Raw genomic sequence first — 144,179 nt, forward strand, 5'->3', positions numbered from 1 at the left:
AAACACACAACAAAAAGCATAGAGGTCAGAAGACCTAGCAAAACTAACAGAGAACGGCAACAGAGCACCAAGCTAGCTCAAGAGTAGTAAATACAATGAAGTCCAGCAAGACCAGGAGGGCAGAGCCGGATTAAATAGGCAAAAATGGTCATGTGACCAGCAAACTAAAAAAAACCTAACAGGAGAGTTCTAACACTTAGAAGAGTGGTGGAGGTCGCAGTGGAATAAAAAGACAAAATTAATGCCCCTTGAAAGAGACGTGGAGGTCACAGTAGCTTAACAAGACGGTTTTAATGCCCCTTGGAAGAGTGGTGGAGGTCGCAGTGGAATAAAAAGACAATATCAATGTCCCTTGAAAGAGACGAGGAGGTCACAGAAGCTTAACAAGATGGTTTTTATGCCCCTTGGAAGAGACGTGGAGGTCACAGTAGCTTAACAAGACGGTTTTAATGACCCTTGGAAGAGTGGTGGAGGTCCCAGTGGAAAAAAAAGAAAAGATCAATGCCATTTGGACGAGTGGTGGAGGTCGCAGTGGGATAAAAAGACAACATCAATGCCCCTTGAAGGAGACGAGGAGGTCACAGTTGCTTAAGAAGATGGTTTTAATGCCCCTTGGAAAAGTGGTGGAGGTTTCAGTGGAATAAAAAGACAATATAAATGCCCCTTGGAAGAGACGTGGAGGTCACAGCAACTTAACAAGACGGTTTTAATGCCCCTTGGAACAGTGGTGGAGGTCGCAGTGGAATAAAAAGACAATATCAATGGCCCCTGGAAGAGACAGTGGAGGTCACAGTAGCTTAACAAGACGGTTTTAATGCCACTTCGAAGAGTGGTGGAGGTCTCAGTGGAATAAAAAAACAATATCAATGCCCCTTGAAAGAGACGTGGAGGTCACAGTAGCTTAACAAGACGGTTTTAATGCCCCTTGGAAGAGACTTGGAGGTCACAGTAGCTTAAGAAGATGGTTTTAATGCCCCTTCGAAGAGTGGTGGAGGACGCAGTGGAATAAAAAGACAATATCAATGCCCCTTGAAAGAGACGTGGAGGTCACAGTTGCTAAACAATACGGTTTTATTGCACCTTGGAACAGTGGTTGAGGTCTCAGTGGAATAAAAAAACAATATCAATGCTCCTTGAAAGAGACGTGGAGGTCACAGTAGCTTAACAAGACGGTTTTAATGGCCCTTGGAAGAGACGTGGAGGTCACAGTAGCTTTACAAGATGGATTTAATGCCACTAAGCAGAGTGGTGGAGGTCGCAGTGGAATAAAAAGGCAATATTAATGCCCCTTGAAAGAGACGAGGAGGTGACAGTAGCTAAACAAGACGGTTTTAATGCCCCTTGGAAGAGACGTGGAGGTCACAGTAACTTAACAAGACGGTTTTAATGCCCCTTGGAAGAGTGATGGAGGTCCCAGTGGAATAAAAAGACAACATCAATGCACCTTGAAAGAGACGAGGAGGTCACAGTTGCTTAACAAGATGGTTTTAATGCCCCTTGGAAGAGTGGTGGGGGTCGCAGTGGAATAAAAAGACAATATAAATGGCCCTTGGAAGAGACGTGGAGGTCACAGTCGCTTAACAAGACGGTTTTAATGCCCCTTGGAAGAGTGGTGGAGGTCGCAGTGGAAAAAAAAGACAATATCAATGGCCCCTGGAAGAGACGTGGAGGTCACAGTAGCTTAACAAGATGGTTTTAATGCCCCTTGGAAGAGACGTGGAGGTCACAGTAGCTTAACAAGACTGTTTTAATGCCCCTTGGAAGTGTGGTGGAGCTCGCAGTGGAATAAAATACAATATCAATGCCCCTTGAAAGAGACATCGAAGTCACAGTAGCTTAACAAGACGGTTTTAGTGCCCTTTGGAAGAGTGGTGGAGGTCTTAGTGGAATAAAAAAACAATATCAATGCCCCTTTAAAGAGACGTGGAGGTCACAGTAGCTTAACAAGACGGTTTTAATGCCCCTTGGAAGAGACGTGGAGGTCAAAGTAACTTAACAAGACGGTTTTAATGCCCCTTGGAGGAGTGGTTGAGTTCACAGTAGCTTAACAAGATGGTTTTAATGCCCCTTGGAAGAGTGGTGGAGGTCGCAGTGGAATAAAAAGGCAATGTAAATGCCCCTTGAAAGAGACGTGGAGGTGATAGTAGCTTAACATGACAGTTTTAATGCCCCTTGGAAGAGTGGTGGAGGTCGCAGTGGAATAAAAAGACAATACCAATGCCCCTTGAAAGAGACGAGGAGGTGACAGTAGCTAAACAACACGGTTTTAATGCCCCTTGGAAGAGACGTGGAGGTCACAGTAACTTAACAAGACGGTTTTAATGCCCCTTGGAAGAGTGATGGAGGTCCCAGTGGAATAAAAAGAAAAGATGAATGCCATTTGGAAGAGTGGTGGAGGTCGCAGTGGAAAAAAAAGACAACATCAATGCACCTTGAAAGAGACGAGGAGGTCACAGTTGCTTAACAAGATGGTTTTAATGCCCCTTGGAAGAGTGGTGGGGGTCGCAGTGGAATAAAAAGACAATATAAATGGCCCTTGGAAGAGACGTGGAGGTCACAGTCGCTTAACAAGACGGTTTTAATGCCCCTTGGAAGAGCGGTGGAGGTCGCAGTGGAATAAAAAGACAATATCAATGGCCCCTGGAAGAGACGTGGAGGTCATAGTAGCTTAACAAGACAGTTTTAATGCCCCTTGGAAGAGACGTGGAGGTCACAGTAGCTTAACAAGACGGTTTTAATGCCCCTTGGAAGAGTGTTGGAGCTCGCAGTGGAATAAAATACAATATCAATGCCCCTTGAAAGAGACATCGAGGTCACAGTAGCTTAACAGGACGGTTTTAATGCCCCTTGGAAGAGTGGTGGAGGTCTTAGTGGAATAAAAAAACAATATCAATGCCCCTTTAAAGAGACGTGGAGGTCACAGTAGCTTAACAAGACGGTTTTAATGCCCCTTTGTAGAGACGTGGAGGTCAAAGTAACTTAACAAGACGGTTTTAATGCCCCTTGGAGGAGTGGTTGAGTTCACAGTAGCTTAACAAGATGGTTTTAATGCCCCTTGGAAGAGTGGTGGAGGTTGCAGTGGAATAAAAAGACAATATCAATGCCCCTTGAAAGAGACGTGGAGGTCACAGTAGCTTAACAAGACGATTTTAATGCCCCTTGGAAGAGTGGTGGAGGTCGCAGTGGAATAAAAAAAACAATATCAATGCCCGTTGAAAGAGACGTGGAAGTCACATTAGCTTAACAAGGTGGTTTTAATGCCCCTTGGAACAGAAGTGGTCACATTACCTTAAGAAGACAATTTTAATGCCCCTTGGAAGAGTGATGGAGGTGGCAGTCGAATAAAAAGACAATATCAATGACCCCTGGAGCAGACGTAGAGGTCACAGTATCTTAACAAGACAGTTTTACTGCCCCTTGTAAGAGACGTGGAGATCACAGTAGCTTAACAAGAGGGTTTTAATGCCCCTTGGAAGAGTGTTGGAGATCGCAGTGGAATAAAAAGACAATATCAATGCCCCTTGAAAGAGACGTGCAGATCACAGTAGCTTAACAAGACGGTTTTAATGCCCCTTGGAAGAGTAGTGGAGGTGACAGTAGCTTAACAAGATGGATTTAATGCCCCTAGGAAGAGTGTTGGAGGTCGCAGTGGAATAAAAAAACAATATGAATGCCCTTAGAAAGAGACCTGGAGGTCACAGTAGCTTAACAAGACGGTTTTAATGCCCCTTGGAAGAGACGTGGAGGTCACAGTAGCTTAACAAGACGAATTTAATGCCCCTAGGAAGAGTGGTTGAGGTCACAGTAGCTTAACAAGATGGTTTTAATGCCCCTTGGAAGAGTGGTGGAAATTGCAGTGGAATAAAAAAAACAATATCAATGCCGGTTGAAAGAGACGTGGAAGTCACATTAGCTTAACAAGGCGGTTTTAATGCCCCTTGGAAGAGACGTTGAGGTCACATTACCTTAAGAAGACAATTTTAATGCCTCTTGGAAGAGTGATGGAGGTCGCAGTGGAATAAAAAGACAATATCAATGACCCCTGGAGGAGACGTAGAGATCACAGTAGCTTAACAAGACAGTTTTACTGCCCCTTGGAAGAGAGGTGGAGGTCACAGTAGCTTAACAAGACGGTTTTAATGCCACTTGAAAGAGTGGTGGAGATCGCAGTGGAATAAAGAGACAATATCAATGCCCCTTGAAAGAGACGTGCAGATCACAGTAGCTTAACAAGACGGTTTTAATGCCCCTTGGAAGAGTAGTGGAGGTCACAGTAGCTTAACAAGACTGTTTTAATGCCACTTGTAAGAGTGTTGGAGGTCGCAGTGGAATAAAAAAAACATATGAATGCCCCTTGAAAGTGACGTGGAGGTGACCGGAGCTTAACAAGAAGGTTTTAATGCCCCTTGGAAGAGTGGTGGAGGTCACAGTGGAATAAAAAAACAATATCAATGCCCCCTGGAAGAGACTTGGAGGTCACAGTAGCTTAACAAGACGGTTTCAATGCCCCTTGGCAGAGAGGTGGAGGTCACAGTAGCTTAACAAGATGGTTTTAATGCCCCTTGGAAGAGTGGTGGAGGTCCCAGTGGCATAAAAAGAAAAGATCAATGCGCCTTGGAAGATGGGGTGGAGGTCGCAGTGGAATAAAAAGACAATATCATTGCCCCTTGAAAGAGACGAGGAGGTCAAAGTAGCTTAACAAGACGGTTTTAATGCCCCTTGGAAGAGTGGTGGAGGTCGCAGTGGAATAAAAAGACAATATCAATGGCCACTGGAAGAGACGTGGAGGTCACAGTAGCTTAACAAGACGGTTTTAATGCCCCTTGGAAGAGACGTGGAGGTCACAGTAGCTTAACAAGACGGTTTTAATGCCCCTTGGAAGAGTGGTGGAGCTCGCAGTGGAATAAAATACAATATCAATGCCCCTTGAAAGAGACATCGAGGTCACAGTAGCTTAACAAGACGGTTTTAATGCCCCTCGGAAGAGTGGTGGAGGTCTTAGTGGAATAAAAAAACAATATCAATGCCCCTTTAAAGAGACGTGGAGGTCACAGTAGCTTAACAAGACGGTTTTAATGCCCCTTGGAAGAGACGTGGAGGTCAAAGTAACTTAACAAGACGGATTTAATGCCCCTTGGAGGAGTGGTTGAGTTCACAGTAGCTTAACAAGATGGTTTTAATGCCCCTTGGAAGAGTGGTGGAGGTTGCAGTGGAATAAAAAGACAATATCAATGCCCCTTGAAAGAGACGTGGAGGTCACAGTAGCTTAACAAGACGATTTTAATGCCCCTTGGAAGAGTGGTGGAGTTCGCAGTGGAATAAAAAAAACAATATCAATGCCCGTTGAAAGAGACGTGGAAGTCACATTAGCTTAACAAGGCGGTTTTAATGCCCCTTGGAAGAGAAGTGGAGATCACATTACCTTAAGAAGACAATTTTAATGCCCCTTGGAAGAGTGATGGAGGTGGCAGTGGAATAAAAAGATAATATCAATGACCCCTGGAGCAGACGTAGAGGTCACAGTATCTTAACAAGACAGGTTTACTGCTCCTTGTAAGAGACGTGGAGGTCACAGTAGCTTAACAAGAGGGTTTTAATGCCCCTTGGAAGAGTGTTGGAGATAGCAGTGGAATAAAAAGACAATATCAATGCCCCTTGAAAGAGACGTGCAGATCACAGTAGCTTAACAAGACGGTTTTAATGCCCCTTGGAAGAGTAGTGGAGGTCACAGTAGCTTAACAAGATGGATTTAATGCCCCTTGGAAGAGTGTTGGATGTCGCAGTGGAATAAAAAAACAATATGAATGCCCTTTGAAAGAGACCTGGAGGTCACAGTAGCTTAACAAGACGGTTTTAATGCCCCTTGGCAGAGAGGTGGAGGTCACAGTAGCTTAACAAGATGGTTTTAATGCCCCTTGGAAGAGTGGTGGAGGTCCCAGTGGCATAAAAAGAAAAGATCAATGCGCCTTGGAAGATGGGGTGGAGGTCGCAGTGGAATAAAAAGACAATATCATTGCCCCTTGAAAGAGACGAGGAGGTCAAGGTAGCTTAACAAGACGGTTTTAATGCCCCTTGGAAGAGTGGTGGAGGTTGCAGTGGAATAAAAAGACAATATCAATGCCCCTTGGAAGAGACGAGGAGGTCACTATAGATTAACAAGGCGGTTTTAATGCCCCTTGGAAGAGTGGTGGAGGTTGCAGTGGAATAAAAAGACAATATCAATGCCCCTTGGAAGAGACATGAAGGTCATAGTAGCATAACCAGACGGTTTTAATGCCCCTTGGAAGAGACGTGTAGGTCAAAGTATCTTAACAAGACTGTTTTAATGCCCCTTGGAAGAGTGGTGGAGGTCGCAGTGGAATAAAAAGACAATAACAATGCCCCCTGAAAGAGACGTGGAGGTCACAGTAGCTTAACCAGATGTTTTAAATGCCCCTTGGAAGAGACGTGGAGGTCACAGTAGCTTAACAAGACAGTTTTAATGCCCCTTGGAAGAGACGTGTAGGTCAAAGTAGGTTAACAAGAGGGTTTTAATGCCCCTTTGAACAGACGTGGAGGTCACAGTGGCTTAACAAGACGGTTTTAAGGCCCCTTGGAAGAGTGGTGGAGGTTGCAGTGGAATAAAAAGACAATAACAATGTCCCCTAGAAGAGATGTGGAGGTCACAGTAGCTTAATAAGATGGTTTCAATGCCCCTTGGAAGATACGTGGAGGTCACAGTGGCTTAACAAGACGCTTTTAATGCCACTTGGAAGAGTGGTGGAGGTCGCAGTGGAATAAAAAAACAATATGAATGCCCTTTGAAAGAGACCTGGAGGTCACAGTAGCTTAACAAGACGGTTTTAATGCCCCTTGGAAGAGACGTGGAGGTCACAGTAGCTTAACAAGACGGTTTTAATGCCCCTTGGAAGAGTGGTTGAGGTCACAGTAGCTTAACAAGATGGTTTTAATGCCCCTTGGAAGAGTGGTGGAGATTGCAGTGGAATAAAAAAAACAATATCAATGCCGGTTGAAAGAGACGTGGAAGTCACATTAGCTTAACAAGGCGATTTTAATGCCCCTTGGAAGAGACGTTGAGGTCACATTACCTTAAGAAGACAATTTTAATGCCTCTTGGAAGAGTGATGGAGGTCGCAGTGGAATAAAAAAAACATATGAATGCAACCTTGAAAGAGACGTGGAGGTCACAGTAGCTTAACAAGACGGTTTTAATGCCCCTTGGAAGAGAGGTGGAGGTCACAGTAGCTTAACAAGACGGTTTTAATGCCCCTTGAAAGAGTGGTGGAGATCGCAGTGGAATAAAGAGACAATATCAATGCCCCTTGAAAGAGACGTGCAGATCACAGTAGCTTAACAAGACGGTTTTAATGCCCCTTAGAAGAGTAGTGGAGGTCACAGTAGCTTAACAAGACTGTTTTAATGCCCCTTGTAAGAGTGTTGGAGGTCGCAGTGGAATAAAAAAAACATATGAATGCCCCTTGAAAGTGACGTGGAGGTGACCGGAGCTTAACAAGAAGGTTTTAATGCCCTTGGAAGAGTGGTGGAGGTCACAGTGGAATAAAAAACAATATCAATGCCCCCTGGAAGAGACTTGGAGGTCACAGTAGCTTAACAAGACGGTTTTAATGCCCCTTGGCAGAGAGGTGGAGGTCACAGTAGCTTAACAAGATGGTTTTAATGCCACTTGGAAGAGTGGTGGAGGTCCCAGTGGCATAAAAAGAAAAAATCAATGCGCCTTGGAAGATGGGGTGGAGGTCGCAGTGGAATAAAAAGACAATATCATTGCCCCTTGAAAGAGACGAGGAGGTCAAAGTAGCTTAACAAGACGGTTTTAATGCCCCTTGGAAGAGTGGTGGAGGTTGCAGTGGAATAAAAAGACAATATCAATGCCCCTTGGAAGAGACGAGGAGGTCACTATAGATTAACAAGACGGTTTTAATGCCCCTTGGAAGAGTGGTGGAAGCTGCAGTGGAATAAAAAGACAATATCAATGCCCCTTGGAAGAGACGTGAAGGTCATAGTAGCTTAACCAGACGGTTTTAATGCCCCTTGGAAGAGACGTGGAGGTCACAATAGCTTAACAAGATGGTTTTAATGCCCCTTGGAAGAGACGTGTAGGTCAAAGTATCTTAACAAGACTGTTTTAATGCCCCTTGGAAGAGTGGTGGAGGTCGCAGTGGAATAAAAAGACAATAACAATGCCCCCTGAAAGAGACGTGGAGGTCACAGTAGCTTAACCAGATGTTTTTAATGCCCCTTGGAAGAGACGTGGAGGTCACAGTAGCTTAACAAGACAGTTTTAATGCCCCTTGGAAGAGACGTGTAGGTCAAAGTAGGTTAACAAGAGGGTTTAAATGCCCCTTTGAACAGACGTGGAGGTCACAGTGGCTTAACAAGACGGTTTTAAGGCCCCTTTTAAGAGTGGTGGAGGTTGCAGTGGAATAAAAAGACAATAACAATGTCCCCTAGAAGAGTTGTGGAGGTCACAGTAGCTTAATAAGATGGTTTCAATGCCCCTTGGAAGAGACGTGGAGGTCACAGTGGCTTAACAAGACGCTTTTAATGCCACTTGGAAGAGTGGTGGAGGTCGCAGTGGAATAAAAAGTCAATATGAATGCCCCATGAAAAAGACATGGAGGTCACAGTACCTTAACAAGACGGTTTTAATGCCCCTTGGAAGAGTGATGGAGGTCGCGGTGGAATAAAAAAACAATATCAATGCACATTGAAAGAGACATTGAGGGAACACTAGCTTAACAAGACGCTTTTAATGCCCCTTGGAAGAGATGGTGAGGTCACAGTAGCTTAACAAGACGGCTTTAATGCCTCTTGGAAGAGTGGTGGAGGTCGCAGTGGAATAAAAAGACAATATCAATGCCCGTTGGAAGAGACAAGGAGGTCACAGTAGCATAACAAGATGGTTTTAATGCCCCTTGGAAGAGTGGTGGAGGTCCCAGTGGCATAAAAAGAAAAGATCAATGACCCTTGGAAGAGTGGTGGAGGTCACAGTAGCTTAACAAGATGGTTTTAATGCCCCTTGGAAGAGTGGTGGAGGTCACAGTAGCTTAACAAGACGATTTTAATGCCCCTTGGAAGATTGGTGTAGGTCCCAGTGGCATAAAAAGAAAAGATCATTGCCCCTTGGAAGAGTGGTGGAGGTCGCAGTGGAATAAAATTACAATATCAATGCCCCTTGAAAGAGAGGTGGAGGTCACAGGAGCTTAACAAGACGATTTTAATGCCCCTTGGAAGATTGGTGTAGGTCCCAGTGGCATAAAAAGAAAAGATCATTGCCCCTTGGAAGAGTGGTGGAGGTCGCAGTGGAACAAAATGACAATATCAATGCCTCTTGAAAGAGACGAGGAGGTCGCAGTAGCTTAACAAGATGGTTTTAATGCCCCTTGGAAGAGACGTTGAGGTCACATTACCTTAAGAAGACAATTTTAATGCCTCTTGGAAGAGTGATGGAGGTCGCAGTGGAATAAAAAAAACATATGAATGCAACCTTGAAAGAGACGTGGAGGTCACAGTAGCTTAACAAGACGGTTTTAATGCCCCTTGGAAGAGAGGTGGAGGTCACAGTAGCTTAACAAGACGGTTTTAATGCCAATTGAAAGAGTGGTGGAGATCGCAGTGGAATAAAGAGACAATATCAATGCCCCTTGAAAGAGACGTGCAGATCACAGTAGCTTAACAAGACGGTTTTAATGCCCCTTAGAAGAGTAGTGGAGGTCACAGTAGCTTAACAAGACTGTTTTAATGCCCCTTGTAAGAGTGTTGGAGGTCGCAGTGGAATAAAAAAAACATATGAATGCCCCTTGAAAGTGACGTGGAGGTGACCGGAGCTTAACAAGAAGGTTTTAATGCCCTTGGAAGAGTGGTGGAGGTCACAGTGGAATAAAAAACAATATCAATGCCCCCTGGAAGAGACTTGGAGGTCACAGTAGCTTAACAAGACGGTTTTAATGCCCCTTGGCAGAGAGGTGGAGGTCACAGTAGCTTAACAAGATGGTTTTAATGCCACTTGGAAGAGTGGTGGAGGTCCCAGTGGCATAAAAAGAAAAAATCAATGCGCCTTGGAAGATGGGGTGGAGGTCGCAGTGGAATAAAAAGACAATATCATTGCCCCTTGAAAGAGACGAGGAGGTCAAAGTAGCTTAACAAGACGGTTTTAATGCCCCTTGGAAGAGTGGTGGAGGTTGCAGTGGAATAAAAAGACAATATCAATGCCCCTTGGAAGAGACGAGGAGGTCACTATAGATTAACAAGACGGTTTTAATGCCCCTTGGAAGAGTGGTGGAAGCTGCAGTGGAATAAAAAGACAATATCAATGCCCCTTGGAAGAGACGTGAAGGTCATAGTAGCTTAACCAGACGGTTTTAATGCCCCTTGGAAGAGACGTGGAGGTCACAATAGCTTAACAAGATGGTTTTAATGCCCCTTGGAAGAGACGTGTAGGTCAAAGTATCTTAACAAGACTGTTTTAATGCCCCTTGGAAGAGTGGTGGAGGTCGCAGTGGAATAAAAAGACAATAACAATGCCCCCTGAAAGAGACGTGGAGGTCACAGTAGCTTAACCAGATGTTTTTAATGCCCCTTGGAAGAGACGTGGAGGTCACAGTAGCTTAACAAGACAGTTTTAATGCCCCTTGGAAGAGACGTGTAGGTCAAAGTAGGTTAACAAGAGGGTTTAAATGCCCCTTTGAACAGACGTGGAGGTCACAGTGGCTTAACAAGACGGTTTTAAGGCCCCTTGGAAGAGTGGTGGAGGTTGCAGTGGAATAAAAAGACAATAACAATGTCCCCTAGAAGAGTTGTGGAGGTCACAGTAGCTTAATAAGATGGTTTCAATGCCCCTTGGAAGAGACGTGGAGGTCACAGTGGCTTAACAAGACGCTTTTAATGCCACTTGGAAGAGTGGTGGAGGTCGCAGTGGAATAAAAAGTCAATATGAATGCCCCATGAAAAAGACATGGAGGTCACAGTACCTTAACAAGACGGTTTTAATGCCCCTTGGAAGAGTGATGGAGGTCGCGGTGGAATAAAAAAACAATATCAATGCACATTGAAAGAGACATTGAGGGAACACTAGCTTAACAAGACGCTTTTAATGCCCCTTGGAAGAGATGGTGAGGTCACAGTAGCTTAACAAGACGGCTTTAATGCCTCTTGGAAGAGTGGTGGAGGTCGCAGTGGAATAAAAAGACAATATCAATGCCCGTTGGAAGAGACAAGGAGGTCACAGTAGCATAACAAGATGGTTTTAATGCCCCTTGGAAGAGTGGTGGAGGTCCCAGTGGCATAAAAAGAAAAGATCAATGACCCTTGGAAGAGTGGTGGAGGTCACAGTAGCTTAACAAGATGGTTTTAATGCCCCTTGGAAGAGTGGTGGAGGTCACAGTAGCTTAACAAGACGATTTTAATGCCCCTTGGAAGATTGGTGTAGGTCCCAGTGGCATAAAAAGAAAAGATCATTGCCCCTTGGAAGAGTGGTGGAGGTCGCAGTGGAATAAAATTACAATATCAATGCCCCTTGAAAGAGAGGTGGAGGTCACAGGAGCTTAACAAGACGATTTTAATGCCCCTTGGAAGATTGGTGTAGGTCCCAGTGGCATAAAAAGAAAAGATCATTGCCCCTTGGAAGAGTGGTGGAGGTCGCAGTGGAACAAAATGACAATATCAATGCCTCTTGAAAGAGACGAGGAGGTCGCAGTAGCTTAACAAGATGGTTTTAATGCCCCTTGGAAGAGACGTGGAGGTCACTGTAGCTTAACAAGACAATTTTAATGCCCCTTGGAAGAGTGATTGAGGTCGCAGTGGAATAAAAAGACACTATCAATGTCCCCTTGAAGAGTCGTGGAGGTCACAGTATCTTAGAAAGACCATTTTAATGCCCCTTGGAAGAGACGTGGAGGTCACAGTACCTTAACAAGACGGTTTTAATGCCCCTTGGAAGAGTGGTGGATGTCGCACTGCAACAAAAATACAATTTCAATGCCCCCTGGAAGAGACGTGTAGGTCACAGTAGCTTAACAAGACGTTGTTAATGCCCCTTGGAAGAGACGTGGAGGTCACAGTAGCTTAACAAGACGGTTTTAATGCCCCTTGAAAGAGTGGTGGAGGTCGCAGTGGATTAAAAAGACCGTATCAATGCCCCTTGAAAGAGACGTGGAGGTCACAGTAGCTTAACATGACGATTTTAATGCACCTTGGAAGAGACGTGGAGGTCACATTAGCTTAACAAGACGGTTTTAATGTCCCTTGGAAGAGTGGTGGAGGTCCCAGTGGAATAAAAAGAATAGATCAATGCCCCTTGGAAGAGTGGTGGAGGTCGAAGTGGAATAAAAAGACAATATCAATGAACCTTGAAAGAGACATGGAGGTCACAGTCGCTTAACAAGACGGTTTTAATGCCCCTTACAAAAGTGGTGGAGGTCGCAGTGGAATAAAAAAACAATATCAATGCCCCTTGAAAGAGACATGGAGGTCACAGTAGCTTAACAAGACAGTTTTAATGCCCCTTGGAAGAGTGGTGGAGGTCCCAGTGGAATAAAAAGAATAGATCAATGCCCCTTGGAAGAGTGGTGGAGGTCGAAGTGGAATAAAAAGACAATATCAATGCCCCTTGAAAGAGAGAAGGAGGTCACAGTAGCTTAACAAGACGGTTTTAAGGCCCCTTGGAAGAGTGGTGGAGGTTGAAGTGGAATAAAAAGACAATATCAATGCCCCTTGAAAGAGACGTGTAGGCCACAGTAGCTTAACAAGACGGTTTTAATGCCCCTTGGAAGAGACGTGGAGGTCACCGTGGCTCAAAAAGATGGTTTTAATGCCCCTTGGAAGAGTGGTGGAGGTCGCAGAGGAATATAAAGACAATATAAATGACCAATGACCCTTCAAAGAGACGTGGAGGTCACAGTAGCTTAACAAGACGGTTTTAATGCCCCTTGGAAGAGAGGTGGAGGTCACATTAGCTTATCAAGACGGTTTTAATGCCCCTTGGAAGAGTGGTGGAGGTCCCAGTGGAATAAAAAGAATAGATCAATGCCCCTTGGAAGAGTGGTGGAGGTCGAAGTGAAATAAAAAGACAATATCAATGCCGCTTGAAAGAGACGAGGAGGTCACAGTAGCTTAACAATACGGTTTTAATGGCCCTTGGAAAAGTGGTGGACGTTTCAGTGGAATAAAAAGACAATATTAATGCCCCTTGGAAGAGACGTGGAGGTCACAATAGATTAACAAATCGGTTTTAATGCCCCTTGGAAGAGTGGTTGAGGTTGCAGTTGAATAAAAAGACAATATCAATGCCACCTGGAAGAGACGTGGAGGTCAAAGTAGCTTAACAAGATGGTTTTAATGCCCCTTGAAAGAGACGTGGAGGTCACAGTGTCTTAACAAGACGGTTTTAATGCCCCTTGGAAGAGTGGTGGAGGTTGCAGTGGAATAAAAAGACAATATCAATGACCCTTGAAAGAGACGTGGAGGTCTCAGTAGCTTAACAAGACGGTTTTAATGCCCCTTGAAAGAGTTTTGCAGGTCGCATTGGAATAAAAAAAGCAATATCAATGCCCCTTGAAAGAGACGTGGAGGTCAGAGTAGCTTAACAAGACGGTTTTAATGCCCCTTGAAAGAGTTTTGCAGGTCGCATTGGAATAAAAAAAGCAATATCAATGCCCCTTGAAAGAGACCTGGAGGTCACAGTAGCTTAACAAGACGGTTTGAATGTCCCTTGGCAGAGACGTGGAGGTCACAGTAGCTTAACAAGACAATTTTAATGCCCCTTGGTAGAGTGATGGAGGTCGCAATGGAATAAAAAGACAATATCAATGCCCTCTGGAAGAGACGTGGAGGTAACAGTAGCTTAACAAGACTGTTTTAATGCCCCTTGGAAGAGACGTGGAGGTCACAGTAGCTTAACAAGACAGTTTTAATACCCCTTGGAAGAATGGTGGAGGTCTCAGTGGAATGAAAAGTCAATTTCAATGCCCCTTGAAAGAGACGTGGAGGTCACAGTAGCATAACAAGACAGTTTTAATGCCCCTTAGAAAAGTGGTGGAGGTCGCAGTGGAAAAAAAAACAATATCAATGCCCCTTGAAAGAGACATGGAGGTCACAGTAGCTTAACAAGACGGTTTTAATGCCCCTTACAAAAGTGGTGGAGGTCGCAGTGGAAAAAAAAAACAATATCAATGCCCCTTGAAAGAGACATGGAGGTCACAGTAGCTTAACAAGACAGTTTTAATGCCCCTTGGAAGAGACATGGAGGTCACAGTGGCTTAACAAAACGGTTTTAATGCCCCTTTGAAGAGACGTGGAGGTTACAGTGGAATAAAAAGACAATATCAATGCCCTGTGGAAGAGAGGTGGAGGTCACAGTAGCTTAACAAGACGGTTTTAATGCCCCTTGGAAGAGTGGTGGAGATCCCAGTGGAATAAAAGGAAAAGATCAATGCCCCTTGCAAGAGTGGTGGAGGTCACAGTGGAATAAAAAGACAATATCAATGCCCCTTGGAAGAGACAAGGAAGTCATAGAAGCTTAACAAGACGGTTTTAATGCCCCTTGGAATAGTGGTGGAGGTCGCAGTGGAATAAAAAGACAATATCAATGCCCTTTGAAAGAGACGTGGAGGTCACAGTAGCTTAACAAGACGGTTTTAATGCCCCTTGTAAAAGACGTGGAGGTCACCGTGGCTTAACAAGATGGTTTTAATGCCCCTTGGAAGAGTGGTGTAGTTCACAGAGGAATAAAAAGACAATATCAATGACCAATGACCCTTGAAAGAGACGTGGAGGTCACAGGAGCTTAACAAGATGGTTTTAATGCTCCTTGGAATAGACGTGGAGGTCACAGTAGCTTAACAAGACAGTTTAATGCCCCTTGGAAGAGACTTGGAGGTCACAGTAGCTTAACAAGATGGTTTTAATGCCCCTTGGAAGAGACGTGTAGGTCAAAGTAGCTTAACAAGACAGTTTTAATGCCCCTTGGAAGAGTGCTGGAGGTCGCAGTGGAATAAAAAGACAATATCAATGCCCCTTGAAAGAGACGTGGAGGTCACTGTAGCTTAACAAGACGGTTTTAATGCCTCTTGGAAGAGACGTGGAGGTCACAGTAGCTTAACAAGACGGTTTTAATGCCCCTTGGAAGAGTGGTGGAGGTCGCAGAGGAATAAAAAGACAATATCAATGACCAATGACCCTTGAAAGAGACGTGGAGGTCACAGTAGCTTAACAAGACGGTTTTAATGCCCCTTGGAAGAGACGTGGAGGTCTCATTAGCTTAAAAAGACTGTTTTAATGCGCCTTGGAAGAGTGGTGGAGGTCCCAGTGGAATAAAACGAATAGATCAATGCCCCTTGGTAGAGTGGTGGAGCGCGAAGTGAAATAAAAAGACAATATCAATGCCGCTTGAAAGAGACGAGGAGGTCACAGTAGCTTAACAATACGGTTTTAATGCCCCTTGCAAGAGTGGTGGACGTTGCAGTGGAATAAAAAGACAATATTAATGCCCCTTGGAAGAGACGTGGAGGTCACAATAGATTAACAAATCGGTTTTAATGCCCCTTGGAAGAGTGGTTGAGGTCGCAGTGGAATAAAAAGACAATATCAATGCCACCTGGAAGAGACGTGGAGGTCAAAGTAGCTTAACAAGATGGTTTTAATGCCCCTTGAAAGAGACGTGGAGGTCACAGTGTCTTAACAAGACGGTTTTAATGCCCCTTGGAAGAGTGGTGGGGGTTGCAGTGGAATAAAAAGACAATATCAATGCCCCTTAAAAGAGACGTGGAGGTCACAGTAGCTTAACAAGACGGTTTTATTGCCCCTTGAAAGAGTTTTGCAGGTCGCATTGGAATAAAAAAAGCAATATCAATGCCCCTTGAAAGAGACGTGGAGGTCAGAGTAGCTTAACAATACGGTTTTAATGCCCCTTTGAAGAGTGGTGGAGGTCGCAGTGGATTAAAAAAAACAATATCAATGCCCCTTGAAAGAGACCTGGAGGTCACAGTAGCTTAACAAGGCGGTTTGAATGTCCCTTGGAAGAGACGTGGAGGTCACAGTAGCTTAACAAGACAATTTTAATGCCCCTTGGAAGAGTGATGGAGGTCGCAATGGAATAAAAAGACAATATCAATGCCCCCTGGAAGAGACGTGGAGGTTACAGTAGCTTAACAAGACGGTTTTAATGCCCCTTGGAAGAGACGTGGAGGTCACAGTAGCTTAACAAAGCAGTTTTAATGCCCCTTGGAAGAAAGGTGGAGGTCTCAGTGGAATGAAAAGTCAATATCAATGCCCCTTGAAAGAGACGTGGAGGTCACAGTAGCTTAACAAGACAGTTTTAATGCCCCTTAGAAAAGGGGTGGAGGTTGCCGTGGAATAAAAAAACAATATCAATGCCCCTTGAAAGAGACATGGAGGTCACAGAAGCTTAACAAGACGGTTTTAATGCCCCTTACAAAAGTGGTGGAGGTCGCAGTGGAATAAAAAAACAATATCAATGCCCCTTGAAAGAGACATGGAGGTCACAGTAGCTTAACAAGACAGTTTTAATGCCCCTTGGAAGAGACATGGAGGTCACAGTGGCTTAACAAAACGGTTTTAATGCCCCTTGGAAGAGACGTGGTGGTTACAGTGGAATAAAAAGACAATATCAATGCCCTGTGGAAGAGAGGTGTAGGTCACAGTAGCTTAACAAGACGGTTTTAATTCCCCTTGGAAGAGTGGTGGAGATCCCAGTGGAATAAAAGGAAAAGATCAATGCCCCTTGGAAGAGTGGTGGAGGTCACAGTGGAATAAAAAGACAATATCAATGCCCTTTGAAAGAGACGTGGAGGTCACAGTAGCTTAACAAGACGGTTTTAATGCAACTTGGAAAAGATGTGGAGGTCACCGTGGCTTAATACAATGGTTTTAATGCCCCTTGGAAGAGTGGTGGAGGTCGCAGAGGAATAAAAAGACAATATCAATGACCAATGACCCTTTAAAGAGACGTGGAGGTCACAGGAGCTTAACAAGATGGTTTTAATGCTCCTTGGAAGAGACGTGGAGGTCACAGTAGCTTAACAAGGCGGTTTAATGCCCCTTGGAAGAGACTTTGAGGTCACAGTAGCTTAACAAGACGGTTTTAATGCCCCTTGGAAGAGACGTGTAGGTCAAAGTAGCTTAACAAGACGGTTTTAATGCCCCTTCGAAGAGTGGTGGAGGTCGCAGTGGAATAAAAAGACAATATCAATGCCCCTTGAAAGAGACGTGGAGGTCACTGTAGCTTAACAAGACGGTTTTAATGCACCTTGGAAGAGACGTGGAGGTCACATTAGCTTAACAAGACGGTTTTAATGCCCCTTGGAAGAGTGGTGGAGGTCCCAGTGGAATAAAAAGAATAGATCAATGCCCCTTGGAAGAGTGGTGTAGGTCGAAGTGGAATAAAAAGACATTATCAATGCCCCTTGAAAGAGACGAGGAGGTCACAGTAGCTTAACAAGACGGTTTTAAGGCCCCTTGGGAGAGTGGTGGAGGTTGCAGTGGAATAAAAAGACAATATCAATGCCCCTTGAAAGAGACGTGGAGGTCACAGTAGCTTAACAAGACAGTTTTAATGCCTCTTGGAAGAGAAGGGGCGGTCACCGTGGCTCAACAAGATGGTTTTAATGCCCCTTGGAAGAGTGGTGGAGGTCGCAGAGGAATAAAAAGACAATATCACTGACCAATGACCCTTCAAAGAGACGTGGAGGTCACAGTAGCTTAACAAGATGGTTTTAATGCCCCTTGGAAGAGACGTGGAGGTCACATTAGCTTAACAAGACGGTTTTAATGCCCCTTGGAAGAGTGGTGGAGGTCCCAGTGGAATAAAAAGAATAAATCAATGCCCCTTGGAAGAGTGGTGGAGGTCGCAGTGGAATAAAAAGACAATATCAATGCCACCTGGAAGAGATGTGGAGGTCAAAGTAGCTTAACAAGATGGTTTTAATGCCCCTTGAAAGAGACGTGGAGGTCACAGTGGCTTAACAAGACGGTTTTAATGCCCCTTGGAAGAGTGGAGGAGGTTGCAGTGGAATAAAAAGACAATATCAATGCCATTTGAAAGAGACGTGGAGGTCACAGTAGCTTAACAAGACGGTTTTAATTCCCTTTGAAAGAGTTTTGCAGGTCGCATTGGAATAAAAAAAACAATATCAATGCCCCTTGAAAGAGACGTGGAGGTCAGAGTAGCTTAACAATACGGTTTTAATGCCCCTTGGAAGAGTGGTGGCGGTCGCAGTGGAATAGAAAAAACAATATCAATGCACCTTGAAAGAGACCTGGAGGTCACAGTAGCTTAACAAGACGGTTTGAATGTCCCTTGGAAGAGACGTGGAGGTCACAGTAGCTTAACAAGACAATTTTAATGCCCCTTGGAAGAGTGATGGAGGTCGCAGTGGAATATAAAGACAATATCAATGCCCCCTGGAAGAGACGTGGAGGTTACAGTAGCTTAACAAGACGGTTTTAATGCCCCTTTCAAGAGACGTGGAGGTCACAGTAGCTTAACAAGACGGTTTTAATGCCCCTTGGAAGAGTGGTGGAGGTCTCAGTGGAATGAAAATTCAATATCAATGCCCCTTGAAAGAGACGTGGAGGTCACAGTAGCTTAACAAGACGGTTTTAATGCCCCTTAGAAAAGTGGTGGAGGTCGCAGTGGAACAAAAAAACAATATCAATGCCCCTTGAAAGAGACATGGAAGTCACAGTAGCTTAACAAGATAGTTTTAATGCCCCTTGGAAGAGACATCTAGGTCACAGTAGCTTAACAAGACGGTTTAATGCCCCTTGGAAGAGAGGTGGAGTTTAGCGTCGGTTAACAAGATGGTTTTAATGCCACTTGGAAGAAACCTGGAGTTCAGAGTGGTTTAGCAAGACGGTTTTAATGCCCGTTGGAAGAAACGTGGCGGTCACAGTAGCCTAACAAGACGGTTTTAATGCCCCTTGGAAGAGTGGTGGAGGTTACAGTGTAATAAAAAGACAATATCAATGCCCTGTGGAAGAGAGGTGGAGGTCACAGTAGCTTAACAAGACCGTTTTAATGCCATTGGAAGAGTGGTGGAGGTTACAGTGGAATAAAAATACAATATCAATTCCCCGTGGAAGAGACGTGGAGGTCACAGTAGCTTAATAAGACGGCTTTAATGCCCCTTGAAAGAGACGTGGAATTTAGAGTGGTTTAACAAGATGGTTTTAATGCCACTTGGAAGAGACGTGGATGTCACAGTAGCTTAACAAGACGGTTTTAATGCCCCTTGGAAGAGTGGTGGAGGTTGCAGTGAAATATAAATATAATATCAATGCCCCGTGGAAGAGACATGGAGGTCACAGTAGCTTACCAAGACGGTTTTAATGCAACTTGGAAAAGACGTGGAGGTCACCGTGGCTTAATACAATGGTTTTAATGCCCCTTGGAAGAGTGGTGGAGGTCGCAGAGGAATAAAAAGACAATATCAATGACCAATGACCCTTTAAAGAGACGTGGAGGTCACAGGAGCTTAACAAGATGGTTTTAATGCTCCTTGGAAGAGACGTGGAGGTCACAGTAGCTTAACAAGGCGGTTTAATGCCCCTTGGAAGAGACTTTGAGGTCACAGTAGCTTAACAAGACGGTTTTAATGCCCCTTGGAAGAGACGTGTAGGTCAAAGTAGCTTAACAAGACGGTTTTAATGCCCCTTCGAAGAGTGGTGGAGGTCGCAGTGGAATAAAAAGACAATATCAATGCCCCTTGAAAGAGACGTGGAGGTCACTGTAGCTTAACAAGACGGTTTTAATGCACCTTGGAAGAGACGTGGAGGTCACATTAGCTTAACAAGACGGTTTTAATGCCCCTTGGAAGAGTGGTGGAGGTCTCAGTGGAATAAAAAGAATAGATCAATGCCCCTTGGAAGAGTGGTGGAGGTCGAAGTGGAATAAAAAGACATTATCAATGCCCCTTGAAAGAGACGAGGAGGTCACAGTAGCTTAACAAGACGGTTTTAAGGCCCCTTGGGAGAGTGGTGGAGGTTGCAGTGGAATAAAAAGACAATATCAATGCCCCTTGAAAGAGACGTGGAGGTCACAGTAGCTTAACAAGACAGTTTTAATGCCTCTTGGAAGAGAAGGGGCGGTCACCGTGGCTCAACAAGATGGTTTTAATGCCCCTTGGAAGAGTGGTGGAGGTCGCAGAGGAATAAAAAGACAATATCACTGACCAATGACCCTTCAAAGAGACGTGGAGGTCACAGTAGCTTAACAAGATGGTTTTAATGCCCCTTGGAAGAGACGTGGAGGTCACATTAGCTTAACAAGACGGTTTTAATGCCCCTTGGAAGAGTGGTGGAGGTCCCAGTGGAATAAAAAGAATAAATCAATGCCCCTTGGAAGAGTGGTGGAGGTCGCAGTGGAATAAAAAGACAATATCAATGCCACCTGGAAGAGATGTGGAGGTCAAAGTAGCTTAACAAGATGGTTTTAATGCCCCTTGAAAGAGACGTGGAGGTCACAGTGGCTTAACAAGACGGTTTTAATGCCCCTTGGAAGAGTGGAGGAGGTTGCAGTGGAATAAAAAGACAATATCAATGCCATTTGAAAGAGACGTGGAGGTCACAGTAGCTTAACAAGACGGTTTTAATTCCCTTTGAAAGAGTTTTGCAGGTCGCATTGGAATAAAAAAAACAATATCAATGCCCCTTGAAAGAGACGTGGAGGTCAGAGTAGCTTAACAATACGGTTTTAATGCCCCTTGGAAGAGTGGTGGCGGTCGCAGTGGAATAGAAAAAACAATATCAATGCACCTTGAAAGAGACCTGGAGGTCACAGTAGCTTAACAAGACGGTTTGAATGTCCCTTGGAAGAGACGTGGAGGTCACAGTAGCTTAACAAGACAATTTTCATGCCCCTTGGAAGAGTGATGGAGGTCGCAGTGGAATATAAAGACAATATCAATGCCCCCTGGAAGAGACGTGGAGGTTACAGTAGCTTAACAAGACGGTTTTAATGCCCCTTTCAAGAGACGTGGAGGTCACAGTAGCTTAACAAGACGGTTTTAATGCCCCTTGGAAGAGTGGTGGAGGTCTCAGTGGAATGAAAATTCAATATCAATGCCCCTTGAAAGAGACGTGGAGGTCACAGTAGCTTAACAAGACGGTTTTAATGCCCCTTAGAAAAGTGGTGGAGGTCGCAGTGGAACAAAAAAACAATATCAATGCCCCTTGAAAGAGACATGGAAGTCACAGTAGCTTAACAAGATAGTTTTAATGCCCCTTGGAAGAGACATCTAGGTCACAGTAGCTTAACAAGACGGTTTAATGCCCCTTGGAAGAGAGGTGGAGTTTAGCGTCGGTTAACAAGATGGTTTTAATGCCACTTGGAAGAAACCTGGAGTTCAGAGTGGTTTAGCAAGACGGTTTTAATGCCCGTTGGAAGAAACGTGGCGGTCACAGTAGCCTAACAAGACGGTTTTAATGCCCCTTGGAAGAGTGGTGGAGGTTACAGTGTAATAAAAAGACAATATCAATGCCCTGTGGAAGAGAGGTGGAGGTCACAGTAGCTTAACAAGACCGTTTTAATGCCATTGGAAGAGTGGTGGAGGTTACAGTGGAATAAAAATACAATATCAATTCCCCGTGGAAGAGACGTGGAGGTCACAGTAGCTTAATAAGACGGCTTTAATGCCCCTTGAAAGAGACGTGGAATTTAGAGTGGTTTAACAAGATGGTTTTAATGCCCCTTGGAAGAGACGTGGATGTCACAGTAGCTTAACAAGACGGTTTTAATGCCCCTTGGAAGAGTGGTGGAGGTTGCAGTGAAATATAAATATAATATCAATGCCCCGTGGAAGAGACATGGAGGTCACAGTAGCTTACCAAGACGGTTTTAATGCCCCTTGGAAGAGCTGTGGAGTTTAGAGTTGTTTAACAAGACGGTTTTAATGCCCCTCGGAAGAGACGTTGAGGTCACAGTAGCTTAACAAGACGGTTTAATGCCCCTTGGAAGACTGGTGGAGGTTACTGTTATGATCTGCTACAGAGACTAAGGAAAGACAGGAGATCTGTCCCTACAATAGAACTAAACTAGATCCCTACGATGTAACGGGGAACCTAATCCTGCGATCAGACCCGCTAAAGTCCTTGGCTAGTCTGTACGAAGACCTATAGATGTGAGGGAGGAATCCCTACAAGAACTAGGGACTGGGAAAAGTTGGACACCTCCTAGCAGAAATCGTAGCAGACAAAGACAAACACACAACAAAAAGTAAAGAGGTCAGTAGACCTAGCAAAACTAACAGAGAACGGCAACAGAGCACCAAGCTAGCTCAACAGTACAAATGAAGTCCAGCAATGCCAGGACGGCGAAGCCGGATTAAATAGGCAAAACTGGTCATGTGACCAGCAAACTAAAAAAAAACTAACAGGAGAGTTGTAACAGTTACAGTGGAATAAAAGGACAATATCAATGCCCCATGGAAGAGACGTGGAGGTCACAGTAGCTTAATAAGACGATTTTAATGCCCCTTACAAGAGCCATGCAGTACAGCATATTAAATACATTATTCCCATTATTGGGGATTTGGTCTCCCATAGTCTTTGCCTATGCCTTCCAAGCAAAAGCTGTCAAAAATTAGGACAGAGGAACTTGCAATGCCCCATACAAGAGGGATGCTGTACAGCATATTAAAAACATTATTCCCATTATTGGGGAGTGGGTCTCCCATAGTCTTTGCCTATGCCTTCCAAGCAAAAGCTGCGAAAAATTAGGACGGAGGAACTTGCAACGCTGGCAACACGGACCACAGTCACCCTGGTGGTATAGTGGTGGTGGAGGCTGAGTGTTAGAACCTTGCTGTTAGGTTTTTTTTCCTTTGCTGGTCACATGACCTTGTTGGCCTATTTAATCCTGCTCCGCCCTTCTGGCTTTGCTGGACTTCATTGTATATCTACTTTCTAGCTAGCCTGTGCTCTGTATCTAACTCTGTTAGTTTGCTTGGTCTACGGACCTCTATGTTCTATCTATTTTGTTTGTTCGTCTGTCTGCTACTTTTTCTGTTAGGAGGTGTCCCATATTCCTCCCAGTCCTTAGTACTTGTAGGGATTCCCTCCCCAAATCTATAGGTCTCCGTACAGACTAGATTAGGACTTTAGCAGGTCTGATCGCAGGATCAGGTTCCCTGTTACATCGTAGGGATTCAGCTGAGTCTTATAGTAGGGACAGATCTCCTCTCTTTCCTTAGCTTTGGTAGCAGAACATAACAGTAAGTCCAGCCTGTAAATTCTCTAAGGAAAGATTTTTTTTGTTCCATTATGGTGTCGGTTCAGGATTTGGCTAAACACCTGCAGGGACTCTCTCTGGAAGTGGCCGAGCTCCGTCAGCACGTGAGTAACTGTCCTGGAGCATATTTCTTGGAGCCTAAGGTATGTTTGCCGGATTTATTTTTTGGTGAACATCGAGAATTTTTTTCATTTAAAAATGCTTGCTTATTGTATTTTCGTTTGAGACCCAAGTCCTCTGGGGATGAATCCCAGCGCGTAGGGTTCATAATGTCACTTTTGCGCAAAGAGCCTCAGGAGTGGGCCTTTTCTTTGCAACCTAGTGATACATGCTTCAGATCAGTGGATAGTTTTTTTTCTGCTTTAGGACTATTATATGATGATCCTGACCGTGTGGCATCAGCTGAGACTGAGTTGAGACGTTTAAAACAAGGATCAGGTAATATGGAAAAATATTGTACACATTTTCGTCGTTGGTCCACTCAAACAGGGTGGAACGATTCTGCTCTGAAAAGTCTATTTCTTGCTGGGCTCAGTGAAAAGGTTAAAGACCTGCTAATTGCTTATCCTACACCTGAGGATTTGCAACAGGCTATGCAATTAGCTATACGGGTGGATAGAAGACTGCGTGCTAGGGTTAATGAGAGCAAATCCTCTGCTGTGTCAGTTTCTGGTTATGATAATGTGTGTACTAACAGTGGTGAACCGATGGAGATTGGATCGGTGGCACCTCGCTCTCAAGAAAAACACCGTCGTTTTTCAGAAGGCTTGTGTTTCTATTGCGGGAAATCTGGTCATTTGATTAAAGGCTGTGAGCTTCGTATGAAGAAAGAAAAAAAAATGGTCAGTCACGCCCGTATTGCCTGTTTAAATTCCAAGGGTATATTTTTAGCTGCTTCCACGATTGCTCAGGAAAAATTAATGGAATTTCGGGTGTTTGTTGATTGCGGGTCTACACTGAATGTTATTGATGGGGGATTCGTGGAAAAACTCAATTTAAAACCTGAACCTTTATCATCCCCCATTGCTGTGGTTTCTGTGGATGGCTCCCCTTTGAAGAATATTACTCTCAAGGTCAGTGAATTTCCTCTCACTATTAATGGTGTTCATCATGAGAAATTGGATTTGGTAGTGTTGAATAACTTGCCTTCTCCAGTAATATTGAATTTGTCCCTGGAGCGACTCTTCCTAAAAGTCGTTTATTTAACCTTACTATTCCTGAGAGGAAGGCTTTGGAGGAATACATACAGACAAGTTTGGCCGCCGGTCACTTTAGGCCCTCTAAGTCTCCTGTGGCGGTTGGATTTTTTTTTGTAAAAAAAAAGGACGGCGGTTTACGTCCTTGTCTGGATTTTCGTGAGATTAACAAAATTACGGTACGCAATCCTTACCCACTGCCATTGATTCCTGATCTGTTTAACCAGTTATTGGGGGCCAAGTGGTTCTCTAAAATTGACCTTAAGGGGGCATACAATCTGTTGCGCATGAAGGAGGGTGATGAATGGAAGACTGCTTTTAACACTCCTGTGGGTCATTTTGAGAATCTGGTTATGCCTTTTGGTCTTACTAATGCTCCTGCATTTTTTCAGAATCTGATTAATGACATCCTTAGACCTTTGATTGGTAAAAATGTGGTTGTGTATTTGGATGACATTTTGATTTATTCGCCAGATCTGGAGTCTCATTGGCGGAGCGTGCGTGAGGTATTACAGTTATTAATGGACAATTCGCTTTTTGCTAAGCTGGAGAAATGTGAGTTCGCTGTACAGAGAATTAGTTTTTTGGGCTACATTATCTCCAGCAAAGGTTTTGAGATGGATCCGGTTAAGGTTCAGGCTGTGCAGGAATGGCCTAGGCCTATTGGTTTGAAGTCGATACAGAGGTTTTTGGGTTTCGCCAATTACTATAGAAAATTCATAAAAAATTTTTCTAGTATTGTCAAACCTCTGACTGATCTCACCAGGAAAGGTGCTGATGCGGTTCAGTGGTCTTCTGAGGCCATTGAAGCTTTTGTGTATCTCAAGGAGAGGTTCACCTCTGCTCCCATCCTTATGCAGCCTGATGTTACTAGGCCGTTTTTGGTTGAGGTTGATGCTTCCTCTGTGGGGGTTGGCGCAGTATTGTCTCAGGATAACGGGGATGGATTACATCCCTGTGCATTTTTTTCAAAAAAATTTTCGGAGACTGAATTGAATTACGATATTGGTAATCGGGAATTATTGGCTATTAAACTCGCATTTGAACACTGGCGCCACTTCTTGGAAGGTGCGGAATTTCCCGTTCAGGTTCTTACGGATCATAAAAATCTGATATATCTTGACGCTGCCAAGCGCCTGAATGCCCGTCAGGCTAGGTGGGCACTGTTTTTCTCGCGGTTTAATTTCTCCGTTACTTACATCCCTGGTACTAAGAATGTTAAGGCGGATGCCTTGTCTCGCAGTTTTTCTCCCATAGTCGGTGCTGAGAAAGAGGAAAACATTTTACAAGAAGGTGTTGTGATAGCTGCTTTAGACTCCGTTTTGGAAGATGAGATTCTTAAAGCTCAGGAGAATGCCCCATCTAACACTCCTCATGGGAGGTTGTTTGTGCCTGGGACCTTTAGGAGAGATTTGTTTGTTGAGTGTCACGAATCTCGGTTGGCAGGTCATCCCGGAATCTCTGAGACCAAGAGACTGGTGGGTCGCAGTTTTTGGTGGCCTGGATGGCAGAAGGAAGTCATTAAGTGGGTGCGCCAATGTACTATATGTGCTAGATCTAAGTCCTCACATACTCCTGCTGCGGGGTTGCTTTGTCCTTTGGAGGTTCCCAGTGCTCCTTGGACACATTTGGCTATGGACTTTATAACTGACCTTCCCCCCTCTGAGGGTTTTACTGTCATCTGGGTGGTCGTGGACCGTTTTAGCAAGATGTGTCACTTGGTTCCCTTCGTCAAACTGCCCTGCGCTAAAACTCTCGCTAAGGCCTTTGTCAAGGAAATTGTCAGACTTCATGGCGTTCCTACTGACATTGTTTCTGATAGGGGTCCTCAGTTCGTGGCTCGTTTTTGGCGTGCCTTTTGTGACAGGTTGGGAATTCATTTGTCGTTTTCGTCCGGATATCATCCTGAATCTAATAGCCAGACAGAAAGGAAAAACCAGGATGTTGAGCAGTTCTTGCGTTGTTTTGTGGCAGACAATCAAGAGGGGTGGTCTGAGTTTCTGCCACTTGCCGAATTTGCTCTGAACAATCATACATCTTCTTCTGCTGGTTGTTCGCCTTTTTTTTGTTGTTCTGGGAGACATCCGTCGTTTGGGTCGTTCTCCAAGTTGGGATCTGCCGTGCCTGAGGAGGAGAATTTTTCCGGTGATTTGGAAAGAGTTTGGACGGATGTGCGTGGTAATCTTCAGGAGGCCAACAGAAAATCTAAAGACTACTTTGATAGGAAACGACAGGAGGTTTTGTTCGCTGTTGGTGACATGGTTTGGTTGTCCTCTAGGAATCTGCGGTTGAGGATTCCTTCTAAGAAATTGGGTCCCAAGTTTGTAGGGCCCTTTAAGGTGCTTCAGGTTGTCAACCAATCTGCTGTTAGGTTGGAGGTTCCTACCTCCTGGAGAATTAATCCGGTCTTTCATGTCTCTCTGTTAAAAAAAGCTGTTGTGTCGGATGGTGACGCCTCTGCCTCTGTTCCTCCGGTGGTGGAGGACGGGGAATATGAAATTTCTCGCATCCTTGACTCTAGACGGTATAGAGGTAGTTTGCAGTATCTTGTGGCCTGGAAAGGTTTCGGACCCGAGGATAACTCTTGGGTGAGGTCAGATGATGTTTCCACGTCCAGACTTATCAGAGCGTTTCACAGGAGATTTCCTGATAAGCCTGGTCCTAGGGGATCCGGAGGATCCTCTTAGAAGGGGGGGTACTGTTAGAACCTTGCTGTTAGGTTTTTTTTCCTTTGCTGGTCACATGACCTTGTTGGCCTATTTAATCCTGCTCCGCCCTTCTGGCTTTGCTGGACTTCATTGTATATCTACTTTCTAGCTAGCCTGTGCTCTGTATCTAACTCTGTTAGTTTGCTTGGTCTACGGACCTCTATGTTCTATCTATTTTGTTTGTTCGTCTGTCTGCTACTTTTTCTGTTAGGAGGTGTCCCATATTCCTCCCAGTCCTTAGTACTTGTAGGGATTCCCTCCCCAAATCTATAGGTCTCCGTACAGACTAGATTAGGACTTTAGCAGGTCTGATCGCAGGATCAGGTTCCCTGTTACATCGTAGGGATTCAGCTGAGTCTTATAGTAGGGACAGATCTCCTCTCTTTCCTTAGCTTTGGTAGCAGAACATAACACTGAGGATAAGGACAAGAGCAAAAAACAGCTGAAATGAGGAAGCGTATACCCATGTGTGGGTGTGAAGCAGTGCATGGGAACACACCTCCCGAAACAACACAGTGGATTTGACTTTATGTTACTCTGCTGTCATTTGGTGGTGATGAGAAGTCTGGCCCAATCCAGCCCTTGTTCATTTTGATAATGGTCAGCTTGTCAGCATTGTCAGTTGACAGGCGAGTGCGCTTATCAGTTATAATTCCCCCAGCGGCACTAAAAACATGCTCCGATAACACACTAGCGGCATGGCAGGCCATGACCTCCAAGGCGTACAGAGCGAGTTCATTCCAAGTGTCCAGCTTGGATACCCAATAATTAAAAGGCACAGAGGAATCACGGAGGACGCTGGTACGGTCGGCAAGGTACTCCCTCACCATCTTTTGAAACTTTCCACTCCTTGTGAGAGTATCCCGTGCCTCAGGGCCTGTAAGCTGGGCGGGTCTCAGAAAACTGTCCCAGAACGTTGACAGTGTTCCCCTGCCTCTGGTGGATTGGAGTTGCGTCTCTCTCGCCTGTACGCCTTGGTTTGGCAATGAACTGTGACCTCTGCCGCTAGCGTGTTCAGATGGGAATTTTTTTAACAGTTCTGCAGCAAGAGCCTTCTGGTACTGCCCTCAGGAATAAGAGAGTGAAAGTTCTCCTTGTAGCAGGGGTCTAAAAGTGTCACCAACCAGTAATGACTGTCACCGGACATTTTGACAATGCGAGGGTCATGGTTAAGGCAGTGTAACAGAAAGTCAGCCATGCGTGCCAGACTGGTAATGGGCAATACTTCTGTGTCCTCACCAAGATGACAACTGACCATGCTCTCCTCCTCCTCCTCCCCCCTGTCCTCAGGCCACCCACGCTGAACCGACGGTATGACAGTAGTACAGGTACTACCATCTACAGTGCATGATACCAGCTCCTGTTCTTCCTCCTCCTCCTCTCCCTCATTGTTCCCCAATGCACGTTGGGATGAGATGAGGCTGGGCTGTGTGTAATGGCCCGCTACGGCTTCTTGATCCATCTCATCATACTCTGGCTGCAATGCCTCCTCTTTAATTCTCTGCAGAGAGCGCTGCAAAAGACAGACAAGTGGGATGCTGACGCTAATGACGGCGTCATCGCCACTCACCATCTTGGTGGACTCCTCAAAGTTTGTCAGGATGGTACAAATGTCAGACATCCAGGTCCACTCTTGAGGTCTTATGTGTGGAGTCTGACCTGAATATCGGCAGCCTTGTTGCAGCTGGTACTCCACAACTGCTCTCTTCTGCTCACAAATCCTTTGCAACATGTTGAGGGTAGAGTTCCAACGTGTGGGGATATCACACACCAGTCGGTGTGCTGGAAGCTGCAAATGCTGCTGCAACACGGCAAGGGCGGCGGAAGCTGTAGCCGACTTCCGAAAATGAGCTGACAGGCGCCGTACTTTGACAAGCAGATCTGGCAACTCGGGGTACGATTTAAGAAACCGCTGAACCACGAGGTTAAGCACATGAGCCAGGCATGGTACATGTGTGATCTCGCCTCGCCTCAGAGCCGCCACTAGGTTATGGCCGTTGTCACACACGACCATGCCTGGATGTAGGTTCAGCTGTCTCAGCCACAGATCTGCCTGCTCTTTCACAACTATCCACAACTCACAAGCAATGTGAGCTTTATCACCTAAGCTTATGAGTTTCAGCACAGCCTGTTACCGCTTGGTTGAGGCAGTACTGCAGTGCTTCCAGCTTGTAACTGATGTGGTGATATCTGAGATGGAGGCTGAACATGAGGAGGAGGATAATGCACAGGAGCTGTACACTGTGGGGGCAACTCTGACTGACATAGGGCCCGCAATCCTCGGTGTGGGGAGGATGTGTTCCGTCCCAAGGTCCGACTGGGTCCCGACTTCCACTATGTTTAACCAGTGTGCTGTCAGGGAGATGTACCGTCCCTGGTCACAAGCACTTGTCCAAGTGTCCGTTGTCAGGTGGACTCTCCCAGTAACTGCATTGTTGAGGACACGGCTGATGTTTTGGGACAAGTGCTTGTGTAGCGCGGGGATGGCACACCGGGCAAAATAGTGTCGGCTGGGGACCGAATACCGAGAGACGGCCACTGCCATAAGGTTGCGGAAGGATTCCGTCTTCACCAGCCTAAAAGGCAGCATTTCCAAAGCAAGCAGTCGTGAAATGTGTGAATTTAGGACTGTGGCCTGTGGGCCATTGGCTGCGAATTTGCGCTTTCATTCAAAGGTCTGGGATATGGACAATTGAACGCTGCGGTGGGATGTGGACGTGGACATTGATGCTGTTTCTTGAGAAACTGCCATAACAAGTGAAGACTGAGAGGAGGGGGCATCTTTGCATGCAGTATGGACAGGGGATTACCTTGCATGCACAACAGGGGCCTCTCTTACACGCACAACAGCAGAAGAAGTAGTGGTGACACCCGATGACACTGGTCGTGGACCCTGGGGTTCGCCCCACAAAGTCGGGTGCTTTGCTGACATGTGCCTGATCATGCTGGTGGTGGTCAGGCTGGTAGTTTTGTCACCCCTGCTGATGCTGGCCTGGCAGGTGGTACAAATTGCCTTTTTGGGGTTATCAGCAGAGTCTTTAAAAAAATTCCAGACTATGGAAGACCTACCGGTTGTACTGGCAACGTCTCTCGTGTTGGTGTTACGGGAAACGGTTGCCCGCCTTCTGTCTGCGGCCACCACACTGTTTCTTCCTGCCTGTTGGGGTACTCTGCCTCCCTCCCCCTGTATGCTGCTGGCCTCGCTCTTTATGTCCTCCTTCCACGTTTTGTCAGTTATTAGATTATCCACCACCTCCTCCTCTTCCACTTTGGCACCACGATCCTCCTCCTCACTTTGTGGCAATTGAGTCTCGTCATCATCCACCTCTTGTGACAAATTGCCAGCGCTGCCTTCCTGTGGCCGTGGCTATTCAAATATTTGGCCATCGCTACATGGGATCTCCTCTTCCACCACTTCAAGTGGAGCAGGCGAGGGGCCCAAATATGGAAGTGGACCAGTGAACAGCTCTTCAGAGTGTCCAACTGTGGGATCAGTGGCTGTCTGACGACACTTGGCATGGTGTGAGGAAGGAGCATCAGGGTGAGGAGGAGTATGCGGTCGAGACTCACGGCTACTAAGACTTGACCGTGTGGAAGGCAGACCGGAGGTGATGGTGCCCAGGTGACTGGAAGTATTATCTGCTATCCAATTAATAACCTGTTCACACTGATCAGTTCGCAATAGTGGTCTTGTTGTTGTGTGCTTCCCTAGTAATTCGGTCAAGAACTGGGAGCGAGAAGATGTGGCTGTTGGTTGTGGCACATTTTCACCTAGGCCACGGCCCCGTCCTCTACACGCACCATCACCAGAACGTCCAGTTCCACGTCCCTTGCCACGCACCTTGCCCATTGTAAGTGAAGTAAAATAGCTTACACTCGCACTATCAATGGAAAAAGGGTAATAAAAAGGAGATTAGAACCGTGGAAGAGGAAAACCACAGTTCTATTTCTCTGGCCTACACCAGAATCTTTTAAACAGATATATTGGTGTCTGAACAGTCAGCGAGACACTGAAAATGTTTTTTTTTTAATGGAAAAAAGACAAGCAGGTTGATAACACCGAGATTTGAACCATGGAAGAGGAAAACCACAGTTCTATTTCTCTGGCCTACACCAGACTTTTTTAAACAGATATATTTGTGTCTGAACACTCACAGACACACTCAATTATTTTTTTTTGTGGGGGGGGGGGATGCCAAGAGGTTAATAAGACTCGTATTTGTACAGTCTGACTGAGGAAAAAACAAACAAACAGGATTTAGATGAAAAAAAAGGATTTTTCCTGACCCCTGAGACCTGGGGATAAGTCGAGCAATTTGACCAGCAGGAGCACACAGGACTGTAATGCAGTGTTTGTTGGTATAACCACTGTGTCTCCTATACAGCCTGCCTGCCTGATATCTGGGATGGATATTAGTTCTGAGAAGGACTGTTTGTTTGATTTGGCAGGCTTTAGAGACCCTACACTACCTATTTCGCACTATATATCTCTCCCTAACTCTGCAGCACTGACCCTACACTGTCTGATCCCGGGCGACTGTGTCCAAGATGGCGGCACCCGGTTTTAAATACTCGAGGTGACGCTGTGCGGCCAGCCAAACACTGTAATGCCCACAAACATCATGGCTGTGACATTACAGTGACTGGCTGGCAATCTCTGCATGTTCATTGGCTCTGTAAAGAGCGCCAAACATGCAGGGCGGAGACCCGAGCTCCCACCCGAGTAACCCGGAAATGCTTGGTGCTTGCCGAACATCCCGAGTAGTGAGATGCTCGGGCGAGTACCGAGCAGTGTTGAGCATGCTCGCTCAACACTAGATATTACATCAAAGTTGGATCAGCCTGTAGTGTGTGTTTCCACTTTAATTTTGAGGGTGATAGCGCTTCAGACTTCCCAAGTTTGGAATCACATGTCACCGGGCACCCAGCATGGTGGGAGGAACAAGGATCAGGGTGAGAAATATGTGGTCCACACTCACGGCTACTGAGATTGGACTGTGTGGAAGACAGGGTGGTGGTGGTGGCAAAGAAACTGGAAGCATTATCTGCTATCCAACCAGCAACCTTTTCACACTGCTCTGGCTTCAATAGTGGTGTCCGCGGCCCCCTACAAAGTGGGACAGGAAGATAGAGCGACATAATGTGGGTGCTTGTTGTGCTCCCTCAGCAGGCACAATTTCAGCTTGCCCAAGGCCTCTGCCTTTGCGTGCACCATTACCATCACGTCCACTTTCCAGTCCCTTGCCACACGCCTTACCCATTTTAAATGGAATATAATATTTGGACCGCTCCCAAAAATGTCAGGATTATTACCGCAGTAATATCGGATCACATCTGATTACCACGGTTTTAGGCAGTGGCCTTATTGGCATGGTAATGGTCAGCAACCAAGTGTGAATAGGTTTTAACAACACACAGCTGGCAGACTTTAAATGGAGTATAATACTTGTCACTTTTACCAAAAAAGTCAGGATTATTACTGCATTATTATCGGATCACCTGAGATGATGGACAAGTTTCTCTGCTTCCACAATACAGTAATGCTACTAAAATCAAACAAATCTGGCTGAATGCTGCTAACAAGCAAATGGAACAATAAAAATGGTGCATTATATTTCTTTTCAAGCAAATAAGTATGATTAAGAGCAAAAAGATTACTAGCCCTGATATCTAGGGCTATGGATATGAGTAATAGCAGCAGACAGAACATGCAATGGACCATATTCTATTCTATAAGCTGTCCACAAACTATGCCTGCCTAACTCCTGCTATGACCAGGATTGATATGCATCTGGATTAGTTATTAGAAGGTCTGTCAGTTTAGATATATATTTCTGTGGAATACTTCACTAATAAACCGCCAATTCTCTCCATCACTCAGCTGCAGCTCTCCCTACTCTGCCTGTCTCATGGGTACACTGTGACGTGTATAGGGTCAGCAGTTCTTATATAGACCTGATGACGCTATGCGGCCAACCAATCACTGTCATGCCACAACCAACATGGCTGCTGCATTTCAGTGACTGGCAGGCAATCCCCGTATGTTTACTTGCTGTTTAAATAGCGTGAAACATCCGGGGCAGGGACTCGAGCTCCCGTTCGAGCATCCAGAAAGTACTCATCCAGCATCTCAAACAGTGAGAAGTCCGGGCGAGTACCGAGCAGTTGTGAGCACGCTCGCTAATCACTACTGTAGATGCATCCGCAGTTGGTCCTTCAGGGTTCTGGACTGATTAGCACTAGACCTCTATAAAAGGTGCTGGCTGGCTGCTTACAAAGGCTCTTATTGAAGCTTGATCCATCCCCGTCCAACAAGGTAGAGGTTTTTGGCTTCCAGTGGGTGACTGGGACTGCCCTTGTGGAATCCACCTATCTCCAGTTTGGATTGCTGTGGCAAAAAAATAAATGCACCTGAAAGATAAGCAAAGCCTGTTTCTTTTGACTTTGGACAAGTAAATAACATTCACAATGAGGCTGAAGAAATCAGAAACCAGTGCACAAAGATTCTACATTAAGTATTTTTATACAGGTTTGTGGATTCCTCAAAACAGACAGAAAGTTCACTAGCTCATCCCTATGAGCACATGAAAGCTCAGCTTCCCTCCAAACTGTTAGAAGAGTCAGGGTATGTGCACACGATGCAGAAATGCTCAGGATTTTTTCCTGAGCGTTTCTGCATCTCTCTGGCAGGAAAAAACGCATGCGGATTGTACATGCGGTTTCCTGCCAGGGACATGCGGATGTGAAGCGTTCTTCACTTTCATTTCCGCATGCGGGTTGACAAGCGCTTCCCAAGCGATTTTAGCATCACTTGGAAAGTGCTTGTCAACTTCACACTATATAAATCCATGCAGCCGGCATGGATTTATATAGTGTGTGATGTCAAAAAATAAAAAATAAATCTATACGTTACCATCTGATGGCCCCCGGTGTCCTGCTTCATCGGTCCCGGCTGCCGGCAGTGAAGACTGTAGGACCTTCCGACGTCAGCGTCACGTGACCCGTCACATGACTCTGACGTCAGCGAAGGTCCTTCATTCAACCGCGAAGTGCGCGGGAAGCCGGCAGGACGCAGCGCGGGCCGTCAGAAGGTGAGAATATATATATTTTTTATTTTATTCTTTTTTTAATGGTACCTGGATCTGGATGAGAGTCCTCTCATCCACACCCAGGTACCATCCGCACATTAGACCGCATGAAAAGCGCATCAACATATACAGTGATGCGGATTCCATGCGGTCTAATGCAAGTCAATGGCGGCAAAAGAGCAGCGTTTCCGCAAAATTAATTGACATGCTGCGGATTTTTGACCGCAGCGTTTATGCTGCGGAAAAATCCGCATCATGGGCACAGCACATGCGGATTTCAATTGGGGAACATTGCTGCCCTTCTAACATGCGTTTTTCATGCGTTTCCGCGGCGTTTACGCAACTGCAAAAACGCCGCGGAAACGCATGAAAAACGCATCGTGTGAACTCAGCCTTACATGGACTGAATTTGTATATAGCAGGCCTCCGTGATCTCCCAAACCATATTCTTGAAGCTTTTTCCACTCAACAACATGACAAGGTCCTGTCGGCTTCTTGGCATCTGCTCCACCGGCACCTGGATACACATTGGTCTACTTTACAAATTCTGCAGTTTTTGGGAGAAAAGTAGAAAGATCACATTGTTTATGCCCATCAATATATCAATCTGATTCGAGAAAACTTAATAAACGTGAGCTTATTAGTGGAGTAAATATTCAAAGGGTTCGTCTCTCTGAAGCATGGAGTAGTCACATGTACACTTGCCGTGTATAAAGGAGACGTGGACTTTATTTATTCAACTTCTTGATCATAGAAGTAAAGGATATTATTCAGAGTTTCTGCACATTAATGAGCATGATATTGCAGCATTACCAAAGGACCTCTGTCAATCAAGAAAAGGGACTGACTTTAATATGAAAATGGTAGGGTATAATGGTCCAACAAGACATAATAAGCCAAGCCAAAGGTGCACATAAGAGCCCTCATTTGCATCTAAAAAATGAAGTAATAAATGATAACCTGGGCTATGTCTCCAGTAGAAATGTGTATGCAAATTATTGGGCATTTTGGGAGTGAAACACTCCTTTAAATGTCCTTTGTACACATGTACTGCTGAGAACAGTGCCTTCCTTTGTGCACAGGATGATAATGTTCATATGATCATACTCAGAGTTCTCAGAGTTAGCTGTGGTGTTACATAGGACTGCGTGTGACATCTACATTATCTGTATTCAGAGTTAAGAGTGTTAGTCATGGTGTTACATAGGACTGCAGGTGACATCTACATTATATGTATTCCGAGTTATCACTGTGTTAGCTGTGGTGTTACATAGGACTGCAGGTGACATCTACATTCTCTGTATTCAGAGTTATCACTGTGTTAGCTGTGGTGTTACATAGGACTGCAGGTGACATCTACATTATATGTATTCCGAGTTATCACTGTGTTAGCTGTGGTGTTACATAGGACTGCAGGTGACATCTACGTTATATGTATTCCGAGTTATCACTGTGTTAGCTGTGGTGTTACATAGGACTGCAGGTGACATCTACATTATATGTATTCCGAGTTATCACTGTGTTAGCTGTGGTGTTACATAGGACTGCAGGTGACATCTACATTATATGTATTCCGAGTTATCACTGTGTTAGCTGTGGTGTTACATAGGACTGCAGGTGACATCTACATTATATGTATTCCGAGTTATCACTGTGTTAGCTGTGGTGTTACATAGGACTGCAGGTGACATCTACATTATATGTATTCCGAGTTATCACTGTGTTAGCTGTGGTGTTACATAGGACTGCGGGTGACATCTACATTCTCTATATTCAGAGTTATCAGTGAATTAGTTGTGGTGTTACATAGGACTGCAGGTGACATTTACATTATATGTATTCAGAGTTATCACTGTGTTAGCTGTGGTGTTACATAGGACTGCAGGTGGCATCTACATTATCTGTATTCAGAGTTATCAGTGTGTTAGCTGTGGTGTTACACAGGACTGCATGTGACATCTACATTATCTGTATTCAGAGTTATCAGTGTTAGCTGTGGTGTTACATAGGACTGCATGTGACATCTACATTATCTGTATTCAGTGTTAGCTGTGGTGTTACATAGGACTGCAGGTGACATCTACAGTATATGTATTCAGAGTTATTACTGGGTTAGCTGTGGTGTTACATAGGACTGCAGGTGACATCTACAACATTTGTATTCAGAGTTATCACCGGGTTAGCTGTTGTGTTACATAGGACTGCAGGAGACATCTACATTATCTGTATTCAGAGTTATCAGTGCTAGCTGTGGTGTTACATAGGACTGCAGGTGACATCTACATTATCTGTATTCAGAGTTATCAGTGTGTTAGCTGAGGTGTTACATAGGACTGCAGGTGACATCTACATTATTTGTATTCAGAGTTATCACTGGGTTAGCTGTGGTGTTACATAGGACTGCAGGTGACATCTATATTATCTGTATTCAGAGTTATTACTGTGTTAGCTGTGGTGTTACATAGGACTGCAGGTGACATCTAGTCCATTATATGTATTTAGAGTTATCACTGTTAGCTGTGGTGTTACATAGGACTGCAGGTGACATCTACATTCTCTGAATTCAGTGTTAGCAGTGGTGTTACATAGGACTGCAGGTGACATCTACATTATCTGTATTCAGTGTTAGCAATGTTAGCTGTGGTGTTACGTGGGACTGCAGGTGACATCTACATTCTCTGTATTCAGTGTTAGTAGTGGTGTTACATAGGACTGCAGGTGACATCTACATTATCTGTATTCAGTGTTAGCAATGTTAGCTGTGGTGTTACGTGGGACTGCAGGTGACATCTACATTCTCTGTATTCAGTGTTAGTAGTGGTGTTACATAGGACTGCAGGTGACATCTACATTCTCTGTATTCAGAGTTATCACTGTGTTAGCTGTGGTGTTACATAGGACTGCAGGTGACATCTACATTATCTGTATTCAGAGTTATCACTGTGTTAGCTGTGAGGTTACATAGGACTGCAGGTGACTTCTAGTCCATTATATGTATTTAGAGTTATCACTGTTAGCTGTGGTGTTACATAGGACTGCAGGTGACATCTACATTCTCTGAATTCAGTGTTAGCAGTGGTGTTGCATAGGACTGCAGGTGACATCTATATTATCTGTATTCAGTGTTAGCAATGTTAGCTGTGGTGTTACGTGGGACTGCAGGTGACATCTACATTCTCTGTATTCAGTGTTAGTAGTGGTGTTACATAGGACTGCAGGTGACATCTACATTCTCTGTATTCAGAGTTATCACTGTGTTAGCTGTGAGGTTACATAGGACTGCAGGTGACATCAAGTCCATTATATGTATTTAGAGTTATCACTGTTAGCTGTGGTGTTACATAGGACTGCAGGTGACATCTACATTCTCTGAATTCAGTGTTAGCAGTGGTATTACATAGGACTGTGCGTGACATCTACATTATCTGTATTCAGAGTTATAGCTGTGTTAGCTGTGGTGTTACATAGGACTGCAGGTGACAGCTACATTAACTATATTCAGAGTTATTACTGAGTTAGCTGTGGTGTTACATAGGACTGCAAGTGACATTTACATTATCTGTATTCAGAGCTATCACTGTGCTAGCTGTGGTGTTACATAGGACTGCAGGTGACATCTACATTATCTGTATTCAGAGTTATCAGTGTGTTAGCTGAGGTGTTACATAGGACTGCAGGTGACATCTACATTATTTGTATTCAGAGTTATCACTGGGTTAGCTGTGGTGTTACATAGGACTGCATGTGACATCTACATTCTCTGTATTCAGTGTTAGCCGTGTTAGCTGTGGTGTTACATAGGACTGCAGGTGACATCTATATTATCTGTATTCAGAGTTATTACTGTGTTAGCTGTGGTGTTACATAGGACTGCAGGTGACATCTACATTATTTGTATTCAGAGTTATCACTGGGTTAGCTGTGGTGTTACATAGGACTGCATGTGACATCTACATTCTCTGTATTCAGTGTTAGCCGTGTTAGCTGTGGTGTTACATAGGACTGCAGGTGACATCTATATTCTCTGTATTCAGAGTTATTACTGTGTTAGCTGTGGTGCTACATAGGACTGCAGGTGACATCTAGTCCATTATATGTATTTAGAGTTATCACTGTTAGCTGTGGTGTTACATAGGACTGCAGGTGACATCTACATTCTCTGAATTCAGTGTTAGCAGTGGTGTTACATAGGACTGCAGGTGGCATCTACATTATCTGTATTCAGTGTTAGCAATGTTAGCTGTGGTGTTACGTGGGACTGCAGGTGACATCTACATTCTCTGTATTCAGTGTTAGTAGTGGTGTTACATAGGACTGCAGGTGACATCTACATTTTCTGTATTCAGAGTTATCACTGTGTTAGCTGTGAGGTTACATAGGACTGCAGGTGACATCTAGTCCATTATATGTATTCAGAGTTATCACTGTTAGCTGTGGTGTTACATAGGACTGCAGGTGACATCTACATTCTCTGAATTCAGTGTTAGCAGTGGTGTTACATAGGACTGCGGGGGACATCTACATTATCTGTATTCAGAGTTATCGCTGTGTTAGCTGTGGTGTTACATAGGACTGCAGGTGACAGCTACATTAACTATATTCAGAGTTATTACTGAGTTAGCTGTGGTGTTACATAGGACTGCAAGTGACATTTACATTATCTGTATTCAGAGCTATCACTGTGTTAGCTGTGGTGTTACATAGGACTGCAGGTGACATCTACATTATTTGTATTCAGAGTTATCACTGGGTTAGCTGTGGTGTTACATAGGACTGCATGTGACATCTACATTCTCTGTATTCAGTGTTAGCCGTGTTAGCTGTGGTGTTACATAGGACTGCAGGTGACATCTATATTCTCTGTATTCAGAGTTATTACTGTGTTAGCTGTGGTGCTACATAGGACTGCAGGTGACATCTAGTCCATTATATGTATTTAGAGTTATCACTGTTAGCTGTGGTGTTACATAGGACTGCAGGTGACATCTACATTCTCTGAATTCAGTGTTAGCAGTGGTGTTACATAGGACTGCAGGTGGCATCTACATTATCTGTATTCAGTGTTAGCAATGTTAGCTGTGGTGTTACGTGGGACTGCAGGTGACATCTACATTCTCTGTATTCAGTGTTAGTAGTGGTGTTACATAGGACTGCAGGTGACATCTACATTTTCTGTATTCAGAGTTATCACTGTGTTAGCTGTGAGGTTACATAGGACTGCAGGTGACATCTAGTCCATTATATGTATTTAGAGTTATCACTGTTAGCTGTGGTGTTACATAGGACTGCAGGTGACATCTACATTCTCTGAATTCAGTGTTAGCAGTGGTGTTACATAGGACTGCGGGGGACATCTACATTATCTGTATTCAGAGTTATCGCTGTGTTAGCTGTGGTGTTACATAGGACTGCAGGTGACAGCTACATTAACTATATTCAGAGTTATTACTGAGTTAGCTGTGGTGTTACATAGGACTGCAAGTGACATTTACATTATCTGTATTCAGAGCTATCACTGTGTTAGCTGTGGTGTTACATAGGACTGCAGGTGACATCTACATTATTTGTATTCAGAGTTATCACTGGGTTAGCTGTGGTGTTACATAGGACTGCATGTGACATCTACATTCTCTGTATTCAGTGTTAGCCGTGTTAGCTGTGGTGTTACATAGGACTGCAGGTGACATCTATATTATCTGTATTCAGAGTTATTACTGTGTTAGCTGTGGTGTTACATAGGACTGCAGGTGACATCTACATTATTTGTATTCAGAGTTATCACTGGGTTAGCTGTGGTGTTACATAGGACTGCATGTGACATCTACATTCTCTGTATTCAGTGTTAGCCGTGTTAGCTGTGGTGTTACATAGGACTGCAGGTGACATCTATATTCTCTGTATTCAGAGTTATTACTGTGTTAGCTGTGGTGCTACATAGGACTGCAGGTGACATCTAGTCCATTATATGTATTTAGAGTTATCACTGTTAGCTGTGGTGTTACATAGGACTGCAGGTGACATCTACATTCTCTGAATTCAGTGTTAGCAGTGGTGTTACATAGGACTGCAGGTGGCATCTACATTATCTGTATTCAGTGTTAGCAATGTTAGCTGTGGTGTTACGTGGGACTGCAGGTGACATCTACATTCTCTGTATTCAGTGTTAGTAGTGGTGTTACATAGGACTGCAGGTGACATCTACATTTTCTGTATTCAGAGTTATCACTGTGTTAGCTGTGAGGTTACATAGGACTGCAGGTGACATCTAGTCCATTATATGTATTTAGAGTTATCACTGTTAGCTGTGGTGTTACATAGGACTGCAGGTGACATCTACATTCTCTGAATTCAGTGTTAGCAGTGGTGTTACATAGGACTGCGGGGGACATCTACATTATCTGTATTCAGAGTTATCGCTGTGTTAGCTGTGGTGTTACATAGGACTGCAGGTGACAGCTACATTAACTATATTCAGAGTTATTACTGAGTTAGCTGTGGTGTTACATAGGACTGCAAGTGACATTTACATTATCTGTATTCAGAGCTATCACTGTGTTAGCTGTGGTGTTACATAGGACTGCAGGTGACATCTACATTATCTGTATTCAGAGTTATCAGTGTGTTAGCTGAGGTGTTACATAGGACCGCAGGTGACATCTACATTATTTGTATTTAGAGTTATCAGTGTGTTAGCTGTGGTGTTACATAGGACTGCAGGTGACATCTATATTATCTATATTCAGAGTTATTACTGTGTTAGCTGTGGTGTTACATAGGACTGCAGGTGACATCTAGTCCATTATATGTATTTAGAGTTATCACTGTTAACTGTGGTGTTACATAGGACTGCAGGTGACATCTACATTCTCTGAATTCAGTGTTAGCAGTGGTGTTGCATAGGACTGCAGGTGACATCTACATTATCTGTATTCAGTGTTAGCAATGTTAGCCGTGGTGTTACGTGGGACTGCAGGTGACATCTACATTCTCTGTATTCAGTGTTAGTAGTGGTGTTACATAGGACTGCAGGTGACATCTACATTCTCTGTATTCAGAGTTATCACTGTGTTAGCTGTGAGGTTACATAGGACTGCAGGTGACATCTAGTCCATTATATGTATTTAGAGTTATCACTGTTAGCTGTGGTGTTACATAGGACTGCAGGTGACATCTACATTCTCTGAATTCAGTGTTAGCAGTGCTAGCTGTGGTGTTACATAGGACTGCAGGTGACATCTACATTCTCTGAATTCAGTGTTAGCAGTGATAGCTGTTGTGTTACATAGGACTGTAGGTGACATCTACATTATCTGTGCTCAGAGTTATCACTGGGTTAGCTGTGGTGTTACATAGGACTGCATGTGACATGTACATTATCTGTATTCAGAGTTATCACTGTGTTAGCTGTGGTGTTACATAGGACTGTAGGTGACATCTACATTATCTGTATTCAGAGTTATCGCTGTGTTAGCTGTGGTGTTACATAGGACTGCAGGTGACATCTACATTATATGTATTCAGAGTTATTACTGGCTTAGCTGTGGTGTTACATAGGACTGCAGGAGACATCTACATTATCTGTATTCAGAGTTATCACTGGGTTAGCTGTGGTGTTACATAGGACTGCCGGTGACATCTAGTCCATTATATGTATTTATAGTTAGCACTGTGTTAACTATGGTGTTACATAGGACTGCAGGTGACATCTACATTATATGTATTCAGAGTTATCAGTGTGTTAGCTGTGGTGTTACATAGGACTGCCGGTGACATCTAGTCCATTATATGTATTTATAGTTAGCACTGTGTTAACTATGGTGTTACATAGGACTGCAGGTGACATCTACATTATATGTATTCAGAGTTATCAGTGTGTTAGCTGTGGTGTTACATAGGACTGCATGTGACATCTACATTATCTGTATTCAGAGTTATCATTATGTTAGCTGTGGTGTTACATAGGACTGCAGGCGACATCTACATTCTCTGTATTCAGAGTTATCAGTGTGTTAGCTGTAGTGTTACATAGGACTGCAGGTGACATCTACATTATCTGTATTCAGAGTTATCACTGTGTTAGCTGTGAGGTTACATAGGACTGCAGGTGACATCTAGTCCATTATATGTATTTAGAGTTATCACTGTTAGCTGTGGTGTTACATAGGACTGCAGGTGACATCTACATTCTCTGAATTCAGTGTTAGCAGTGGTGTTGCATAGGACTGCAGGTGACATCTACATTATCTGTATTCAGTGTTAGCAATGTTAGCTCTGGTGTTACGTGGGACTGCAGGTGACATCTACATTCTCTGTATTCAGTGGTAGTAGTGGTGTTACATAGGACTACAGTTGACATCTACATTCTCTGTATTCAGAGTTATCACTGTGTTAGCTGTGAGGTTACATAGGACTGCAGGTGACATCTAGTCCATTATATGTATTTAGAGTTATCACTGTTAGCTGTGGTGTTACATAGGACTGCATGTGACATCTACATTCTCTGAATTCAGTGTTAGCAGTGGTGTTACATAGGACTGCGGGTGACATCTACATTATCTGTATTCAGAGTTATCAGTGTGTTAGCTGAGGTGTTACATAGGACTGCAGATGACATCTACATTATTTGTATTCAGAGTTATCACTGGGTTAGCTGTGGTGTTACATAGGACTGCATGTGACATCTACATTCTCTGTATTCAGTGTTAGCCGTGTTAGCTGTGGTGTTACATAGGAGTGCAGGTGACATCTATATTATCTGTATTCAGAGTTATTACTGTGTTAGCTGTGGTGTTACATAGGACTGCAGGTGACATCTAGTCCATTATATGTATTTAGAGTTATCACTGTTAGCTGTGGTGTTACATAGGACTGCAGGTGACATCTACATTCTCTGAATTCAGTGTTAGCAGTGGTGTTACATAGGACTGCAGGTGACATCTACATTATCTGTATTCAGTGTTAGCAATGTTAGCTGTGGTGTTACGTGGGACTGCAGGTGACATCTACATTCTCTGTATTCAGTGTTAGTAGTGGTGTTACATAGGACTGCAGGTGACATCTACATTATCTGTATTCAGTGTTAGCAATGTTAACTGTGGTGTTACGTGGGACTGCAGGTGACATCTACATTCTCTGTATTCAGTGTTAGTAGTGGTGTTACATAGGACTGCAGGTGACATCTACATTCTCTGTATTCAGAGTTATCACTGTGTTAGCTGTGGTGTTACATAGGACTGCAGGTGACATCTACATTATCTGTATTCAGAGTTATCACTGTGTTAGCTGAGAGGTTACATAGGACTGCAGGTGACATTTAGTCCATTATATGTATTTAGAGTTATCACTGTTAGCTGTGGTGTTACATAGGACTGCAGGTGACATCTACATTCTCTGAATTCAGTGTTAGCAGTGGTGTTGCATAGGACTGCAGGTGACATCTACATTATCTGTATTCAGTGTTAGCAATGTTAGCTGTGGTGTTACGTGGGACTGCAGGTGACATCTACATTCTCTGTATTCAGTGTTAGTAGTGGTGTTACATAGGACTGCAGGTGACATCTACATTCTCTGTATTCAGAGTTATCACTGTGTTAGCTGTGAGGTTACATAGGACTGCAGGTGACATATAGTCCATTATATGTATTTAGAGTTATCACTGTTAGCTGTGGTGTTACATAGGACTGCAGGTGACATCTACATTCTCTGAATTCAGTGTTAGCAGTGGTATTACATAGGACTGTGGGTGACATCTACATTATCTGTATTCAGAGTTATAGCTGTGTTAGCTGTGGTGTTACATAGGACTGCAGGTGACAGCTACATTAACTATATTCAGAGTTATTACTGAGTTAGCTGTGGTGTTACATAGGACTGCAAGTGACATTTACATTATCTGTATTCAGAGCTATCACTGTGCTAGCTGTGGTGTTACATAGGACTGCAGGTGACATCTACATTATCTGTATTCAGAGTTATCAGTGTGTTAGCTGAGGTGTTACATAGGACTGCAGGTGACATCTACATTATTTGTATTCAGAGTTATCACTGGGTTAGCTGTGGTGTTACATAGGACTGCATGTGACATCTACATTCTCTGTATACAGTGTTAGCCGTGTTAGCTGTGGTGTTACATAGGACTGCAGGTGACATCTATATTATCTGTATTCAGAGTTATTACGGTGTTAGCTGTGGTGTTACATAGGACTGCATGTGACATCTACATTATCTGTATTCAGAGTTATTACTGTGTTAGTTGTGGTGTTACATAGGACTGCGTGTGACATCTACATTAATTGTATTCAGAGTTATCACTGTGTTAGATGTGGTGTTACATAGGACTGCAGTTGACATCTACATTATCTGTATTTACAGTCTACAGTGTTGTGGTGTTACATAGGATTGAAGGTGACATCTACATTATCTGTATTCAGAGTTATCACTGTGTTTGCTGTGGTGTTACATAGGACTGCAGGTGACATCTACATTCTCTGAATTCAGTGTTAGCAATGTTAGCTGTGGTGTTACGTGGGACTGCAGGTGACATCTACATTCTCTGTATTCAGTGTTAGTAGTGGTGTTACATAGGACTACAGTTGACATCTACATTCTCTGTATTCAGAGTTATCACTGTGTTAGCTGTGAGGTTACATAGGACTGCAGGTGACATCTAGTCCATTATATGTATTTAGAGTTATCACTGTTAGCTGTGGTGTTACATAGGACTGCATGTGACATCTACATTCTCTGAATTCAGTGTTAGCAGTGGTGTTACATAGGACTGCGGGTGACATCTACATTATATGTATTCAGAGTTATCAGTGTGTTAGCTGAGGTGTTACATAGGACTGCAGATGACATCTACATTATTTGTATTCAGAGTTATCACTGGGTTAGCTGTGGTGTTACATAGGACTGCATGTGACATCTACATTCTCTGTATTCAGTGTTAGCCGTGTTAGCTGTGGTGTTACATAGGACTGCAGGTGACATCTATATTATCTGTATTCAGAGTTATTACTGTGTTAGCTGTGGTGTTACATAGGACTGCAGGTGACATCTAGTCCATTATATGTATTTAGAGTTATCACTGTTAGCTGTGGTGTTACATAGGACTGCAGGTGACATCTACATTCTCTGAATTCAGTGTTAGCAGTGGTGTTACATAGGACTGCAGGTGACATCTACATTATCTGTATTCAGTGTTAGCAATGTTAGCTGTGGTGTTACGTGGGACTGCAGGTGACATCTACATTCTCTGTATTCAGTGTTAGTAGTGGTGTTACATAGGACTGCAGGTGACATCTACATTATCTGTATTCAGTGTTAGCAATGTTAGCTGTGGTGTTACGTGGGACTGCAGGTGACATCTACATTCTCTGTATTCAGTGTTAGTAGTGGTGTTACATAGGACTGCAGGTGACATCTACATTCTCTGTATTCAGAGTTATCACTGTGTTAGCTGTGGTGTTACATAGGACTGCAGGTGACATCTACATTATCTGTATTCAGAGTTATCACTGTGTTAGCTGAGAGGTTACATAGGACTGCAGGTGACATTTAGTCCATTATATGTATTTAGAGTTATCACTGTTAGCTGTGGTGTTACATAGGACTGCAGGTGACATCTACATTCTCTGAATTCAGTGTTAGCAGTGGTGTTGCATAGGACTGCAGGTGACATCTACATTATCTGTAGTCAGTGTTAGCAATGTTAACTGTGGTGTTACGTGGGACTGCAGGTGACATCTACATTCTCTGTATTCAGTGTTAGTAGTGGTGTTACATAGGACTGCAGGTGACATCTACATTCTCTGTATTCAGAGTTATCACTGTGTTAGCTGAGAGGTTACATAGGACTGCAGGTGACATTTAGTCCATTATATGTATTTAGAGTTATCACTGTTAGCTGTGGTGTTACATAGGACTGCAGGTGACATCTACATTCTCTGAATTCAGTGTTAGCAGTGGTGTTGCATAGGACTGCAGGTGACATCTACATTATCTGTATTCAGTGTTAGCAATGTTAGCTGTGGTGTTACGTGGGACTGCAGGTGACATCTACATTCTCTGTATTCAGTGTTAGTAGTGGTGTTACATAGGACTGCAGGTGACATCTACATTCTCTGTATTCAGAGTTATCACTGTGTTAGCTGTGAGGTTACATAGGACTGCAGGTGACATATAGTCCATTATATGTATTTAGAGTTATCACTGTTAGCTGTGGTGTTACATAGGACTGCAGGTGACATCTACATTCTCTGAATTCAGTGTTAGCAGTGGTATTACATAGGACTGTGGGTGACATCTACATTATCTGTATTCAGAGTTATAGCTGTGTTAGCTGTGGTGTTACATAGGACTGCAGGAGACAGCTACATTAACTATATTCAGAGTTATTACTGAGTTAGCTGTGGTGTTACATAGGACTGCAAGTGACATTTACATTATCTGTATTCAGAGCTATCACTGTGCTAGCTGTGGTGTTACATAGGACTGCAGGTGACATCTACATTATCTGTATTCAGAGTTATCAGTGTGTTAGCTGAGGTGTTACATAGGACTGCAGGTGACATCTACATTATTTGTATTCAGAGTTATCACTGGGTTAGCTGTGGTGTTACATAGGACTGCATGTGACATCTACATTCTCTGTATACAGTGTTAGCCGTGTTAGCTGTGGTGTTACATAGGACTGCAGGTGACATCTATATTATCTGTATTCAGAGTTATTACTGTGTTAGCTGTGGTGTTACATAGGACTGCATGTGACATCTACATTATCTGTATTCAGAGTTATTACTGTGTTAGTTGTGGTGTTACATAGGACTGCGTGTGACATCTACATTAATTGTATTCAGAGTTATCACTGTGTTAGATGTGGTGTTACATAGGACTGCAGTTGACATCTACATTATCTGTATTTACAGTCTACAGTGTTGTGGTGTTACATAGGACTGAAGGTGACATCTACATTATCTGTATTCAGAGTTATCACTGTGTTTGCTGTGGTGTTACATAGGACTGCAGGTGACATCTGCATTCTCTGAATTCAGTGTTAGCAGTGGTGTTGCATAGGACTGCAGGTGACATCTACATTATCTGTATTCAGTGTTAGCAATGTTAGCTGTGTTGTTACGTGGGACTGAAGGTGACATCTACATTCTCTGTATTCAGTGTTAGTAGTGGTGTTACATAGGACTACAGTTGACATCTACATTCTCTGTATTCAGAGTTATCACTGTGTTAGCTGTGAGGTTACATAGGACTGCAGGTGACATCTAGTCCATTATATGTATTTAGAGTTATCACTGTTAGCTGTGGTGTTACATAGGACTGCATGTGACATCTACATTCTCTGAATTCAGTGTTAGCAGTGGTGTTACATAGGACTGCGGGTGACATCTACATTATCTGTATTCAGAGTTATCAGTGTGTTAGCTGAGGTGTTACATAGGACTGCAGATGACATCTACATTATTTGTATTCAGAGTTATCACTGGGTTAGCTGTGGTGTTACATAGGACTGCATGTGACATCTACATTCTCTGTATTCAGTGCTAGCCGTGTTAGCTGTGGTGTTACATAGGACTGCAGGTGACATCTATATTATCTGTATTCAGAGTTATTACTGTGTTAGCTGTGGTGTTACATAGGACTGCAGGTGACATCTAGTCCATTATATGTATTTAGAGTTATCACTGTTAGCTGTGGTGTTACATAGGACTGCAGGTGACATCTACATTCTCTGAATTCAGTGTTAGCAGTGGTGTTACATAGGACTGCAGGTGACATCTACATTATCTGTATTCAGTGTTAGCAATGTTAGCTGTGGTGTTACGTGGGACTGCAGGTGACATCTACATTCTCTGTATTCAGTGTTAGTAGTGGTGTTACATAGGACTGCAGGTGACATCTACATTATCTGTATTCAGTGTTAGCAATGTTAGCTGTGGTGTTACGTGGGACTGCAGGTGACATCTACATTCTCTGTATTCAGTGTTAGTAGTGGTGTTACATAGGACTGCAGGTGACATCTACATTCTCTGTATTCAGAGTTATCACTGTGTTAGCTGTGGTGTTACATAGGACTGCAGGTGACATCTACATTATCTGTATTCAGAGTTATCACTGTGTTAGCTGAGAGGTTACATAGGACTGCAGGTGACATTTAGTCCATTATATGTATTTAGAGTTATCACTGTTAGCTGTGGTGTTACATAGGACTGCAGGTGACATCTACATTCTCTGAATTCAGTGTTAGCAGTGGTGTTGCATAGGACTGCAGGTGACATCTACATTATCTGTATTCAGTGTTAGCAATGTTAGCTGTGGTGTTACGTGGGACTGCAGGTGACATCTACATTCTCTGTATTCAGTGTTAGTAGTGGTGTTACATAGGACTGCAGGTGACATCTACATTCTCTGTATTCAGAGTTATCACTGTGTTAGCTGTGAGGTTACATAGGACTGCAGGTGACATATAGTCCATTATATGTATTTAGAGTTATCACTGTTAGCTGTGGTGTTACATAGGACTGCAGGTGACATCTACATTCTCTGAATTCAGTGTTAGCAGTGGTATTACATAGGACTGTGGGTGACATCTACATTATCTGTATTCAGAGTTATAGCTGTGTTAGCTGTGGTGTTACATAGGACTGCAGGAGACAGCTACATTAACTATATTCAGAGTTATTACTGAGTTAGCTGTGGTGTTACATAGGACTGCAAGTGACATTTACATTATCTGTATTCAGAGCTATCACTGTGCTAGCTGTGGTGTTACATAGGACTGCAGGTGACATCTACATTATCTGTATTCAGAGTTATCAGTGTGTTAGCTGAGGTGTTACATAGGACTGCAGGTGACATCTACATTATTTGTATTCAGAGTTATCACTGGGTTAGCTGTGGTGTTACATAGGACTGTATGTGACATCTACATTCTCTGTATACAGTGTTAGCCGTGTTAGCTGTGGTGTTACATAGGACTGCAGGTGACATCTATATTATCCGTATTCAGAGTTATTACGGTGTTAGCTGTGGTGTTACATAGGACTGCATGTGACATCTACATTATCTGTATTCAGAGTTATTACTGTGTTAGTTGTGGTGTTACATAGGACTGCGTGTGACATCTACATTAATTGTATTCAGAGTTATCACTGTGTTAGATGTGGTGTTACATAGGACTGCAGTTGACATCTACATTATCTGTATTTACAGTCTACAGTGTTGTGGTGTTACATAGGACTGAAGGTGACATCTACATTATCTGTATTCAGAGTTATCACTGTGTTTGCTGTGGTGTTACATAGGACTGCAGGTGACATCTACATTTTCTGTATTCAGAGTTATCACTGTGTTAGCTGTGGTGTTACATAGGACTGCAGGTTCCATCTACATTATCTGTAGTCAGGGTTATCAGTGTTAGCTGTGGTGCTACATAGGACTGCAGGTGACATCTGCATTATATGTGTTCAGAGTTATTACTGTGTTAGCTGTGGTGTTACATAGGACTGCAGGTGACATCTGCATTATATGTGTTCAGAGTTATCAGTGTGTTAGCTGTGGTGTTACATAGGACTGCATGTGACATCTACATTATCTGTATTCAGAGTTATCAGTGTTAGCTGTGGTGCTACATAGGACTGCAGGTGACATCTGCATTATATGTGTTCAGAGTTATCACTGTGTTACCTGTGGTGTTACATAGGACTGCATGTGACATCTACATTATCTGTATTCAGAGTTTATAGTGTGTTAGCTGTGGTGTTACATAGGACTGCAGGTGACATCTACTACATTACCTGCATATATAGTTAGCACTCTTAGCTGTGGTGTTACATAGGACTGCATGTGGCATCTACATTATCTGTGTTCAGAGTTATCAGTGTGTTAGCTGTGGTGTTACGTAGGACTGCAGGTGCCATCTGCATTATGTGTAGTCAGGGTTATCAGTGTTAGCTGTGGTGCTACATAGGACTGCAGGTGACATCTACATTATCTGTATTCAGAGTTATCACTGTGTTAGCTGTGGTGTTACATAGGACTGTAGGTGACATCTATATTATCTTTATACAGAGTTATCGGGGTATTAGCTATGGTGTTACATAGGACTGCAGGTGACTTCTACATTATATGTATTTAGAGTTATTACTGTGTTAGCTGTGGTGTTACATAGGACTGCATGTGACATCCACATTATCTGTATTCAGAGTTATCATTCTGTTAGCTGTTGTGTTACATAGGACTGCAGGTGACATCTACATTATCTATATTCGGAGTTATCACAGTGTTAGCTCTGGTGTTACATAGGACTGCATGTGACATCTACATTATCTGTAGTCAGGGTTATCAGTGTTAGCTGTGGTGTTACATAGGACTGCATGTGACATCTACATTATCTGTATTCAGTGTTAGCAATGTTAGCTGTGGTGTTACGTGGGACTGCAGGTGACATCTACATTCTCTCTATTCAGTGTTATTAGTGGTGTTACATAGGACTGCAGGTGACATCTACATTCTCTGTATTCAGAGTTATCACTGTGTTAGCTGTGAGGTTACATAGGACTGCATGTGACATCTAGTCCATTATATGTATTTAGAGTTATCACTGTTAGCTGCGGTGTTACATAGGACTGCAGGTGACATGTACATTCTCTGAATTCAGTTTTAGCAGTGGTGTTACATAGGACTGCAGGTAATATCTACATTATCTGTATTCAGTGTTAGCAATGTTAGCTGTGGTGTTACGTGGGACTGCAGGTGACATCTACATTCTCTGTATTCAGTGTTAGTATTGGTGTTACATAGGACTGCAGGCGACATCTACATTCTCTGTATTCAGAGTTATCACTGTGTTAGCTGTGAGGTTACATAGGACTGCAGGTGACATCTAGTCCATTATATGTATTTAGAGTTATCACTGTTAGCTGTGGTGTTAAATAGGACTGCAGGTGACATCTACATTCTCTGAATTCAGTGTTAGCAGTGGTGTTACATAGGACTGCGGGTGACATCTACATTATCTGTATTCAGAGTTATCGCTGTGTTAGCTGTGGTGTTACATAGGACTGCATGTGGCATCTACATTATCGGTGTTCAGAGTTATCACTGTGTTAGCTGTGGTGTTACAAAGGACTGCAGGTGACATCTACATTATCTGTATTCAGAGTTATCAGTGTGTTAGCTGTGGTGTTACATAGGACTGCATGTCACATCTACATTATCTGTGCTCAGAGAGTTATCAGTGTGTTAGCTGTGGTGTTACATAGGACTGCAGGTGACATCTACATTATCTGTGCTCAGAGAGTTATCAGTGTGTTAGCTGTGGTGTTACATAGGACTGCAGGTGACATCTACATTATCTGTGCTCAGAGAGTTATCAGTGTGTTAGCTGTGGTGTTACATAGGACTGCAGGTGACATCTACATTTTCTGTATTCAGAGTTATCACTGTGTTAGCTGTGGTGTTACACAGGACTGCAGGTGACATCTACATTATCTGTATTCAGAGTTATCAGTGTGTTAGCTGTGGTGTTACATAGGACTCCAGGTAACATCTACATTATCTGTAGTCAAGGTTATCAGTGTTAGCTGTGGTGTTACATAGGACTGTAGGTGACATCTACATTCTCTGTATTCAGAGTTATTACTGTGTTAGCTGTGGTGTTACATAGGACTGCATGTGACATCCACATTATCTGTATTCAGAGTTATCACTTTGTTAGCTGTGGTGTTACATAGGACTGCAGGTGACATCTACATTATCTATATTCGGAGTTATAACTGTGTTAGCTATGGTGTTACATAGTACTGCAAGTGACATCTACATTCTCTGTATTCAGAGTTATCACTGTGTTAGTTGTGGTGTTACATAGGACTGTAGGTGACATCTATATTATCTTTATACAGAGTTATCGGGGTATTAGCTATGGTGTTACATAGGACTGCAGGTGACATCTACATTATATGTATTCAGAGTTATTACTGTGTTAGCTGTGGTGTTACATAGGACTGCATGTGACATCCACATTATCTGTATTCAGAGTTATCACTCTGTTAGCTGTTGTGTTACATAGGACTGCAGGTGACATCTACATTATCTATATTCGGAGTTATCACAGTGTTAGCTATGGTGTTACATAGGACTGCATGTGACATCTACATTATCTGTATTCAGAGTTATCACTGTTAGCTGTGGTGTTACATAGGACTGCAAGTAACATCTACATTCTCTGTATTCAGAGTTATCACTTTGTTAGCTGTGGTGTTGCATAGAACTGCAGGTGACATCTACATTATCTGTAGTCAGGGTTATCACTCTGTTAGCTGTGGTGTTACATAGGACTGCAGGTGACATTTACATTATCTGTATTCGTAGTTATCACAGTGTTAGCTATTGTGTTACATAGGACTGCATGTGACATCTACATTATCTGTAGTCAGGGTTATCAGTGTTAGCTGTGGTGTTACATAGGACTGCATGTGACATCTACATTATCTGTATTCAGTGTTAGCAATGTTAGCTGTGGTGTTACGTGGGACTGCAGGTGACATCTACATTCTCTCTATTCAGTGTTATTAGTGGTGTTACATAGGACTGCAGGTGACATCTACATTCTCTGTATTCAGAGTTATCAATGTGGTAGCTGTGAGGTTACATAGGACTGCATGTGACATCTAGTCCATTATATGTATTTAGAGTTATCACTGTTAGCTGTGGTGTTACATAGGACTGCAGGTGACATTTACATTCTCTGAATTCAGTGTTAGCAGTGGTGTTACATAGGACTGCAGGTGTTATCTACATTATCTGTATTCAGTGTTAGCAATGTTAGCTGTGGTGTTACGTGGGACTGCAGGCGACATCTACATTCTCTGTATTCAGAGTTATCACTGTGTTAGCTGTGATTTTACATAGGACTGCATGTGAATTCTACATTATCTATTTTCAGAGTTATCACTGTGTTAGATGTGGTGTTACATAGGACTGCTGCTGACATCTACATTATCTGTATTCAGAGTTATCACTGTATTAGCTGTGGTGTTACATAGGACTCCAGGTAACATCTACATTATCTGTAGTCAGGGTTATCAGTGTTAGCTGTGGTGTTACATAGGACTGCAGGTGACATCTACATTCTCTGTATCCGAGTTAACACTGTGTTAGCTGTGGTGTTACATAGGACTGCATGTGACAACTACATTATCTATATTCGGAGTTATTACTGTGTTAGCTGTGGTGTTACATAGGACTGCATGTGACATCCACATTATCTGTATTCAGAGTTATCACTGTGTTAGCTGTGGTGTTACATAGGACTGCATGTGACATCTACATTATCTATATTCGGAGTTATAACTGTGTTAGCTGTGGTGTTACATAGGACTGTAGGTGACATCTATATTATCTTTATACAGAGTTATCGGGGTATTAGCTATGGTGTTACATAGGACTGCAGGTGACTTCTACATTATATGTATTCAGAGTTATCAGTGTGTTAGCTGTGGTGTTACATAGAACTGCATGTGACATCCACATTATCTGTATTCAGAGTTATCACTCTGTTAGCTGTTGTGTTACATAGGACTGCAGGTGACAGCTACATTATCTATATTCGGAGTTATCACAGTGTTAGCTATTGTGTTACATAGGACTGCATGTGACATCTACATTATCTGTAGTCAGGGTTATCAGTGTTAGCTGTGGTGTTACATAGGACTGCATGTGACATCTACATTATCTGTATTCAGTGTTAGCAATGTTAGCTGTGGTGTTACGTGGGACTGCAGGTGACATCTACATTCTCTCTATTCAGTGTTATTAGTGGTGTTACATAGGACTGCAGGTGACATCTACATTCTCTGTATTCAGAGTTATCAATGTGGTAGCTGTGAGGTTACATAGGACTGCATGTGACATCTAGTCCATTATATGTATTTAGAGTTATCACTGTTAGCTGTGGTGTTACATAGGACTGCAGGTGACATTTACATTCTCTGAATTCAGTGTTAGCAGTGGTGTTACATAGGACTGCAGGTGTTATCTACATTATCTGTATTCAGTGTTAGCAATGTTAGCTGTGGTGTTACGTGGGACTGCAGGCGACATCTACATTCTCTGTATTCAGAGTTATCACTGTGTTAGCTGTGATTTTACATAGGACTGCATGTGAATTCTACATTATCTATTTTCAGAGTTATCACTGTGTTAGATGTGGTGTTACATAGGACTGCTGCTGACATCTACATTATCTGTATTCAGAGTTATCACTGTATTAGCTGTGGTGTTACATAGGACTCCAGGTAACATCTACATTATCTGTAGTCAGGGTTATCAGTGTTAGCTGTGGTGTTACATAGGACTGCAGGTGACATCTACATTCTCTGTATCCGAGTTAACACTGTGTTAGCTGTGGTGTTACATAGGACTGCATGTGACAACTACATTATCTATATTCGGAGTTATTACTGTGTTAGCTGTGGTGTTACATAGGACTGCATGTGACATCCACATTATCTGTATTCAGAGTTATCACTGTGTTAGCTGTGGTGTTACATAGGACTGCATGTGACATCTACATTATCTATATTCGGAGTTATAACTGTGTTAGCTGTGGTGTTACATAGGACTGTAGGTGACATCTATATTATCTTTATACAGAGTTATCGGGGTATTAGCTATGGTGTTACATAGGACTGCAGGTGACTTCTACATTATATGTATTCAGAGTTATCAGTGTGTTAGCTGTGGTGTTACATAGAACTGCATGTGACATCCACATTATCTGTATTCAGAGTTATCACTCTGTTAGCTGTTGTGTTACATAGGACTGCAGGTGACAGCTACATTATCTATATTCGGAGTTATCACAGTGTTAGCTCTGGTGTTACATAGGACTGCATGTGACATCTACATTATCTGTAGTCAGGGTTATCAGTGTTAGCTGTGGTGTTACATAGGACTGCATGTGACATCTACATTATCTGTATTCAGTGTTAGCAATGTTAGCTGTGGTGTTACGTGGGACTGCAGGTGACATCTACATTCTCTCTATTCAGTGTTATTAGTGGTGTTACATAGGACTGCAGGTGACATCTACATTCTCTGTATTCAGAGTTATCACTGTGTTAGCTGTGAGGTTACATAGGACTGCATGTGACATCTAGTCCATTATATGTATTTAGAGTTATCACTGTTAGCTGTGGTGTTACATAGGACTGCAGGTGACATGTACATTCTCTGAATTCAGTGTTAGCAGTGGTGTTACATAGGACTGCAGGTAATATCTACATTATCTGTATTCAGTGTTAGCAATGTTAGCTGTGGTGTTACGTGGGACTGCAGGTGACATCTACATTCTCTGTATTCAGTGTTAGTAGTGGTGTTACATAGGACTGCAGGTGACATCTACATTCTCTGTATTCAGAGTTATCACTGTGTTAGCTGTGAGGTTACATAGGACTGCAGGTGACATCTAGTCCATTATATGTATTTAGAGTTATCACTGTTAGCTGTGGTGTTACATAGGACTGCAGGTGACATCTACATTCTCTGTATTCAGAGTTATCAATGTGGTAGCTGTGAGGTTACATAGGACTGCATGTGACATCTAGTCCATTATATGTATTTAGAGTTATCACTGTTAGCTGTGGTGTTACATAGGACTGCAGGTGACATGTACATTCTCTGAATTCAGTGTTAGCAGTGGTGTTACATAGGACTGCAGGTGTTATCTACAATATCTGTATTCAGTGTTAGCAATGTTAGCTGTGGTGTTACGTGGGACTGCAGGCGACATCTACATTCTCTGTATTCAGAGTTATCACTGTGTTAGCTGTGATGTTACATAGGACTGCATGTGAATTCTACATTATCTATTTTCAGAGTTATCACTGTGTTAGATGTGGTGTTACATAGGACTGCAGGTGACTTCTACATTATATGTATTTAGAGTTATTACTGTGTTAGCTGTGGTGTTACATAGGACTGCATGTGACATCCACATTATCTGTATTCAGAGTTATCATTCTGTTAGCTGTTGTGTTACATAGGACTGCAGGTGACATCTACATTATCTATATTCGGAGTTATCACAGTGTTAGCTCTGGTGTTACATAGGACTGCATGTGACATCTACATTATCTGTAGTCAGGGTTATCAGTGTTAGCTGTGGTGTTACATAGGACTGCATGTGACATCTACATTATCTGTATTCAGTGTTAGCAATGTTAGCTGTGGTGTTACGTGGGACTGCAGGTGACATCTACATTCTCTCTATTCAGTGTTATTAGTGGTGTTACATAGGACTGCAGGTGACATCTACATTCTCTGTATTCAGAGTTATCACTGTGTTAGCTGTGAGGTTACATAGGACTGCATGTGACATCTAGTCCATTATATGTATTTAGAGTTATCACTGTTAGCTGCGGTGTTACATAGGACTGCAGGTGACATGTACATTCTCTGAATTCAGTTTTAGCAGTGGTGTTACATAGGACTGCAGGTAATATCTACATTATCTGTATTCAGTGTTAGCAATGTTAGCTGTGGTGTTACGTGGGACTGCAGGTGACATCTACATTCTCTGTATTCAGTGTTAGTATTGGTGTTACATAGGACTGCAGGCGACATCTACATTCTCTGTATTCAGAGTTATCACTGTGTTAGCTGTGAGGTTACATAGGACTGCAGGTGACATCTAGTCCATTATATGTATTTAGAGTTATCACTGTTAGCTGTGGTGTTAAATAGGACTGCAGGTGACATCTACATTCTCTGAATTCAGTGTTAGCAGTGGTGTTACATAGGACTGCGGGTGACATCTACATTATCTGTATTCAGAGTTATCGCTGTGTTAGCTGTGGTGTTACATAGGACTGCATGTGGCATCTACATTATCGGTGTTCAGAGTTATCACTGTGTTAGCTGTGGTGTTACAAAGGACTGCAGGTGACATCTACATTATCTGTATTCAGAGTTATCAGTGTGTTAGCTGTGGTGTTACATAGGACTGCATGTCACATCTACATTATCTGTGCTCAGAGAGTTATCAGTGTGTTAGCTGTGGTGTTACATAGGACTGCAGGTGACATCTACATTATCTGTGCTCAGAGAGTTATCAGTGTGTTAGCTGTGGTGTTACATAGGACTGCAGGTGACATCTACATTTTCTGTATTCAGAGTTATCACTGTGTTAGCTGTGGTGTTACACAGGACTGCAGGTGACATCTACATTATCTGTATTCAGAGTTATCACAGTGTTAGCTGTGGTGTTACATAGGACTCCAGGTAACATCTACATTATCTGTAGTCAAGGTTATCAGTGTTAGCTGTGGTGTTACATAGGACTGTAGGTGACATCTACATTCTCTGTATTCAGAGTTATTACTGTGTTAGCTGTGGTGTTACATAGGACTGCATGTGACATCCACATTATCTGTATTCAGAGTTATCACTTTGTTAGCTGTGGTGTTACATAGGACTGCAGGTGACATCTACATTATCTATATTCGGAGTTATAACTGTGTTAGCTATGGTGTTACATAGGACTGCATGTGACATCTACATTATCTGTATTCAGAGTTATCACTGTTAGCTGTGGTGTTACATAGGACTGCAAGTGACATCTACATTCTCTGTATTCAGAGTTATCACTGTGTTAGTTGTGGTGTTACATAGGACTGTAGGTGACATCTATATTATCTTTATACAGAGTTATCGGGGTATTAGCTATGGTGTTACATAGAACTGCAGGTGACATCTACATTATATGTATTCAGAGTTATTACTGTGTTAGCTGTGGTGTTACATAGGACTGCATGTGACATCCACATTATCTGTATTCAGAGTTATCACTCTGTTAGCTGTTGTGTTACATAGGACTGCAGGTGACATCTACATTATCTATATTCGGAGTTATCACAGTGTTAGCTATGGTGTTACATAGGACTGCATGTGACATCTACATTATCTGTATTCAGAGTTATCACTGTTAGCTGTGGTGTTACATAGGACTGCAAGTAACATCTACATTCTCTATATTCAGAGTTATCACTTTGTTAGCTGTGGTGTTGCATAGAACTGCAGGTGACATCTACATTATCTGTAGTCAGGGTTATCACTCTGTTAGCTGTGGTGTTACATAGGACTGCAGGTGACATCTACATTATCTGTATTCGTAGTTATCACAGTGTTAGCTATGGTGTTACATAGGACTGCATGTGACATCTACATTATCTGTAGTCAGGGTTATCAGTGTTAGCTGTGGTGTTACATAGGACTGCATGTGACATCTACATTATCTGTATTCAGTGTTAGCAATGTTAGCTGTGGTGTTACGTGGGACTGCAGGTGACATCTACATTCTCTCTATTCAGTGTTATTAGTGGTGTTACATAGGACTGCAGGTGACATCTACATTCTCTGTATTCAGAGTTATCAATGTGGTAGCTGTGAGGTTACATAGGACTGCATGTGACATCTAGTCCATTATATGTATTTAGAGTTATCACTGTTAGCTGTGGTGTTACATAGGACTGCAGGTGACATTTACATTCTCTGAATTCAGTGTTAGCAGTGGTGTTACATAGGACTGCAGGTGTTATCTACATTATCTGTATTCAGTGTTAGCAATGTTAGCTGTGGTGTTACGTGGGACTGCAGGCGACATCTACATTCTCTGTATTCAGAGTTATCACTGTGTTAGCTGTGATTTTACATAGGACTGCAGGTGACATCTACATTATCTGTATTCAGAGTTATCACTGTGTTAGCTGTGAGGTTACATAGGACTGCATGTGACATCTAGTCCATTATATGTATTTAGAGTTATCACTGTTAGCTGTGGTGTTACATAGGACTGCAGGTGACATTTACATTCTCTGAATTCAGTGTTAGCAGTGGTGTTACATAGGACTGCAGGTGTTATCTACATTATCTGTATTCAGTGTTAGCAATGTTAGCTGTGGTGTTACGTGGGACTGCAGGCGACATCTACATTCTCTGTATTCAGAGTTATCACTGTGTTAGCTGTGATTTTACATAGGACTGCATGTGAATTCTACATTATCTATTTTCAGAGTTATCACTGTGTTAGATGTGGTGTTACATAGGACTGCTGGTGACATCTACATTATCTGTATTCAGAGTTATCACTGTATTAGCTGTGGTGTTACATAGGACTCCAGGTAACATCTACATTATCTGTAGTCAGGGTTATCAGTGTTAGCAGTGGTGTTACATAGGACTGCAGGTGTTATCTACATTATCTGTATTCAGTGTTAGCAATGTTAGCTGTGGTGTTACGTGGGACTGCAGGCGACATCTACATTCTCTGTATTCAGAGTTATCACTGTGTTAGCTGTGGTGTTACATAGGACTGCAGGTGACATCTACATTATCTGTATTCAGAGTTATCACTGTGTTAGCTGTGAGGTTACATAGGACTGCATGTGACATCTAGTCCATTATATGTATTTAGAGTTATCACTGTTAGCTGTGGTGTTACATAGGACTGCAGGTGACATTTACATTCTCTGAATTCAGTGTTAGCAGTGGTGTTACATAGGACTGCAGGTGTTATCTACATTATCTGTATTCAGTGTTAGCAATGTTAGCTGTGGTGTTACGTGGGACTGCAGGCGACATCTACATTCTCTGTATTCAGAGTTATCACTGTGTTAGCTGTGATTTTACATAGGACTGCATGTGAATTCTACATTATCTATTTTCAGAGTTATCACTGTGTTAGATGTGGTGTTACATAGGACTGCTGGTGACATCTACATTATCTGTATTCAGAGTTATCACTGTATTAGCTGTGGTGTTACATAGGACTCCAGGTAACATCTACATTATCTGTAGTCAGGGTTATCAGTGTTAGCTGTGGTGTTACATAGGACTGCAGGTGACATCTACATTCTCTGTATCCGAGTTAACACTGTGTTAGCTGTGGTGTTACATAGGACTGCATGTGACAACTACATTATCTATATTCGGAGTTATTACTGTGTTAGCTGTGGTGTTACATAGGACTGCATGTGACATCCACATTATCTGTATTCAGAGTTATCACTGTGTTAGCTGTGGTGTTACATAGGACTGCATGTGACATCTACATTATCTATATTCGGAGTTATAACTGTGTTAGCTGTGGTGTTACATAGGACTGTAGGTGACATCTATATTATCTTTATACAGAGTTATCGGGGTATTAGCTATGGTGTTACATAGGACTGCAGGTGACTTATACATTATATGTATTCAGAGTTATCAGTGTGTTAGCTGTGGTGTTACATAGAACTGCATGTGACATCCACATTATCTGTATTCAGAGTTATCACTCTGTTAGCTGTTGTGTTACATAGGACTGCAGGTGACAGCTACATTATCTATATTCGGAGTTATCACAGTGTTAGCTCTGGTGTTACATAGGACTGCATGTGACATCTACATTATCTGTAGTCAGGGTTATCAGTGTTAGCTGTGGTGTTACATAGGACTGCATGTGACATCTACATTATCTGTATTCAGTGTTAGCAATGTTAGCTGTGGTGTTACGTGGGACTGCAGGTGACATCTACATTCTCTCTATTCAGTGTTATTAGTGGTGTTACATAGGACTGCAGGTGACATCTACATTCTCTGTATTCAGAGTTATCACTGTGTTAGCTGTGAGGTTACATAGGACTGCATGTGACATCTAGTCCATTATATGTATTTAGAGTTATCACTGTTAGCTGTGGTGTTACATAGGACTGCAGGTGACATGTACATTCTCTGAATTCAGTGTTAGCAGTGGTGTTACATAGGACTGCAGGTAATATCTACATTATCTGTATTCAGTGTTAGCAATGTTAGCTGTGGTGTGACGTGGGACTGCAGGTGACATCTACATTCTCTGTATTCAGTGTTAGTAGTGGTGTTACATAGGACTGCAGGTGACATCTACATTCTCTGTATTCAGAGTTATCACTGTGTTAGCTGTGAGGTTACATAGGACTGCAGGTGACATCTAGTCCATTATATGTATTTAGAGTTATCACTGTTAGCTGTGGTGTTACATAGGACTGCAGGTGACATCTACATTCTCTGTATTCAGAGTTATCAATGTGGTAGCTGTGAGGTTACATAGGACTGCATGTGACATCTAGTCCATTATATGTATTTAGAGTTATCACTGTTAGCTGTGGTGTTACATAGGACTGCAGGTGACATGTACATTCTCTGAATTCAGTGTTAGCAGTGGTGTTACATAGGACTGCAGGTGTTATCTACATTATCTGTATTCAGTGTTAGCAATGTTAGCTGTGGTGTTACGTGGGACTGCAGGCGACATCTACATTCTCTGTATCCAGAGTTATCACTGTGTTAGCTGTGATGTTACATAGGACTGCATGTGAATTCTACATTATCTATTTTCAGAGTTATCACTGTGTTAGATGTGGTGTTACATAGGACTGCTGGTGACATCTACATTATCTGTATTCAGAGTTATCACTGTATTAGCTGTGGTGTTACATAGGACTCCAGGTAACATCTACATTATCTGTAGTCAGGGTTATCAGTGTTAGCTGTGGTGTTACATAGGACTGCAGGTGACATCTACATTCTCTGTATTCCGAGTTAACACTGTGTTAGCTGTGGTGTTACATAGGACTGCATGTGACATCTACATTATCTATATTCGGAGTTATTACTGTGTTAGCTGTGGTGTTACATAGGAATGCATGTGACATCCACATTATCTGTATTCAGAGTTATCACTGTGTTAGCTGTGGTGTTACATAGGACTGCATGTGACATCTACATTATCTATATTCGGAGTTATAACTGTGTTAGCTATGGTGTTACATAGGACTGCAAGAGACATCTACATTCTCTGTATTCAGAGTTATCACTGTATTAGCTGTGGTGTTACATAGGACTGCAGGTGACATCTACATTATCTGTATTCAGAGTTATCAGTGTGTTAGCTGTGGTGTTACATAGGACTGCAGGTGACATATACATTATCTGTATTCAGAGTTATCACTGTGTTAGCTGTGGTGTTACATAGGACTGTAGGTGACATCTATATTATCTTTATACAGAGTTATCGGGGTATTAGCTATGGTATTACATAGGACTGCAGGTGACTTCTACATTATATGTATTCAGAGTTATCAGTGTGTTAGCTGTTGTGTTACATAGGACTGCAGGTGACATCTACATTCTCTGAATTCAGTGTTAGCAGTGGTGTTACATAGGACTGCGGGTGACATCTACATTATCTGTATTCAGAGTTATCGCTGTGTTAGCTGTGGTGTTACATAGGACTGCATGTGACATCTACATTATCTATATTCAGAGTTATCACTGTGTTAGCTGTGAGGTTACATAGGACTGCATGTGACATCCAGTCCATTATATGTATTTAGAGTTATCTCTGTTAGCTGTGGTGTTACATAGGACTGCAGGTGACATGTACATTCTCTGAATTCAGTGTTAGCAGTGGTGTTACATAGGACTGCAGGTAATATCTACATTATCTGCATTCAGTGTTAGCAATGTTAGCTGTGGTGTTACGTGGGACTGCAGGTGACATCTACATTCTCTGTATTCAGTGTTAGTAGTGGTGTTACATAGGACTGCAGGCGACATCTACATTCTCTGTATTCAGAGTTATCACTGTGTTAGCTGTGAGGTTACATAGGACTGCATGTGACATCTAGTCCATTATATGTATTTAGAGTTATCACTGTTAGCTGTGGTGTTACATAGGACTGCAGGTGACATGTACATTCTCTGAATTCAGTGTTAGCCGTGGTGTTACATAGGACTGCAGGTAATATCTACATTATCTGTATTCAGTGTTAGCAATGTTAGCTGTGGTGTTACGTGGGACTGCAGGTGACATCTACATTCTCTGTATTCAGTGTTAGTAGTGGTGTTACATTGGACTGCAGGTGACATCTACATTATCTGTATTCAGATTTAGTACTGTGTTAGCTGTGGTGTTACATAGGACTGCATGCGACATCTACATTCTCTGTATTCAGAGTTATCACTGTGTTAGCTGTGAGGTTACATAGGACTGCAGATGACATCTAGTCCATTATATGTATTTAGAGTTATCACTGTTAGCTGTGGTGTTACATAGGACTGCAGGTGACATCTAGTACATTATATGTATTCAGAGTTATCACTGGGTTAGCTGTGGTGTTACATAGGACTGCGGGTGACATCTACATTATCTGTATTCAGAGTTATCGCTGTATTAGCTGTGGTGTTACATAGGACTGCAGATGACAGCTACATTAACTATATTCAGAGTTATTACTGTGTTAGCTGTGGTGTTACATAGGACTGCAAGTGACATTTACATTATCTGTATTCAGAGTTATCACTGGGTTAGCTGTGGTGTTTCATAGGACTGCAGGTGACATCTACATTATATGTATTCAGCGTTATCAGTGTGATAGCTGTGGTGTTACATAGGACTGCAGGTGACATCTACATCATCTGCATTCAGTGTTATTACTGTGTTAGCTGTGGTGTTACATAGGACTGCATGTGACATTTACATTATCTGTATTCAGAGTTATTACTGTGTTAGCTGTGGTGTTACATAGGACTGCAGGTGACATCTACATTATATGTATTCAGAGTTATTACTGGGTTAGCTGTGGTGTTACATAGGACTGCAGGTGACATCTACATTATCTGTATTCAGAGATATCACTGTGTTAGCTGTGGTGTTACATAGGACTGCAGGTGACATCTACATTATCTGTATTCAGAGATATCACTGTGTTAGCTGTGGTGTTACATAGGACTGCAGGTGACATCTACATTATATGTATTCAGAGTTATTACTGGGTTAGCTGTGGTGTTACATAGGACTGCAGGTGACATCTACATTATCTGTATTCAGAGTTATCAGTGTGTTAGCTGTGGTGTTACATAGGACTGCAGGTGACATCTACAAAATTTGTATTCAGAGTTATCACTGGGTTAGCTGTGGTGTTACATAGGCTGCAGGAGACATCTACATTATCTGTATTCAGAGTTATCAGTGCTAGCTGTGGTGTTACATAGGACTGCAGGTGACATCTACATTATCTGTATTCAGAGTTATCACTGGGTTAGCTGTGGTGTTACATAGGACTGCAGGTGACATCTACATTATATGTATTCAGAGTTATTACTGGGTTAGCTGTGGTGTTACATAGGACTGCATGTGACATCTACATTATCTGTATTCAGAGTTATCAGTGTGTTAGCTGTGGTGTTACATAGGACTGCAGGTGGCATCTACATTATCTGTATTCAGAGTTATCACTGGGTTAGCTGTGGTGTTACATAGGACTGCAGGTGACATCTATATTAAGTGTATTCAGAGTTATTACCGTGTTAGCTGTGGTGTGACATAGGACTGCCGGTGACATCTAGTCCATTATATGTATTTATAGTTAGCACTGTGTTAACTATGGTGTTACATAGGACTGCATGTGACATCTACATTATCTGTATTCAGAGTTATCAGTGTGTTAGCTGTGGTGTTACATACGACTGCATGTGACATCTACATTCTCTGAATTCAGTGTTAGCAGTAGTGTTGCATAGGACTGCAGGTGACATCTACATTATCTGTATTCAGTGTTAGCAATGTTAGCTGTGGTGTTACATGGGACTGCAGGTGACATCTACATTCTCTGTATTCAGTGTTAGTAGTGGTGTTACATAGGACTGCAGGTGACATCTACATTCTCTGTTTTCAGAGTTATCACTGTGTTAGCTGTGAGGTTACATAGGACTGCAGGTGACATCTAGTCCATTATATGTATTTAGAGTTAGCACTGTTAGCTGTGGTGTTACATAGGACTGCAGGCAACATCTACATTCTATGAATTCTGTGTTAGCAGTGGTGTTGCATAGGACTGCAGGTGACATCTACATTATCTGTATTCAGTGTTAGCAATGTTAGCTGTGGTGTTACGTGGGACTGCAGGTGACATCTACATTCTCTGAATTCAGTGTTAGCAGTGGTGTTACATAAGACTGTGGGTGACATCTACATTATCTGTATTCAGAGTTATCGCTGTGTTAGCTGTGGTGTTACATAGGACTGCTGGTGACTAGTGTTGAGCCACCCCCGTAGTGTTCGAGTTCGGTTCGGTTCGTCGAACACCCGTGTGTTCGCCCAACTGTTCGTTGAACTGTTTGTCGAACACCTTCGAACACCGTTAAAACCAATGGCAGGCAAACAAAAACACATAGAAACACATAGAAAACACCTTCAAAGGTGTCCAAAAGCTGACAAACTGCTCAGAAGACATAACTAACACATGGAAAAGTGACAAGTACATATAGTCATGCGAAAATAAAAGAGGTGGAGGAGTAAAAGGAGGGGGAGACACAGATATAGGCATGTCATGCCCTTCTAAAATCCAAAAAGTGAGAAGCCGACACGGCCAGTCCGCTCCTGCCCGTGCCACCTCCGTGTCGCCGGGTTTGTGCCAGAGCCGCGGTGAACCCTGACGGCCAGCCCCCCTCTCCCAATACTGGTGCCTGTCCGCTGGTGCGTCGAGCGAGCCCCCCTGTGGTGGAGGCAGCTCTAAGCTTTTTAATTTAAATTGTCTCTCTAATTTGAATGAATACACTTTAAATCCATTTACAAGGATCTATTGGAGGGCAAGTCTCATGCCAGCAGCCGCGGTAATTCCAGCTCCAGTAGCGTCCACTAAAGCTGCTGCAGTTAAAAAGCTTTTATAAGGATCGAGCTCGGCTGTCCACCGCAAGGCATCCTACTGCCAGTCCCAGCCCCTATGCCTTGGGGTGCCTCCTGATGCTCTTCACTAAGTATCCCATGGTCCCGAAGCATTTCCTTTGAAAAAATTAAGTGTCTAAACTACAGGTGGTGCAACTTGCTTAACACCAGGCATAATCCGCTGACTAGCAGACACTGCTACTAGGCACAAAGTATTTCCTGGGCTAGATGCAGTTAAAAATTTGTAATTAGATACTCTCGTTGGATGCTGAGAAAGCATTCCATAGAGTCTCCTGGCACGCCATATATGATTCTCTTAAAAAGCTTGGGGTAGGGGTCTAGGGGACCCTTTTATAGCCAAAATCACGGCCCTGTATCGCAATACGTCACCTAGGCTGAAGATAAATGGAACTGTAGCACCCTGAGGGCTCGGTTGCTACAGACGTATTGCACCTCACCCAGAGGTGTGATATCTCACTCTCAGGTAAGGATGGAGTGTGGATCAGGACCCGACACCTGCATGCATTACACCACATTGCCGTGGGGCAGGGCGACCAATATGCCCCTGAGATGGGCACGACAGTCCCTGTCCCTGGCTGGAGTGGGGGGAGGGAACACTGAGGAAGGGGAACCCTGTAGTGCAGGAGCAGGGAGGAAGCAGTTCCTGGGTGCATTGAGAAGGGAGTATAAAAGGTGGGCACCATCTTAGTTCAGTGCAGAGAAGTCTGAGCAGAAGTGGCAGGGAGCAGGGGCTCTGCATGAGCTCTGCTCCGGAGGCGGGCCTAGTAACAGAGGCCCAGGCCTGGAAGAGGGAGAAGGAAGGAAGAGGAGTGGAGAAGGCTCCAGGAATGAGGAATGAAGGGATCCCAGGGGTGCGGACGGGCGAGTCGCCACCGCACGCCCGAATCCACCTGCGTGGAGGGGTCAGGCCAAAGGGGGAGACCGGTCCCCGAACTAGTGGAGGCAGGAAACGACCCTCAGCTAGAAACCGGAGGCTCTGACATTTTATGTGGCGCAGCCCCTCGCTACACCCGCTAGGAAGGCACCACATAGGGTCAGGGAAACTGGCGCCAAGTTTACCAAGAGGAGGCCCGAGGCAGCCGGACAGAAGTGTTGGTAAGAAAGGCCAGACAAAGGACACACAAAGGGGGTCCTGTGAAGTGCTCCAAAGTTATCTGGGAGTTGTCTGAGCCCCTCACCTGGTGAGCACAGTACGACGTGGGCAGCCGTTACCTGCAGACGTGGTCTGGATAATAAGAACTGTGAGTAAAGGCCCTGAACTGCATCACTGACTCCGTGTCGTTACTGCTGCTGCCCTGCACCATCACCCCCATCCTCCGCATACACTGCCCTGAGGCTATACTCCTCCCGTGGGGAGTTATGCTACGCTCTGCTGCACCCACAACACCAGCCTCAGCGGTCTGCCCTGTAGCGGCGGTTCACTCTGACCGCAATCCACGGGTCGCGTAGTCGGACATTTAAACATCAAAACCACATAAATAGTTCCGCCACTGGTTTGACCGCCCTGAGCCACGGAACCGGGTCGCCGCCACGAAGACTACAACCACCAGCATCCACCAAAAAGGGTCCGGCTCCGGGTGTCCCAAGGCCCAGGGGGTGCGTCAGAACATTTTCATCACCTTTCACAATCACCAATGGGACAAGGCAGTGATGTCCTCTGTCCCCTCTCTTATACATCCTAGTGACGGAGCACCTGCTCTCATCAATTCGCCATAACCCCAATATTAGGTGGATTGAGGAGGGAGGCAGCGAGTACAAGTGCTCTCTATTTGCTGATGATTTCCTAGTATATATCACTCAATCACATATATCCATCCATGCTGTTATGGCTGAAATAGATCACTTTGTTACATGGTCAAATTTTAAAATCAATGCAGCGAAGTCTGAGGCCCTCGATGTCTCCCTCCCCAAATCCATATAGGATTCCATCCAGTCCAACTTTCCCTTTGCCTGGCCCTCACAGGGTATCAAATACTTAGGAATTCCTATTCATAGAGACCTCTCCCATCTATGTTATCTTAATTTTGGGCCCTTTATTGAACAACTCCATACGGACCACGGTTGGCAAGTTAGAACTGTAAGATTCACTACGTGAACCACTGGTGTTTTGTGGAAAAGCACATGTACACTGCGTTCCAAATTATTATGCAAAAAGTGTTTAGGAGTGATAAGGGAAGAATTTGTTTGTTTGTCAGTTAAACTCATTGATGGTGATGTGTGTCAGGGCTCTTTATATCACTGTAAGCAATTGCAGACACCTGTGCTAATTAGTTTGGCAGGTGTGTCCAATGAAAGGCAAGACTACTTAAGAAGGCTCTCTCACATTATTAAGCAGCCTACATTTTCTGCCAAAATGGGAAAGAAAAAGGATGTGTCGGCTGCTGAGAAGCAACAAATTGTGGAGTGTTTAGGTCAAGGCATGACTACAATCAACATTGTGCGATGATCAGGATGAAGTGTCTTGGCAATCAAGAAGTATGTAGCTGATTCACAGTACACACGTGTGCGTGCTGATAAGGGCAAATTGAGGACTCTTTCCTACAGGCAATTACGTCAGGTTGAAAGAGCAGCGGCAAAAAAGCCTTGTCATAGCAGCAGACAAGTTTTTGAAGCTGCTTGTGCCTCCAACGTCCCCCGAACAACAAGATGCAGGGTCCTTCAGAGGTTTGCAGCTGTGCATGCGCCATCCTGTCAACCTCCTCTATCCACTTCACACAAGCAGAAACGGCTCCAGTGGGGCAAACATTACATGAAGACTGATTTCAAAACTGTTTTGTTCACGGATGAGTGCCGTGCAGCGCTCGATGGTCCAGATGGATGGAGTGGAGGATGGCTGGTTGATGGACACCCCACGCAAACACGGCTACAGCGCCAACAAGGAGGAGGTGGAGTAATGTTTTGGGCTGGAATCATGGGAGAGAGATTGTCGGCCCCTTTAGGATCCCGGAAGGCGCTAAAGATGAACTCCATAATGTATGTGGATTTTCTCAAACAGCACTTCCTGCCATGGTTCAAGAAGAAGAACCGTGTATTTCACAGCAAGATCATTTTTCTGCATGATAATGCACCATCTCATGCTGCACATAAAACATCTGCATCTCTGGCTGATATGGGCATAAAAGGGGACAAACTTATGGTGTGACCCCCATGCTCCCCTGACCTCTACCCCATTCAGAACCTTTGGAGCATCATTAAAAGGAGTGTCTATGATGGCGGGAGGCAGTTCACATCTAAGCAACAGCTCTGGGAGGGTATTCTGTCCTCATGCAAAACAATTGAAGCAGAAACCATCCAAAACCTGACAAATTCAATGGACGAGAGAGTTCAGAAGCTCCTTTCGAACAAGGGGTCCTATGTGAAAATGTAACATCACCTAGAATAAAGTTTTGAGTTGAAAACTGTTTGATTTCAGTTTCTAACAACCTGCTAATGCTTATAATTTCAAAAATGACCATTTTTTTGGTCTTTATTAAAATGAAAAGGTTGATCGAAAAGTTTGGGGGATCTAAGAGTGTGGCAACCCAGTAGTCATGATTACTTCGAATTCTGACAATATGAGGGTCATGCTGCAGGTAGTGCAGCAAGAAGGCACTTATGTGCCTTGCGCATCTCGGAGCCCCAAAATTATTTTCCGGGCTAAATGCAGCTAAAAATTATTTTTAATTTTAAATCTGGTGAAGCTTTAGTATAGATGGCCTAATAGGATCAGTGCTGCACACTGCTACAAAGCCCAAATTATTTTCCAGTCAAGATACAGATAAACATGATTAGTAATTTGAAAGCTTAAAATGGTTGGTAGGGTGATTTTAACCAATCATCAAGCTTTTACTCTCCCCAGGATGACACAGGGGTAGAAAAGTCGTTTCGGATCCATGATTTGTTCATCTTTATGAACGTGAGTCTGTCTACATTATCAGTGGAGAGCCGCGTGCGCTTATCTGTCAGCACACCACCAGCAGCGCTGAACACACGTTCAGACAGAACGCTGGCTGCGGGGCATGACAAGATCTCCAAGGCGTAAGTGGCTAGCTCCGGCCATTTATCCAGATTGGAAGCCCAAAAAGAGCAAGGGTCCAGTGACACAGTCGTGGCTTCAATGTTCACTTGGAGATACTCCTGTACCATCGTCTCTAGGCGTTGACTATGTGTCAGACTTCTTGTCTCCTGTGGCCTTGCAAAGGATGGGCTAAAAAAGTGGTGAAATGATTCCGCAAAATTGATGTTACCAGCAGATACTGTGGTTCTGTTACGGTTTGAGTGCTGAACACTTGACGGTCCCACGGTTGGCAAGTTGGAACTGTGAGATTCACTACGTGCACCACTGGTATTTTGTGGAAAAGCACATGTAAGATTCTGCAACAGTCTCTGCTGATACTCCTGCATGTGTGCATCCCTTTCTATGGCAGGAATAATTTCTGCAAATTTACTTTTGTACCGGGGATCTAACAGTGTGGCAACCCAGTAGTCAGGATTATTTCTAATTCTCACAATTCGAGGGTCATGTTGCAGGTAGTGCAGCAAGAAGGCACTCATGTGTGTTGCGCATCCAGGAGCACCAAGTCCCTGTTGTGTTGGTGGCGAGGTAACAATCATGCTTCCTTCCTCTGTCCTCTCCCCCCAACCTCGCACAACAGAAATGTGATCAAGGTCTCCCTCATCTGATGAGTCTTCCATCAGTTCGTCCTCCACTTCTTCCTGGGCTCCTGCACCTTCCTCACTAGTTTGGCTGCTACCATGCGCCCTGGTAAAACCATCTCCCCCACCCTCACATGCCTGCCGCCTTGGTGCTGCCGACCGTCTGGACCTTGCAGATGTTAGCCCTTCCGCATACAACTCCTCCTCCTCTACTTCCTCCACCTCCTCTTGTGCCACCACCTGACTCCGAATTCTGTTTAACATGTGCTCCAGCATGTAAATCACCGGAATAGTCATGCTGATAATGGCATCGTCAGCACTAAACATCTTCGTCGCCATTTCAAAACTGTGCAGAAGGGTGCATAGGTCCCTGATCTGAGACCACTCCTCCAGCGTGATTTGCCCCACCTCTGAATCTCGTTGGCCCAGGCTATACATCAGAACGTATTGCACCAGGGCTTGTCGGTGCTGCCACAGTCGCTGCAACATGTGCAGAGTTGAATTCCACCGGGTAGGCACATCGCATTTTAGCCGGTGAAGTGGCAGGCCCAACGACTTCTGTAGAGATGTAAGTCGCTGAGCTGCGGGATGCGAACGGCGGAAGTGAGCACACAGCGACCGTGCCCTCTGCAGAAGGCCATCTAGTCTGGGATAGTGGGCTAAAAATTGCTGGACAACCAGGTTCAACACGTGAGCCATACAAGGCACGTGTGTGACATTGCCCCGGCGAAGGGCCGCACCCAGGTTTGCAGCATTGTCGCACACGGCCTTCCCTGGTTTCAGGTCCAGTGGAGACAGCCATTCATGAAATTGGTTCTCCAGAGCTGACCACAACTCCTCAGCTGTGTGACTTACATTTCCCAGACATTTCAATGTAAAAACCGCCTGATGACGTTGAGCCCTACTGCCAGCATAGTAAGGAGGTGTGCAGGATCCCTTCTGCGCAGTTAGAAAGCTTGTGGCATGACCAGACAGGCTTTGGGTGCAGGTGGAAGACCGAGAGGAGGTTGAGGAGGCAGAAGCAGTGGAGGAACTTTGACATAAAGAGGATTGACGCACAACTCGTGGGGACGGCAAGACTTGGACATCAGCCCCTTGTCCTGCTGTCACCATAGTTACCCAGTGCCCAGTCAGCGACATGTAACGCCCCTGTCCATGCCTACTTGTCCAAGTGTCTGTGGTGAAATGCACCCTGTCACACACAGAGTTTCTCAAAGAAGCGGTGATGTTATGTGCGACATGCTGGTGGAGCGCAGGCACACCTTTCTTTGAGAAGTAGTGCCGACTGGGCATCTGGTACTGGGGCACTGCGACGGACATAAGGTCTCGAAAATCCTCTGTGTCCACCAGGCGGAAAGGCAGCATTTCTGTAGCCAAGAGCTTGCAGATGGTGAAATTCAACCTCTTAGCTTTCTCATGGCTAGGAGGAAATGGTCTTTTACTTGTCCACATCTGAGGGACCGAGGGCTGGCTATTGTGCTTAGACGGGGTTGATAAGGGTGTCCCCGGCAAACTGCCGGTCTGTGAGGAAGATGCAGGCGGACATGTTAGGTTGCCTTGATCCAAAGGTGGTGCTATCGATGTCGGACAGCGCTCAACACCAGCTGGTGTTACCACCTCCAAAGAAAATGATGACCTGCCAATCACGCTGGCTGTTGCGGGTAAAGAGGTGGCAGGTCTGCGCCCCAAAACAGGTGTGACTGCTGTTCCCCCAGTCACAGAGGATGAAGAGGCCGCGGATGCACAAGATATGGCAGACGGTGGTTGGCCCGGCCGGCTAGGCCGCATTGTAGCACACTGAGCTTCCCACTGCAACTTATGCTTCATGTCCATGTGCCGGTTCATGCATGAAGTACTCAAACTATGTATTTTTTGGCCTCTACTTAGCTTTTGCTGACAAATGTTACAGATAACACGAGTTGGGTCATCTTTATCGATCTGAAAAAATGCCCAGGCTATGCAAGGCTTAGCACCCATGCGACCTGAAGAGCCACCACGACTTGTGGTGAGAGGCAGAGTTGTGTTTGAGGATGCAGTTGTTGACGTGCTTCCAGTACTACGTCTCTGTCCAGGAAGGCGCAACCTGACCTCGTCGTCACTAGCATCTTCCTCCACCTCCTCTGCTGACCTCATCTCTTGGCTGACTGTGGGTTGACAGTAAGTGGGATCTCCGACCTCATCATCATCACCCTGTGCGTTATCACACCCGTCGTCCTCAGAGCCAACCTGTTCCTGCCCTGACAAAAAACTAAAGTTGTCGCTCCAATCAGGTATTTGAGTCTTATCATCGTCTTCCTCATTGTCTCCACCAACAGGAGTTACAGTTTGGGAATGAGGGTCTACATTATGGTCAGAACCTTCTGCGTCTGGTCCTGGATCCGACTCATAAAGATTCTGGGCATCAGTGCAGATCATTTCCTCGTCTGGATTCACAGAAGCGCTGGAGTCGACCTCTGATTCCCAGACTATAGTATGAGTAAACAGCTCTGCAGACTCAACCATCTGTTCTACCTCATACTCAGACGGGCAGCTGGAGATTTGGGAGCTGTGAGGAAGCAAGTGCGATTTGGGTGACACCTTTGAGGACTGGAGTATTTGTGATGTTGAAGTTGATGTGGAGGAGAGCCCACTTAAAGGAGCACTTGATATCCGTTGAAGCACCTGCTGTTTTTGTGCCTCATCTGGAATTTGTAGCGATTGGCGTGGCCGTAAGAAAGGGATCTTATCACATTGTCCGCTAAAAGAAGTAGACATTTTAGTTTGGCTGGAAGATGGTCTTTCTTCTGCAGATGTTACTGTTGCTTTAACACCTACCCCACGGACACAACCTTTTTTCCCCTTCCCAACACGCCTATTCCCCTTTCCACCAGCAGCAGGCCTTTTTCCACTCATTTTGGTGGTTAACTAATTCACAACTCTGGAGTTGTTTGCACAAAAAAACAATGGATGGTAACCGAGCAGAGCTGAGTGGCCAAACTGTGGTATTAGGCCAAAACTATTGGCTGGGTTAGATGCAGAAAAAAATTATTTTGAATTTGCAACCTGATGGAGGTCAGTATAGACCCACACACAGCTAGAAGCCCAATATTTTTTCAGAGGTAGATGCAGGAAAAAAATATATTCAGTTTGCAACCTGATGGAAGTCAGTATAGATGGACTAATACAACAAGTCCCACACACAGCTAGAAGCCCAAATATTTTTTCAGAGGTACTGTAGATGGAGATAAAAATTAGTTTTAATTTGCAACCTGATGGAGGTCAGTATAGATGGACTAATAGAGAAAGTCCGACACACTACTAGAAGGCCAAATATTTTTTCAGAGCTAGATGCAGAAAAAAATTATATTCAGTTTGCAACCTGATGGAGGTCAGTATAGATGGATTAATAGAACAAGACCCACACACAGCTAGAAGCCCAATATTTTTTCAGAGGTAGATGCAGGAAAAAAATATATTCAGTTTACAACCTGATGGAGGTCAGTATAGATGGATTAATAGAACAAGTCCCACACACAGCTAGAAGCCCAATATTTTTTCAGAGGTAGATGCAGAAAAAAATATATTCAGTTTGCAACCTGATGGAGGTCAGTATAGATGGACCAATACAACAAGTCCCACACACAGCTAGAAGCCCAAATATTTTTTCAGAGGTAGATGCAGAAAAAAAATATATTCAGTTTGCAACCTGATGGAGGTCAGTATAGATGGATTAATAGAACAAGACCCACACACAGCTAGAAGCCCAATATTTTTTCAGAGGTAGATGCAGGAAAAAAATATATTCAGTTTGCAACCTGATGGAGGTCAGTATAGATGGATTAATAGAACAAGACCCACACACAGCTAGAAGCCCAATATTTTTTCAGAGGTAGATGCAGAAAAAAATATATTCAGTTTGCAACCTGATGGAGGTCAGTATAGATGGACTAATACAACAAGTCCCACACACAGCTAGAAGCCCAATATTTTTTCAGAGGTAGATGCAGAAAAAAATATATTCAGTTTGCAACCTGATGGAGGTCAGTATAGATGGACTAATACAACAAGTCCCACACACAGCTAGAAGCCCAAATATTTTTTCAGAGGTACTGTAGATGCAAATAAAAATTTGTTTTAATTTGCAACCTGATGGAGGTCAGTATAGATGGACTAATAGAGAAAGTCCGACACACTACTAGAAGGCCAAATATTTATTCAGAGCTAGATGCAGAAAAAAATTATATTCAGTTTGCAACCTGATGGAGGTCAGTATAGATGGATTAATAGAACAAGACCCACACACAGCTAGAAGCCCAATATTTTTTCAGAGGTAGATGCAGGAAAAAAATTTATTCAGTTTGCAACCTGATGGAGGTCAGTATAGATGGACTAATACAACAAGTCCCACACACAGCTAGAAGCCCAATATTTTTTCAGAGGTACTGTAGATGCAGATAAAAATTAGTTTTAATTTGCAACCTGATGGAGGTCAGTATAGATGGACTAATAGAGAAAGTCCGACACACTACTAGAAGGCCAAATATTTTTTCAGAGCTAGATGCAGAAAAAAATTATATTCAGTTTGCAACCTTATGGAGGTCAGTATAGATGGACTAATAGAACAAGTCCCACACACAGCTAGAAGGCCAAATATTTTTTCAGAGGTAGATGCAGAAAAAAATTATATTCAGTTTGCAACCTTATGGAGGTCAGTATAGATGGACTAATAGAACAAGTCCCACACACAGCTAGAAGGCCAAATATTTTGTCAGAGGTAGATGCAGAAAAAAATTATATTCAGTTTGCAACCTTATGGAGGTCAGTATAGATGGACTAATACAACAAGTCCCACACACAGCTAGAAGCCCAATATTTTTTCAGAGGTAGATGCAGAAAAAAATATATTCAGTTTGCAACCTGATGGAGGTCTGTATAGATGGATTAATAGAACAAGTCCCACACACAGCTAGAAGCCCAATATTTTTTCAGAGGTAGATGAAGAAAAAAATATATGCAGTTTGCAACCTGATGGAGGTCAGTATAGATGGACTAGTACAACAAGTCCCACACACAGCTAGAAGCCCAATATTTTTTCAGAGCTAGATGCAGAAAAAAATTATATTCAATTTGCAACCTGATGGAGGTCAGTATAGATGGACTAATAGAATGATGCTATGCCCAAAAGATTTTACTTCACTAGGTGCAGTAAAAAAATTGGTATTCTATACACAGGTGGTATATCTTGCAACACAGATAGGCTACTCCACTGACTAACACACTCTGCAATAGGCCAAAAAGGATTAGCTTTGCTAGATTCAGCCAAATGCTGTGAAAAAAACTTGCACAGCACTGGCACAGACCTGCCTGGCAAAAACTGATAGGAACTGATGTAACCTAGTCCTGAAAAGGACTCCAATTACAATTAGTCTTTACTCCCACAATCTATCTATTTAAGAGCACAGACCTGCCTGATAAAAGTCGTAGGAAATGCTGTAACCTAGTCCTTAAAAGGACTGCAATCACAACTATTCCCTACTCCCAAGCTATCTGTATATTTGTGCGAAAATTGGCTTGAAATTAACAAGGTATAGCGCACACAGCAACAGCGGTGCCGTCTAACACGCAGCTGCAGCAGTGAGAAAATGGTGGCGACGGGGAAAATGGCTTGGTCTTATAGGGCAAGGACATGTGACATACACTGCCAATGACACATGCCCTTGCTTGTGTGAAAAAAAGCACTTCGCTCCGTGTGTGCGCTGCTGATAGGCTGACAGATTGCACCTCCCCACTGTAAATGCGGGAAAGAGAAAAAAAAATGGAGATCTTCATTGTTCCTGCAGAGATCCATCCCCTGCCCCTCCCCCCACCCCGCTGTACACTCAAACTGCGTATTAACATTAATTTTCATCATTACTGAGAAAAAATCCAGTTATGATTTTGGTGCACGAACAGTTATCGAACATAACCTCGAACAGCCGAATTTTTCTCAAATTGTTCGTGTTCGCCGACCGGCTCGAACACCGCCCAAAACAGCTCGAATTTGAGATTGGCGAACAGTTCGAGTAGAACAACGCTCATCTCTACTGGTGACATCTACATTATCTGTACTTAGGGTTATCAATGTTAGCTGTGGTGTTACATAGGACTGATGGTGACATCTACATTCTCTGTATTCAGAGTTATCACTGTGTTAGCTGTGGTGTTACATAGGACTGCAGGTGACATCTACATTATCTGTATTCAGAGTTATCAGTGTGTTAGCTGTGGTGTTACATAGGACTGCAGGTGACATCTACATTATTTGTATTCAGAGTTATCAGTGTGTTAGCTGAGGTGTTACATAGGACTGCAGGTGACATCTACATTATTGTATTCAGAGTTATCACTTCCTTAGCTGTGGTGTTACATAGGACTGCAGGTGACATCTACATTATCTGTATTCCGAGTTATCAGTGTTACCCGTGGTGTTACATAGGACTGCAGGTGACATCTACAAAATTTGTATTCAGAGTTATCACTGGCTTAGCTGTGGTGTTACATAGGACTGCAGGAGACATCTACATTATCTGCATTCAGAGTTATCACTGGGTTAGCTGTGGTGTTACATAGGACTGCAGGTGACATCTATATTAAGTGTATTCAGAGTTATTACCGTGTTAGCTGTGGTGTTACATAGGACTGCCGGTGACATCTAGTCCATTATATGTATTTATAGTTAGCACTGTGTTAACTATGGTGTTACATAGGACTGCATGTGACATCTACATTATCTGTATTCAGACTTATCATTATGTTAGCTGTGGTGTTACATAGGACTGCATGTGACATCTACATTATCTGTATTCAGTGTTAGTAGTGGTGTTACATAGGACTGCAGGTGACATCTACATTCTCTGTATTCAGTGTTAGTAGTGGTGTTACATAGGACTGCAGGTGACATCTACATTCTTTGTATTCAGAGTTATCACTGTATTAGCTGTGAGGTTACATAGAACTGCAGGTGACATCTAGTCCATTATATGTATTTAGAGTTATCACTGTTAGCTGTGGTGTTACATAGGACTGCAGGTGACATCTACATTCTCTGAATTCAGTGTTAGCAGTGGTGTTGCATAGGACTGCAGGTGACATCTACATTACCTGTATTCAGTATTAGCAATGTTAGCTGTGGTGTTACGTGGGACTGCAGGTGACATCTACATTCTCTGTATTCAGTGTTAGTAGTGGTGTTACCTAGGACTGCAGGTGACATCTACATTATATGTATTTAGAGTTATCACTGTTAGCTGTGGTGTTACATAGGACTGCAGGTGACATCTACATTCTCTGAATTCAGTGTTAGCAGTGGTGTTGCATAGGACTGCAGGTGACATCTACATTATCTGTATTCAGTGTTAGCAATGTTAGCTGTGGTGTTACGTGGGACTGCAGGTGACATCTACATTCTCTGTATTCAGTGTTAGTAGTGGTGTTACATAGGACTGCAGGCGACATCTACATTCTCTGTATTCAGAGTTATCACTGTGTTAGCTGTGAGGTTACATAGGACTGCAGGTGACATCTAGTCCATTATATGTATTTATAGTTATCACTGTTAGCTGTGGTGTTACATAGGACTGCGGGTGACATCTACATTATATGTATTCAGAGTTATTACTGGGTTAGCTGTGGTGTTACATAGGACTGCATGTGACATCTACATTATCTGTATTCCGTGTTATTACTGTGTTAGCTGTGGTGTTACATAGGACTGCGGGTGACATCTACATTATATGTATTCAGAGTTATTACTGGGCTAGCTGTGGTGTTACACAGGACTGCAGGTGACATCTACATTATCTGTATTCCGTGTTATTACTGTGTTAGCTGTGGTGTTACATAGGACTGCAGGTGACATCTACAAAATTTGTATTCAGAGTTATCACTGGCTTAGCTGTGGTGTTACATAGGACTGCAGGTGACATCTACATTATCTGTATTCAGAGTTATCAGTGTTAGCTGTGGTGTTACATAGGACTGCAGGTGACATCTACATTATATGTATTCAGAGTTATTACTGGGTTAGCTGTGGTGTTACATAGGACTGCAGGTGATATCTACAAAATTTGTATTCAGAGTTATCACTGGCTTAGCTGTGGTGTTACATAGGACTGCAGGTGACATCTATATTAAGTGTATTCAGAGTTATTACCGTGTTAGCTGTGGTGTTACATAGGACTGCCGGTGACATCTAGTCCATTATATGTATTTATAGTTAGCACTGTGTTAACTATGGTGTTACATAGGACTGCATGTGACATCTACATTCTCTGTATTCAGAGTTATCACTGTGTTAGCTGTGAGGTTACATAGGACTGCAGGTGACATCTAGTCCATTATATGTATTTAGAGTTATCACTGTTAGCTGTGGTGTTACATAGGACTGCAGGTGACAGCTACATTAACTATATTCAGAGTTATTACTGAGTTAGCTGTGGTGTTACATAGGACTGCATGTGACATCTACATTCTCTGTATTCAGAGTTATCACTGTGTTAGCTGTGAGGTTACATAGGACTGCAGGTGACATCTAGTCCATTATATGTATTTAGAGTTATCACTGTTAGCTGTGGTGTTACATAGGACTGCAGGTGACAGCTACATTAACTATATTCAGAGTTATTACTGAGTTAGCTGTGGTGTTACATAGGACTGCAAGTGACATTTACATTATCTGTATTCAGAGCTATCACTGTGCTAGCTGTGGTGTTACATAGGACTGCAGGTGACATCTACATTATCTGTATTCAGAGTTATCAGTGTGTTAGCTGAGGTGTTACATAGGACTGCAGGTGACATCTACATTATTTGTATTCATTGTTATCACTGGGTTAGCTGTGGTGTTACATAGGACTGCATGTGACATCTACATTCTCTGTATTCAGTGTTAGCCGTGTTAGCTGTGGTGTTACATAGGACTGCAGGTGACATCTATATTATCTATATTCCGAGTTATTACTGTGTTAGCTGTGGTGTTACATAGGACTGCATGTGACATCTACATTAATTGTATTCAGAGTTATCACTGTGTTAGATGTGGTGTTACATAGGACTGCAGATGCCATCTACATTATCTGTAGTCAGGGTTATCAGTGTTAGCTGTGGTGCTACATAGGACTGCAGGTGACATCTACATTATATGTGTTCAGAGTTATTACTGTGTTAGCTCTGGTGTTACATAGGACTGCAGGTGACATCTACATTATATGTGTTCAGAGTTATTACTGTGTTAGCTCTGGTGTTACATAGGACTGCAGGTGATATCTACATTATCTGTATTCAGAGTTATCAGTGTGTTAGCTGTGGTGTTACATAGGACTGCATGTGACATCTACATTATCTGTATTCAGAGTTATCAGTGTTAGCTGTGGTGTTACATAGGACTGCAGGTGACATCTACTACATTACCTGCATTTATAGTTAGCACTGTGTTAGCTGTGGTGTTACATAGGACTGCATGTGGCATCTACATTATCTGTGTTCAGAGCTATCACTGTGTTAGCTGTGGTGTTACACAGGACTGCAGGTGACATCTACTTTCTCTGTATTCAGAGTTATCACTGTGTTAGATGTGGTGTTACATAGGACTGCAGGTGCCATCTACATTATCTGCATTCAGAGTTATCAGTGTGTTAGCTGTGGTGTTACATAGGACTGCAGGTGACATCTTCTTTCTCTGTATTCAGAGTTATCACTGGGTTAGCTGTGGTGTTACATAGGACTGCAGGTGACATCTACATTATCTATATTCAGAGTAAGCAGTGTGTTAGCTGTGGTGTTACATAGGACTGCAGGTGACATCTTCTTTCTCTGTATTCAGAGTTATCACTGGGTTAGCTGTGGTGTTACATAGGACTGCAGGTGACATCTACATTATCTATATTCAGAGTTATCAGTGTGTTTGCTGTGGTGTTACATAGGACTGCATGTGACATCTACATTATCTGTATTCACAGTTATCAGTGTGTTAGCTGTGGTGTTACATAGGACTGCAAGTGACATCTACATTATTTGTATTCAGAGTTATCACTGGGTTAGCTGTGGTGTTACATAGGACTGCATGTGACATCTACATTCTCTGTATTCAGTGTTAGCCGTGTTAGCTGTGGTGTTACATAGGACTGCCGGTGACATCTATATTATGTGTATTCAGAGTTATTACTGTGTTAGCTGTGGTTTTACATAGGACTGCATGTGACATCTACATTATCTGTATTCAGAGTTATTACTGTGTTAGTTGTGGTGTTACATAGGACTGCGTGTGACATCTAAATGAACTGTATTCAGAGTTATCACTGTGTTAGATGTGGTGTTACATAGGACTGCAGGTGCCATCTACATTATCTGTATTCAGAGTTATCACTGTGTTAGCTGTGGTGTTACATAGGACTGCAGGTGACATCTACATTATCTATATTCAGAGTTATCAGTGTGTTAGATGTGGTGTTACATAGGACTGCATGTCACATCTACATTATCTGTGCTCAGAGAGTTATCAGTGTGTTAGCTGTGGTGTTACATAGGACTGCAGGTGTCATCTACATTATCTGTATTCAGAGTTATCACTGTGTTAGATGTGGTGTTACATAGGACTGCAGGTGCCATCTACATTATCTGTATTCAGAGTTATCAGTGTGTTAGCTGTGTTGTTACATAGGACTGCATGTCACATCTACATTATCTGTGCTCAGAGAGTTATCAGTGTGTTAGCTGTGGTGTTACATAGGACTGCATGTCACATCTACATTATCTGTGCTCAGAGAGTTATCAGTTTGTTAGCTGTGGTGTTACATAGGACTGCATGTGACATCTACATTATCTGTATTCAGAGTTATCACTGTGTTAGATGTGGTGTTACATAGGACTGCAGGTGCCATCTACATTATCTGTATTCAGAGATATCAGTGTGTTAGCTGTGGTGTTACATAGGACTGCATGTCACATCTACATTATCTGTGCTCAGAGAGCTATCAGTGTGTTAGCTGTGGTGTTACATAGGACTGCAGGTGACATCTACATTATCTGTATTCAGAGTTATCACTGTGTTAGCTGTGGTGCTACACAGGACTGCATGTGACATCTACATTATCTGTATTCAGAGTTATCACTGTGTAAGCTGTGGTGTTACATAGGACTGCATGTGACATCTACATTATCTGTATTCAGAGTTATCACTGGGTTAGCTGTGGTGTTACATAGGACTGCAGGTGACATCTACTTTCTCTGTATTCAGAGTTATCACTGTGTTAGCTGTGATGTTACATAGTACTGCATGTGAATTCTACATTATCTATTTTCAGAGTTATCACTATGTTAGCTGTGGTGTTACGTAGGACTGCATGTGACATCTACATTATCTGTATTTCGAGTTATCGGTTTGTTACCTATGGTGTTACATAGGACTGCAGGTGACATCTACATTATCTGTATTCAGAGTTATCAGTGTTAGCTGTGGTGTTACATAGGACTGCAGGTGACATCTACATTATATGTATTCAGAGTTATTACTGGGTTAGCTGTGGTGTTACATAGGACTGCAGGTGACATCTACATTATCTGTATTCAGAGTTATCAGTGCTAGCTGTGGTGTTACATAGGACTGCAGGTGACATCTTCATTATCTGTATTCAGAGTTATCAGTGCTAGCTGTGGTGTTACATAGGACTGCAGGTGACATCTACATTATCTGTATTCAGAGTAATCACTGGGTTAGCTGTGGTGTTACATAGGACTGCAGGTGACATCTACATAATGTACATTCAGAGTTATCACTGGGTTAGCTGTGGTGTTACATAGGACTGCAGGTGGCATCTACATTCTCTGTATTTAGAGTTATTAATGTGTTAGCTGTGGTGTTACATAGGACTGCAGGTGACATCTACATTATCTGTATTCAGAGTTATCAGTGTTAGCTGTGGTGTTACATAGGACTGCAGGAGACATCTACATTATCTGTATTCAGAGTTATCAGTGCTAGCTGTGGTGTTACATAGGACTGCAGGTGACATCTACATTATCTGTATTCAGAGTTATCAGTGCTAGCTGTGGTGTTACATAGGACTGCAGGTGACATATACATTATCTGTATTCAGAGTTATCACTGGGTTAGCTGTGGTGTTACATAGGACTGCAGGTGACATCTACATAATGTACATTCAGAGTTATCACTGGGTTAGCTGTGGTGTTACATAGGACTGCAGGTGGCATCTACATTCTCTGTATTTAGAGTTCTTAATGTGTTAGCTGTGGTGTTACATAGGACTGCAGGTGACATCTACATTATCTGTATTCAGAGTTATCAGTGTGAGCTGTGGTGTTACATAGGACTGCAGGTGACATCTACATTATATGTATTCAGAGTTATTACTGGGTTAGCTGTGGTGTTACATAGGACTGCAGGTGACATCTACATTATCTGTATTCAGAGTTATCACTGGGTTAGCTGTTGTGTTACATAGGACTGCATGTGACATGTACATTATCTATATTCAGAGTTATCAGTGTGTTAGCTGAGGTGTTACATAGGACTGTAGGTGACATCTTTATTATCTGTATTCAGAGTTATCACTGTGTTAGCTGTGGTGTTACATAGGACTGCATGTGACATGTACATTATCTATATTCAGAGTTATCAGTGTGTTAGCTGAGGTGTTACATAGGACTGTAGGTGACATCTTTATTATCTGTATTCAGAGTTATCACTGTGTTAGCTGTGGTGTTACATAGGAATGCAGGTGACATCTACAAAATTTGTATTCAGAATTTTCACTGGCTTAGCTGTGGTGTTACATAGGACTGCAGGAGACATCTACATTATCTGCATTCAGAGTTATCACTGGGTTAGCTGTGGTGTTACATAGGACTGCAGGTGACATCTATATTAAGTGTATTCAGAGTTATTACCGTGTTAGCTGTGGTGTTACATAGGACTGCCGGTGACATATACATTATCTGTATTCAGACTTATCATTATGTTAGCTGTGGTGTTACATACGACTGCATGTGACATCTACATTATCTGTATTCAGTGTTAGCAATGTTAGCTGTGGTGTTACGTGGGACTGCAGGTGACATCTACATTCTCTGTATTCAGTGTTAGTAGTGGTGTTACATAGGACTGCAGGTGACATCTACATTCTCTGTTTTCAGAGTTATCACTGTGTTAGCTGTGGTGTTACATAGGACTGCAGGTGACATCTACATTATCTGTATTCAGAGTTATCGCTGTGTTAGCTGTGGTGTTACATAGGACTGCAGGTGACAGCTACATTAACTACATTCAGAGTTATTACTGAGTTAGCTGTGGTGTTACATAGGACTGCAAGTGACATTTACATTATCTGTATTCAGAGCTATCACTGTGTTAGCTGTGGTGTTACATAGGACTGCAGGTGACATCTACATTCTCTGTATTCAGTGTTAGCCGTGTTAGCTGTGGTGTTACATAGGACTGCAGGTGACATCTATATTATCTGTATTCAGATTTAGTACTGTGTTAGCTGTGGTGTTACATAGGACTGCATGTGACATCTACATTATCTGTATTCAGAGTTATTACTGTGTTAGTTGTGGTGTTACATAGGACTGCGTGTGACATCTACATTAATTGTATTCAGAGTTATCACTGTGTTAGATGTGGTGTTACATAGGACTGCAGATGCCATCTACATTATCTGTAGTCAGGGTTATCAGTGTTAGCTGTGGTGCTACATAGGACTGCAGGTGACATCTGCATTATATGTGTTCAGAGTTATCACTGTGTTACATGTGGTGTTACATAGGACTGCATGTGACATCTACATTATCTGTATTCAGAGTTTATAGTGTGTTAGCTGTGGTGTTACATAGGACTGCATGTGACATCTACTACATTACCTGCATTTATAGTTAGCACTGTTAGCTGTGGTGTTACATAGGACTGCAGGTGGCATCTACATTATCTGTATTCAGAGTTATCACTGTGTTAGCTGTGGTGTTACATAGGACTGCAGGTGGCATCTACATTATCTGTATTCAGAGTTATCAGTGTGTTAGCTGTGGTGTTACATAGGACTGCATGTCACATCTACATTATATGTATTCCGAGTTATCACTGTGTTAGCTGTGGTGTTACATAGGACTGCATGTGACATCTACATTGTCTGTAGTCAGAGTTATCAGTGTGTTATCTGTGGTGTTACATAGGACTGCATGTGACAGCTACATTATCTGTGCTCAGAGAGTTATCAGTGTGTTAGCTGTGGTGTTACATAGGACTGCAGGTGACATCTACATTATCTGTATTTAGAGTTATCACTGTGTTAGCTGTGGTGTTACACAGGACTGCAGGTGACATCTACATTATCTGTATTCAGAGTTTATAGTGTGTTAGCTGTGGTGTTACATAGGACTGCATGTCACATCTACTTCATTACCTGCATTTATAGTTAGCACTGTTATCTGTGGTGTTACATAGGACTGCATGGGGCATCTACATTATCTGTGTTCAGAGTTATCACTGTGTTAGCTGTGGTGTTACACAGGACTGCAGGTGACATCTACTTTCTCTGTATTCAGAGTTATCACTGTGTTAGATGTGGTGTTACATAGGACTGCAGGTGCCATCTACATTATCTGTATTCAGAGTTATCAGTGTGTTAGCTGTGGAGTTACATAGGACTGCATGTCACATCTACATTATCTGTGCTCAGAGAGTTATCAGTGTGTTAGCTGTGGTGTTACATAGGACTGCAGGTGACATCTACATTATCTGTATTCAGAGTTATCACTCTGTTAGCTGTGGTGTTACACAGGACTGCAGGTGACATCTACTTTCTCTGTATTCAGAGTTATCACTGTGTTAGCTGTGATGTTACACAGGACTGCATGTGACTTCTAAATTATGTATTTTCAGAGTTATCACTATGTTAGCTGTGGTGTTACGTAGGACTGCATGTGACATCTACATTATCTGTATTTCGAGTTATCGGTTTGTTAGCTATGGTGTTACATAGGACTGCAGGTGACATCTACATTCTCTGTATTCAGAGTTATCAGCGTGTTAGCTGTGGTGTTACATAGGACTCCAGGTAACATCTACATTATCTGTAGTCAGGTTTATCAGTGTTAGCTGTGGTGTTACATAGGACTGCAGGTGACATCTACATTCTCTGTATTCAGAGTTATTACTGTGTTAGCTGTGGTGTTACATAGGACTGCATGTGACATCCACATTACCTGTATTCAGAGTTATCACTGTGTTAGCTGTGGTGTTACATAGGACTGCAGGTGACATCTACATTATCTATATTCGGAGTTATAACTGTGTTAGCTATGGTGTTACATAGGACTGCATGTGACATCCACATTATCTGTATTCAGAGTTATCACTGTTAGCTGTGGTGTTACATAGGACTGCAAGTGACATCTACATTCTCTGTATTCAGAGTTATCACTGTTAGATGTGGTGTTACATAGGACTGCTGGTGACATCTACATTCTCTGTATTCAGAGTTATCAGTGTGTTAGCTGTGGTGTTTCATAGGACTGCAGGTGACATCTATATTATCTGTATTCAGAGTTATCGGGGTATTAGCTATGGTGTTACATAGGACTGCAGGTGACATATACATTATATGTATTCAGAGTTATTACTGTGTTAGCTGTGGTGTTCCATAGGACTGCATGTGACATCCACATTATCTGTATTCAGAGTTATCACTCTGTTAGCTGTGGTGTTACATAGGACTTAAGGTGACATCTACATTATCTATATTCAGAGTTATCACAGTGTTAGCTATGGTGTTATATAGGACTGCATGTGACATCTACATTATCTGTATTCAGAGTTATCACTGTTAGTTGTGGTGTTACATAGGACTGCAGGTGACATCTACATTCTCTGTATTCAGAGTTATTACTGTGTTAGCTGTGGTGTTACATAGGACTGCATGTGACATCCACATTACCTGTATTCAGAGTTATCACTGTGTTAGCTGTGGTGTTACATAGGACTGCAGGTGACATCTACATTATCTATATTCGGAGTTATAACTGTGTTAGCTATGGTGTTACATAGGACTGCATGTGACATCCACATTATCTGTATTCAGAGTTATCACTGTTAGCTGTGGTGTTACATAGGACTGCAAGTGACATCTACATTCTCTGTATTCAGAGTTATCACTGTTAGATGTGGTGTTACATAGGACTGCTGGTGACATCTACATTCTCTGTATTCAGAGTTATCAGTGTGTTAGCTGTGGTGTTTCATAGGACTGCAGGTGACATCTATATTATCTGTATTCAGAGTTATCGGGGTATTAGCTATGGTGTTACATAGGACTGCAGGTGACATATACATTATATGTATTCAGAGTTATTACTGTGTTAGCTGTGGTGTTCCATAGGACTGCATGTGACATCTACATTATCTGTATTCAGAGTTATCACTGGGTTAGCTGTGGTGTTACATAGGACTGCATGTGACATCCACATTATCTGTATTCAGAGTTATCACTCTGTTAGCTGTGGTGTTACATAGGACTTCAGGTGACATCTACATTATCTATATTCAGAGTTATCACAGTGTTAGCTATGGTGTTATATAGGACTGCATGTGACATCTACATTATCTGTATTCAGAGTTATCACTGTTAGTTGTGGTGTTACATAGGACTGCAAGTAACATCTACATTCTCTGTATTCAGAGTTATCACTGTGTTAGCTGTGGTGTTACATAGGACTGCAGGTGACATCTACATTATCTATATTCGGAGTTATCACAGTGTTAGCTATGGTGTTACATAGGACTGCAGGTGCCATCTACATTATCTGTAGACAGGGTTATCACTCTGTTAGCTGTGGTGTTACATAGGACTGCAGGTGACATCTACATTATCTATATTCGGAGTTATCACAGTGTTAGCTATGGTGTTACATAGGACTGCATGTGACATCTACATTATCTGTAGTCAGGGTTATCAGTGTTAGCTGTGGTGTTACATAGGACTGCATGTGACATCTACATTATCTGTATTCAGTGTTAGCAATGTTAGCTGTGGTGTGACGTGGGACTGCAGGTGACATCTACATTCTCTGTATACAGTGTTAGTAGTGGTGTTACATAGGACTGCAGGTGACATCTACATTCTCTGTTTTCAGAGTTATCACTGTGTTAGCTGTGAGGTTACATAGAACTGCAGGTGACATCTAGTCCATTATATGTATTTAGAGTTATCACTGTTAGCTGTGGTGTTACATAGGACTGCAGGTGACATCTACATTCTCTGAATTCAGTGTTAGCAGTGGTGTTGCATAGGACTGCAGGTGACATCTACATTATCTGTATTCAGTGTTAGCAATGTTAGCTGTGGTGTTACGTGGGACTGCAGGTGACATCTACATTCTCTGTATTCAGTGTTAGTAGTGGTGTTACATAGGACTGCAGGTGACATCTACATTCTCTGTTTTCAGAGTTATCACTGTGTTAGCTGTGGTGTTACATAGGACTGCAGGTGACATCTACATTATCTGTATTCAGAGTTATCGCTGTGTTAGCTGTGGTGTTACATAGGACTGCAGGTGACAGCTACATTAACTACATTCAGAGTTATTACTGAGTTAGCTGTGGTGTTACATAGGACTGCAAGTGACATTTACATTATCTGTATTCAGAGCTATCACTGTGTTAGCTGTGGTGTTACATAGGACTGCAGGTGACATCTACATTATCTGTATTCAGAGTTATCAGTGTGTTAGCTGTGGTGTTACATAGGACTGCAGGTGACATCTACATTCTCTGTATTCAGTGTTAGCCGTGTTAGCTGTGGTGTTACATAGGACTGCAGGTGACATCTATATTATCTGTATTCAGATTTAGTACTGTGTTAGCTGTGGTGTTACATAGGACTGCATGTGACATCTACATTATCTGTATTCAGAGTTATTACTGTGTTAGTTGTGGTGTTACATAGGACTGCGTGTGACATCTACATTAATTGTATTCAGAGTTATCACTGTGTTAGATGTGGTGTTACATAGGACTGCAGATGCCATCTACATTATCTGTAGTCAGGGTTATCAGTGTTAGCTGTGGTGCTACATAGGACTGCAGGTGACATCTGCATTATATGTGTTCAGAGTTATCACTGTGTTACATGTGGTGTTACATAGGACTGCATGTGACATCTACATTATCTGTATTCAGAGTTTATAGTGTGTTAGCTGTGGTGTTACATAGGACTGCATGTGACATCTACTACATTACCTGCATTTATAGTTAGCACTGTGTTAGCTGTGGTGTTATATGGGACTGCAGGTGACATCTACTACATTACCTGCATTTATAGTTAGCACTGTTAGCTGTGGTGTTACATAGGACTGCATGTGGCATCTACATTATCTGTGTTCAGAGTTATCACTGTGTTAGCTGTGGTGTTACACTGGACTGCAGGTGACATCTACTTTCTCTGTATTCAGAGTTATCACTGTGTTAGATGTGGTGTTACATAGGACTGCAGGTGGCATCTACATTATCTGTATTCAGAGTTATCACTGTGTTAGCTGTGGTGTTACATAGGACTGCAGGTGGCATCTACATTATCTGTATTCAGAGTTATCAGTGTGTTAGCTGTGGTGTTACATAGGACTGCATGTCACATCTACATTATATGTATTCCGAGTTATCACTGTGTTAGCTGTGGTGTTACATAGGACTGCATGTGACATCTACATTGTCTGTAGTCAGAGTTATCAGTGTGTTATCTGTGGTGTTACATAGGACTGCATGTGACAGCTACATTATCTGTGCTCAGAGAGTTATCAGTGTGTTAGCTGTGGTGTTACATAGGACTGCAGGTGACATCTACATTATCTGTATTTAGAGTTATCACTGTGTTAGCTGTGGTGTTACACAGGACTGCAGGTGACATCTACATTATCTGTATTCAGAGTTTATAGTGTGTTAGCTGTGGTGTTACATAGGACTGCATGTCACATCTACTTCATTACCTGCATTTATAGTTAGCACTGTTATCTGTGGTGTTACATAGGACTGCATGGGGCATCTACATTATCTGTGTTCAGAGTTATCACTGTGTTAGCTGTGGTGTTACACAGGACTGCAGGTGACATCTACTTTCTCTGTATTCAGAGTTATCACTGTGTTAGATGTGGTGTTACATAGGACTGCAGGTGCCATCTACATTATCTGTATTCAGAGTTATCAGTGTGTTAGCTGTGGAGTTACATAGGACTGCATGTCACATCTACATTATCTGTGCTCAGAGAGTTATCAGTGTGTTAGCTGTGGTGTTACATAGGACTGCATGTGACATCTACATTATCTGTATTTCGAGTTATCGGTTTGTTAGCTATGGTGTTACATAGGACTGCAGGTGACATCTACATTCTCTGTATTCAGAGTTATCAGTGTGTTAGCTGTGGTGTTACATAGGACTCCAGGTAACATCTACATTATCTGTAGTCAGGTTTATCAGTGTTAGCTGTGGTGTTACATAGGACTGCAGGTGACATCTACATTCTCTGTATTCAGAGTTATTACTGTGTTAGCTGTGGTGTTACATAGGACTGCATGTGACATCCACATTACCTGTATTCAGAGTTATCACTGTGTTAGCTGTGGTGTTACATAGGACTGCAGGTGACATCTACATTATCTATATTCGGAGTTATAACTGTGTTAGCTATGGTGTTACATAGGACTGCATGTGACATCCACATTATCTGTATTCAGAGTTATCACTGTTAGCTGTGGTGTTACATAGGACTGCAAGTGACATCTACATTCTCTGTATTCAGAGTTATCACTGTTAGATGTGGTGTTACATAGGACTGCTGGTGACATCTACATTCTCTGTATTCAGAGTTATCAGTGTGTTAGCTGTGGTGTTACATAGGACTGTAGGTGACATCTATATTATCTGTATTCAGAGTTATCGGGGTATTAGCTATGGTGTTACATAGGACTGCATGTGACATATACATTATATGTATTCAGAGTTATTACTGTGTTAGCTGTGGTGTTCCATAGGACTGCATGTGACATCCACATTATCTGTATTCAGAGTTATCACTCTGTTAGCTATGGTGCTACATAGGACTTCAGGTGACATCTACATTATCTATATTCAGAGTTATCACAGTGTTAGCTGTGGTGTTACATAGGACTGCAGGTGACATCTACATTATCTATATTCGGAGTTATCACAGTGTTAGCTATGGTGTTACATAGGACTGCAGGTGCCATCTACATTATCTGTAGACAGGGTTATCACTCTGTTAGCTGTGGTGTTACATAGGACTGCAGGTGACATCTACATTATCTATATTCGGAGTTATCACAGTGTTAGCTATGGTGTTACATAGGACTGCAGGTGCCATCTACATTATCTGTAGACAGGGTTATCACTCTGTTAGCTGTGGTGTTACATAGGACTGCAGGTGACATCTACATTATCTATATTCGGAGTTATCACAGTGTTAGCTATGGTGTTACATAGGACTGCATGTGACATCTACATGATCTGTATTGAGAGTTATCAGTGTTTTAGCTGTGGTGTTACATAGGACTGCAGGTGACATCTACCTTATTTGTATTCAGAGTTATCACTGGGTTAGCTGTGGTGTTACATAGGACTGCATGTGACATCTACATTCTCTGTATTCAGTGTTAGCCGTGTTAGCTGTGGTGTTACATAGGACTGCAGGTGACATCTATATTATCTGTATTCAGAGTTATTACTGTGTTAGCTGTGGTGTTACATAGGACTGCATGTGACATCTACATTATCTGTATTCAGAGTTATTACTGTGTTAGTTGTGGTGTTACATAGGACTGCGTGTGACATCTACATTAACTGTATTCAGAGTTATCACTGTGTTAGATGTGGTGTTACATAGGACTGCAGGTTCCATCTACATTATCTGTAGTCAGTGTTATCAGTGTTAGCTGTGGTGCTACATAGGACTGCAGGTGACATCTACATTATCTGTATTCAGAGTTATTACTGTGTTAGCTGTGGTGTTACATAGGACTGCTGGTGACATCTACATTATATGTGTTCAGAATTATTACTGTGTTAGCTGTGGTGTTATATAGGACTGCAGGTGACATCTACATTATCTGTAGTCAGAGTTTACAGTGTGTTAGCTGTGGTGTTACATAGGACTGCAGGTGACATCTACATTCTCTGTATTCAGAGTTATCAGTGTGTTAGCTGTGGTGTTACATAGGACTGCATGTGGCATCTACATTATCTGTGTTCAGAGTTATCACTGTGTTAGCTGTTGTGTTACATACGACTGCATGTGACATCTACATTATCTGTGTTCAGAATTATCACTGTGTTAGCAGTGGTTTTACACAGGACTGCAGGTACCATCTACATTATCTGTAGTCAGGGTTATCAGTGTTAGCTGTGGTGCTACATAGGAGTGCAGGTGACATCTACATTATCTGTATTCAGAGTTTACGGTGTTTTAGCTGTGGTGTTACATAGGACTGCAGGTGACATCTACTACATTACCTGCATTTATAGTTAGCACTGTGTTAGCTGTGGTGTTACATAGGACTGCAGGTGACATCTACTACATTACCTGCATTTATAGTTATCACTGTGTTAGCTGTGGTGTTACATAGGACTGCAGGTGACATCTACATTATCTGTGTTCAGAGTTATTACTGTGTTAGCTGTTGTGTTACATAGGACTGCATGTGACATCTACATTATCTGTGTTCAGAATTATCACTGTGTTAGCAGTGGTTTTACACAGGACTGCAGGTGACATCTACTTTCTCTGTATTCTGAGTTATCACTGTGCTAGCTGTGATGTTACACAGGACTGCAGGTGACATCTACATGATCTATTTTCAGAGTTATCACTATGTTAGCTGTGGTGTTACGTAGGACTGCATGTGACATCTACATTTTCTGTATTTCGAGTTATCGGTTTGTTAGCTATGGTGTTACATAGGACTGCAGGTAACATCTACATTATCTGTAGTCAGTGTTATCAGTGTTAGCTGTGGTGTTACATAGGACTGCAGGTGACATCTACTTTCTCTGTATTCTGAGTTATCACTGTGCTAGCTGTGATGTTACACAGGACTGCAGGTGACATCTACATGATCTATTTTCAGAGTTATCACTATGTTAGCTGTGGTGTTACGTAGGACTGCATGTGACTTCTACATGATCTATTTTCAGAGTTATCACTATGTTAGCTGTGGTGTTACGTAGGACTGCATGTGACATCTACATTTTCTGTATTTCGAGTTATCGGTTTGTTAGCTATGGTGTTACATAGGACTGCAGGTAACATCTACATTATCTGTAGTCAGTGTTATCAGTGTTAGCTGTGGTGTTACATAGGACTGCAGGTGACACCTACATTCTCTGTATTCAGAGTTATTACTGTGTTAGCTGTGTTGGTACATAGGACTGCAGATGACATCTACATGCTCTGCATTCGGAGTTATTACTGTGTTAGCTGTGGTGTTACATAGGACTGCATGTGACATCCACATTATCTGTATTCAGAGTTATCACTGTGTTAGCTGTGGTGTTACATAGGACTGCAGGTGACATCTACATTATCTATATTCGGAAGTTATAACTGTACTAGCTATGGTGTTACATAGGACTGCAGGTGACATCTACATTATCTGTATTCAGAGTTATCACTGTGTTAGATGTGGTGTTACATAGGACTGTAGGTGACATCTATATTATCTGTATACAGAGTTATCTGGGTATTAGCTATGGTGTTACATAGGACTGCAGGTGACATCTACATTATATGTATTCAGAGTTATTACTGTGTTAGCTGTGGTGTTACATAGGACTGCATGTGACATCCACATTATCTGTATTCAGAGTTATCACTCTGTTAGCTGTGGTGTTACATAGGACTGCAGGTGACATCTACATTATCTATATTTGGAGTTATCACAGTGTTAGCTATGGTGTTACATAGGACTGCATGTGACATCTACATTATCTGTATTCAGAGTTATCACTGTTAGCTGTGGTGTTACATAGGACTGCAAGTAACATCTACATTCTCTGTATTCAGAGTTATCACTGTGCTCTATGTGGTGTTGCATAGGACTGCAGGTGCCATCTACATTATCTGTAGTCAGGGTTATCAATGTTAGCTGTGGTGTTACATAGGACTGCATGTGACATCTACATTATCTGTATTCAGAGTTATTACTGTGTTAGCTGTGGTCTTACATAGGACTGCAGGTGACATCTACATTCTCTGTATTCAGAGTTATTACTGTTTCAGATGTGGTGTTACATAGGAGTGCAAGTGACATATACATTCTGTGTATTTAGAGTTATTGCTGTCTTAGCTGTGGTGTTACATAGGACTGCATGTGGCATCTACATTATCTATATTTAGTTTTATCACTGGGTTAGCTGTGGTGTTACATAGGACTGCAGATGGCATCTATATTATCTATATTCAGAGTTATCAATGTTAGCTGTGGTGTTACATAGGACTGCATGTGACATCTACATTATCTGTATTCAGAGTTATCACTGTGCTAGCTGTAGTGTTACATAGGACTGCAGGTGACATCTACATTATCTGTATTCAGAGTTATTGCAGTCTTAGCTGTGGTGTTACATAGGACTGATTGTGACATCTACATTTTCTGCATTCAGAGTTGTCAGTGTGTTAGCTGTGGTGTTACATAGGACTGCAGGTGACATCTACTACATTATATCTATTCAGAGTTATCGCTGTGTTAGCTGTGGTGTTACATAGGATTGCAGGTGACATCTACTACATTATATGTTTTCTGAGTTATCAGTGTTAGCTGACGTTTTACATAGGACTGCAGGTAACATCTACATTTTCTGTATTCAGAGTTATCAGTGTTAGCTTTGGTGTTACATAGGACTGTCAAGGTAAAATATATATATATATATATATTATAGAAAATCAATTAGTTTCTTTTAATAGATTACCTAATCAGTGTGAATCAATATAGGGATGATGGAATAATCTATGTGTATGTATGTATGCAAATGTGTATGTAGCGTCGGCATCCCTGCCTCCTGCTAGGCAGGGACGCCGTTCCCCTCACCTCTCCGCTCCGTGCCCGGCGTCTTCCTCCCGCTCTGCTGGCAGCGCACGCTGCTTCCCGGCCACTGTGCTTAGGGCGCGCGCGCCCCCCCTCTCTTAAAGGGGCCGCGCGCGCCGTCCTAAGGAGTCCCCGGCCAATGGCCGGAGGACCTCACCATATATAAGGCACCTCCTCCAAAATGGAGGTGCCCGAGCAATGTTGTTGCAAAGCCTTTCAACTCTGCTTCAGCCATCAGGTCCCGTTACCAGTTACCTGCAGTTACCTGCCAGTAACCTGCCAGATTCCTGCTTGATACCTGCCTGATACTTATCTATCTGCTTTCATTCCTGTGGTCCGACAGTCTGCCTACCAGCCCTGCCAGTCTGTCTATGGATCAGTCTGCCTGCTCACCTGGGAGCGCTCACCTGCTACCTGCCTGCTAGCCTACCTGGAGGCTCTGCCGTCACGTGCCGTGACCACCTGCCTGTCCAGAGACTCTTGCCCGCTCACCTGGGAGCGCTCACCTGCTACCTGTCTGCTAGCCTACCTGAAGGCTCCGCCGTCACGTGCCGTGACCACCTGCCTGTCCAGAGACTCTTGCCCGCTCACCTGGGAGCGCTCATCTGCTACCTGCCTGCTAGCCTACCTTGAGGCTCCGCCGTCACGTGCCGTGACCACCTGCCTGTCCAGAGACTCTTGCCCGCTCACCTGGGAGCGCTCATCTGCTACCTGCCTGCTAGCCTACCTGGAGGCTCTGCCGTCACGTGTCGTGACCACCTGCCTGTCTAGAGACTCTTTCCCTGCTGTCACTTGCCGTGACCACCCGCCTGTCTAGAGACTCTTATCCCGCTGTCACTTGCCGTGACCACCTGCCTGTCTAGAAACTCATACCCTGCTGTCACTTGCCGTGACCACCCGCCTGTCAAGAGACTGTCCGCGTCACTTGCCATGACTTCCTGCCCTTCTACCCAGAGACTGTCCCTGTCACTTGCCGTGACTACCTGCCCGCCTTCCCTGGGAGCCACCCGCTTCCTTACAAGGACTGCCCCCTTTGTATAGTAGCTCAGAGGTTCCACCACCCAGACCCGTTACAGTTTGCTCGGGCCATGGAACCCGGTGGCACCCAAGCTCCCTCGCTCTCGGACCTATGCCATGAACTTTCCCGTCAGAGGTCTCAACAGGACTCCATCCTGGGTCACCTGCGTAATGTTAACTCTCGCCTGGACACATTGGCTACCTCATCGGGAGCGGCCTCCACTCGTACACTTACTACCCCGGCACCGCCGCTGCCCATCAATACCATGGCATCTCTTCCCGGTCCCCGCCTCTCCGCCCCGCCTCGCTTTGGCGGAGATCCCTGCCAGGCATGGGGCTTCATTAACCTGTGCACTCTGCACTTCGAACTGTTGGCACATCAGTTTTCCACCGACCGGGCCAAAGTAGCCTTCATCATGTCCCATCTCACGGGGGAGGCACTGGCTTGGCTAAATCCTCTATGGGAGAGAGGAGACCCCCTGGTGTCCAACCTGCCAGCCTTTCTCACGGCTTTCCGGAAAGTCTTCGATGAACCAGGACTAGTGTTGAGCGATACCTTCCGATATCAGGAAATATCGTATCGGATTGGATCGGACCGATACCCAAAAAGTATCGGATATCCTCGATTCCGATACCGGAAACCAATGCAAGTCAATGGGACACAAATATCTGAATGAAAATAAACCCTTTCTTTCCTTGTAGGTTAATTCTACATGACGTAAAACATCTAAGAATAATGTAGAATGTATTATGCGAAAAGCCGGCAATTCATCAGCGGCATACACCGGTACCCGACAATTTACAACAGAAAGAATAGAGCTTCACACATAGATTAGATAGATAGAAACATGTCAGTCACATATATATGAAGTACAGTGACAGTGTTGCTTACTGTACTTGTCATTTAGTGTAAAGGATTTATTAAAAAAAATAATAGTGTTTTCATGCACCGTCTCTTTAAAAAAGCCGGCCGGCAATTCAGCAGCGGTACCCAACAATTTACAACAGAAAGAATAGAGCATCACACATAGAGTAGAAAGATAGAAACATGTCAGTCACATATATATGAAGTACAGTGACAGTGTTGATTACTGTACTTGTCATTTAGTGTAAAGGATTTATAAAAAAAAATAATAGTGTTTTCATGCACCGTCTCTTTAAAAAAGCCGGCCGGCAATTCAGCAGGGGTACCCGACAATTTAGAATAGAAGGAATAGAGAATCACACAAAGATTAGATAGATAGAAACATGTCAGTCACATATATAAGAAGTACAGTGACAGTGTTGATTACTATACTTGTCATTTAGTGTTAAAATAAAGGATTTATTTAAAAAAAAATTGGCGTAGGGTTCCTCGTAATTTTAGGCTCTAGCGGAGGTTAAGCAGACAGCTGGGGCAGATGTTTGAAGCCTGGGAAGGGGGTAACACCCACGGAGCTTCCCAGGCTACTAATATCAGCCCCCAGCGGAATACCTAGCCCTTACTAGCTATTAAAATGGGAGACCCCCCCCCAAAAAATGACGTGGGGTCCCCCCTAATTTAATAGCTAGCAAAGGCTAGGCAGACAGCTGGGGGCTGATATTAATAGCCCAGGAAGGGTGCCATGAATATTGCCCCCCTCCCAGGCTAGAAACACCAGCAGTCAGCCGCCCCAGAAATGGCGCATCCATAGGATGCGCCAATTCTGGCACTTAGCCTCGCTCTTCCCACTGCCCTGTAGCAGTGGCAGTGGGGTAATAGGGCTGGGGTTGATGTCAGCTTATAATGCCAGCTGACATCAAGCCCAGGTTAGTAATGGAGAGGCGTCTATAAGACACCCCCATTACTAACCCCATAGTCAAAGTTACAAAAAACCACAAGCACGCAGAATAAAGTCCTTTAATTGAAATAAACACACAATTCTTTATTGTTCTAAATTAAACCATACTTACCGTCACACCCATTCCAGCTGAAGCCAACGATCTCCTGCAATAAAAGAAAAATAATAAAGCAACATCATCCTTACCTTTCCATGGTTCCCACGACAGCTTCAGCTCTGCTACATCGAGATGACAGGCTGGACCGCAGCAGAAAGCTGCCATCCAGCCTGTCATCCCGCAGACACTGAGAAGCGCAGGCATGCTTGCGCTCCTCAGTGTCTCGCTGTGACGGCATAAAGATGAGCCGACAATGAACTCGGCTCACCTCATGCACGTCACTGACAGCGTGGGAAAATTCTCCTGCACTCAGCGCTTCAGCGTGAGAATTTTCCCACGCTGTCAGTGACGTGCATGAGCCGAGGTCATGTCCAATGAACTCAGCTGACCTCATGCACGTCACTGACAGCGTGGGAGAATTCTCACGCTGAAGCGCTGAGTGCAGGAGAATTTTCCCACGCTGTCAGTGATGTGCATGAGGTGAGCCGAGTTCATTGGACATGACCTCACCTCATGCATGTCACTGACAGCGTGGGAAAATTCTCCTGCACTCAGCGCTTCAGCGTGAGAATTCTCCCACGCTGTCAGTGACGTGCATGAGGTGAGCTGAGTTCATTGGACATGACCTCGGCTCATCTGGATGCCGTCACAGCCAGACACTGAGGAGCGCAAGCATGCCTGCGCTTCTCAGTGTCTGCGGGATGGCAGGCTGGATGGCAGCTTTCTGCTGCGGTCCAGCCTGTCATCTCGATGTAGCAGAGCTGAAGCTGTCGTGGGAACCATGGAAAGGTAAGGATGATGTTGCTTTATTATTTTACTTTTATTGCAGGAGATCGTTGGCTTCAGCTGGAATGGGCGTGATGGTAAGTATGGTTTAATTTAGAACAATAAAGGATTGTGTGTTTATTTCAATTAAAGGACTTTTTTCTGGGTGTTGTGTTTTTTTTAAATACTTTACTAGAAATTCAAGGTGGTGATGTCTAATATTGGCGTGACCCCATGAATTTCGGGCTTAGGGCCAGCTGATAATGCCAAGCTGGCCCTAACCCCTTTATTACCCAGTGAGCCACCGCACCAGGGCCCTGGATGAGTTGGGTACAGCGCCAGAAGATGGCGCTTCTATGAACGCGCCATTTTCCGGGGTGGCTGCGGGCCTCAATTTGCAGCGCGGGTGGCCCAGAAAGCTTGGGCCTCCCTGTGCTGCAGATTCCAGCCCCCAGCTGCCTAGTTGTACCTGGCTGGACACAAAAACAGGGCGAAGCCCCACGTAAATTTTTTTTTAATTATTTCATGAAATAATTAAAAAAAAAAGGGCTTCCCTATATTGTTGTGTCCGGCCAGGTACAAATAGGCAGCTGGGAGTTGGGGGCAGCCCATTCCTGCCTGCTGTACCTGGCTGGCATGCAAAAATATGGCAAAGCCCACGTCAAAATATTTGGGAAAAATTAATTAAAAAATAAATAATAATTTAGGGACTGCATCTTTATTAACCCCTCAAGTGTCATTTAGTGTTAAAATAAAGGATTTATTAAAAATAAAATTGGCGTGGGATCCCCCATAATTTTAGTCTCTAGCGGAGGTTAAGCAGACGGCTGGGGCAGATGTTTGAAGCCTGGGAAGGGGGTTATACCCACGGAGCTTCCCAGGCTACTAATATCAGCCCCCAGCTGAATACCTAGCCCTTACCAGCTATTAAAATGGGGGACCCCCACAAAGAAATGACGTTGGGTCCCCCCTATTTTAATAGCTAGCAGAGACTAGGCAGACAGCTGGGGGCTGATATTAATAGCCCAGGAAGGGTGCCATGAATATTGCCCCCCTCCCAGGCTAGAAACACCAGCCGTCAGCCGCCCCAGAAATGGCGCATCCATAGGATGCGCCAATTCTGGCACTTAGCCTCGCTCTTCCACGCTGCCCTGGTGCGGTGGCAGGGGGGTAATAGTGGTGGGGTTCATGTCAGCGCCAGCTGCCATGAAGCCCAGGTTAGTAATGATGGGTGTCTATAAGACACCCCCATTACTAACCTACAAAGTGTTAAAAATAAAAAACACACACTACACCCAGAAAAAAATAATTTATTTGAAATAAAACACACCATTTTATTTAATTCTTAGTTTACTAAAAAAAAAAATAGTTACCTGTCCACGTTCCTGCGCTGATCTCCCATGCACAGCTGTCACATCTGGAGATGTGACAGCTGTCATTGCTGCTGTAAGCGCACACTGCCGGGAACACGTCCGCTCCCGGCAGCGGGAGTCACTGACTGAGGTCACCGGAGTGCATTCAGTCAGCACAGCTCCGGAGACCTCCTTTACGGCACTGCTGTACCGTGGGAATTTCTCACGGTACAGCGGGGCCGTAAAGCAGCTAACCGGAGCAGCGCTGCCTGAACTCCGGCGAACCCGCTTATGCAATGACGGGGCTGCTTAACGGCCCCATCATTCTAGCGGCGGCAGTGGTTCAGAACGGTCACATTCTATGTGGCTGCTCTAAACTGGAGATCTTCGTGGGACACTCATGGACTACTACGGAGGGGTAAGGATAAGGTTGTGGTTTATTATTTTATATTTTATTACAGGAGATCGATGGCTTCGGGGAATTAGGTGTCTAGGTGAGTATAGGTGTAGTTTTTTATTTTTTACTTTATTTTAGGTGGCGATCGGCGGGGACAGGTAATGTATAAACTAATTTGTTGTAGGTAACCACTGGCCACCAATGACATGTATTTAAAATTTATTGGGGACCATGGGGCAGTTTAAATAGCAGGATCAGGCTGATGGGAACTACTGCTCCCATCAAGCTGATCCTGCTGGCACGAGTGGACGGGTTACAGACATAGGCCCATGGGAGTAGTAGTGTCACATCGGCCTATATTTGCCTGCACGCAGACACGGGCAGACATCGCACAGACAAAGCGCACACCCACAGACACAGCGCACACCCGCAGACACCGCACACATCGCGCACACCCGCACACATCGCACAGACACCCACACACACTAATCATGATGGGTCTGGGAGGTGAGGCTGACCTGTGCGGCCGTGGGAAAGTTCATGCAATGCAGTCAAGCATGAACTCACATGAACCCTCCGAGGGCACCGCGGCTACTTCAAATGAACAGCTGATCGGCATCACCTGATACCTCAGCTGTTCATTTGAAATAACCGGCGGGAAAGCGCAGCACAGAACGGGAAAGCCAGCGGTGAAGTCTTTTCACTGCCGGCTTCCCCGCCCGGGTCCTTCGCTCCCCGCTCCTTGGTGCTGCGCTCCCCGCCCAGTCCTAACTTACGATCGGTATGGGAGGTGGCGAGGGGAGCGGAAGATCGGGGTGGGAGGCTGCGGGGAAGCAGTATGGGGCTGTGTGATTGTTTAAAAGCCGGCGGCTTTTTAACGCCGGCCGGCTTTTAAACAATCAGGAGAATTCTCTCAACCTGGGATGACATTCTGATGACAGGCTGGATCGCAGCTGAGCGCTGCCATCCAGCTTGCCATCCTTCAGAGACACGGCAGAGCGCAGGCATTATGGGAACTTCCGATTTCGGTATTCGATATTGTAAAAGTATCGGAATTAAGTATCGGAATTCCGATACCGCGAATATCGGCCGATACCCGATATTTCAGTATCGGAATGCTCAACACTAACCAGGACGGAAGACCTCATCCGCATCATCTCTGCTACGCCTCCGTCAAGGAAGTCTCACCGTGGGCCAATATGCCATACGGTTCCGTACCCTTGCTTCGGAGCTGGCCTGGGATAACGACGCCCTGGTGTCTGTCTTTTGGGAGGGTCTGTCCGGCCGTATTAAAGATGAACTCGCCGGTCGGGACATTCCTACCACTCTCGACGACTTAATAACACTTGCCACCCGGATTGACATCCGGTTCCAGGAGCGCGCCAAAGAGGTCACCCGTGAGAGGAGGTTTCCACGTCTAGCCCCTACCTTCCAGAAACCCGTCACTTCTCCCGTTACTCCCCAGGCGCACTCACCCAAGCCTATGCAGGTCGACCAGACCAAGATGGTCAAAACCCCTCAAGAGTTACGCCGAGCCGAGGGGAGCTGCTTCTACTGTGGCAGTAAGGAGCACCGGATCCGTTCCTGCCCGGAGAGGTCGGGAAACGCCTGTGTCTAGGATCGCTCAGAGAGGTGGTCCTAGACAAGAGTAAACCCTCTCCATCTCTGTTGCTGTCGGTCTCTATCATCTGCGGGGAGAACCGTTATTTTGAACTAGCCCAACTTGACTCTGGAGCTGCCGGAAATCTCATTTCTCAGTCCCTGGTAGAGAAATACCGCATTCCCACCAAACCTCTGGCTGTACCCTTATCTGTCGCTGCCGTGGATGGGGGCCTCTTACCACATCCCATCCAACTCATCACCGAATCCATAACTCTGCAGGTGGGAATGCTGCACTCTGAGAGCATCTTCTTTCATGTTCTGCCGGGACTCTCTCACGCCCTCTAGCTAGGCCTACCTTGGCCTACCCGTGCTTGATTGGCAGACCGGAGAAGTCCTTCGATGGGGACAGGACTGCCATAAGACTTGTTTAGTTCCCGTCCATCCTGTCCGTCCTTCTCCTACCCCAGCCAATCTACCTGGTCTTCTGGTTCCCTATTGGTCTTATGCGGACGTCTTTAATAAAAAGGAGGCAGAGACATTACCCCCTCATAGACCATACGACTGCCCAATCAACCTGATACCCGGCGCTACTCCTCCCCGTTGGAATATTTACCCTTTGTCCGCTGTCGAGACCCGGTCCATGTCTGAATATATTGAGGTGAATCTGGTCCGGGGATTTATCCGGAAATCTACCTCCCCGGCGGGAGCAGGCTTCTTCTTCGTCAAAAAGAAGGACGGCTCACTCTGTCCCTGTAAAGAATATAGAGGCCTTAACCAGATCACGGTGAAAAATAAATACCCCCTTCCGCTCATTCCTGAATTATTTGACCGTCTGAGGGGGGCTAGAATCTTCACCAAGCTGGACCTCCGTGGGGCGTATAACCTGGTCCGTATCCGTTAGGGGGATGAGTGGAAGACGGCATTCAACACCCGGGACGGCCACTATGAATACCTTGTAATGCCCTTCGGTCTCTGTAACGCTCCCACCGTCTTTCAAGAGTTGGTCAATGACATCTTCCGGGACCTTCTCTACTCCTGCGTAGTGGTGTACCTTGACGACATCTTGGTCTTCTCTCCGGATCTTCTCACTCACCGGAGGGATGTTCGTCAGGTCCTGCTCAGGCTCAGGCAGTACCACCTCTACGCTAAATATGAGAAGTGCCTCTATGAGCAGACCTCGCTTCCGTTTTTGGGCTACATAATCTCTCAGACCGGCCTACGAATGGATCCTGAGAAACTGTCTGCCATCCAGAAGTGGCCCCGACCAGAGGGGTTGAAGGCTATTCAGCGGTTCCTAAGCTTCGCCAACTACTACTGCCTCTTCATACCACACTTCTCTTCCCGGACTGCCCCAATCTCTGCGCTCACCCGTAAGGGCGCTAATCCCAGAGAATGGCCGCCCGAAGCAGAGGAAGCCTTTCTTTCCTTAAAACAGGCTTTCTCTTCCGCCCCGGTGCTGCATCGTCCGGACGGCAACAAACAATTCTTCCTGGAAGTTGACGCCTCATCCTCTGGAGCCGGAGCGGTACTTACCCAAAAGTCGCCTTCCGGAACAATGGTAACTTGCGGCTTCTTCTCCAAACTCTTCTCCCCTTCTGAGCGCAATTATTCTATAGGAGACCGAGAGTTATTGGCCATTAAGCTGGCACTGGAGGAGTGGCGTTACCTGCTCGAGGGGGCTCTTCACCCGGTAATAATTTACACAGACCACAAGAACTTGGCTTACCTCCAGAGCGCCCAGAGACTTAACCCGCGCCAAGCCCGGTGGTCCTTGTTTTTTGCCCGCTTTGATTTCGTTCTTCATTTTCGCCCGGCAGACAAAAACATCAAAGCTGATGCCTTGTCCCGATCCTTTCTGGTCTCTGATCTAGAGGAGGAACCTAAGCACATCATTGATCCCGCCAGAGTAATGCAGGTGGCCCCCGTGAATCTAAATCGTCTCCCTCCCGGTAAGACGTTCGTAACAGTACCTGATCGGGAGAAGGTCCTTCACTGGGGTCACTCATCTAAGCTAGCTGGCCATGACGGTCAGAGAAAGACCCTCCAGCTTATTACCCGGCATTACTGGTGGCCTACCCTGCACAAGGACATAATAGACTTTGTTTCAGCCTGTGTGTCCTGCGCCCGCAACAAGATTCCGAGACACCTGCCAGCCGGTCGCCTCCTTCCTCTTCCAGTACCTGCTGCCCCGTGGCAGCATATAGCTATGGACTTTATAACGGATCTCCCTGTCTCTGCCGGTTGTACGGTCATTTGGGTGGTCGCTGACCACTTTTCCAAGATGGCCCACTTCATTCCCCTGCCGGGTCTCCTGTCTGCACCCGAGCTGGCTAAAGACTTTATCCGCCACATCTTCCGTCTCCATGGCCTGCCCCTCCACATCGTGTCGGATCGTGGGGTTCAGTTCACCTCACGCTTCTGGAGAGCCACATGTAAGCTGCTTGACGTCACCCTGGACTTCTCCTCCGCTTACCACCCACAGTCCAATGGTCAAGTGGAGCGGATCAATCAGATCCTGACCAGTTACCTCCGGCACTTCGTTAATGCCCACCATTCGGACTGGGTGGATCTCCTACCATGGGCCAAATTCTCTTACAATAATCACGAGAGCGAATCTTCCTCCAAATCCCCGTTTTTTGTAGTCTTCGGTCAGCATCCTCGGATCCCGTTTCCCGTCTCCACCTTGGTGGACAATCCGGCTGCGGAATCTCTCGTTAGCGAATTTTCCTCCATTTGGGAGAGTACCCGATCCACACTTCTTCGGTCGTCCGAGCGGATGAAAAAACACGCTGACAAAAAACGCCTGGATCCTCCACAATTCCATCCTGGAGATAAAGTCTGGCTCTCGTCCAAGTATGTCCGGCTCAAGATTCCTTCCTACAAGTTAGGGCCTCGGTTCATCGGCCCACTGGAAGTTATCAAACAAATCTACCCGGTGGCCTATAAATTGAAACTCCAAGCCAACTTGCGGATTCCTAACTCCTTCCATGTATCTCTACTCAAACCCGTGGTACTTAACTCTTCTTCCAAGTCTACAGGAACGCCCCCTGCTCCGGTTTCTGCTGATAACGAGTTTGAGGTAGAGAACATTCTGGCCACCAAAAGGGTAAGAGGAAAGACCTTTTTTCTAGTAGATTGGAAGGGGTTTGGTCCTGAGGAGAGAAAGTGGGAGCCCCGGGAGAACATCCATGCCCCTCTCATCCTTGGTAAATTTCTATCTGGCCTAAAAAAGGGGGGGCCTAAAGGGGGGGGTACTGTAGCGTCGGGGTCCCTGCCTCCTGCTAGGCAGGGACGCCGTTCCCCTCACCTCTCCGCTCCGTGCCCGGCGTCTTCCTCCCGCTCTGCTGGCAGCGCGCGCTGCTTCCCGGCCACTGTGCTTAGGGCGCGCGCTCGCTCCCCCTCTCTTAAAGGGGCCGCGCGCGCCGTCCTAAGGAGTCCCCGGCCAATGGCCGGAGGACCTCACCATATAAGGCACCTCCTCCAACATGGAGGTGCCCGAGCAATGTTGTTGCAAAGCCTTTCAACTCTGCTTCAGCCCTCAGGTCCCGTTACCAGTTACCTGCCAGTCACCTGCCAGATTCCTGCTTGATACCTGCCTGATACTTATCTATCTGCTTTCATTCCTGCGGTCCGACAGTCTGCCTACCAGCCATGCCAGTCTGTCTATGGATCAGTCTGCCTGCTCACCTGGGAGCGCTCACCTGCTACCTGCCTGCTAGCCTACCTGGAGGCTCTGCCGTCACGTGCCGTGACCACCTGCCTGTCCAGAAACTCTTGCCCGCTCACCTGGGAGCGCTCACCAGCTACCTGTCTGCTAGCCTACCTGGAGGCTCCGCCGTCACGTGCCGTGACCACATGCCTGTCCAGAGACTCTTGCCCGCTCACCTGGGAGCGCTCACCTGCTACCTGTCTGCTAGCCTACCTGGAGGCTCCGCCGTCACGTGCCGTGACCACCTGCCTGTCCAGAGACTCTTGCCCACTCACCTGGGAGCGCTTATCTGCTACCTGCCTGCTAGCCTACCTGGAGGCTACGCCGTCACGTGCCGTGACCACCTGCCTGTCCAGAGACTCTGGCCCGCTCACCTGGGAGCGCTCATCTGCTACCTGCCTGCTATCCTACCTGGAGGCTCTGCCGTCACGTGTCGTGACCTCCTGCCTGTCTAGAGACTCTTTCCCTGCTGTCACTTGCCGTGACCACCCGCCTGTCTAGAGACTTTTATCCCGCTGTCACTTGCCGTGACCACATGCCTGTCTAGAAACTCATACCCTGCTGTCACTTGCCGTGACCACCCGCTTGTCAAGAGACTGTCCCCGTCACTTGCCGTGACCTCCTGCCCTTCTACCCAGAGACTGTCCCTGTCACTTGCCGTGACTACCTGCCCGCCTTCCCTGGGAGCCACCCGCTTCCTTACAAGGACTGCCCCCTTTGTATAGTAGCTCAGAGATTCCATCTCCCAGACCCGTTACAGTGTATATGCACATGGATTATGTTAATAGTTAATGAATATATAACTAACAGTTTCTGCTCTTATTTGTAGACATGAACATCTAATTGATTTCCTGAGAATGACGTATGCATGTGCATGGCTGATAACTGAGAGATTCATGTCGAGTTGGCAAATATGGCACTGAGAGACGAACTCACCCCTCCCATCGGAATTCCTAAGGCGTTACTGAGGTCAAAAGATACATGGACGAACAAATTACAGCGTGCCGAGTTATCAGAAAAGAGCAATAAATGTTACTAATCCCACCTAGAAGGAGAATACTATATAACCCCATGTCTACGTAATGAAGTATGCCATTTGCATGGTTTAGTCTCTGAGTGAAGTTTTTCAACCAGATTAGCAGATTTGGTTAATAATTGCTTCTCTGCATGCACTCGGACATCTTTAATTTGGAGGAGAGCAGTTACCTGGTGTATCTTAAATTGGTGAAACCTTCACAAATGGTGCCGTGACTCGGATCACGCTCGAGGGGAACTCTAGGTCTCGGGGTGCCCATCACAGGACCACCTACGGACGAGCTGGGACTGCTCAAAGCGAGAGCCTGATCAACTCTCATCACTGAATACAGTAAGTCTGCAAATTTAATGAATCCATAGTACTTACTCGTATTTTGAGCAGTCTCTGGTAAGTTTTTAGTGTCCAGATTGGCCCTTAGGTACAGCCCCGTGCGACTGGACGGGTCCCTGCTCTGGGATTCCAAGAACTCTGGTTTGTAGTCACTCCTGGCTAACTGCTGCTCTGTGGTATATCAGGGGTCCCGTCCCATTAGAACGATCCTTGTACGCAGGGGCATACACGTATACACTTGAGAATTTAGGAAAATTTCTTTGTTTATAATGCGGGCACGCGGAGAGTGACGTTGCTGATAAGTCGTGTATTAAGTCGTCATTAGGACGTGGGCACGCGGGGTTAACCAATCCTCTATTAAGACATGGAATACGTGGGGAGCCAACTGCATCGTTAAGTCGTATATTAAGACGTCACTAGAACGCGGGTGCGCGGGGTGTTCAGTGCTTCATTAAGTCATAAAGAATCAATTTAGCGCTTGTTAGGGAGTGTAAGGACTTGTTACAATTCTACTTGTGCATCAGCTGCCTGGTCTGATCATAAATCTAAGGGGACGGGATGCCTGGAGCCAAAATTATGGGGAAACTAAAGACATTGTGTTGCAGAGGTCGCACGATCAGGAGCGACAGGACCCCAAAGATATAGTTGCTAGCAGAGAAAGAAGGAAATATGTAGAGAAAACTGAAAGAGTATTGTCATTGTGTGGGTTGTACCCGGGGGCGTAGGTTACAGTACGAGATGTTGAATGCAGCAATTTGTGAAAACGGGAAAACTGGAAGATAATGAGCTGTTGCAAAGTGAATACATGTGGAAAAAGACTGCGCTGAGTTTATCGAAAGAAGGGAAAAAGTATGTGCAGAAACTTAAACAGTTAACTAAAATATGCACGCTACCAGATAAGGGCCGGTTACAGCTGCTAGAATGGCAAGAAATTATGAAAAAGACAGAGACAATAAGGGAAAGACGTTATGTTATGTGTATTACAAAGATACTGCTCTCCAGCCACCGCCCGATAATGGCGGATGGGGGAGGTGGACCTGTACAAATTGCAGTCAGCAGAATCCTGATAATAGAGATACTTGTCTTGCAAGTGGGGCACCACGTCCCAGACCTCACACTGTTCCTCCCCTCCCCACCAAGCCTCCGCCACCACCCTAAAATAGCGGCTCAATGAATTGTTGGGGGTGTTCTAATTGTGGCCAGCAGAATCCATTGTCAGCAGATTATTGTGTTGCATGTCACACGCCTTGCTACTACCCAAGCCATTTCTAGTGCCCCATCCTCATCTGCTATACCTATGTCCTCCCAAAGTTCCAACCCTTCCTGCAGCGGCCATGTTGCTACACCCATTTCATCACCTCCGGCCTCTGACCAGATGTCCCTTTCGGTGGCGGCCATCTTGGCGCACCATTCCTGTAGTGTGATTCCTTCCGGTGGCGGCCATCTTGGCACACTCGGAATAAAGGCCGCAATACACACTACACCCAGAATGTGTATGATGAAGATCATCATGATCAGTGTGTGTCATAACTTAGAGCTACAATCAACAATATTCTGAGATATTCTGGAACAAGGAACCTTACTTGTATTGCTCTTCCTGCTACAAATTCTGGAATGTATGGATTTCCTATGCAAGCCTGTGCCCAAGCGATAGTCCAAGCGGGAGTATAATAGATTAACTATGTTGGAGGAGATAAGACTAATCAGCAATGACTATCATAAATCTCAAATTCTCACCCAAGCTGTGGAAAGTGCCACAGCTAGATCAGACTCATTCAGCCACCAGATGACCTCAGAAGATAACCCGAGTGAACTATTTCCTGGACAAACTAACTCACCTCCTGTTGCAATGTTGCCAGTATCTCCCTCAACATCTTCTCAGTCAGAATCTCCAGTGCCAGATTACCATAATAGATATGTGGCATTCACACCTTCGCAAGTTTATCGAATGATTAGTGAACTACCTGACCCAGACAGACACCCTATGGCACGTGGCAAGGGACGGGGAACTGGACGTGATGGTGATGATGGTGCATGCAGAGGCCGAGGCCATGGGCAAGCTGAAATTGTGCCACAACAAACACCCACATCTTCTCGCTTGACCTTCTTGTCCTAATTAATAGGGGACCGCAGAACACCACTATTGAACACAAAGCAGTGTGAAAAGGTTATTGGTTGGATAGCAAATAATGCTTCCAGTCACTTAGCCACCACCACCTTGTCTTCCACACGGTCAAGTCTCAGTAGTTGTGAGTCTGTACCGCATATTCCTCACCCTGAACCTCTTTCCTCACACAATGCCGAGTGCCCAGACACAACTGATCCCACACTTGGACACTCCGAAGAGCTGTTCCCTTTCCCATTTATAGATTCAGCCCTCTCGCCCGGTCCACTTAAAGTGAGGCAAGAGGAGATCGCATGTAGCAATGCCCAAATATTTGAGCAGCCATGGTGGGAAAGTGTCACAAGAGGTGGACGATGATGAGACACAATTGTCAGAAAGTCAGGAAGAGGACCAGAGTGCAGAAGTGGAAGACGATGTGGAGGATGATATAGTAACTGACCCAACCTGGCAGGAGCACATGCAGAGCGAGGAGAGCAGCACACAGGGGGAAGAAGGCAGAGCACCCCAACAGGCAGGAAGAAGCAGTGTAGTGGCCGCAGAAAGAAGGCAGGCAACCATTCCTCGTAACACCAACACGAAGGAAGTTGCCAGTACAACTGATAGGTCTTCCCCAGTCTGGTTGTTTTTTAAAGACTCTGCAGATAACCCCAAAAAGGCCATTTGTACCACCTGCAAGGCCAGCATCAGCAGGCGTCACAAAATGACCAGCCTGACCACCACCAGCATGATCAGGCACATGTCAGCAAAGTACCCGACATTGTGGGCCGAACCCCAGGGTCCAGGAACAGTGTCTGCGGGTAGCACCATTGCTTCTTCCACTGTTGTGCATGCAAGCCAATCCCCTGTCCACTCTCAAGTAGCAGCATCAGGAAGCACGTCCACGTGTTTGTCCCAGCGCAGCATTCAGTTGTCCATACCCCAGTCCTTGTATCGCAAGCGCAAATACGCAGTCAACGCCACACAGGCCACAGTACTAAATTCCCACATTTCACAACGGCTTGCGCTCAAAAAGTTGCCTTTTAGGCTCGTCGAGACGGAAACATTCCGCAACCTGATGGCGGCGGCCATCCCTCGGTATTCGGTCCCCAGCCGCCACTATTTCTTCCGGTGTGCCGTCCCCGCATTACATAAGCACATGTCCCAAAACATTAGCCGTGCCCTCAACAGCGCAGTTACTGGAAGAGTAACCACGGACACGTGGACAAGTGCATGTGGGCAGGGACAGTACATCTCACTGACGGCACACTGGGTTAACATAGTGGAAGACGGGACCCAGTCGGACCTTGGCATGGAACACGTCCTCCCGAAGCCAAGGATTGCGGGCCCTAGGTCAATCAGGGTTGCCATCACAGTCTACAGCTCCTGCACCTCATCCTCCTCAGCCTCCTCTTTAGCCTCCATCTCTGAAATGACCACATCAGTCACAAGCAGGAAGCACTGCAGCACTGCCTCGGCCAAGCGGCAACAGGCTGTGCTGAAGGTAATATGCTTAGGTGACAAACCGCACAATGCTGAAGAGTTATGGACAGCTCTGAAAGAGCAGGCAGATCTGTGGTTCACACCCCTGAACCTACAGCCAGACATGGTCGTGTGTGACAATGGCGGGAACCTGGTGGCGGCTCTGAGGCGAGGCGAGCTCACACACGTACCATGTCTGGCCTATGTGCTTAACCTCGTGGTTCAGTGGTTTCTCAAATCCTACCCGGAGCTGCCGGATCTGCTTGTTAAAGTATGCCACCTGTGTGCCCATTTTAGAAAGTCACCTACAGTCTCCCAGTACAACAAAAAAAAGGAGAACAGAGGAGGATGTATGATTGATAAGAGCAAATTCAGCGAGAGGCAGAAACTCAGACCACACCTCTTGATTGTCCGCCACAAAACAACGCAAAAAATTTTCTACATCCTGGTTCTTTCTTTCAGTCTGTCCATTAGACTCAGGATGATACCCAGACGAAAATGACAAATGAACTACTAACCTGTCACAAAAAGCACGCCAAAAGCGAACCGCAAACTGAGGTCCTCTATCAGAAACACTATCCGTGGGAACGCCATGAAGCTTGACAATCTAATTAATGAACGCCTTAGCGAGTGTCTTGGCACAGGGCAACTTAATGAATGGAACCAAATGACACATCTTACTAAAACGGTCCACGACCACCCAGATGACAGTAAAACCCGAGGACACAGGTAGATCAGTAATAAAATCCATTGTGAGATGCATCCAAGGCGCATTAGGAACCTCCTGATGGCAAAGCAACCGTGCAGCAGGAGTATGTGAAGCCTTAGACCTAGCACACACCGTACATTGATGCACCCACTTGATGACTTCTTTCTGCCATCCAGGCCACCAAAAACTGCGACAGATAAGTCTCTTAGTCTCCAAAATTCCTGGATGACCTGCCAACCGAGACTCTTGACACTCCACAAACAAATCTCTCCTAAAGGTTCTAGGCACAAACAACCTCCAAGGGGAGTGCTAAATGGAGCAACATCTTGAGCTTTCAGAATCCCATTCTCCAAAACGGAGTCCAATGCCGCCACCACAACTCCTTTCTGTAAAATGCTCTCCTTCTCCTCAGCACCGACCGCAGGAGAGAAGCTGCGAGCTAAAGCATCGGCTTTAACATTCTTAGTACCAGGGATATAGGTAACAGAAAAATGAAGCGGAGAAAAAAAAGTGCCCACCTAGCTTGATGGGCATTCAAGCGCTTGGCAGCATCCAGATAGATCAAATTGTTATGATCTATGAAAACCTGAATAGAAAATCTAGCGCCTTCCAAAAAATGACGCCAATGTTCAAACACGAGTTTAATAGCCAGCAACTCCTGATTTCCAACATCATAATTGAGTTCGGTTACCAAAATTTTTTTCAAAAAGAAGGCACAAGGATGTACTCCACCCTTGTTCTCCTGAGACAAAACTGCTCCGACCCCCACCGATGAAGCATCGACCTCGACCAAAAAAGGCTTGGTCTCATCAGGCTGCATAAGGATAGGGGCAGAACTGAACCTCTCTTTGAGATACTTAAATGCTTCAATGGCCTCAGTAGTCCACTGGACCGTATTCGCACCTTTCCTGGTGAGATCGGTTAGAGGCTTAACAATTACAGAAAAATTCTTAATGAATTTCCTGTAATAATTGACAAAACCAAAAAAATCTCTGTATAGATTTCAAACCAATAGGCCTAGGCCATTCCTGCACAGCCTGAACTTTCACCGGGTCCATCTCAAAGCCCTCGCTGGAGACAATGTAGCCCAAAAAACTAATTTTCTGCACAGTGAACTCACATTTCTCCATCTTAGCAAAGAGTGAATTATCACTCAATAACTGCAAAACTTCACGTACACTCTGACAATGGGACTCTAGATCTGGTGAATAAATCAAAATGTCATCCAAATACACAACCACATTCTTACCAATCAAAGGTCTCAGGATGTCATTAATAAGGAAAAAATGCAGGTGCATTGGTAAGACCAAAAGGCATCACCAGATTCTCAAAATAACCTACCGGAGTGTTAAAAGCAGTTTTCCATTCATCACCCTCCTTCACTTGTAACAAATTGTATGCCCCCCCGGAGATCAATTTTAGAGAACCACTTGGCCCAGACTAACTGGTTAAACACGTCAGGAAATAATGGCAATGGGTAGGAATTGCATACGGTAATCTTATTAATTTCACGAAAATCCAGACATGGACATAAACCCCCATCCTTTTTTTTAACAAAGAAAAATTCAACTGCCACAGGCGACTTAGAAGGTCTAATGTGACCAGCAGCCAGGCTAGTCTGTATGTATTCCTCCAAGGCCTTCCTTTCAGGGATAGTCAGATTAAACAAGCGACTCTTGGGAAGAGTATATCCCGGAACAAACTCAATGGTGTAATCATAATCCCCATGAGGAGGTAAAACTTGCGACTCCTCCTCTGAAAAAACCCTCCAAAAATCTTGAATAAGTACAGGTAATTCCCCTTTTTCCACAGCCGTAATGCGACCATTACAACATTTATCATAGCACTTCGGACTCCAAGACTTAATCACATTAGTAGACCAGTCCAGTAAAGGATTGTGCAGTTTTAACCAAGGCAAACCTAGAATGACCGGAGAGGGTAAATTATCTAATACCACCAAGTCCAAAATTTCTCGGTGAAGTCCATTGATAGTGAGGGGAAATGCAGCAGTCTTGTGAGTAATACATTTCAAAGGAGTGTTATCAATTGCAATCACAGAAATGGGTGATGACAAAGGTTTGGATTTCAATTTAAGTTTTTCCAAAAACCCTTTATCAATCACATTAAGTGTTGAATCAAATGGTCAGCTTTACCACAATAAAGACACAATCCCTCGGCGAACCTCCGGCCTCTTTCCTGAGAGAAGAGTGACATCACCCCAACCTCCATCGGTTCTCCGCCATCTGAGCAGATTTTCTGGGGGCTAGGACCTGGCATTACTGGATTCTTTACCTCATTCAGCCTGGACCTCAGCCTCCTATCCACACGAATAGCTAATTGCATGGCATCTTGCAGAGTCTCAGGTGCAGGGAATGCAATTAGCAAATCCTTAACCCTTTCACTCAGACCAGCAAGAAATAGACATTTCAGAGCAGGACCATTCCATTTGACTTCTGAAGCCCATCTTCTAAAGTGTGTGCAATAATTTTCAACATCACCTGACCCCTGATTCAAATGCATGAGATTCGATCAGGATCATCATATAATAGCCCCATAGCAGAAAAAAATTCTTCTACAGACCTTAAGCATAAATCATTAGGTTGGAGAGAAAAGGCCCACCCCTGTGGTTCATTGCGCAAAAGTGACATAACAAAACCAATGCGCTGTGATTCATTCCCAGAGGACCTTGGTCTCAAACGAAAAAATAACAAACAAGCATTTTTAATGGAAAAAAAATCTTGCTGTTTACAATAAAAAACATCAGGCAGTCCTACCTTGGGTTCCACAAAATGCACTTCAGAACAGCTACTCATGTGTTGCTGGAGCTCGGCCACCTCCAGAGACAATCCCTGCAAGCATTGAGCCAAATCCTGAACGGAAACCATACTGATCCCCGAATTTCTTTCCTTTTAGTTTTTTGGGCTGGACTTACTGTTATGATCTGCAACATGTACTAAGGAAAGAAAGTGGAAAGCTGTCCCTACAGTAAGACTAAGCTGAATCCCTACAATGCAGCAGGCTGCCTGTTCCTTGCGAACAGGCCCGCCTTAGTCCTTGGCTAGTCTGAACGAAGACCTATAGAATAAAGGAAGGATTTCCTAAAGAACTAAGGACTGGACCAAAAAATGGGACATCTCCTGAACAGAGAAAGTTGTTTTTGAAAACAAAAAGACGAACTGACAAAAAAGTACTAGAGGTCCCAGGAGGACCAAGAACTGACAGAGATAGGCACCGAAGCACCTGGCTAGCAAAACAGTCAAACAACACTGAAGTCCAGCAAAGTCAAAAGGGCGGAGCTGGAATATAAAGGAAGATGGTCACGTGACCACAAAACACAAGATGGAAAAAACAAACAGGAGGGTTCTAACACATGCACCTCTTTACACCCACACATGGGTGTATGCTTCCTGATTTTGGCTTTTTTCTCTTGTCCTCCTCCTTCTCCTTTTCATCATCCTCATCCTCCACCACCATATCACCAGGGTGACCGTGGTCCGTGATGCAACACCCACATAAAATTTTAAAGGGTGTTTATGATGCCCGTAAAAAAAAAATTATACAGTATGTTCATGTATACCCCCCAGGGGTAAATGTTTGTCAGCCCATACACTTAGTGCATAGGCATTACAAGTATAGGATACCCGCTCCTTCCTAATGGAAACATTTTTTTATGAGGCCCTCTAAGTCTCTTACAAGGGGCATTGGAGTGCCTCCCGATTTTTGGCAACCCTTGCATTCACTGCATAGGCCAACACTATGGGAGACCCTCTCCTTTCTAATGGGAATTTGTCGTTACTGTGGCCCTGCGCTATGTGTCTTTAAATTCTTAATGTTTTTTTTCTCTAAAATTGGTGATCCATTGGACTCACTGCATACCCTATAACTGTATAGCAGACCCTCTCCTTTCTAATGGGAATTTGTCATTACTGTGGCCCTGCTCTATGTGTCTTTAAATTCTTAGTGGGGTTTTTCCTAAATTTGGTCAGCCGTTGGACTCACTGCATGCCCTATAACTGTATAGCAGACCCTCTCCTTTCTAATGGGAACATGTCATACTTGGTACTGTGGCCCTGCTCTATGTGTCTTTAAATTCTTAGTGGGGTTTTTCCTTAAATTGGTCAGCCTTTGGACTCACTGCATACCCTATAACTGTATAGCAGACTCTCTCCTTTCTAATGGGAATTTGTCATTACTGTGGCCCTGCTCTATGTGTCTTTAAATTGTTTCTCCCAAATTTTGGCAGCCCTTGCAGTCACAGCATGGGCATTACCACTATAAGAGACCCGCTCCTTTATAATGGGAACATTTTTTTTACTGAGACCTCCTCTATGTCTCTTCAAAGGGGTATTGGGTTGCATCCAAATTTTTGGCAGCCCTTGCAGTCACTGCATACGCAATAACAGTATAGGAGACCCACTTGTTAATAATGGGAACAACAAAGCATAGCCGGCTGATGGCTCTCTAACAATAGCGAGGGCTGACGGCTGGCCTTTTAAGAATAGCAAGGGCCGTCTGATGGCCCTATAAAAATAGGCTTTATGACTTTCAGAGTCCCTCCATCATAAATGAAACAGGATGTGTCTGATGATGTATCACACACCACATTGCCAGATAAGGTTGTAAATGTTAAAATGACATTTCCCGGTGAATGCATTTATCTTAAAAAATAACGTAAAAAAAAAACAAAACAATAGGATCTTTCTTTAGCATAAAAAACAGTGTTTCCAATTTAACCTCAATGTAATCACACTGTTCAGCTCCGGCACCTCCTCCTCCATCTCCGAAATGATCACATCAGTCACAAGCTGACAGCACTGCAGCACTGCCTTGGCCAAGCGGCAACAGGCTGTGCTGAAGATAACATGCTTAATGCTCAATTGACAAACCACCCAGCGCTGCAGAGTTGTTGAAAGCTGTAACACAGCAGCCTGATCTGTGGCTCTCACCGCTGAACATACAGACAGGCATGGTCGTGTATGACAATGGGCGGAACCTGGTGACGGAGAAATGACAGCCAGAGTAGATACGGTTTCCCTCTATGCCAGTCCTTTCACCGAGCTAAATACAACTCTCAGCAAAAAAAGCTGTGGACTGGCTCCGTACCGTTCCTGGCCATATTCACCTGTCCACGTGTTTGTGGTTAGGCGATGATTGGCTGCATACTTGTGCTTGAATTCCAAGTAACAGAAAACTAAGAAGATGGTGGTCTCTATCATCATCATGGCCTCACCTCGGCACTATGAACTCTCCTGAAGGAGAAGCCAGGGCCCACCGGAGGAGTCTCCGGTTTTCTGGTGGGTTCGTCCATCCGTGATGAGAAGCAGCCCTGGCTAAGTAAAGTGTGGGGAAGGTTCCCGGATACTCTATGGCTGCTTTTTTAATGTGGATCGGACATGCTTATGCATGTTATTTCTCAAACCGCATTGCAGATCAGGCCATTGCCCAACTCTGTAGTCATGAAATTAAATGCGCAAAGAAAGATGTTTGTGTGTCAAAGCACCATCGACAAGTGCAAGTTGATGTTGGATGGGCTGCCATTGCTTTTGCAACAAGCTGCAATAGAGGACTTCCTGGGATAAATGACACCCAAAGTAGATACAGTTTCCCTCTATGCCAGTTCTTTCACCAAGCTAAATACAACTCTCAGCAAAAAAAGTTGTGGACTGGCTCCGTACCATCCCTGGCCACATTCACCTGTCCACGTGTTTGTGGTTAGGCAGTCCTTCCCAGTAAGTGCACTGCATACACTTTTAGGCAGTGACCTGGGAGTCAGAAATGCTTCCAGAGGTCTTTCCCATGCTGTTCTCACGTATTTTCAGCACAGTATGCATGTGTCTGATGATTTGTCACACACCACATGGCCAGATAGGGTTGTAAAATGTTAAAATTACATTTCCCAGTGAATGCATTTGTCTTGGTTGAAAGCAATGCAAAAGTGCAAAAGCGCATCAAAAACGCTACGTGTGAACATAGCCCAAGGTGTGGCGGAGTATTTTTGTTTTTGATTATTTATTTTGCCTTATATACAAGTCATTACCCTGGAAAGGATGTTCCTTAACATATTTCCCAGGAAAATCCATTTTGGTTTCGTTTTTGTATGTTTTATTGTGAGTCCGTAAAAGTGGCGTAATACTCTGACAATGTTGTTGACAGCAGTGACCTGGGAGTCAGAAATTCTTTTGAGCACTGTTCCCGGCGATTTGGGCAATTTTTAGGCCCTCTGCAGACCGCCGGGGGGAGCCGCCTGAAAAATACTCGAGTTTCCCATAGACTTACATTGGGCTCGTTGCTCGGGTCGATCACCCAAGTATTCCAATTTGCTCGATCCGAGCAATGAGTACCCGAGCATTTTAGTGCTCGCTCATCACTAGTTTTGAGCTCTGAAATATCAGTCGCTGTATTAGTTGCACCAATATCCCTCACATGCTCACGGATCCTAACCCATAATTCCCTTGTGGTCAGCCCAATATAAATCTTGGGGCATCCACAAGTGGCATAATACACCACGTGAGTTGTACTACACGTTATGTACTGTTTGATGGAAAATTGATGGAAACCATCCGCTGATTCAAATGAAGAGCAGTGAAGGGTATGGGTGCAGGCAAGACAGTGACCGCAAGGAAAAAAACTTTTTTGGGGACCCCTGCTTCCGAAGAAGATGTAGCCATTGTTGTATAATGGCTCCTAATTAAGAGGTCCTTAAGTTTCCTAGAACGTTTAGCTGTCATCAATGGAGTGGCCAAAATGTTGAATCGTAGAATTGGATCGGTCCTAAGGATCGTCCTATGTTTTTGCAATATATTGTGCATGTTCTGCCACTTGTGGTTGTATGTTAATATAAACCTCAGTTGGCGATCTTGTTTGTTACACTTAGGTGGTGGGTAAAGGAGAGCATCCCGCGAGGTCACCTTTGCCCTCCTGTATCCCCGTTTGATGCACCTATGACTGTAACCCCTATACTCAAATCTCGATTGCAGATCACGTGCCTGCACTTCAAATTTGTCATCCGTGGAGCAAATCCGCTTCATCCTGAGGTACTGGCCCACCGGGACGGCCCAAATCATAGCCGCACTATGTGCACAAGTAGCATGTATCAGAGAATTCACACAGGTTGTCTTTCTGAACACATCCATTTGTATCTTCCCGTCAGCATCTACTTCTATGCTGATGTCTATAAAATCTAACCTTTATACGTCAGCTTAATATTAAAGTTGTTATCATTCAACTTATCTATGAAGTGGTTGAGCTTCTCGATCGTCCCCTTCCACAGAAACAACAAGTCATCTATATACCTGTACCAACATTGAACTTGGTCCAGGCCTGCGCGCCTCAGCTGCAAAAGATGGTTCTCTCCCAAAACCCAAGGAATAAATTTGCATACAAAGGTGCACAGGCCACGCCCATCGCAGTACCACGCTCTTGTAAATAGAATGACTTTTTGAATGTAAAAAAATTGTTTTGAGAACGAATTTGAACAGCTTAAGCATTAGGTCACAAATTGGGCCGTCCCAGTTGCTACCCCCTAGAAAGATGTGGACCGCCTATAGACCATCGCTGTGCCGATTACAGGTATAGAGAGATCCGACATCAGCTGTTACTAGGAGGACATCTGACTCCACAAGGATCCCATCAATCCTCACCAAGATGACCGTAGTGTCCCAGACATATGATGGAAGAGTCTCCACCAAAGGTTTCAAGTAGAAATCAATAAATTTACAAACTGGATGGGAAAGACCATCTATGCCGAACACTATGGGACATCCCAGCGTGTTGAGGGGATCCTTGTGGATCTTGGGGAGTAGATACTGAGTAGGGATTTTTGGTGATTTAACCGTCAATCCCTCTAGAACCTTTTTGGTGATGACTACCCTCTCGAAAGCCTCACCCAGGATAGCCTGGAGATGACCCAAGAAAGAGGCCACCTGACTATGAGATAATTTTGAGTAGGTGTTCTTATCTTTCGGCTGTCTGAAGACCTCTCTCTCATATTTGTCAGTGGGCCAGGCCATGGTGTCCCCCCCCCTTGTCAACTGCTTTAAACACCACATCAGCCAAGGACTGCAATTTCTGTAGTGCCACCCTCTATTGATGGGTAAGATTGTCAAATTTGCATCTAGTTGACAATTCTTTGAAATCCTCAATAACAAGTTTTGTGAAGATTTCTACTGCTGGACATAGTGACAAAGGGGGGAACCTTGGGGACCTGGGCAGCACTGATTTAGGGAACATACCTTTGCTTTCTGGTATTTGTTTTCTCTACAGGTCTTCTAGTGGCAATAAGGCCTCTCTCTCGATGTCATCCCCAGGATCCTGTGGTGAAGGACCACGATTATTCTACTTATCGGAGCATGTCTGTACAGATTTTAGACATTTCTTGTAACAATTGGGGATCCATTTAACCATCTCCTTGTGACACCAATCAATACCAGGATTGTGAACATGCAACCATGGAAGCCTCATTACCATCCCAGCAGGTAAATTATCCAAAGCAAAACAAGAGATGGAATCAGAGTGGAGTGCTCCCACTTGGAGCTTGAAATCCATCGTTACCAACTTGACCAAATTCTCTGTTAATAGTGTCTTGTCAAGGGTGAGGATTTGAATGGCTATTTCTAAACCAACTGCCCCTAATGCTAACTTAAGAACCAGTCCCGAATCAATAAAGTTAGCAGCAGACATAAAGTCAATGAAGGCCAATGTTCATAACATCTGGTTCTTGAAGGATAACACTGTATTTATCAGTACTTTATAAGAGGAAGGAAAAGATACCTGGGAATCTGGGTGGCCTCCTTGGCCGTCACCTAGACTGAGACGTTGTCACAACGGTTTGCTTGCTTGAGGGTGAGTTGGGCAATTCTTGAGAATATGTCCAAAGAGACCACAGTACAGACAGAGTACAAGATTACAATATCTTGTCTTTTTTGTCTTCACAACATGAAGACTGACCACTCTAACCTCCAATGGCTTCACCTCTGGTAAATGGACCTGCTCCGGGGAAGTATAACTGGCAACCTGCTATTGACCGCTTCTCTCACCGATTCTGCGGTCCATTCGTATGGCCTGGGTTATGGCCTCCACCAGAGAACAAGGGGCGTCATGAAGAACCAGAGCGTTCTTAAGAGTTTTGAAAAGGCCTTTGTGGAACTGGTACCTGAGAGCTGCATCGTTCCACACGAACTTCAGTGGACCACTGCCCTTACGCAGTGCAGTAGTCCTCAGCTGTGCAAACTTCCTGTGCCAGGTTAATGATCTTAGCCTCAGCGACCTGGATCCTGTCGGGACAGATCAGACCTAAACTGTCAAAAAAAGGCGTCAACAGAAGACTGTTCTGGAGCTTGTAGGGACACGGAAAATGCCCAATTCGAAGGACCCCCTCGCAGTAGGAACATGATTATTACCACCCACGGGAACTCATTCCCTGATGACCGGGGATAGAGGGTAAAAAATAACCTAGAGCTCTCCTTGAACACCCTAAACTGTTTTTTCTCTCCCCAAAAAATTATCAGGGAGGGCCATAAGAGGTTCAGGAGAGACCAACCATACATCAGAGGGTACTGACGTCTCAGTCACTGCTGGCAGTGGAGGGCTATAGGAAGAATTCATAAAATTAGTTAACTGATGCTGCAACTGATATTGTGATGACTCCACACTCTGGCATTCAAGAGACAAAGGCATAGTCATGTAACGGTCCAAGATCAAAATACCAGGAAGATAGTGGATCAGAACAAATGTGTTTAACAGATGGATGGTCACAACAAGGTGCAAGGTTCCAAGGTCAGGCAAGGAAAGGTCATCAAGCAAAAGACTAGGCACAAAAAAAACCATCCACACTCAGCTGAAGCTACGTCTGACAGAGATCTGGGACTAACAGCCCAGTTAAGTAGCCGGGCAATCACCTGGTACAATGAACCCCTTTAAACAGCCAGCATTTGCCAGTCTAAGATTGAATGGCCAAGCTGTCAATCAAAACACCAACAGCTCAGCAAGCCCCTGCACCAGACTGGACACTGAGCTGTCTATCAAAGTACTGACAGCTTCAGCATACACCTGCACCAGGTTGGATAGCTAAGCAGAAACACTGAGGAGTGGAATCATGACAGCTGGAGAGTTGCCAGCAACAAGTCTGGATCTACATCATTTTGAACACCTGTGGAGATATTTTAAAATTGCTGTAGGGAGAAGGTAATCTTCAAATATGAGACACCTGGAGAAGTTTGCAAAAGAAGAATGGTCCAAAATTGGTGTAAGAAGCTTGTTGAAGGTTATAGGAAACTGTCAGGGTTTCACAGAGATGACTCCGGGGAGATCGCACAATATCCCACAGCTGCCATCACTCTGTCAGGGTTGAGCAGGGATTCACGCGCATACGATCCCGTTTACTCACTCTGTAGGTATCGGCAAGTGTGCAGGGAATATGTGTACCCTCCCTCCACAGTATGGTCACTGCCAGCTTTACGATAACCCACTTATTACCATTCGCTGCCACCACCGACAAACTTTGAGCTATAATGCAAGCCTGGGTGGACGATTGCTTTCTGGTAGCATATGGCTTCGGGGGAGGGAACGATTACAGAACAAAAGAAACAGGACTATTACATTTTATATTTAATACAAAAAGGAGGCACTGTTTATGAAAAATATTCAAAAGGATTTACAAAAGGAGACATTAACAGTACAAAATATACAGTGTGAAGACCCGAGGTCTTCCGTGGGCGTGACGCTACTCAGACAACACAGGGCGAGGGTAAAACAACGTGGCAATACTTTGTTGAACCACAAAGCGGACAATAAACACATAAATAATAAACAGTCCCAGCAAATGCCCAAGATGGTACAACATTACACAATCTCACCCTTCCGCTCTGCCCGTCTGGGATAGGACAGCCGCGACTTTGGAGACTTCCAGGGCCGACTACCTCAACCAGTGGCCCCCCGCTTCTGGTGAGCCCTTACAGAGAGGAAGTAGCGGCAAGCTTAGGAAGCTAGCAGTCCATTGAGGTACAAGACCAGGAGACCCGAGGGTCCAAATCTGGCCTCTCCAAGAGTTTCCATGGGGCCAGGCGACCGGTGGGTCTCTCCTTGCAACTCCAAATGTCTCCATAGGTTCTAGGCGACTTGTGGGTCCCTCCTAGCAACCACAAAACAACATATCCATGGGGCCAGGTGACTTCTGCGTCCTCTCCTTGACTCCCCAAAATGTATCCATGTCTCTCTGATGGTTAATGGGGCAGATCGGAATCTTTCCAGTCAGGGCCGGTACCCTTAGGCTAGAATGTAGAATACAAATCCGTGTCTCTTTCCCATGCAATCCATCTACTTTCCTGAAGGATGTCTCTCATTCTCCTTCTAAGGTCTTTCTGAAGCTCTGTCCCAAGACTCCCTCTGTCTCAGAAGCACATCTCCTTTCTGCTTCTCTGGGCTCAAGTCTGACTCTTACAAAAAACACATGTCCCTTCTGCTTCTCTGGGCTCAAGTCTGACTCTTACAAAAAACACATGTCCCTTCTGCTTCTCTGGGCTCAGCCCCTTGAATGGCAGAACTGCTCTCACCCTCCTCCCCAAAAGCTTAGTATGTATATCTCATGTCGGAGGTAAAGGTACAGGGCTCACCTATCATTGTTTGAGATAATCTATTTACATAGGTGGTATCACAGGGGCTCTTTTAAATACACATCATTGTTTCAGAATCAAAGAGCCGATAACATTCAGGGTTATACAAATAGTAGTCTGTGTTAATCAACTAAAGAAGAACACAGATTAAAGAGTCAACATAAAAATCAAGGAATGATGCTTTTGCCATCAGAAAATATGTCTGGCATAATTAAGATTTTAAAAACACAAGGACACAGTAAAACAAACGTATAAAAATACTCTGTTGTAAAAAAAAGTAGCAGTAAGCAGCAAGTGCTGGTAAAAAGGTGATAAAAAACAGGGTATTTGGTTGGCACATTTTTTGCAAAAAATGTATACTAAGCTGGTCTACCAACGTCAAGGTAACCCACATCAGAGCAGTCCCTAACTGACGTATTTAAAAACTGATCATTTAAAAACTTTTGGTCTGTACTGCAGCTGTGGTCCGTTATTCTGGTACTTTTGCGCCACAGCTCACCGGAGGGGCTCACAGCTACAGAAAAATAAGCATATTGTTCCTTAGCTGATCCTGCCACTAAAAATGCATGTCCCATTATTATCGGCGTTATGGAGCTTCCAATATTCTATATTTTGTGTCGGTGCCTAAAAGCCTGGAGTTTGCAGCTGGCTGTTGTGAGTAGTGTTTGAAGCCTAAACGAGCTGTGTCCTCCTCACCCAGGTGTAAATTTATCGCAGGACTGTGCCACTACTAAATACTAGCATTGCCTACTAGCCACTTCTCCTTCGCGTGCTAATTTGCACGGAGACAGCTTCTTTTACGCTGATATATGGTGTATAAGGGAGGGGGGACGAGATGGGCTTCTTTTGTACTGCTATTTGCATACAGACAGCTCCGTAGATTGTCAGCTCTTCTCCTTTGACAAATGGTATTGAGGAGGGGGAAGAGGGCTGTTTGAGGGAATCCTTAATATTTTCTATGACAGAAACAATTGATTGCAGTTATTTATTCCAAAGGGTGTGCAACCAAATATTAAATTGAGGGTGCCAACAATTTTGTCCAACACATTTTTGCGATTTAGTGTGAAATTATGTTCAATTTGCCCTTTTTCTCTGTTTTTTGTGTTGTTCCAATACACACAAAGGAAATAAACATATGTTAAAAATACTTATTTACGTATATTTTTATAGAGGACTTGTTATTAGATGCGATTGATTACAGAATATATATCATGATATTCCTATAAAAAATGTATCGATTTATTCTTGGATAATTGCAATAGTTACAAAAAATAGGTGAAATAGTTACAAAGTGAATGTCCATTTGTCCATAGATTCACCCATCGTTTCCTGGGATCCTGGACGGTAGGTTGCGTCTGTCTGTGTTCAGCATGTTTGTCATTATGACACCATGTGTCTGGGGCTTGTCATCTGACCTCCACACGTAGAACCTTTGTGTAGTGTCCTGTGAAATGGCAAGAGACCCACCCTGTCTCTAACATGGGGTTATATAACCCCTCATAGCATCTGTTCGTCATATATGGCACTGAGCTAAAAATACCAAAAATAGAACTTTGTGATGTCAGCTAAAAGAACCCTAGCACAATGGCTGATGCAATTTTATGCAATGTATGGTACAGAATTCAGAATAAAATGAATATCCATAATTAATATTTAACAATTCCCCCTTTTGAGGGTGACAGACATCAACTGGAATCCTCAAAGTAGATAGGTTCATCATTAGGATAACAGGATCATCATTTCTTTTTCTTCTTCCTTGGCAATATAATTTAATGTCCATTATAATATTAATAATATCAATATCGGATTATTGTTATACTCATTCAATAGCATAATGATGTGAATTCATGTTATGATAAGTCATGACTGATATTCATATAAAATGTATAATTATACTTTCCTAAATCTTAATTGAAGCAATCGCGGGTCCAATCGTCATCATCTGATATCATCGGGTCTTCGTCTTATCTTCTTCTTGGTTCTTTTTAAACACAGTTTTAAGATGAAAACGCCTTTGAAATAAATTAGAACGTGTAGATGTTGTACAGTCCATAATTATATTCCTTATTGTTCAGTCCATAAACTGTACTCTTTATTAGAAAGATCATGTGTCAATTAATTGTTGATAAGAAAACAAATTCCATGGATGAAATGTAGCTTTAATATCTTTTCAGTGTCAACTGGACTTACGTTGGATTGTCTTTAGATAGTTCTGAAATCCTCCATGCCATCCACACTGGTCTTGTGTCACTTTTGGAACAGATGTCACGTCTTTGGTCAGTAAAGCAAGGGTTAACTTGACACTTTCCTGCTTAATGTATCACCATAACCAGTACTTAGTCCTTAATGTACAGGACAAATGTCAGGGTGGCAGAACCCTGACAATTAATGTTTACCAGCTTACAGGTGATAGGAAACCACTGGAACGTGATGAAACTTGAACACAACACAGTTCATTTAGGATTATCGTCCTCTCCAGTCCTGGTTATCAGTGGTGAGAATGTATTGTAATTGACACAGTCTATTATAAAACTTAGCATTCACAACATCTTTACCTTTTGAGACTTCCGGTTATCGTCTCTTTCTTCTTGTAACTTTTGAGAATCTCTTTGATTTATAAATATGAAAAGTCTTTATTAAGATAAAATTCATAATTGCGATATTTTGATTGAAGTCTTCATTCCCTAATCTAATACCAAATCTGACAATTTTCCTAACCTATAATATCACAGCGTACCATAGCAATCAATAATGTTCATCTAATTATTATCAAAATATTAATATAAATAATGTTTGTAATAATAAAACAATAATGGATAATAATTAGTGATGAGCGAGCACTAAAATGCTCGGGTGCTCGAAGCTCGGGTCGAGCACATTGGAATACTCGGGTGCTCGACCCGAGCAACGAGCCCAATGTAAGTCTATGGGAAACACGAGCATTTTTCTGGCGGTCCCCCCCGGCGGTCTGCAGAAGGTCAAAAATTGCCCAAATCGATGGGAACAGTGCTCAATTAAACATCAGGCAGACAGAATATATAGGCAGACAGGCAGGCAGGGTATACAGGAGGGTGCATGAAAAAACATAGCAGGGCACTTGGAACACACTAGTGCCCTCCGATTTTCATGCACCCGTCTCTTTAAAAAAGCCGGCCGGCAATTCATCAGCGGCATACACCGGTACCCGACAATTTAGAACAGAAAGAATAGAGCATCACACATAGATTAGATAGATAGAAACATGTCAGTCACATATATAATAAGTACAGTGACAGTGTTGGTTACTGGTCTTGTCATTTAGTGTTAAAATAAAGGATTTACTATCATAGGATGCGCCCATTCTGGCACTTAGCCTCGCTCTTCCCACTGCTCTGTAGCGGTGGCAGTGGGGTAATAGGGCTGGGGTTGATGTCAGCTTATAATGCCAGCTGACATCAAGTCCAGGTTAGTAATGGAGAGGCGTCTATAAGACACCCCCATTACTAACCCCATAGTCAAAGTCAAAAAAAACACAAACACCCAGAATAAAGTCCTTTAATTGAAATAAAGACACAATTCTTTAATGTTCTAAATTAAACTCTACTTACCATCACACCCATTCCAGCTGAAGCCAACGATCTGCTGCAATAAAAGTAAAATAATAAACCAACCTCATCCTCACCTTCCCATGGTTCCCAGGACGGCTTCAGCTCTGCTACATTGACATGACAGGCTGGACCGCAGCAGAACGCTGCCATCCAGCTTGCCATACCGCAGACACTGAGAAGCGCAGGCATGCTCGCACTCCTCAGTGTCTGGCTGTGACGGCATAAAGATGAGCCGAGTTCATGTCCAATGAACTCAGCTCACCTCATGCACGTCACTGACAGCATGGGAGAATTCTCCTGCGCATGCGGTGCCGTTGCCTATTTGTACCTGGCTGGACACAACAATATAGGGAAGCCCTTTTTTTAATTATTTCATGAATTTCATGAAATAATTAAAAAAAAATTGACGTGGGGCTTCGTCCTATTTTTCTGTCCAGCCAGGTACAACTAAGCAGCTGGGGGCTGGAATCTGCAGCGCAGGGAGGCCCAAGCTTCCCCCCCCCGCTGCAAATTGCAGTCCGCAGCCACCCCAGAAAATGGCGCGTTCATAGAAGCGCCACCTTCTGGCACTGTACCCAACTCATCCAGGGCCCTGGTGCAGTGGCTCACTGGGTAAAAAAGGGGTTAGGGCCAGCTTGGTATTATCAGCTGGCCCTAAGCCCGAAATTCATGGGGTCACGCCAATATTAGACATGACCGCCATGAATTTCTAGTAAAGTATTTTAAAAAACACAACACCCAGAATAAAGTCCTTTAATTGAAATAAACACACATTCCTTTAATGTTCTAAATTAAACTCTACTTACTGTCACGCCCATTCCAGCTGAAGCCAATGTCTTCTGCAATAAAAGTAAAATAATAAACCAACCTCATCCTTATCTTTCCATGGTTCCCAGGATGGCTTCAGCTCTGCTACATTGATATGACAGGCTGGATCGCAGCAGAACGCTGCCATCCAGCTTGCCATGCCGTAGACACTGAGAAGCACAGGCATGCTTGCGCTCCTCAGTGTCTTGCTGTGACGGCATCCAGATGAGCCGAGTTCATGTCCAATGAACTCAGCTCACCTCATGCACGTCACTGACAGCGTGGGAGAATTCTCCTGCGCATGCGGTGCCGGCAAATGACGTCACCGCTTGAGCAGGAGAATTCTCCCACGCTGGGATGACATTGAGATGGCAGGCTGGATGGTAGCAGAACGCTGCCATCCAGCTTGTCATCCTTCAGAGACATTGCCTGAGCTTACGTATTTTGGCCAAAAAATTAACTAATACCTCATATGATATATTTTGCACTTTTTTATATGCCAGGGCACGGCCAAGCCCAGTAATGGTGACCTTGTGAGTTGGGGATTCGCAACTCTGCAGTGCATGGATAGGGTGCCGGGCATCCCGCCTAGTCAAATAGTAGGGGCGTGTAATAGGATGCTGGCTAGGCACGGTGCCGCGAGTGTGTGAATTGCGCTCTACTGCAAGTTTCATCTGTGTGCAGCTTTAGTGCTAGGCAATCGCCCCCCCCAGTGAGAGTGGGTGAGGGCGATTGTTCATCAGCATTCTGCACCTGTGTTACCTCCTTCTAACAAAAGGGGGCCGGCCGTGTCCTGGTGTGCATTATTCTTGAAACCTTGGCTGGTGAGTACCATTGCCTTTTGCTATTTTCTAATTGATTTTGGAATTTTTTTTTTTTAAATTCTGTTTATTGTTCTGGTTATGCTGTCTTTTTAATGTTAGAGTAGGGACTCGCAAAACCATGAGGACCCTTGACGATGGGTTGCGGGCTTACGTATTTTGGCCAAAATATTAACTAATACCTCAAGCTGGATGGCAGCATTCTGCTGCGCTACAGCCTGTCATGTCAATGTAGCAGAGCTGAAGCCGTCGTGGGAACCATGGAAAGGTAAGGATGAGGTTGGTTTATTTTACTTTTATTGCAGAAGACATTGGCTTCAGCTGGAATGGGCGATACGGTAAGTAGGGTTTAATTTAGAACATTAAAGAATTGTGTCTTTATTTCAATTAAAGGACTTTATTCTGGGTGTTTGTGTTTTTTTGTAACTTTCACTATGGGGTTAGTAATGGGGGTGTCTTATAGACACCTCTCCATTACTAACCTGGGCTTGATGTCAGCTGGCATTATAAGCTGACATCAACCCCAGCCCTATTACCCCACTGCCACCGCTACAGGGCAGTGGGAAGAGCGAGGCTAAGTGCCAGAATTGGCGCATCCTATGGATGCGCCATTTCTGTGGCGGCTGACGGCTGGTGTTTCTAGTCTGGGAGGGTGCCAATATTCATGGAACCCTTCCTGGGCTATTAATATCAGCCCCCAGCTGTCTGCCTAGCCTTTGCTAGCTATTAAAATAGGGAGGACCCCACGTCATTTTTTTTGGGGTCCCCCATTTTAATAGCTAATAAAGGCTAGGTTTTCAGCTGGGGGCTGATATTAGTAGCCTGGGAAGCTCCGTGGGTATTACCCCCTTCCCAGGCTTCAAACATCTGCCCCAGCCGTCTGCTTAACCTCTGTTAGAGACTAAAATTATGGGGAACCCCAAGCCAATTTTTTTTTTTAATAAATCCTTTATTTTAACACTAAATAACAAGTACAGTAACCAACACTGTCACCGTACTTATTATATATGTGACTGACATGTTTCTATCTGTCTAATCTATGTGTGATGCTCTATTCTTTCTGTTCTAAATTGTCGGGTACCAGTGTATGCCGTTGATGAATTGCCGGCTTTTCATGTTTCACTGTGAGCACTGTTCCCATCGATTTGGGCTATCACTGTAATGCTACAACCACCATGGCTGTGACATTACACTGAGTGGCAGACAATCCCTGCATGATTGGTACTCTAAATAGCGCCAAACATGCAGGACGGTGACCCAAGCTCCCGCCCGAGTATCGCGCAAGTGCTCGGCGAGCTCCGAGCATCTCGAGTACTAATTATTTGCAAGAAGGTGGGCACTGCTATAGAATAGTGAGCAAAACGGGGTGCTACAGTAACCTGATATAATTGTATAATATAGTTTGGAAGAAAAAAGACTCAGGATATACAACCGTGCACACCCAATATTAGAAAAATGAAAAAATCTTTATTACATGATTACACACTGACAACACAAGAAAAAATAAAAACATTTAAAAACAGACAAGACATAACAATATTCATGGGGGAAGAACAATAATAGTGTTCCAAAGCAATAAATCCCCCCTTAGGCCACAGGTATAATATATATCAATTTTAATATCTCATAATACAATAATGGTTTTTAACCAAGCTATGTCACCCTAGTGAAGGGTAGCACAGCACCACTAGACCAAACATAGGTAATGGACCAGGCATTCCCAAATAATCAGACTATACATCATAATAGATTAAGGAATGAAGGAATGAGTGGGAGTGATAACCTGCTAGCACTAGGGGCCCGTATAGTATCAGCATTTACCAAAAAGTGTCATCCCACGTAAGGTACGACATCGGATCATGAGTTAAATCATGTATGGCAAAACGGGCACTCCTGAGTAGTCAAGGGATAAATCAAAAATAATAAATTGACATAGTTACCTGTTGGCACCAGAGACCCTACGCGTTGCGCTGCTAGACCGCAGCTTCGTCAGGGGTATGTTGTCAGTGAACACATGTGTACATTAAATAATCTATCCAATTTAGTGTGATTCCCTTCAGGTGAGTATAGATGCCCTCAGAAAATCTCTAATAATAATTCATTATTAATCAGGTTCTTCATGAGATAGAACATTTTTATGTCATAGGTGTAATTTTCTTTTAATCCATAGGTGTCAGAGTATTTTGATGTAACAAGCGTTTATCTCTTTATTACTCAAAATGTATTAACTAGATATATTTAATAAATCAATAATAATAATGTATGATCATGAACCAAAATAAATAAATATATGAATGAATGAATGAAAAAATGACTTCTTGTATTTACACAGAAAATTGAAACATTTTTCTTCTTATATTGGAATTGTATCATTATATTTAATTAAGCAATTTTCTTGTACTAGACTTTACTTTATTAAATATGTATGTGTTTTCTCAATTGAGATGTTGAACTGAAATAAAATAAAAAAAAAATTATTAAAAATGGAAAAATAAGAATAAAAATGTAATAGTGAAAAATAAAAATAAGAATAAGGCTTTCATATGTTAAAGACAAATGCAGAGTAATTATGTTCTCAGTAACAAATCTGGATGATTTCATATTTGTCATAACCTTGTATTACCAAAAATAATTAAAGGGGTATTCCCATATCCAAGATCCTATCCCAATATTTAGCAGGTGTAATAATAAGAACAACATTAGCAAATACTTCCAATTAGATATGTAGTATACTTTTTCTGATTCGCTATGTTTCTTTCCTCGTGCAGGCATTGCAGGACCTTAGGTATCCATGGTTACGACTACTGCGATAGTGACAGTTAGCTAGTTGCTAGTGGTCATAACCATGGATACCTAAGGTCCTGCAATGCCTGCACGTGAGGAAAGAGACTTGGCAAATCAGAAAAACTACAGTATACTACATTTGTCATTGGAGATATTTGCTAATATTATTATTATTACACCTACTACATATCATGATAGGATCTTGGATATGGGATTATCCCTTTACGTTATGCAACTTTGCATGTAATACCCTTCTTAGTTATACCATTGTACCTAATTAATATTTCTTCTTTATTAAAATGTGTGAAAAATAAGTATTGATCAAAAGTGATTATGTAATCAGGATCAAAAACACATTTTCCCCCTTAATGCCAAAAATTTTTATTTAATAAAATGATTAATGGATCGGAACTAGTGATGAGCGAGAATACTCGCAAGTACTCGCTACTTGCCCGAGTATCTCAGTAGTTCTGAGCGTTTTTATATTAAGTGTATATAGCAGACTGCAGTGCATATAGCACAAGAGGCTCCATTCCAGTTTTGTCTGCTGCTGCTGCTGTTAGACATATCTAGATAAAGGCCCAGGTCTCAGGGGCCAGGAATAATTTTTTTTGGGGATCTTAATCCTCATTATTTGCTTAAAAAGCAATCCAGAGAACACAGTTTTTCTGCGCCATTTGCTTGTTAACAGTGCAGAATACAGCCAGGTCCTTTCTATATTACAGCGCTAAAAATCCAGCTATTTAAAACTGTGGTTTGTCTGTCACACGGATCACATATAAGTTTTCAGAAAATACTGCCATTTCTGGCCTCCATTAAAAAATGTTTTCAGTGTGTCAATGAAGTTTTTGACACCGGTTTGCTGTTCAAAATAGTTACCTAGAGGCCAGGTATTTAAAACTGTGGTTTCTCTGTCACATGGATCACATATACGTTTTCAGAAAATACTACCATTTCTGGCCTCCATTAAAAAATGTTTTCAGTGTGTCAGCGAAGTTTTTGACACCGATTTGCTGTTCAAAATAGTTATCTACAGGCCAGGTATTTAAAACTGTGCTTTATCCGTCACACGGATCACATATACGTTTTCAGAAAATACTGCCATTTCTGGCCTCCATTAAAAATTAGTTTCAGTGTGTCAGCGAAGTTTTTGACACTGGTTTGCTGTTCAAAATAGTTACTTACAGGCCAGGTATTTTAAACTGTGGTTTCTCTGTCACAAGGATCACATATAACTTTGCTTCAAATTCAGCCATTTGTAGTGAGATATTTGTAAGATATTGTCCTCCATTTTAAATGGGCAAGGCGTGTGGCAAGGGACGTGATGGTGATGGTGCATGCAGAGGCCGAGGCCAAGGCCAAGCTGAAATTATGCCACAACAAACATCCACATCTTCTCGCTCAACCTTCCTGTCCCAATTCCTAGGGTACCGAAGCACACCACTATTGAACCCAGAGAAGTGTCAAAAGGTTGTTGGTTGGATATGCTTCCAGTTACTTTGCCACCATCACCACCACCCTGTCTTCCACACGGTCAAGTCTCAGTAGCCTTAAGTCTGGACTGCATATTCCTCACCCTGATCCTCCTTCCTCCCACAATGCCAAGTGCCCAGAGACAACTGATCCCACACTTGGACACTCCAAAGAGCTGTTCACTTTTCCATTTATAGTTTCGGGCCTCTCGCCCAGTCCACTTGAAGCGGGGCAAGAGGAGATCGAATGTAGCGATGTCCAAAAATTTGATAAGCCACAGTCACACGAAGGCGATGGTGGGAAAGTGTCACAAGAGGTGGACGATGATGAGACACAATTGCCAGAAAGTAAGGAGGAGGACCAGGGTGCAGAAGTGGAAGACGAGGTGGTGTATGATATAGTAACTGACCCAACCTGGCAGGAGGACAAGCAGAGCGAGGACAGCAGCACACAGGGGGAGAGAGGCAGAGCACCCCAACAGGCAGAAATAAGCAGTGTGGTGGCCACAGACAGAAGGCAGGCAACCGTTCTCCATAACACCAAAACGAAGGAAGTTTCCAGTACAACTGTTCGGTCTTCCCGAGTCTAGTAGTTTTTTAAAGACTCTGCCGATAACCCCAAAAAGGCCATTTGCACCACCTGCCAGGCCAGCATCAGCAGGAGTGGCAAAACTACCAGCCTGACCACCACCAGCACGATCAGGCACATGGCAGCAAAGTACTCGACTTTGTGGGCAGAACCCCAGGGTCCAGGAATAGCGTCTGTGGGTGGCACCACTGCTTCTTCCGCTGTTGTGCATGCAAGCCAATCCCCTGTCCATGGTGAATGCGAAGATGCCTCCTGCCCTGCACCTGTCGTTGCTCACTCTCAAGTAGCAGCATCAGGAAGCACGTCCACATCCTTGTCCCAGCCCAGCGTTCAGTTGTCCATACCCCAGTACTTGGAACACAAGCACAAATACGCTGCCAACGCCCCACAGGCCACACTACTAAATTCCCACATTTCGCGACTGCCTGCGCTCGAAATGTTGCCTTTTAGGCTCTTGGAGATGGAAGAATTCTGCAACCTGATGGCGGCGGCCGTCCCTCGGTACTCGGTCCCCAGCCGCCACTATTTCTCCACTGTTTCTCCCCTCATTACACAAGCATGTGTCCAAAAACATTAGCCCTGCCCTCAACAACGCAGTTACCGGGATAGTCCACCTAACCACGAACACGTGGACAAGTGCTTGTGGGCAGGGACGGTACATCTCACTGACGGCACACTGGGTTAACATAGTGGTAGCCGGGACCCAGTTGGACCTTGGGACGGAACACGTCCTCCCGACGCCAAGGATTGCGGGACCTAGGTTAATCAGGGTTGCCCCCACAGTCTACAGCTCCTCATCCTCCTCAGCCTCAAGCTGGAAGCACTGCAGCACTGCCTCGGCCAAGCGGCAACAGGCTGTGCTGAAGCTAATATGCTTAGGTGACAAGCCGCACAATGCTGAAAAGTTGTGGACAGCTCAGAAAGAGCAGGCAGATCTGTGGCTGACACCGCTGAACCTACAGCCAGGCATGGTCATGTGTGACAATGGCCGGAACCTGGTGGTGGCTGTGAGGCGAGGCGAGCTCACACACATACAATACCTGGCCCATGTGCTTAACCTCATGGTTCAGCGGTTTCTCAAATCCTACTGAGCTGCCGGATCTGCTTTTCAAAGTACACCGCCTGTGTGCCCATTTTAAAAAGTCAGCTACAGCTTCCGCCGCCCTTGCCGTGCTTCAGCAGCATTTGCAGCTTTCGGCTCACCGATTGGTGTGTGATGTCCCCACGCGTTGGAACTCTACACTGTAGATATTGGGAAGGATTTGTGAGCAGAAGAGGGCAGTTGTTGACTGCCAGCATCAACAAGGCCATCAGTATTCACTTCAGACTCCACACATAAGTCCTCAGGAGTGGACATGGATGTCTGACATATGTACCATCCTCCAAAAATTTGAGGACTCCACCAAGATGGTGAGCGGCAATGACACCATAATTAGCATCATCATCCCGCTTCTGTGTCTTCTGAAACGCTCTCTGCTCACAATTAAAGAGGATGCATTGCAGGCAGAGCACAATGAGATGGAGCAAGGAACCATACATGGTGATTACACACAGCCCAGCCTCATCTCATCCCAACATGGATTGGGTGACAATGAGGAAGAGAAGGAGTAGGAGGAAGAACAGGAGCTAGTTTCCTGTGCTATAAACGGTACTACCTGCACAACTGTCATACTGTCTGTTCAGCGTGGATGACCTGAGGACAGAGAGGAGGAGAATGAGAGTACGGTTAGTCGTCCTCTTGTTGAGGACACGGAAGTCTTGCATGTTAGCAGTCTGGCATGCATGGCTGAGTTTATGTTACGCTGCCTTTCCCATGACCCTCACGTTCTGAAAATTTTAGGTGGCAGTCATTACTGGTTGGGGACTTCTAGACCCACTCTACAAGGAGAACTTTATATCTCTTTTTCCTGAGGCGGACAGGTCTATAAAAATGGGGCAGTACCAGAAGGCCCTTGTTGTGGAACTATTAAAAAAATTCCCATCTGAAAATGCTGGCAGCAGAGGTCACAGTTTGTTGGGCAACCAAGGACTACAGGCAAGAGAGACACAACTCCAATCCAGCAGAGGCAGGGGAACTCTTTAAAAGTTCTGGGAGAATTTTATTAGCCCCTCCCATCACACAGGCCCTGAGGCGCAGGGTACTCTCACAAGGAGTGCAAAGTTTAGGAAGGTGCTGAGGGAGTACCTTGCCGACTGTACCAATGTCCTTTGTGATTCCTCTGTGCCTTATAATTATTGGGTATCCAAGCTGGACACGTGGAATGAACTGGCTCTCTATGCCTTGGAGGTCCTTGCCTGCCCTGCCGCTAGCATTTTATCAGAGCGGGTTTTTAGTGCCGCTGGTGGAATTATAACTGATAAGCACATCCGCCTGTCAACTGAAAATGCTGACAGACTGACTCTTATAAAAATGAACAAGGGCTGGATTGGGCCAGACTTGTCAACACCACCGAATGATAGCAGGGAAACATAAACTCAAATCTAGTGTCTTTTTTTGGGAGGTGTATTCCCATGCACCTTTTCACACTGACACATGGGTATATGCTTCCTGATTTTGGCTATTTGCTCTTGTCCTCCTACTTCTCCTCATCCTCATCCTCCACCACCATATCACCAGGGTGACCGTGGTCCGTGATGCAAAACCCACACAATTTTTTTAAGGGTTGTTTATGATGCCCGTAAAAAAAAATTTTTATACAGTATGTTCATGTATACCCCCCAGGGGTAAATGTTTGTCAGTCCATACACTTAGTGCACGGACATTACAAGTATAGGAGACCCGCTCCTTTCTAATGGGAACATTTTTTTATGAGGCCCTCCTCCACATCTCTTCCAAGGGGCATTGGAGTGCCTCCCAATTTTTGGCAGCCCTTGTGAGAGTACCCCACTCCTCCGGGCCTGTGCGTTGGGAGGGGCTGAGAAAACTCTCCCAGAACTTTGACAATGTTCCCCTGCCTTTGCTGGATTGGAGTTGTCTCTCACGCTTCTACTCCTTGGTTGTCCAACGAACTGTGACCTCTGCCGCCAGAGTTTTCTGATGGAAATTTTTTTTAATAGTTCCGCAACAAGGACCTTCTGGTACTGCACCATTTTTGTAGACCTTGTCCGCCTCAGGAATAAGAGATATAAAGTTTTCCTTGTTGTTTGGGTCTAGAAGTGTCACCAACCAGTAATGACTGTCACCCAAAATTTTGAGAACGCAAGGGTCACGGGAAAGGCAGCGTAACATAAACTCAGCCACGAAGCCATGTGTGCCAGACTGATTTTACCTTTTCTGGTTTTACAAATTTAGCTTGATTTATTTTCTTTTCACGATTATCATGTTTTCTAGCAAAATCAAGCAACTAAAGAATCTTTTTGTGATGCAATAACTCGAGATACCGGATTTAAGAATTTGAATTTTTGTACAAAAGTTGTTATCATTTGTTGTAATTTTCCATTTTTGATGAGAATTTTGTACAACCGTTCAAATATGGACATGAATGTATACGTACATTCTTTCCTACCAATCCTTAAATTTTGCAGATCATTTATGTTTGGGAAATCCTTAGTGGCACAGTAAATCAAATATTTTAATCTGTCCGAATCATTTTTCCATTCATTAGGAGAGTAATTTTCACAGGGCATTAAAATTAGACGTCTAGAAAATGTCACAGGAATCCACATTTTAAATAGTTGATTCCTCTCCTCATTGGATAAATCTAACTTATCAGCAAAGCTCTCAAATATGTCTGAATTTCTACAAACATGGATTTTGACATCATATTTTGGCATGATTTTGTATAATTTTACTAAATTGTTCCTAAATTTAATTTGGACTTGGACCTTTGTAGCTTCTAAATTTTCTGCCATTTTTAATGGCCTTTGAACATCTGTTCCTCCTACGTCACCTAGGTCCATTATCATGTCTCCGCCCACATCACCTAATATGTCAGGTTCTCCTACGTCAATCATGTCTCCTCCCAAATCACCTAATATGGTGGTTTCTCGTATCTCAGTTATCTCATATCTCCTCCCATGTTGGTTTTAGGCTATGTGCCCACGTTGCGGACCTGAAGCATATTTTTTACGCTTCTCCCTGGCGGGAAAATCGCATGCGGATATTACATGCGGTTTTCCCGCCAGGTAGAAGCGTTTGTGAGGCGTCTTTGCAGCGTCTTTGCATGCATTTCCACATGCGGGTTATCAAGCACTTCTCCAAGCATCACTTGGAAAAGTGCTTGACAACTTGTACAGAATGGTAAAAAATAAAAAAATAAACTTTATACTCACCTTCTGATGCATTCTCTGCCCCGTCCGGAGGCTTGAGCGGCTCACGCTGTTGTGTGCAGGACCTGCGGTGACGTCATTGAGTCATGTGGTGGGTCACATGACTCAATGACGTGGCAGGTCCTTCAGACAACAGCGCGACGGAGGGAAAACATCAGAAGATAAGTATAAACTTTATTTTATTCTTTTTTTTACAGGTTCTTTGGTACCCAGGTCTGGATGAGAGTCTCCTCTCATCCAGACTTGGGTACCATCCGCACATTGATTCCGCTGCGCTTCCGCAAAATTAATGAACATGCTGCGGATTTTTGACCGCAGCATATACGCTGCGGAAAAATCCGCAGCATGGGCATTGATATTGCGGAATGCCATTGGGGACCATGGGGTGCGGATATACATGCGTTTTTCAAGCGTTTACGCTGCGGAAATTCCGCAGCATATACGCTTGAAAAACGCTACGTGGGCACACAGCCTTAGTGTATGTCCGTCTCTTCGTCAGACGCAAGGTCACCTTCAGTAGCTGTTACAGACACATGTCTCAAATCTTGTCCAATTTCCACATTACAGTCAGAATCAATATCACCATTTGACACTATTTCTACACAATTGGCCTTGTTACACTTTTCTGACACAAGACAATGAAATACGTCAACCAACTGTAGAATATTTTTTAATTTTTCTTTGTGTTTTTGAAAAGATACCAACTTAGATTTTCCTAGCTGTAAATTCTGCAATTCACATTCTCTATATAAGCTGAGCCATAAAACATCTAAGTCAGTTTCATCAGTAGACGTAAATTTAAGATTACTTTGTTTAGCAAAAGAAGAAATTATATCCATATTTTGCTTACCTTCAGATTTCTTAGCTTCTGGTTATCAGCATGTCTTATCCTCAGTTCGTCTGATTCTGGTCAATCCATCTGGAGAATATATCAGTCCTTACTCTGTAGGTTCTTTCTGACTCTTGAAGTTAGTGGATTTCCTGACACTGGAACAACAGCTATTCATCTCTTCTTCTCTCCCACCATTGTTCAAAAAGGAAATTCCACTTGAAAACACAAAAATCAGGACTGGATGCTCGTCAAATGTTAAAAATACTTATTGACGTATATTTTTATAGAGGACTTCTTATCAGATGCGATTGATTAAAGAATATATATCACAAAGTTTATCGATTTATTCTTGGATGGTCCATTAAAAAGAATAATTGCAGTAGTTACATAAATTAGGTGAAATAGTTACAAAGTGATTGTCCATTTGTCTATAGATTCACCCATTGTTTCCTGGGATCCTGGATGGTAGGTTGCATCTGTCTGTGTCCTGCACGTGTGTCAGGATGACACCATGTGTCTGGGCCTTGTCATCTGACCTCCACACGTAGATCCTTCATCTAGTTTCCTGTGAAATGGGACACACGCTGTCTCTAACATGGGGTTATATAGCCCCCTCATATCATCTATTCATCATGTATTTCACTGAGCTAAAAATAAGAAAAATAGAACTTTGTGATGTCAGCTAAAAGAACCCTAGCATGATGGATGATGCAATCTTATGCAATGTATGGTACAGAATTCAGAATTCAGAATAAAATGAATATCCATAATTTATAGTTAACAACGTGTGTATAACAAAACTTGTAGTTGCAATAATTTTCTGGGAGAAATCCTTCATTTTCTAGAACAATTTCAAGGGAGCCAACACTTTCGACCATGACTGTATTTACATATTAATTATAATTATTTTATATTAATATTAATTGTATCACTTAATATTGAGCAGAAGTAAGTATGTTGACATCACCCTATATACCATATGAGCAAGGTATCTATTGTGAGCAAGGAGTCTGCTATAGACTTGTCTGCAGTGCATCGCCTTAAGTGTATTGCTTAAGTGTAGAAATATGAATTATACCTGATTAATATGATTCATACAGATAGTACCTTGTCATCTGCCACCATCGCACTCTAATCAGCATCTCCGTTTATCCATTCCCCCTACAGGTACATGACCCAACTTTCCCATGCTGATTTCTCTCTTCCTCTGCTCTTACATACACATGGTACAGTACAGACCAAAAGTTTGGACACACCTTCTCATTTAAAGATTTTTCTGTATTTTCATGACTATGAAAATTGTATATTCACACTGAAGGCATTAAAACTATGAATTAACACATGTGGAATTATATACTTAACAAAAAAGTGTGAAACACCTGAAAATATGTCTTATATTCTAGGTTCTTCAAAGTAGCCACGTTGTGCTTTAATGACTTCTTTGCACACTCTTGGCATTCTCTTGATGAGCTTCAAGAGGTAGTCACCGGAAATGGTCTTCCAACAATCTTGAAGGAGTTCCCAGAGATGCTTAGCACTTGTTGGCCCTTTGCGGTCCAGCTCACCCCAAACCATCTTGATTGGGTTCAGGTCTGGTGACTGTGGAGGCCAGGTCATCTGGCGTAGCCCCCCATCACTCTCCCTCTTGGCCAAATAGCCCTTACACAGCCTGGAGGTGGGTTTGGGGTCATTGTCCTGTTGAAAAATAAATGATGGTCCAATTAAACGCAAACTGGATGGAATAGCATGCCGCTGCAAGATGCTGTGGTAGCCATGCTGGTTCAGTATGCCTTCAATTTTGAATAAATCCCCAACAGAGTCACCAGCAAAGCACCCCCACACCATCACACCTCCTCCTCCATGCTTCACGGTGGGAACCAGGCATGTAGAGTCCATCCGTTCACCTTTTCTGCGTCGCACAAAGACACGGTGGTTGGAACCAAAGATCTCAAATTTGGACTCATCAGACCAAAGCACAGATTTCCACTGGTCTAATGTCCATTCCTTGTGTTCTTTAGCCCAAACAAGTCTCTTCTGCTTGTTGCCTGTCCTTAGCAGTGGTTTCCTAGCAGCTATTTTACCATGAAGGCCTGCTGCACAAAGTCTCCTCTTAACAGTTATTGAAGAGATGTGTCTGCTGCTAGAACTCTGAGTGGCATTGACCTGGTCTCTAATCTGAGCTGCTGTTAACCTGCGATTTCTGAGGCTGGTGACTCGGATAAACTTATCCTCAGAAGCAGAGGTGACTCTTGGTCTTCCTTTCCTGTGGCGGTCCCCATGTGAGCCAGTTTCTTTGTAGCGCTTGATGATTTTTGCAACTGCACTTGGGGACACTTTCAAAGTTTTCCAATTTTTCGGACTGACTGACCTTCATTTCTTAAAGTAATGATGGCCACTCGTTTTTCTTTACTTAGCTGCTTTTTTCTTGCCATAATACAAATTCTAACAGTCTATTCAGTAGCACTATCAGCTGTGTATCCACCAGACTTCTGCACAACACAACTGATGGTCCCAACACCATTTATAAGGCAAGAAATCCCACTTATTAAACCTGACAGGGCACACCTGTGAAGTGAAAACCATTTCCGGTGACTACCTCTTGAAGCTCATCAAGAGAATGCCAAGAGTGTGCAAAGCAGTCATCAAGGCAAAAGGTGGCTACTTTGAAGAACCTAGAATATAAGACATATTTTCAGTTGCTTCACACTTTTTTGCTAAGTATATAATTCCACATGTGTTAATTCATAGTTTTGATGCCTTCAGTGTGAATGTACAATTTTCATAGTCATGAAAATACAGAAAAATCTTTAAATGAGAAGGTGTGTCCAAACTTTTGGTCTGTACTGTATGTAACCCAATTTTCCCATGCTGATTTCTCCCTTCCTCTGCTCCTACAGACACATGGTACGTGACCCAACTTTCCCATGCTGATTTCTCCCTTCCTCTGCACCTACATACATATGGCACGTGACCCAACTTTCCCATGCTGATTTCTCCCTTCCTTTGCTCCTACATACACATGGTATGTGACCCAACTTTCCCATACTGATTTCTCCTTTCCTCTGTTCCTACATACACATTGTACGTGACCCAACTTTCCCATGCTGATTTCTCCCTTCCTTTGCTTCTACATACACCTAGTACGTTACCCAACTTTCCCATACTGATTTCTCCCTTCCTCTGCTCTGCTCCTACATACACATGGCATGTTTTTCAGCTAACAACTACTACCCCCCACTCTTATTTATGACCTTGTTTACTTGCCCCTTGAATATCCTGCAACTTGCTCAGCCTTAATCAGCTGATCAAGATGAGCACAGACCACTCCCCTCTGGTTCACACCTGAATGCATTCCGCAGCAAATATATTGTGAGCAAGGAGTCTGCTATAGACTTTTCTGCAGTGCATCGCCTTAAGTGCATTGCTTAAGTGTAGAAATATGAATTATACCTGAATTAAACCTGAAGGGAACTGAAGGGAACTGGATATTTGGACACTGTAAACAATGTTTGTGTTTCACTCTCACCCCCTTAATCCTTCACTTTTTACAACCACCCCTAATCCATACACCTAGTAAGGAACTGGTCATCTCTGCATCCATCATCCCCTTTCATCTCACCTCCTCCTCTGAACTATTCCTCAACATTCAATCCTTTGTCTTCAAACATAGACAGCCACCTCACACTCTCTCCTGCTCCCACCTACTAACACTTTCCCTGCTCCTCCTTATTGCGAGCGACATCTCTCCAAATCCTGGCCCTCCTCGCCACATCCCCACAGTCACCTCCACCTCCTATCCACGATCTATCACAAACTCTCATAACCCTTCTAAACTCATATACATCCGCCCAGCCCCCGCTTCTCCAGTCACACTAACAGGAGCTCTATGGAACACTCACCCCGTCTGCAACAAACTTCCCTACATCCATGATCTTTTCATCACTAACAAACTTTCCTTCCTCGGCATCACCGAAACCTGGCTCACCACTTCTGACACGGCTAATCTGGCTGCACTTTTGTACAGTGGATTCCACCTTTCCCACAAGCCCCGCCCCACTGGCAAGCATGGTGGAGTAGATTTTCTCCTGTCAGATAACTACTCCTTCACCCAAATCTCACTGGCACCCTCCATTACTATCCCATCTTTTCAAGTGCACTATGTGCGCATCTACTCCCACTCCAACTGGCCTTCATTTACCGCCCCCCAGGACCAGCCACCACCTTCTTAGACCATTTCACCATCTGGCTACTTCATTTCCTTTCCGCTGACATCCCCACTATCATCATGGGTGACTTCAACATTATCATCGACACTTCCCTCTCAGCTGCCTCGAAGCTTCTTTCCCTCACTTCCTCCTTCTGCCTTGCTTAATGGTCTTCTGCAGCCACTCACAAGGATGGCCACACTTTGGACCTCATCTTCACCCGCCTCTGTTCCCTATCTAACCTCTCTAACTCACCTCTCCCTCTTTCTGATCACAACTTACTTGCATTCTCTACCCTCTCCTCTCCAGGGCCACAATCCCCAACCCACTTGCACACTCTCACAGAAATCTTAAACACCTTGAACTACTCTCACTCTCTGAATCCCTTCTCTTTCTTACAGACATTAGTTACTTACATGATGCAAATGTTGCTGTCGCTTTATACAACACCACAACAGCTGCAGCTCTCAATTCGGTTGCCCCCCTCACACATACAAAAGCTCGCACAATCAACAGGCAAGCCTGGCACACCAGCCTAACCAAAGAACTGCAACGGGGTCCCAGGGTTGCTGAGCATAGATGGAAAAGGTCCCACTCCAATGAGCACTTCATCGCATTCAAACAGTCCCTCACTACCTTCAAGTCCACACTCACTACAGAAAAACAAACAATCTTCTCATCTCTGATATCCTCCCTAACAACCCTAAACATCTATTCAACACCTTCAATTCTCTCCTCCGTCCCCCAGTGCCTCCTCCCTCTCCTCTCATCTCAGCCGAAGACTTCGCCTCATTCTTCAAGCAGAAGATTGACACCATCAAACAAAGCTTTTGCCTAAAGTCCCCACAGCCCCTCCTCATATTTACTCAACCCTCTCCTCCAAAACCAGCTTCTCCACCATTACGGAAAGATCAACTTTCCTTTCTACTCTCCAAATCACACCTCACCACCTGTGAACTTGACCCAATCCCGACCCACCTCATCCCCAATCTTACCACTATCCTCATCCTAACCCTAACTCACCTTTTCAACCTGTCACAAACAACTGGTGTCTTCCCCTCATGCTTCAAACATGCCTCAATCACACTCATCCTCAAAAATCCCTCCCTTGACCCATCCTCTCTGACTAGCTACTAGTGTTGAGCCACCCCCGTAGTGTTCGAGTTCGGTTCGGTTCGTCGAACACCCGTGTGTTCGCCGAACTGTTCGTCGAACTGTTCGTCGAACACCTTCGAACACTGTTAAAACCAATGGCAGGCAAACAAAAACACATAGAAACACATAGAAAACACCTTCAAAGGTGTCCAAAAGCTGACAAACTGCTCAGAAGACATAATTAACACATGGAAAAGTGACAAGTACATATAGTCATGCGAAAATAAAAGAGGTGGAGGAGTAAAAGGAGGGGGAGACACAGATATAGGCATGTCATGCCCTTCTAAAATCCAAAAAGTGAGAAGCCGACACGGCCAGTCCGCTCCTGCCCGTGCCACCTCCGTGTCGCCGGGTTTGTGCCAGAGCCGCGGTGAACCCTGACGGCCAGCCCCCCTCTCCCAATACTGGTGCCTGTCCGCTGGTGGGTCGAGCGAGCCCCCCTGTGGTGGAGGCAGCTCTAAGCTTTTTAATTTAAATTGTCTCTCTAATTTGAATGAATACACTTTAAATCCATTTACAAGGATCTATTGGAGGGCAAGTCTCATGCCAGCAGCCGCGGTAATTCCAGCTCCAGTAGCGTCCACTAAAGCTGCTGCAGTTAAAAAGCTTTTATAAGGATCGAGCTCGGCTGTCCACCGCAAGGCATCCTACTGCCAGTCCCAGCCCCTATGCCTTGGGGTGCCTCCTGATGCTCTTCACTAAGTATCCCATGGTCCCGAAGCATTTCCTTTGAAAAAATTAAGTGTCTAAACTACAGGTGGTGCAGCTTGCTTAACAGCCGGGATAATCCGCTCACTAGCAGACACTGCTACTAGGCACAAAGTATTTCCTGGGCTAGATGCAGTTAAAAATT

Source organism: Phyllobates terribilis, unplaced genomic scaffold, assembly GCF_046119375.1.
Source record: "Phyllobates terribilis strain yellow unplaced genomic scaffold, ASM4611937v1 Scaffold_2__4_contigs__length_985480577, whole genome shotgun sequence".
In the NCBI taxonomy this organism is placed as follows: domain Eukaryota; kingdom Metazoa; phylum Chordata; class Amphibia; order Anura; family Dendrobatidae; genus Phyllobates; species Phyllobates terribilis.